At 54.5% G+C, this 108,142-nt stretch overlaps 4 protein-coding genes, 2 long non-coding RNA genes and 1 pseudogene across 7 annotated transcripts; 4 read left to right on the top strand and 3 right to left on the bottom strand.

The window, feature by feature from the left end:
* Window positions 1-19,252: 19,252 nt before the first annotated feature.
* On the bottom strand, window positions 19,253-37,251 carry LOC137456644 (zinc finger protein 135-like). The gene is made up of 2 exons (XM_068168210.1): window positions 37,212-37,251; window positions 19,253-21,092 (listed from the first exon to the last, which is right to left on the bottom strand). Exon 2 carries the CDS (start codon window positions 21,061-21,063, stop codon window positions 19,630-19,632), a length of 1,434 nt encoding a protein of 477 aa, XP_068024311.1. The 5' UTR covers window positions 21,064-21,092; window positions 37,212-37,251; the 3' UTR covers window positions 19,253-19,629.
* A 12,107-nt stretch (window positions 37,252-49,358) lies between these two features.
* LOC137456675 (C-type lectin domain family 2 member E-like) lies at window positions 49,359-53,356 on the bottom strand. The gene is made up of 5 exons (XM_068168235.1): window positions 53,332-53,356; window positions 52,311-52,403; window positions 51,854-52,047; window positions 51,008-51,111; window positions 49,359-50,349 (listed from the first exon to the last, which is right to left on the bottom strand). The coding sequence occupies exons 1-5, from the start codon at window positions 53,354-53,356 to the stop codon at window positions 50,097-50,099; spliced, it is 669 nt and encodes a 222-aa protein (XP_068024336.1). The 3' UTR covers window positions 49,359-50,096.
* A 2,104-nt stretch (window positions 53,357-55,460) lies between these two features.
* On the bottom strand, window positions 55,461-58,405 carry LOC137456628 (class II histocompatibility antigen, B-L beta chain-like). 2 transcript variants are annotated; one of them, XM_068168159.1, is made up of 5 exons: window positions 58,162-58,405; window positions 57,591-57,860; window positions 56,869-57,145; window positions 55,910-56,016; window positions 55,461-55,701 (listed from the first exon to the last, which is right to left on the bottom strand). In XM_068168159.1, the coding sequence occupies exons 1-5, from the start codon at window positions 58,250-58,252 to the stop codon at window positions 55,490-55,492; spliced, it is 957 nt and encodes a 318-aa protein (XP_068024260.1). In that variant the 5' UTR covers window positions 58,253-58,405; the 3' UTR covers window positions 55,461-55,489. The 2 variants fall into 2 exon arrangements, with proteins under 2 accessions (XP_068024260.1, XP_068024261.1); XM_068168160.1 differs by having other exon boundaries at window positions 55,614-55,701; window positions 56,869-57,150; window positions 58,162-58,366.
* A 359-nt stretch (window positions 58,406-58,764) lies between these two features.
* Window positions 58,765-89,497, top strand: LOC137456629 (uncharacterized). The gene is made up of 3 exons (XR_010991060.1): window positions 58,765-58,910; window positions 89,307-89,397; window positions 89,482-89,497. It is a non-coding gene; the product is annotated as an uncharacterized lncRNA (long non-coding RNA).
* Window positions 71,030-72,147, top strand: LOC137456645 (olfactory receptor 14A16-like; annotated as a pseudogene).
* A 31-nt stretch (window positions 89,498-89,528) lies between the features above and the next one.
* LOC137456668 (uncharacterized) lies at window positions 89,529-91,916 on the top strand. The gene is made up of 5 exons (XR_010991079.1): window positions 89,529-89,636; window positions 90,625-90,663; window positions 90,789-90,827; window positions 91,223-91,297; window positions 91,775-91,916. It is a non-coding gene; the product is annotated as an uncharacterized lncRNA (long non-coding RNA).
* A 4,883-nt stretch (window positions 91,917-96,799) lies between these two features.
* On the top strand, window positions 96,800-97,732 carry LOC137456674 (olfactory receptor 14A16-like). Its single transcript, XM_068168234.1, has one exon. The coding sequence runs from the start codon at window positions 96,800-96,802 to the stop codon at window positions 97,730-97,732; it is 933 nt and encodes a 310-aa protein (XP_068024335.1).
* Window positions 97,733-108,142: the final 10,410 nt, after the last annotated feature.

Below are 108,142 nucleotides of genomic sequence, written 5' to 3'. Positions count from 1 at the left end.
CTGTCCAGCTTCTCCTCCACCAGCACCCCCAAGTCCATCTCTGCAGGACTGCTCTGGATCTCATCAGCCCCCAGTCTGAACTGATACCCAGGGCTGCCCTGACCTAGGTGGAGGACCTTGGCCTTACCAAACATCATAAGGCTCTCCTCAGCCACCTCTGCAGCCTGCCCAGGGCCCTCTGGTTGGTTTCCATCCTATCCTTCAGCCTTACCTACCTCACCATTCAGCTTGGTGCCACCTGCAGACCTGCTGAGGGGGTCTCAACCTCTGTGTTGCTGATGAACAGCACTGGTACCAGTGCAGACCCCTGAGAGACACCAACTTGTCTCCTGTCTGCACCTGGGCATGGAGCTGTTGACCACCACCCTTTGAGTGCCACCCTCCAGCCAGTACCTTCTCCACTGCCCTGCACACCCAGCACATCCTCAGCTCTGCTGAGAGTGAGGATTGTCCCCACCCAGCTGCACTTGGTCTTGTTGAACCTCCTGAGGTTCACCTGGTTAGGGTTGGTGTTAAGCTAGGCTTAGGGTGTTAGGTTTAGGTGTTGGGGTTGAGAGAAGAGCTCAATTTAGTGTTAGGTTTTGGGGTTAGATCTTAGGGTTTGGGGTTAAGGCTAGGGCTAGGGGTTAGGGTTGAGGTCAGAGCTCATTTTAGTGTTAGCAGTTAAGGCTTGGCTTTAGTTTAGGTGTCAGGGTTAGACTGAGAGTTGAAGTTAGGCTTAGGGGTTAGGGTTAGGAAGTTAAAGTTCCTGTCAGGGGTTAGGGTTAGGATTCTGAGCTAGGTTTAGGGATTAGGTTGATCAGCAGTTGGGTTAGGGATTAGGGTTAGGAGGTTAGGGTGATATTAAGGTCTGGGCTTTAAGTTAGGGTTAAGGGTTAGGATTAGGGTTAAGTTTAGGGTTGGTGGTTTGGGGTTGAGGTCAGGGTTAGGGCTTCAGTGTTAGGGTTAAGATTAATGTTTAGGGTTTGCATTAGGGGCTGGGTAAGGGTCAGTTGTTAGTGTGAAGGTTAGAGGTCAGGGTTAGTGTCAGGGTTAAGTTTAGGGTTAGTGTGAGGGTCATTAGGGTTAAGGTTAGGGTTCAGTTTAAGTTAGGCTTAGGGCTGTCCTAGTTTAGAGCAGCCCAGATTGCTCTGTTGCTCCCAAATGGGCAGAAGGATCAGGCTCACACAGGCTCACACTGGGAAGCGAAGGGAAGTTGAAATGGAAAAGCAGTTCCCAGGCTACAGAATTGCAAAGGGCGGAGCAGAGCACAGCAGAGGAAGCTCAAGGAAATCCCCAACCTAACCTTGGCACCACCCAGCACTGCCCTGCTCTCCTCCTGGCCTTCACCCAACCCCCCAGGGCTCTTTCGTCCCCCCACCATTGCTGGGCTGGTTTCAGGCTGGCTCACGAGAGGAGGCACAAAAGGCTTTTCTTAAAGTCCCGGACTCTCAAATGTGGCAATGCCAGCGACAAGCAGTGTGAGCAAGCTGGCAGTGCAGGCCTAGAGCCTGACATGATGGTAGGCCATGCTCAGCATAAATGCAGAGCCAGCTAGCAGTGGAGCAAAACAGTGCTGTGCCTGCAGCATGGAACTAAAACAAGACACTGGTAGCTATAAACATGGACAGTTATCTTGGGACAACAGGATATGCACCTGCATCAACAACCTCGTTGTGTCATTAGTAGTTGGATCAATAATCTGTAACAGTGCAATGTGTGGTCACTCATAGGGAACCAATGGAGCTGTGCCAACAGGGCACTCTGAGTTTATGTAAGTTGTAGCAGCTGCCTTGCTACACACTTCTGCCTTTCCTGTCTGCTGTTTCTTCTTCACTTTACAGTGCTATACTTGCACTACAGGCCTGCACCATCAGCCTGCAACACTGGAACAATAAAGGAACAATACTCGATCGCATTGGTCAGTCATATTGATTCCTATCTCCGTCGTCTACACTCAAAAGCCACAAAAAGTTCTCACGAATATCGTTCAGGAACCGTGGGAACCTTGTATGCAATTCATAGACAGGCTGAAACTGGCCTTAGAACGCCAAATCGATAATGGGGAGGCAAGGGAAATATTGCTGCTGAAATTAGCTGTGGAAAATGCAAATGCAGATGGTAAGAAGCTGTTAAAATCTTTGCCTAATCAAAACCCCTGTTACAGTTTGAGCTGGGTGCCCCCCTGCAATGTTTACTTCCTGTATCCAGAAGGCCAGCCCAGAGGGGTGGACACAGGAAATTAAGTAGTATTTCCTACCACAATCCTTTGCACCACTATAAGATCCAGTGTGGAGTCTAGCACGCTCTTTTTTCTTCCTCCTCCGTCAGCTGGTAACTGGGGGAGATGTCTCCTGGCTTTGGGCCTGGCTAGGCCCAAGGCCATGAGGGGATGGGCAGTCTCAGATCTGGCCAGCTGAGACTAGCCTAGCAGTGGGAGGGGGAAGAAGGAGCCCTGGGGGTCTTGGGTGTACCCTCAGGTGGGGATTGGATCTCTCTGGGTCTGCTTTGGGATCTTTCTTTGTCACTGCGCTTTTGGCTTTCTGTAAAAGTTTACTGCTTTCTGTTTAAACTTTCCATCACTTTTGCAATCCGTTTGTCTGAGTGTTTATTGTTGCCAGGGGTGGGGAAGGGGGCTGCCTCAACCCAGCACAACCCCACCTTGCTAGCAATGATTGAGGCATGTAATAAGATAGGTACGATGGAACATGAGTATGAAGCTATGGCTGCAGCTTTTGCAGCTGTGAATGCTCCAATGAATACAGGAGTTTGTTATGGCTGTGGGAAACTGGGTCGTCTCAGAAAGAATTGTTTGGTAGCTAATACTGGAGCCAAACCTAAGGCACCTGGGATTTGCCCTAAGTGCCAGAAGGGGAGGCACTGTGCTAACCAATGTCGATCTAAGTATAATTCTCAAGGGCGGCCTGTGCAGGGAAACTGGATGCGGAGCACGGGACGGCGCCAGGCGCTGACACAAATCATCCAGCTGTCACCATCCAGCCAGATGCCGGCAGCACATGCGTCTCTGACCTCCACCCAGCAACAGCAGCCAGCGCAGGACTGGACCTGGCAACCTTTGACACAGTAACTTTACTTGATACCACGGTACATTTATTGCCAACAGGTGTGTCAGGTCCTCTTCCAGTAAAAACTCAGGCATTAATATTAGGTAGATCATCAACAACGCTATCAGGACTATTTGTGCTTCCTGGGGTTGTTGATTCTGACAGCACAGATAAAATTCACATCATGGCATGGACTCCGTTTCCTCCCTGCACGGTACCGGAGGGAAGTCGTATTGCACAGCTGTCATTGCTTCCCTTGGGATCAGAACGTCCCCTTGCAAGGGGACCTTTAAGAAATGAAGGAGGATTTGGGTCTGCTGGGGATCCACAGATTCTGTGGGTACAGACTAAACATCCTATCTGTCGATGTGTCCTGATGTATGGTCAGCAGAAAATAGTGCTTAGTGGTATTATTGATACTGGAGCAGACGTCACAGTGATTTCTAAAGCTAAATGGCCCCCCCAGCTGGCCTGTAGCTAGTGCATCTCAGGCGCTGGCAGGCATAGGGGGAGCTGGAGAAAGTCATCAGAGCCTGAATTTCATTCAGAGTCAGGGACCAGAGGGACATATAGCTTTTGTGGGACCTTTTGTTTTACCTGTGCCCATGGTGCTATGGGGTCGTGATGTGCTTTCACAATGGGGGGTGACCATGAACACCCGTTTTTGGAGGGGGCCATTGTGGTGTGCAACACCCTCCAGTTAACATGGAGGAGTGTGGCTAGCAGGTCGAGGGAGGTGATCCTCCCCCTCTACTCAGCCCTGGTGAGACCCCACCTGGAGTACTGTGTCCAGTTCTGGAGCCCCTATTACAAGAGGGATGTGGAGGTGCTGGAACATGTCCAGAGAAGGGCCAGGAGGATGAGCAGAGGGCTGGAGCACCTCTCCTATGAGGGCAGACTGAAGGAGTTGGGGCTGTTCAGTCTGCAGAAGAGAAGGCTCCCAGGTGACCTCATTGTGGCCTTCCAGTATCTGAAGGGGGCCTACAGGAAGGCTGGGGAAGGACTTCTCAGGATCTGAGGTAGTGATAGGACTAGGGGGAATGGAATGAAGGTGGAGGTGGGGAGATTCAGGCTAGATGTGAGGAAGAGGTTCTTCAACATGAGAGTGGTGAGACCCTGGAATAGGTTGTCCAGGGAGGTGGTCGAGGCCCCGTCCCTGGGGGTGTTTAAGAGCAGGCTGGATGAGGCTCTGGCCAGGCTGATCTAGTGTGGGGTGTCCCTGCCCATGGCAGGGGGGTTGGAACTAGATGATCCTTGTGGTCCCTTCCAACCCTGAATGAAACTATGAAACTATGAAAACAAATCCCCCTGTCTGGGTGGATCAATGGCCCCTACCATTGGAAAAGCTTCGTGCACTCCAAGAACTAGTCACAGAGCAACTGGGGAAAGGGCATATTGTACCCTCCAGGAGTCCATGGTACTCTCCTATTTTTGTCATCAAAACCCAAACAGGCAAGTGGGGCTTGCTCCATGATCTCAGAAAGATTAATGACATTATGGAATATATGGGGAGCCTCCAACCAGGGCTACCCTCACCCACAATGATACCACGATACAGACATTTAACTGTTATTGACCTGAAAGATTGCTTCTTTAGCATTCCTTTACATCCAAATGATGATCCTAAATCTGCTTTTTCAGTTCCAGACATCAATATGCAACAACCTTTGCAGAGATATCATTGGGTTGTGCTTCCACAAGGAATGAAAAATGGTCCTACAATCTGTCAGTGGTATGTAGCAAAAATTCTCAGCCCCGTTTGAGAGGCATTTCCTGATGCTCTGATATATCCTTACATGGATGACATCCTAGTGGCAGCACAAAGCCCCGAGCTCACGGAGAGAAAGCCCTTACTGTATCCACTGTGACTCAAGTGGAGTTTTGTGTAGTGTGGTGGTTTAGGATGGATGCTGGCCCGGATGCCACTGCACAGAACACACCTGGAAGGTCCCAAGGGGTGGGCCCAGCCCAGGGAGTGGTCACAGGAAACCAGGTATTCCATTCCCATAATGCCCTGCTCCCCTATAAAATGTCCATGTGGGGTCTTCACTTCCTCTTTTGTCCCCAGCTGCTGCTTAGGTAAAATGGCGTGAGCCGCCTCCCTTGGGCCTGCCCAGGCCCAAGGCTGGGTTGGGGGTGGGGGGGAAAGAGCCCTGGGGGTTTGGGTGTACCCCCAGGTGGGGATGGGATGTTCTTGGGCATGTTCTGGGATTTCTCTCTTTGTCATGGTGCTTGTGGTTCTCTGTAAAACTTTCATTGGTGTTTTTTATTGTTTTTTTTCTATTTAAACTTTCCATCACTTTTGCAATCCCTTTGTCTGAGTTGTTATTTCTGCCTGTGGTGGGGAGGGGGTTTGCCCCAACCCATTACAGTGTAGCATCTGAGAAAATTCAGAATGTAACACCTTGGAAATATTTAGGGTGGAGAATTCAGACCCAAACAATTGTTCCACAGCCTTCACAGCTCAATGTACACGTGAAAACACTTCATGACGTTCAGAATTTGCTGGGAACCATAAATTGGGTTCGTCCTCTTTTGGGAATTTCCAATGCAGATTTAAGTCCTTTGTTTGAACTTCTAAAGGGTGACACTAATCTGTGTTCTCCTCGAGTTTTGAATTCTGCAGCACTTCAGTCTTTGCAGAGTGTGACTATTGCTTTGAGGCAGGCTCATTGATGTGCACCTGAACTACCTTTTTTCTTCATGCTGTTGAATCATGATCGACAGCCACATGCCTTGATTTTTTTCATAGTTTCATAGTTTCATAGTTTCATTCAGGGTTGGAAGGGACCACAAGGATCATCTAGTTCCAACCCCCCTGCCACGGGCAGGGACACCCCACGCTAGATCAGGCTGGACAGAGCCTCATCCAGCCTGCCCTTAAACACCCCCAGGGACGGGGCCTCGACCACCTCCCTGGACAATCCATTCCAGGGTTTCACCACTCTCATGGTGAAGAACCTCCTCCTCACATCCAGCCTGAATCTCCCCACCTCCAGCTTCATTCCATTCCCCCTAGTCCTATCACTACCTGATATCCTGAGAAGTCCTTCCCCAGCCTTCCTGTAGGCCCCCTTCAGATACTGGAAGGCGACAATTAGGTCACCTCGGAGCCTTCTCTTCTGCAGACTGTACAGCCCCAACTCCTTCAGTCTGTCCTCATAGGAGAGGTGCTCCAGCCCTCTGATCATCCTCGTGGCCCTTCTCTGGACACGTTCCAGCACCTCCACATCCCTCTTGTAATAGGGGCTCCAGAACTGGACACAGTACTCCAGGTGGGGTCTCACCAGGGCTGAGTAGAGGGGGAGGATCACCTCCCTCGACCTGCTAGCCACACTTCTCCTGATGCAGCCCAGGATCTGATTGGCTTTGCGGGCTGCAATCAGTGGGATCAGTGGGTATCAGTGGGATACAGGTAAAACAGAACCATTGCTTTTAACTGAGTGGGTTTTTCTTTCTAACCAGCCTGTTAAGACAATTTCTGTACAGCATGAAATGTTTGCCTTTTTAATTATTAAGGCTAGACAGAGACTATTAACTTTAGCAGGGAGAGATTTTGATTGTATCTATGTTCCTGTTAAAGAGATTTACTTGCAGTGGCTTTTTCAGCAATCAGATGTTTTTGTTATGTCTTTAACAGCCTATGCAGATGTCTCGGTCCAGAGAGGGAAAGAGACTCAGTTCTTTTTGAATACTCCCGTGATGTGAAATTAGAGGCACAAATGAGGCCAAAATATCAACAGGAAGACTATTGATTACATAGATAAAGTGGAAATAAGAAGGGGAGAGGGAGAAAATGGAGAGAGAGAAGAGAGAGAGAAGAGCTACAGGCTGGGGTCAGAGTGGCTGGAGAGCAGCCAGGCAGAGAGGGACCTGGGGGTGCTGGTTGATGGTAGGATGAACATAAGCCTGCAGTGTGCCCAGGTGGCCAGGAGGGCCAATGGCATCCTGGCCTGCATTAAGAACAGTGTGGCCAGCAGGAGCAGGGAGGTTATTCTGCCCCTGTACTCTGCAGTGGTTAGGCCACACCTCGAGTACTGTGTCCAGTTCTGGGCCCCTCAGTTTAGGAAGGAGGTTGACTTGCTGGAACGAGTCCAGAGAAGGACAATGAAGTTGGTGAGGGGCTTGGAACACAAGCCCTATGAGGAGAGACTGAGGGAGCTGGGGCTGCTTAGCCTGGAGAGGAGGAGACTCAGGGGTGACCTTATTGCTGTCTACAACTACCTGAAGGGGGGTTGTAAACAGGCAGAGATTGGTCTCTTCTCCCAGGCAACCAGCACCAGAACAAGAGGACACAGTCTCAGGCTGCGCCAGGGGAGGTTCAGGCTGGAGGTCAGGAGGAAGTTTTACACAGAGAGAGTGATTGCCCTTTGGAATGGACTGCCCGGGGAGGTGGTGGAGTCGCTGTCACTGGAGGTGTTCAGGAGGAGACTTGACAGGGTGCTTGGTTACATGGGTTAGTTGATTAGGTGGTGTTGGATGATAGGCTGGACATGATGATCTTGAAGGTCTCTTCCAACCTGGTCTATTCTATTCTATTCTATTCTATTCTAAGAGGAAAGGAATTATATCACCACACCCCTCACCCCCAAGACAGTTTGAGTCTGTGGAGGAAAGGTGCTGAAGGAGATGTTGGGTCTGTAGAGATGAGTCTGAAGCTTTGGCTGGAGAAGAGCTGTGGTCCTCTGGGCAGCCTGGGTCTATAGAGAAAGGGTGCTGAGGCTTTGGCTAGAGAAGAGATGTGGTCCTCTGGGCAGCCTCTTCAGCTCCATGAGTTGCAGCAGGCGGAACTTAGGACACGGAGATAGGGTTCAGTCTGCTTCTTCCAGGCTCCATGGGCTCTTTTCTCTGGAGCAGCATTGTCCCGGCCTTTCCCATCTCTTGAGCTTTCTTTCTCAGCAGCATTGTCCTGTGTTTTCCTTCTGCATTTTTCTTCCACAAGCCAGTAGCGGCTCAAGTCTTTTATACAGTTTTTAGTCCTTAGCTATGTGTCCAAGTATTGTCCCTCTGGAATTCAGGGGCCAGGAAATCATCCTTAGGTCTTGTCCTGAAGGCTTGATTGCTGGGTCCTTGGTCCATTGTTGTAGGCCAGCTGCAGTCCGGTGTTATCATGATGCAATCGCAAGGTGATTTGCATCCAGGATTGGTAGACAGGATTCCTACATGATCTTTGCACCTTCCTTCCAGTGGCTCTGCCCAACACGTATCAGCTATTGTCTGGGCAAGCAGCAAGTGATTTTATCTTTGTTGAGTCACACCAGGAGAGCCAACTTTTAGTCTCTCACAGCAGGTTGACTCTCTATGCACCTGGCTTCACATCAATTGTTTCATCTTGACTCCTCTTTATCTCCTTTGCCTCGTAGGGGTGAACAACCACTGTCTGCCCCTACTGTTTTCACAGATGGATCAGGGAAGACTCCCAAGTCTGTCATTGTTTGGTGGAATGATCAGTCCTTAACATGGGAGTCAGATATTGCTCTAGTTCCTGGTTCGTCTCAGATAGTAGAATTAGCTGCAGCAGTACGAGCTTTTCAGAAATGGTCAGAGCCTTTTAATCTGAGTCGAGGCAATCCCAGGCACAAATCCAGGCTGGGCAGGGACTGGCTGGAAAGCAGCCCTGAGGAGAGAGACTTGGGGGTGCTGGGGGAGGAGAAGCTCAACAGGAGCTCTCAGTGTGCACTTGCAGCCCGCAAAGCCAATCAGATCCTGGGCTGTATCAGGAGAAGTGTGGCCAGCAGGGCAAGGGAGGTGATTCTCCCCCTCTACTCAGCTCTGGTGAGACCCCACCTGGAGTACTGCCTCCAGTTCTGGAGCCCCTATTACAAGAGGGATATGGACATGCTGGAATGTGTCCTGAGAAGGGTCACAAGGATGAGCAGAGGGCTGGAGCACCTCTCCTATGAGGACAGACTGAAGCAGTTGGGGCTGTTCAGTCTGGAGAAGAGAAGGCTCCCAGGTGACCTCATCGTGGCCTTCCAGTATCTGAAGTGGGCTACAAGAAGGCTGGGGAGGGACTTTTCAGGATCTCAGGGAGTGATAGGACTGGGGGGGGGGGGGGTGTGGAATGAAGCTGGAGGTGGGGAGATTCAGGCTGGATGTGAGGAGGAAGTTCTTCCCCATGAGAGTGGTGAAGCCCTGGAACGGGTTGTCCGGGGAGGTGGTTGAGGCCCCGTCCCTGGAGGTGTTTAAGCCCAGGCTGGATGAGGCTCTGGCCAGGCTGATCTAGTGTGGGGTGTCCCTGCCCATGGCAGAGGGTTGGAACTAGCTGATCCTTGTGGTCCCTTCCAACCCTGACTGATACTATGAGACTATGATCTAGTTACAGGCTCTGCTTATGTAGCAGGTATTGTTCAGTGAGCTGAGGCTGCAGTATTGAAGGAGGTGAATAATCCTCAATTGTTTGACCTGTTACAGAAGCTGGTCTTTTTTCTAGATTCAAGGAAACATCCTGATTTTGTCATGCATGTTAGATCTCATACTACTTTACCAGGATTTATTGCAGGAGGAAATCATCAAGCAGATTTTATGACATTAGCAGTGCAGGTATTGCCAGATTGCATTGCACAAGCTAGGCTTAGTCATTCCTTTTTCCATCAGAACGCAGGAGGACTGAAACGGCAGTTTGGTTTGTCCTCACAGCAAGCTGCTAACATCATAGCTGTATGTCCTGACTGCCAGAAACATTCTTCTCCTTCTGTTGCCAGTGGAGTTAACCCAAGAGGATTGCAGAGTTTACAATTGTGGCAAACAGATGTTACTCACTTGTCTGAATTTGGTAATCTTAAATATATTCACTCTTCTAGGTTGGACTCGATGATCCTCGAGGTCTCTTCCAACCTTAGTGATAATGTGATTCTATTGACACCTTTGCTGGAGCCTTGTATGCTTCTTGTCATTGTGGTGGGTTAACGCCTCTTTCTGAAAACAAAAGAAGAAAGCAGGGGGCAGGGCTTGCGGGTGCTTTACACTCCCTGAAGGACGTTTCCCCCCTGGGAAAGCTGAGTCTGTTCCACTCCCCCCTCCCTGCCCAGCTAGGATATAAAAAGCAGGACATCATAGCTGTTGGATCTCCTTTTTGGCTCCTGCCTCTGCTGGACGAGAGCTACTGCAGCTGCCCTCCTGCTCCTCAGCCACGTGGCTGGACCTGATCCTTTTCCCTGCTGCCTCTGCACCTCCTCAGAGAAAGACTGGTTTTGTATTATTCCTTTCTGTCCCCCTCCCATCCATTCTTGTACCTTGCCCTTGTGAACCTTTTTTTTTTTCCTGTTATTGTTATATATATATAATTTGAAGACAAAAAATTATTTGCCTCTCTACTTCCAAGCTGGCTCCAGATTGTTGCTTAATGGATTTGCTCCTTACCCTTTTTTTTTGTCCTCCTCTCCCTGTTTGGAGGGAGGAGGGGGGGGGGGGAGTGGGGAAGAGATTCTCAGCCTTTTCCCCATTTGAGCTTTTAACTCTCAGTTAAGGCTCAAACCACTACAATCATACAGGGGAAAAGTCCCAAGATGCTTGCAGACATTTTGTGCGAGCCTTTGCCACGTTAGGTATTCCTGTTCAGATAAAAACAGATAATGGCCCAGCATATCACAGTATCACAGTATCACTTAGGTTGGAAAGGACCTCGAGGATCATCGAGTCCAACCTATCAACACATACCCCATGAGTAGACCATGGCACCAAGTGCCACTACCAATCTCCTCCTGAACGCCTCCAGGGTCGATGACTCAACCACCTCCCTGGGCAGCATATTCCAATGACGAACGACTCGCTCAGTGAAGAACTTCCTCCTCACCTCGAGTCTAAACCTCCCCTGGCGCAGCTTGAGACTGTGTCCCCTTGTTCTGGTGCTGGTTGCCTGGGAGAAGAGGCCAACCCCTTCCTGGCTACAACCACCCCTCAGGTAGTTGTAGAGGGCAATGAGGTCGCCCCTGAGCCTCCTCTTCTCCAGGCTAAACAATCCCAGCTCCCTCAGCCTCTCCTCATATGTCTCTGCAATGCTTAAATCTCCTTTTGACTCTTGGGGAATTGTTCCTATCACAGGCATTCCTCATTCTCCCACTGGACAGTCACTTACTGAACGTTCTCACCAAACATTGAAGCGCCTTTTATTACAACAGAAAGGGGGACTGGGAAATACAACACCAATGGAAAGATTGCAGAAAGCTCTGTATGTATTTAATTTTTTCAATTGCTCCTTAGTAGATAGCAATCCTCCTATTGTTTGACATTTTAGCAGTAATGCTGCTTTGGAAACACAAGAAAAAGCACCAGTGCTGATTCAAGACCCTGAAACAGGAAAGATTTTAGGGCCATAACCTTTGGTAACATGGGGTAGAGGGTATGCTTGTGTTTCCACTAAAGAGGCCCTCGGTGGGTTCCAGCTAAGAACATTCGACCTTTTCAAGAGCCTTTATCATCTCCAAAGGAGGGAGTTGAAGAGGAGTAATTGATACTGAGAGACAGCGAGCTGCAGATTTCTGATCAATCTTCCAAGAACCCTTTTTCTACTTGGTTAGTAGGACTGCCTTTGGATGAGTGGCCAGTTTCTTCATCTTTTAAATTGCTGGGTAATTGGGGACTTTCTCTCTGGCTTTATAGTTTTCTTAGAACAATTATGTATGCTCTTACTGCTTTATTCTTTTTGCTACCTTTTTTACCTTGTTCATTGTAATGCTTATAGAGTTTGATTAATTGCCTTGTTAAGGGGATTCTTGTTCTATAACAGAAGGGGGAAACAAAGGGATTTGTGATTCTTTCACAGCTGTGGATACAGGAATGAAGGGTTAAATCTTGGAGAGCCGAGCTCCAAGAGCTGCTGGACTGATAAGAGGAGACAGTGTTGGCCTTGATGGCTTGTGAACTATGGGAACACGGTGCAGCAGCGTAGTTGGAAGAGGTCAGATACCTGATTACAAATGGTTATTATGACCTGAGAGTGTGAGACTTCATATATATATATAGCAGATTGATATAACAGAGTCCCTGGTTCCAGATGTAAACTGCTTCTGTGTTGTATTAGCTTTTATAAAGAAGGATTTTGCATAGTCAAGTGGACACCTGGCCTGCATCAGGCTGAGTCCCATCTCGTTAGTTCAGTTGGTGTTTCAGTCAGTTCTGTCTGTTTCAGACTGTCTGATCAGCTGCTGTTTCTCTCTCTGAGCTTGGCTGCTGCTTCTCTCTCTGAGCTTGGCTGCTGCTGACCTTCAACTAACGAGATAAGAAACTAATCTTTTTTCTTTCCTTAGCACACACTTTGAGCTGACAGAATTTCCTCCTTAATAATTACCTCTCTCTAACCCTCTTTGGAAAAAAAAGGGAGGAAGGGGGAGAAGGGGTTTTGGGGGGACCCTCCTCGCTGGAGGAGGGCAGGTTTTCTGTTCTTTGCTGTATATATTGTACACACTGCATGTTGTGTCTATATCCACTGCGCGTCGTCCTGCTTGTAAAACAGAGCTCTTCCATTTTTGCTTCTCCAACTGAGTTAGCTGTGGTTTCTGTGTGTGTGTGTGGGAACTAAACTTCTCTCAGCCACCACACTTGGACATGCCCCATTCTGGAGGTTCAGCCTTCGGGTGTCTCTGTCACCAATGGACATTCTTTGGACAGTGTTTAAACCAGCCAAGAAGGTGGCAAGTGGCCTTGTTCTCACCCAGACAGCAACAAGAGCCAAATGCTGCTGGAGTTGCAGCTGAAGAGCCTCTCCTAGCAGGCAAAGCACACCTGGGCCTTGTGCCTGAACCAAAGCAACTAATGCTGCAAGAGTCTTGTGCCAGAAGCAGAAAGGGACAAGTCCTGAGAGAACCAAATCCCAGGAGAACTGCACTGCTGCAGCCTGAAGCAATCAATTCTCTGAGAGCCCTGTGCCAGAGCATCTGAGAGGAGAGACACGATCTGCCACAGACTGTGAGGTGATTGAAGCTCTGAGAGCCCTGTGCCGGAGCACACAAGAGGAGGGAGGCCTCTTAGCCCTCTCTGAGCCAAGAAAGAGCTACAGCCTGTGAACTGGGCATGGGAGGAGAGAGGACTTCTGGGAGCCAAGAACTGTTTGAATTATAGTTAGAGTATCTGGGGAGATACCAAACAAGGGAGCAAGCTGTGAGTCCCTGGCTAAGCTGCTACAGAATCCCTCTTGTGGGATACCACAGATTTTGGCACCTCCATTTCCCCTTGGAATCACTGCAGTGGAAATTCTCTAATCTGTGCTTAAATCATTTAATTGTCTTCAGATTCCTTGGAGGTATCAGAGTATCACAGTATCACTAAGGTTGGAAGAGACCTCAAAGATCATCGAGTCCAACCTGTCACCACAGACCTCATGACTAGACCATGGCACCAAGTGCCATGTCCAATCCCCTCTTGAACACCTCCAGGGATGGGGACTCCACCACCTCCCTGGGCAGCACATTCCAATGGCCAACAACTCTCTCTGTGAAGAACTTTCTCCTCACCTCCAGCCTAAACTTCCCCTGGCGCAGCTTGAGACTGTGTCCCCTTGTTTTGGTGCTGGTTGCCTGGGAGAAGAGACCAACCCCCACCTGGCTACAACCACCTTTCAGGTAGTTGTAGAAATTAATGAGGTCTCCCCTGAACCTCCTTTTCTCCAGGCTAAACAATCCCAGCTCCCTCAGCCTCTCCTCACAGGGCTGTGCTCAAGGCCTCTCCCCAGCCTTGTTGCCCCTCTCTGGACACCTTCAAGTGTTTTGATGTCCTTCCTAAACTGAGGGGCTCAGAACTGGACACAGGACTCAAGGTGTGGCCTAAGCAGTGCAGAGTACAGGGGCACAATGACTTCCCTGCTCCTGCTGGCCACACTATTCCTAATGCAGGCCAGGATGCCATTGGCCTTCTTGGCCACCTGGGCACACTGCTAGCTCATGTAGAATCTGTTACCCACAACTGAATAACAGAACCTGTAAATATGAATAGAATAGAATAGAATAGAATAGAATAGAATAGAATAGAATAGAATAGAATAGAATAGAATAAACCAGGTTGGAAGAGACCTTCAAGATCATCGCATCCAACCTATCATCCAACACCACCTAGTCAACTAACCCATGTAACCAAGCACCCTGTCAAGTCTCCTCCTGAACACCTCCAGTGACGGCGACTCCACCACCTCCCCGGGCAGCCCATTCCAGTGAGCAATCACTCTCTCTGTGTAAAACTTCCTCCTGACCTCCAGCCTGAACCTCCCCTGGCACAGCCTGAGACTGTGTCCTCTTGTTCTGGTGCTGGCTGCCTGGGAGAAGAGAGCAACCTCTGCCTGTCTACAACCCCCTTTCAGGTAGTTGTAGACAGCAATAAGGTCACCCCTGAGTCTCCTCCAGGCTAAGCAACCCCAGCTCCCTCAGCCTCTCCTCATAGGGCTGTGTTCCAAACCCCTCACCAACTTTGTTGCCCTTCTCTGGACACCTTGCAGCAAGTCAGCCTCCTTCCTAAACTGAGGGGCCCAGAACTGGACACAGTACTTGAGGTGTGGCCTAACCAGTGCAGTGTACAGGGGCAGAATGACCTCCCTGCTCCTGCTGGCCACACTGTTCCTGATGCAGGCCAGGATGCCATTAGCCCTCCTGACCGCCTGGGCACACTGCAGGCTCATGTTCAGCCTACCATCAACCAGCACCCCCAGGTCCCTCTCTACCTGGCTGCTCTCTAGCCACTCTGACCCCAGCCTGTAGCACTGCATGGGGTTGGTGTGGCCGATGTGCAGAACCCGGCACTTGGATGTGTTCAATCTCATGCTGTTGGACTCTGCCCATCTGTCCAGCCTGTCGAGGTCTCTCTGCAGAGCCTCTCTGCCCTCCAGCAGATCAACTCCTGCCCCCAGCTTGGTGTCATCTGCAAATTTACTGATGATGGACTCAATGCCCTCATCCAGATGATCAATAAAGATGTTAAAGAGCACAGGGCCCAGCACTGATCCTTGGGGCACACCACTGGTGCCTGGCTGCCAGCTGGCTGTGGCACCATTCACCACCACTCTCTGGGCTCAGCCATCCAGCCAGTTCCTAACCTAGTGCAGTGTGCTCCTATCCAAGCCATGGTCTGACAGCTTGGCCAGGAGTTTGCTATGGGGGACGGTGTCAAAGGCCTTGCTGCAGTCCAGGTAGACTACATCCACAGGCCTCCCCACATCCACCAGGCGGGTCACCTGCTCATAGAAGGAGATCAGGTTGGTCAGGCAAGACCTGCCCTTCCTAAATCCATGCTGGCTAGGCCTGATCCCTTGGCCATCCTGTTAGTGCTGTGTGATTGCACTCAGGATGACCTGTTCCATGATCTTGCCTGGCACTGAGGTCAGGATGACAGGCCTATTATTCCCTGGCTCATCCAACCAGCCCTTCTTGTGGATGGGCACCATGCTGGCCAGCTTCCAGTCCTCTGGGACCTCTCCAGTGAGCCAGGACTGATGAAAAATGATGGAGAGCAGCTTGGCTTCTTAAATAAATTCTGGTGGTGTTTGAAGATATCACTGCCCCAAACATGGAATACATTTGTATTCTCTTACAGCACCTTGTGGTGGAGGCAGCTCTAAGCCCCTGCCTGGGGAATGTACTTGGCTCTGATGTGCTGGCTGGCAACAGATGGCATCTTCCCAATGGATCATTGTTGTGGTTTAAGCTTTCCTGGAGTCCAAAAGCCCACATGAAGATCAGGTGGCTCAGTTGGTAGCGCATTGGACCCTTAATGAAAAGGTTGTGAGTTCAAGCCTACAGTGGGCAGTAGTGTCCTCCCTACTCTAGTCATGAGGTCTGTGGTGTCAGGTTGGACTTGATGATCTTTGAGGTCTCTTCCAACCTTAGGAATACTGAATACTGAAATGGAAAAGATTTAGATTGCCTTCCCTCTCCCTTTTTTTCCCAGCAAGGGAAAGCAAATTAGTCAGAAGAAAGAGAGGTAAAACTGTGAAAGAAACAATCTTGAAGCAATTTGGAAGTAAAAAAGTAACTTTAACAACAGATATATATACAGCACTTGAGTAGGAGGAAGGTTACAAAGGTGTAAGGAAAAAGGGTGAATAAAGAATCTATACAGACCCAGGCACAAGCTGGCAAAGGGTTTTCTGGATACAATGTGGGCTCTCTTTAGATGCAGTCCCTAGGAGTCTGGAGCAACATGGAACAGGCCCCACCACATGGTTACAGCAGCAGCAGCATCTCAGGCAGGTGAGGGCAGGAGCAAGAAAGAGAGAGGCAGGAAATGTCTCCCCTTCAAAAGGCTGTGGACAGGGAGTGGAACAGATTTTGACCCAGGGACCTCTCCCCCTGGGAGAGGGGACCAAGTCTCTCTGCCCACCTGGGTCAGGTTTCTTTGTCCACCTGGGGGTTAGGTTCTTTTTCAGCCCACCCTCTCCTGGGCTGGGTGTAACCTGGCACAGTCTTGACAGAGCTTTGGTAGCTAAAGAACCACAAGCAATTCTCCCTGCTCAGGGCACCTCTCTCGTGAGGGAATTTGGCTCTTTTGGGTTTATTTCCTGGATTTTCTGGGATTCTGCCTCCTGCTCTCTGGGGGGGGGGAAAGCTTCCTGAGGCTTCTCCTTTCCCAGCTTCCTGAGCTTCCTGTAAATGATCTTCTACATCTGTGTACAGACCAAGGAGGGATTTCCCTAAGCAAGAAACAATTGCAGTTTTATAATTCCTGTTTCAGACATCATTATTAAGAACATCCCTGGCAGTGTCCAGCAGAGCCAGGGAGGTTCTCCTCCCCCTCTACTCTGCCCTAGTGAGGCCTCACCTAGAGCATTGCTCCCAGTTCTGGGCTTCCCAGTTCAAGAGGGACAGGGACCTGCTGGAGAGAACCCAACAGAGGGCTCCAAGGATGCTGAAGGGACTGAGCACTGCCTGGTGAAGAGAGGCTGAGAGCCCTGGGGCTGTTTAGTCTGCAGAGGAGAAGACTGAGAGGAGATCTGATCAATGTCTATCAATATCTGAGGGCTGGGGGTATGGAAGGAAGGTACAGGGTCAGGCTCTGCTCACTTGTGCCCTAGGGTAGGTGTGATGAAGAGGTTATGAAATATGAATTATGAAAATATTATTTTATTAATTGCAAAGAATATTAATAACCAAAGAATCACTAATTTATATACATGTTCTAGTGCACGTTCATGAAACACATTCCATAAGTGGCTTAGTCTTGTAATCAGAACTCAGTTGAACCATTCACAGAAGTATTGCTATATTTATGTAACAAAGGTGCAGTTCTGCTGCTTGGCCACGAGATGGCGACTCGACAGAACGCGAGCGGCTTCTGGCTATACAGCAATGTTTCTAGGCATCAGAGACGCCGAGGCTTTGAGCTGAACGCTGACCAGTGGAGAGCAGGTGGGAGATACTTTGTAGTTGTTGTTTGTAGCCAGGTTGGATTCCGGCAGACTACTGTCATGGATCAGTTCCTAGGCAGGTCTGGACAGTGGCGCTGGGTAGCTGTCTCCTCTCTCCGGCAGTGGAGAGGGAATGGAACCTGGGCTTAGCTAGCAAGCAGGTTCCCTTCACAGGACTTGGCAGATTCCCTCCAGACAATAGGGAACGGTCCTGCAGGGATTGGCCCAGTGGGGCTGGTAGGGCTGGTCCCTGGAACGGGGTCGGCCCTCAGAGTTGGCTCACACGGCAGGGCAGGGCGATGGTTGCCGATAGGTGGGCTTGGAGGCTTCCAATCTGGCACAGCAGCAGGGGGGGCAGACCCGGCGGGGGTTGGCCTGGCTACGATGGGTCTCGGGGCTGATGTAAACAGCCTTGGGGAAGAAATGCAGCTGTGTGAAGCAGCAGCTTCCCATTAACTTAAAGGAGCAGCAGGACTCTCAGAGCGGTATGGTGCATGGACAGTGCTCTAGGTCTTCCCTGAGGATTACAGGGCTCCTCTCTCACAATAGCGGGGTTGTGCAGATGTGTGCACTACCAGACTCGGTCAAGTCCCTTCTCCCCAGCAGCTGAGCAGATCTTACCTTCAGGGGTCCAGTCCTCAGGTGGCACGGTGGGCTCTCCCGGTCAGTGTGACTGGCTGTGGCGATGCTGGGCTTCTCAGGCTCAGCGAAGGTCCTCCCTCTGGAGATTATTTGATTCAGGCTTCTTCTCATTGTGCAAAGGCTTTCAGTATGCGTGCAGGTATGAGAGAGAAAAACTAACAGCACTGAGCTCAATGGCAGAGGCTATGGCTCAAACATTGTCCTCTAGAGCAAGGAGAGAGACAAAGTGAAATAGTGGGCAACTTGTTTACCAACTGGGGTGATACTTCTAGGTTCCTCGAGGCTGGGTTTGACCAATGGGCACTCTTGTAGACAACTGGCTTCAGCCTATAGATAGCATGAAGCTAGAATTATGCCATAATTGGTATTTGCAGGAGCACTGCATGTGATGGGAGCGTGCAAGGGGCAGTGATGGCCTGGCTTTTGTCTCCCTCCTGAAGGAGGGGAACTTGTCCACATGCTGGGACAAGATATATATTTGGGCATAATGTGCCTTCACCACAGCAGGACAAGGGGCAGTGAATGGAAACTCCAGCACAGGAGGTTCCACCTCACCATGAGGAAGAACTTCTTTAGTGTAAGGGTCACAGAGCACTTGGAGCAGGCTGCCCAGAGAGGTTGTGGAGTCTCCTTCTCTGGAGACTTTCCAGCCCCATCTGGATGTGTTCCTGTGCTGGATTCTATGGTCCTGCTCTGGCAGGAAGTTGGACTCCAAGGTCTCCAGAGGTCCCTTCCAACCCCTAATGTGATCTGTAATCCTGTATGTCTGGTACAGCAGCACTCAGTGGGCACTGTGGTGAGGCACAGCATTGCTTCTCAGAATGATTCAACTCTTCACACTCATGAAGCTCCTAAAAGCTCTTAAACTCTTCTGATTTTTGGGTAGGTGGAAAGTCTGAGGGAAACCTCAGGTCAGCAGGAATCCGTCAGGAACACTGCTGAGCTAGGGGGAAGCCTTTTGGAAGGCCTGGTCCTGCTTGAAAGCAGCAGAACCCCTTAGTGGAAATCTGACAGAAGCTTTCTGAGTGCTTTCAAAGACCTCCCTGAGATTCCCCCTACACCCTCCAATGAGCCCAAAAGTCAATCCTAGAACCCTCCAGGCCCTCAAACATCTTAGATATCTTCAGACCCCTCAAAAAAAACCCCTCTGAGATGCCCCTGAGACTGCCCTCTGCAAGACACTCTCAGGACTCTTCTGAGCACCTCACTTTGACCTCCCAGAACTAGGCACATGGCTCCAGCCCCATTCCTAGGGAACAAATGCCCTCAACATTCGAGCATGGTGGGGAAATAAAAGCAAAAAAGACAGGATGTGGTAACTTTGGGGTTTTATTGACACAACTGGGCAACCTGAGTGAGATCCAAAGCATTGGGGAAGAACCAGACACACCCTGGCAAAGCTCAAGCCAGCTCCAATGGCAGCTCCAGCTGTGCCAACTCATCACCCTAATTATTCTCATCACCACTAATTGCTGTTCAGAAGGGCAGGAGGACTTTGTTCCTGCTGGAGCCCCCAGCCGCTGAGAAATGCAAGTGGAAAGGAGGTGATCCCGGTTCCATCTCCTGGAAAGGCCATTTCGAGGGGCTCACAATTATCCCAACAGACCCAGGGTGAGTCTATTTGTGCCTGCTGCCCAGTGTGGGCTGGTCACAGGCATGGGTACGGCGATGCTGGGTGAGATTAGAGCGCTGGCTGAAGCTCTTGCCACAGACACTGCAGCTGAAGGGCTTCTCACCAGTGTGGGTGCGGCGGTGCTGGGCCAGGGTTGATCTGCTGTTGAAGCTCTTGCCACAGGAGGAGCAGCTGTAGGGTTTTTCACCGCTGTGGATGAGGCGGTGCTGGAGGAGAGTGGAGCTCAGGGTGAAGCTCTTGCCGCAGTCAGCACAGGGGAACAGATGCTCTCCAGTGTGGATCCGGCGGTGGATGGTGAGGCTGGAGCTGCGGCTGAAGCTCTTGCCGCAGTCACCACAAATGAAAGCCTCTTCCCTGGTGTGGACACGGCGATGGTTTGTGAGAGAAGGCTTGTAGGTGAATCTCTTATCACAGTCCTGACACGCATAGGGCTTCTCGCCAGTGTGGATGCGGCGGTGCTGGGCGAGGTTGGAGCACTGGCTGAAGCTCTGTCCACAGTCGGAGCAGGTGAAGGGTTTCTCACCGGAGTGCATGCGGCGGTGGATGGTGAGACTTGAAGAGCTGTTGAAGGTCTTGCCGCAGGCGGCGCAACTGTAGGGCTGCTCGTTGGTGTGGATGCGGCGATGCTGGGTGAGGTTGGAGCGCTGGCTGAAGCTCTGGCCGCAGTCAGAGCAGGTGAAGGGCTTCTCACCAGAGTGCATGCGGCCGTGCTTGGTGAGGCTTGAACTGCTGTTGAAACTCTTGCCGCAGGTAGTGCAGCTGTAGGGCCTCTCGTTGGTGTGGATGCGGCGGTGCTGGGCGAGGTTGGAGCTCTGGCTGAAGCGCTTGCCGCAGGCGTCACAAGTAAACGGTTTCTCACCAGTGTGGACACGGCAATGCTTCATGAGGGAGGACTTGTCAGTGAATCTCTTACCGCAGTCCCCACACACGTAGGGCTTCTCTCCAGTGTGGGTGAGGTGGGAGCTGCAGCCGAAGCTCTGGCTGCAGGCAGCGCAAGTGAAAGATTTTTCACTGGTGTGGGTGCGACAGTACTGTGTTGGGGTGGAACTCTGAGTGGACCTCTTGCCACAGTCACCACAGACACAGGGCCTGGTGCCAGGCTCGGGGCAGTGGTGCTCCACCGGCTCTGTGCCAGGGGAAAAGCTCTGCCCACACTCAGGGCTCTGATTCAGTTGCTTGGGGGGCACAGAGAGGGCTGCCATGGCTTCATCCTCTTGCTCACACTCCTTCTCTTCTTCCTTATCCTGGTCATCTTCATCCTCATTGTTCTTCTCCTCCTCACACTCAACATTGTCATACTCTATCTTGTCATCTTCATTCTCCTCTTCCTTGGGGCTGCATATCAGTTGCTCCAAATTGTTCCCTGGATGCTTCTTTTCCTCCCACCTCTTGTCCAGGTCCTCCTTCTGTGAGGCCATGCTGGTGGGGCAAGGGCTCACCTCTGTGCCTTAGGGAAGATGGAAGCACCTGACCCCAGGAGCTCAAGCCCTGAGATCCTGCCTGGGCCATGACAGTCCCTGACACCCAACACCTCCCAACATTCAGCTGGGGAAGCTGTGCTCTAGGTGATAGAACACCTATACAACACCACCAGCCCAACCATGTCCCTGGTGGCTTTGCTGTCCCATGGCCCTGTGTCCCCCACCCCCAGTGCCACTGTTGTTGGAAGAGTGCAGTGGAAAATGTGGCTGAGGAAGCATCTAAGGAACTGGGCTGGAAGCAGGAGCACAAGAATGGAAGACGCCTGAGACTAATGGCTGGGATCAGCTGGAGGGCTGAAAGAACAGCCCTGGAAGCTGTGCTCAGGGTGCATCCACCTGCTATATGACAACAAATGATGACTCCCCAATGTGCACCTTGAGCAACTATTCCTTATGACTCCCACTTGCACTACCAAGAAATTTCACTTTCACAGGGTTGCAGAGATGCTCCTGCTTGTCAGCCTCACAAATGACAGCCTTCGGGTTAGTCTCTGTGAGATTAATCAATTGACTTTTACCCTGGTGGCATTCCTGGAGGAGGAGGAGGAGGAAAGGAGGAGGAGGAGGAGGAGGAAAGGAGGAGGAGGAAAGGAGGAGGAGGAAAGGAGGAGGGGAGGAGGAGGAGGAGAGGAGGAGGAGGGGAGGAGGAGGAGGGGAGGAGGAGGAGGGGAGGAGGAGGAGGGGAGGAGGAGGAGGAGGAGGGGAGGAGGAGGAGGAGGGGAGGAGGAGGAGGGGAGGAGGAGGAGGGGAGGAGGAGGAGGGGGGGGAGGAGGAGGGGGGGAGGAGGAGGGGGAGAGGAGGAGGGGGGGGAGGAGGAGGAGGAAGCATTAGGACATATTCCTGATTTGAGGAAGCCTACTTTAAAATTCACATCTATTAAACAAGGTCCATGAGAAACTTCTCTCCATTTCAGAGAAAGATTAAAGGATGCCATAGACAAACAAGTCAACCATGAGGAGGCAAAGGAAACTTTTCTCAAGGCACTTGCCGTGGAGAATGCAAATGCAGAGTGTAAGAAAATGATTCTGCCCTTAAAGGAGCCTACGATGGTAGAGGTGATCAAGGCGTGCCAGAAACTAAACACTACAGCATCAGCCATAGAGGCCATGGCTGCTAACACAGCTCCCACAGTGGCTCTGAGCCACAGCTCTTAAAAGTTCTCCAAGATGTTTTAACTGTGGACAGAAGGATGTGATGGTTTAACCCACCCACAGCAAACGAAAGCTCGGCTGCAGTCAGTCGGAGAAGCAAATGAAGGTGCTGTATTTTACAAGGAAGAAGGGAATGCAATGAATAGACACAAAATACACAGTAGGGACAAGAGCATGCAGGGGCTTTTATCAAAAAAAGAGGCAAACAGCACACAAATCCTCCTTGGGCAGGAGGATACTGCCCTGCTCCCCCTCAACCTCTCCCTCCTTTTCCCCTCTGGTTAATTAGAAGAAAGGAGAAAAGGGGAACTGTTAGAGGGATTTTGTTTTAGTTGTCTCAGGTGTTGTTAGAAAGCTGGCAATGCTTATCCCAAGGTCGTTAGATGATAAGCAGTCTCTGTCCCAGAGCAGCATCCATGCCAGCACAGAGAGACAGAGTGAGAGTGAGAGAAAAATGTATGTGGCAGTTTGGGCTGGGTGCCCCCCTGCTGCGGCCACATAAGACACACCCCTGGGGTCCCGAGGGTCCAGCCCAGAGGGTGGACACAGGAAGCTGTGTATTTCATCCCATAATGTCCTGCTCCCTATAAAACCACCAGCAAGGTCTTACACTTTCTCTTTCTTCCCTCACTACTCCTGTGGAGATGCTCCCTATCTGGTAATGGAGGGGGGAGTCATCTTGCAGCCTCTTGGGCCTGGCCAGGCCTAATGCCAGGAGGAGAAGGGGGAAGGGCAATCTCAGACCTGGCCAGCTGAGATTAGCCTAACAGTGGAGGTGGGGGAAAGAGCGAGCCCTGGGGGTTTTGGGTATATTCTCAGGTGGGGAGAGGAGAGTGTTGGGATGCTTCTGGGTATGCTTTGGGATCTCCTTTTGTCACTGTGGTTGTGGTTCTCTGTAAAACATTCTCTGCTTTTCCATTTCAACTTTCCACCACTTCTGCCATCTCTTTGTTCCAGTCTTGTTTCTTCTGCCCCGGTGGGAGGCAAGAGAGGCTCTGCCTCAACCTGGAACAATGTAAGCTTGTACAACCACATCCCACTCATCTACCAACAACATTCCTATCGCTATTCTTTTCTGTTTTACACCCAACTATTCAGCTGGGGAATTTGCAGCTATCTTTCTTAAAGGCACAGCCTGAAACTGTCACAAAGGGACATCAGAGCCGGAAGTGTAATACAACACAACGGCCTGCTGACTTTCAGCAAAGTGCCTTTTGCTTTACATGCCGGAGGCAGGATCAGCTCTCTGATCAGTGTTGGTCTAAATTCAGTATCTATGGATGTGATGGGTTACACCCATCCTGAAAACAGGGTGGAGGGCTTGCGAGTCCTTTGCCCTCCCTGCAGGGTGTTTTTCCCCCTGGGAAACTCAGTCTATTCCATTCCCCCTCCCTGCCCAGCTAGTGTATAAAAGGAAGGACACTGCAGCCATTAGCTCTTCTTGGCTTCTGCCTTTCCTGGACAAGAGCTACTGCAGCTGCCTTCCTGCTCCTCTGCCACATGGTCGGGCCTGATCCTTCTCCCTGCTGCCTCCACACCTCTCCAGAGAGACTGGGTTTGTATTCTTATTTATATTCCCCTCCCCTCCATCCTTGTTCCTTGGCCCTTGTGAACCTTACCTGCTATTGGTTTTTATATATATATTTTAAAGAGAACTCTTTACCTCTCTACTTCCAAGCCAACTCCAGATTATTTCTTGGTAGATTTGCTCCTTCCCTTTCTTTTTTTTCCCCCTCTCTGTTGGGAGGGAGGAGGGGGGAGCAGGGGAGGGATTCTCAGCCTTGCCACCATCTGAGCTCTTAAGTCCCAGTTAAGGCTCAAACCACCACAATAGAAATTCCTTACCAGTGATGACAGGAAACAGGCAACAGAGCGCAGGGAGGGGGCACGCCAGAATACAAAATCCTGGCCTCAGACAATCATTAACTCTTCCCTCCCAGCCACAGAGAGGAGTGCTGGACTGGATCTTGCCACAGTGCAATCAGTTACAGTAAGAGACTACAGTGTGTGTAAGATGCCACTAAACACATATGGTCCAATTGGTAGAGGACTGAGTGCCTTGCTGATAGGGCATTCAAGTGCTACTTTAGAAGGACTATTGGTACTGCCTGGTGTTATTGATTCTGATTTTGCAGGTCAAATACAAGCCTTAGTGTGGACTCCATCCCCTCCTGTCTTTCTTCCATCAGGAAGCCTTATCACACAGCTTGTGCCTTTCACAAATCAAGTTAGCAATGTAGGAGGAAAAAAGAGGAACACCTGACTTTGGGGCCACAGGAAAACATCAAATATACTGGACTCAAACTTCAACTACTAAAAGGCCAACTTCTGCCAACTTCTACTTAAAAATGCAAAACCTTCCAAGATTCCAATTTGTGGTATGATTGACACAGGAGCTGATGTGATCATTATTTCAGCACAGGACTGGCCAAGTTCCTGGCCTTTGATGAAAACTTCAGATGCACTCTCTGGCACCGGAAGAGCAGCAGTGGCACAGCAAAGTGCCTTGTATGTCCAAATTGTGACTCCAGAAGGGCAGATTGCCACCATTCACCCGTGTGTCTCCACAGCACTCATGAATCTCTGGGGACGAGATGCTCTGTCACACTGGAATGTTACTATTATAGTTTCATAGTTTCATTCAGGGTTGGAAGGGACCACAAGGATCATCTAGTTCCAACCCCCCTGCCATGGGCAGGGACACCCCACACTAGATCAGGCTGGACAGAGCCTCATCCAGCCTGGGCTTAAATACCCCCAGGGACGGGGCCTCGACCACCTCCCTGCACAACCCATTCCAGGGTTTCACCACTCTCATGGTGAAGAACCTCCTCCTCACATCCAGCCTGAATCTCCCCACCTCCAGCTTCATTCCATTCCCCCTAGTCCTATCACTCCCTGAGATCCTGAGAAGTCCTTCCCCAGCCTTCCTGTAGGCCCCTTTCAGATACTGGAAGGCCACAATTAGGTCACCTTGGAGCCTTCTCTTCTGCAGACTGAACAGCCCCAACTCCTTCAGTCTGTCCTCATAGGAGAGGTGCTCCAGCCCTCTGATCATCCTTGTGGCCCTTCTCTGGACACGTTCCAGCACCTCCACATCCCTCTTGTAATAGGGGCTCCAGAACTGGACACAGTACTCTAGGTGGGGTCTCACCAGGGCTGAGTAGAGGGGGAGGATCACCTCCCTCGACCTGCTAGCCACACTTCTCCTGATGCAGCCCAGGATCTGATTGGCTTTGCGGGCTGCAAGTGCACACTGAGAGCTCATGTTGAGCTTTTTGTCCACCAGCACCCCCAAGGCTCTCTCTTCAGGGCTACTTTCCAGCCAGTCACTGCCCAGCCTGTATTTGTGCCTGGGATTGCCTCGGCCCAGCTGCAGGACCCTGCACTTGCTCTTATTGAACTTCATGAGGATGGCTTGTGCCCACCTCTCCAGCCTGTCAAGGTCCCTCTGGATGGCCTCCCTTCCCTCCAGCGTGTCTGCTGCACCACACAGCTTGGTGTCATCAGCAAACTTGCTGAGGGTGCACTCAATGCCACTGTCCATGTCCCCCACAAAGATGTTGAATAAGACAGGTCCCAGGACTGATCCCTGAGGGACTCCGCTTGTCCCTGGCCTCCACTGGGACATGGAGCCATTGACAGCCACTCTTTGGGTGCGGCCATCAAGCCAGTTCCTTATCCATCTAGTGGTCCACCCATCAAATCCATGTGTCACCAGTTTGGAGACCAGGATGTGGTGTGGGACAGTGTCGAATATTAGCACCACTTCACATTTTTTGTAGGGGTCATTGATTCAACAATCTCCTTTCCTACAGCACCAAAGCTCACTTGGCTTACTGAAACACCACTGTGGGTGCGTCAGTGGCCTCTTAGTGAGGAAAAACTCACACTTTAAAAGCCTAGCACAGGAACAACTACAAGAGGGACACATTGTACCCTCAACCAGTCCTTGGAACAGCCCAGTTTTTGCAATAAAAAAGAAGAATGGAACCTGGAGAATGATACAAGAAAAATAAATGAAGTCATAGAAGATACAGCTGGGAATGCCTTCACCCACCATGACACCTAAGGGCTGGGACATTATAGTCATAGATCTAAAGGATTGTTTTTTCACTATTTTTCTTGACCCACAGGACAGACACAAATTTGTTTTTTCTATTCCTTCCATTGATAACTTAGAACCTTTACAGAGATCCCAATGGAAAGTTCTACCCCAAGGAATGAAAAACAGTCCAAGTATTTGTCAGAAACTTGCAGCTGAAGCTCTCTATGAAATAAGAAGACTGTTTCCAGATCGTTTCTGTTTGCATTACCTGGATGATAAACTTTATTAGAATAATAAAACCTTTATTAGAATAAACCAAACCAGGTTGGAAGAGACCTTCAAGATCATCGTGTCCAACCCATCAACCAATCCAACCCACCCAAACAGCTAACCCATGGCACCAAGCACCCCATCAAGTCTCCTTCTGAACACCTCCAATGATGGCAACTCCACCACCTCCTTGAGCAGACCATTCCAATGGGCAATCACTCTCTCTATATAGAACTTCTTCCTAACATCCAACCTGAACCTCCCCTGGTGCAGCCTGAGACTGTGTCCTCTTGTTCTGGTACTGGCTGCCTGGGAGAAGAGACCATCATCAGCCTGTCTACAACCTCCCTTCAGGTAGTTGTAGAGAGTGATAAGGTCACCCCTGAGTCTCCTCTTCTCCAGGCTAAGCAACCCTAGCTCCCTCAGCCTCTCCTCACAGGGCTTGTGTTTCAAACCCCTCACCAACTTTGTTGCTCTTCTCCGGACTCGTTCCAGCAAGTCAACCTCCTTCCTAAACTGAGGGGCCCAGAACTGGACACAGGACTCGAGGTGTGGCCTAACCAGTGCAGTGTACAGGGGCAGAATGACCTCCCTGCTCCTGCTGGCCACACTCTTCCTGATGCAGGCCAGGATGCCATTGGCCCTCTTGGCTGCCTGGGCACACTGCAGGCTCATGTTCAGCCTACCATCGACCAGCTTCAGACAAAACTCCGTTACAACAAATAGCTCTGCAAACACAAGCAGCTTTACAAAGAAGAGGACTTAAAACTGCCTCAGCCAAAACTCAAACAATTCCTCCCTGGAAGTATCTAGGTTGGAAAATTTTATATCAAACCATTGAACCACAAAATATTACACTGGATATTACTGCAAGCCATGTGACTGATTCACAGAAATTGCTAGGAACACCACACTGGATATGTCCATCTTTAGGGATTACTAATACTGAACTCACTCCACTTTTGGATTTGTTGAAGGGTGACAATGCTTTGTTATCACCCTGGCAGTTAACTGCTGAAGCTGAGCAGGCTGTTTCCCAAACTGAAAGAGCTTTGAGACAAAGGAAAGCTCACAGGCGACACACCGATCATCCTGTTCTGTTATTTCTCCTATTCTGTTATTTCTCAGGCTGTGTCAGGGGAGGTTCAGGCAGGATGTTAGGAAGAAGTTCTTCATAGAAAGAGAGATTGGTCATTGGAATGTGCTGCCCAGGGAGGTGGTGAAGTCACCATCCCTGGAGGTGTTTAGGAAGAGCCTGGATGAGGCACCTGGTGCCATGGTTTAGTTGATTAGATGGTGTTGGGCGATAGGTTGGACTCGGTGATCTCAAAGGTCTTTTCCAATCTGGTCACTTCTATTCTATTCGGTTTTGTGACTCTTTGCCAAGCTTATGGACTTGCAGGCCAGTGGATATCATCCCTGACCGATCCTTTCATTATCCTAGAATGGATCTTTCTGCCAAATCAACCCCAAAAGACCACTGATGCTCAAACTGAAGTGATGCCAGATGATAGCATAAAAAGCCGTAAAAGAGTTTTACAGCTCTCCGGACAAGAACCATCCACAGTTTGTGTTCCCATAACTGCAGATTATTTAGATTGGTGTCAAGCAAATAGTTTGTCTTTACAGGTAGCCTTGGAAGGCTATCCAGGAAAAATTGAGATACATTTTCCATCACAAATTGCTGAATTTTTGCAAGGACATTGTGTTAGTGTCCAAGCCATTGTGCCACTCAACACCTGTGGAAGGCCCAACAGCGCTTACTGATGGCTCGGGAAAGTCAGGCAAGGCTGCCATACTCTGCCAGGAACACAAAGAATGGAAACAAGAAATCTTTTCAGTCCAAGGCTCACCACAAATTGTGGAGCTATGTGCTGTGACTCAGGCTTTTTTAAAATGGGAAAAATCTCCTTTAAATGTAGTTACTAACTCACAATAGATATGGATAAGGAAGTGGCTTGATGGCCGCACCCAAAGAGTGGCTGTCAATGGCTCCATGTCCCAGTGGAGGCCAGGGACAAGCGGAGTCCCTCAGGGATCAGTCCTGGGACCTGTCTTATTCAACATCTTTGTGGGGGACATGGACAGTGGCATTGAGTGCACCCTCAGCAAGTTTGCTGATGACACCAAGCTGTGTGGTGCAGCAGACACGCTGGAGGGAAGGGAGGCCATCCAGAGGGACCTTGACAGGCTGGAGAGGTGGGCACAAGCCAACCTCATGAAGTTCAATAAGAGCAAGTGCAGGGTCCTGCAGCTGGGTCGAGGCAATCCCAGGCACAAATACAGGCTGGGCAGTGACTGGCTGGAAAGTAGCCCTGAGGAGAGAGACTTGGGGGTGCTGGTGGACAAAAAGCTCAACAGGAGCTCTCAGTGTGCACTTGCAGCCCGCAAAGCCAATCAGATCCTGGGCTGCAGCAGGAGAAGTGTGGCTAGCAGGTCGAGGGAGGTGATCCTCCCCCTCTACTCAGCTCTGGTGAGACCCCACCTGGAGTACTGTGTCCAGTTCTGGAGCCCCTATTACAAGAGGGATGTGGAGGTGCTGGAAGGTGTCCAGAGAAGGGCCACAAGGATGATCAGAGGGCTGGAGCACCTCTCCTATGAGGACAGACTGAAGGAGTTGGGGCTGTTCAGTCTGCAGAAGAGAAGGCTCCCAGGTGACCTAATTGTGGCCTTCCAGTATCTGAAAGGGGCCTACAGGAAGGCTGGGGAAGGACTTCTCAGGATATCAGGTAGTGATAGGACTAGGGGGAATGGAATGAAGCTGGAGGTGGGGAGATTCAGGCTAGATGTGAGGAGGAGGTTCTTCACCATGAGAGTGGTGAAACCCTGGAATGGGTTGTCCAGGGAGGTGGTCGAGGCCCCGTCCCTGGGGGTGTTTAAGAGCAGGCTGGATGAGGCTCTGTCCAGCCTGATCTAGTGTGGGGTGTCCCTGCCCATGGCAGGGGGGTTGGAACTAGATGATCCTTGTGGTCCCTTCCAACCCTGAATGAAACTATGAAACAGGTTGCTAATGTGATTCCTAGTCTAGAGAAATCCTGGCTTAAGCACATTGCAAATGAACAATTATTTTTCTTGTTTAAAAATGTGTGGAATTTATTAACATATCAAGAACATTCTTTTTATGTCATGCATGTCAGAAGTCATACAAACCTTCCAGGATTTACTACAGAAGGAACAGAATAGAGCAGAACAGAACTAATCAGGTTGGAAAAGACCTTTGAGATCATCGAGTCCAACCTATCACCCAACACTTACATTTCCTCTGCATCTCTCTCCAACACCTCAGATTTTATTACAAGCTAGGTTGTCTCATGACTTCTTTCATCAGGGTGCTAAAGCTCTGAGAACACAATTTGCCCTCTCATGGACACAGGCAAAACAAATTGTTCCTGCCTGCCCAGACTGCCAAGCCTTCGCCCCTTCAACTCGAACAAAGACCAGCCCACCTGGGCTACAAGCTCTACAGCTATGGCAAACAGATGAACTCACATTCAGGAATTTGGTCAACTGAGTTGCACTCATGCTCCTGTTGATACTTTTTCAGGAGCACTCTGGGCCACAGTGCATACAGGGGGAAAAGCAGGGATGTTATTAGACATTGGCTTTCTGCATTTGCAGTACTGGGAACTCCTCACACCATCAAATCTGATAATGCTCCTGGATATATCCCTCAGAGAACTGAAGAGTTACTAAAGCAATGGGGCATAACACATCTGACTGGCATCCCACACCCCCTACAGCTCCAGCAGTTGTGGGATGCACTCACTGAACATGGAAAGAAGGGTTAGAAAAACACAAAGGGGAATGGTTGGGGAATGTCCTCAGAACAGACTCAGTAAAGCATTTTATGTACTGGATTTTCTTTCTCTTACAGCAGCAGACACACCAATAATTCATTCTCATTTTGCTTCACTGCAGTCCAAAGATCTTACAGGGAGTCCCCAGAAAGCCAAGGTCTACATAAAGTCTCTGCATGATGGTAAATGGGAAGGCCCTTGTGGTTTATTAGCCTGGGGAAAGGGATATGCTTGTGCTTGAACAGACTCAGGTGGATCCCAGCACAAAGTGACCAGCCCTTACCAGACCTTCTGAGGAAGTGACACAAGATTCCTGAGACCAGAGAATGATGAAGCCTCTGATACCCTCTGTGACAATCACCCTAACACTGAGTTACCCATTAACTGAGTACCACCCTTCCTAACTAATTCCATGGAACAGTAACAATATATGGGTAACCTTAGTTAAGGCCTTGTGAGAGACTAAAAGTTGGCTCTCCTGGTGTGACTCAACAAAGATAAAATCACTTGCTGCTTGCCCAGATAATATATGTTGGGCAGAGCCACTGGAAGGAAGGTGCAAAGACCATGTAGGAATCCTGTCTACCAATCCTGGATGCAAATCACCTTGTGATTGCATCATGATAACACTGGACTGCAGCTGGCCTACAACAGTGGCCCAGGGACCCAGCCACCACGCCTTCAGGACAAGATAATCTCCACCCATCAAGTACCCTGAAAAGGGTGAGACAATGGATTCACCACCTGTTTCCTGATGTGTAATGAGCGTGGGGGCACGTAGGTGGGGAAGGAGGAGGATGAGGCCTCCCCCCTCCATCCAGACCCCTGCCCAAACACACAGGAATGCACAGAAAGATTTCCTGGGGAACGATACCTGGACATTTACCTAAGGAGGATTTCCTGGACCATGAATTTCTGAGGGACAATACTTGGACACATAGCTAAGGACTAAAAACTTTATATAAGACTTGAGCAACTACTGGCTTGACAGAATAAAAATGGAGATGAAGGAAAACAGGAGAAGGACCATGCCACTGAGAAGGAAAAGCCCAGGACAATGCTGCTCCAGAGAAAAGAGCCTGTGGAGCCTGGAAGAAATGGACTGAACCTCTCTCTGTGCCCTAAGCTCTGCCTGCTGCAACTCATGGAGCTGAAGAGGCTGCCCAGAGGACCACAGCTCTTCTCCAGCCAAAGCCTCAGCACCCTTTCTCTACAGCCCCAACATCTCCTGCAACACCTTTCCTCTACAGAATTGTCTCTACAGACCCAACATCTCCTGCAGCACCTTTCCTCCACAGACTCAAACTGTCTTGGGGGGGGTGAGGGGTGTGGGAATATAATTCCTTTCCTCTTCTCTCTCTCTCTTCTATTTTCTCTCTCTCCCCTTCTGATCCATCCACTTTATTAATGTAATCAATAGTCTAGCTGTTGATATTTTGGCCTCATTTGTGCCTCTCATTTCACAACACGGGAATAGTCAAAAGAACTGAGTCTCCTTCCCTCTCTGGACCAAGACAGGCCTTGAGTTTTTGTGCCTCCATGGCACAGCCAGAACAACCACTTCATATATGTCTGGTAGCAATCCCATTAGCAGATCCCTCAGAGATAGTAAAGGAATTAAGTTCACAGTTGCCCAGAATAAAGTGTAAAACCAGCATGCCAATGTGCATTGAGGAAATGAGTACTGGGATAATTACCTGGACAAGATCAATGTAGAACCACAAGAAAGAGAAACCTTAGGCAGTGTAAAAATGCCAGCATGCACCTACTGCAGTTACACAGGATCCAAGGAATCCTAGGAAAAACACCTGGACACAAGAGGTCACTCCAGCAAATCCTAGGTTTAGAAACGATCCCATGTGGTGTAAGGTTACTCATGGGAAAGAAAAAGGTGAAGGACTGTCAAGTACTGATTGGCCTAGAAAATTACCCCCAGGAATTGTTCTTATCTGTGGGCATCAAGCCTGGCCTGGCTTGCCCTCTAGGATGATAGGAGGGACCTTGCTCTGTGGGATGCCTTACTCTGTTAACACCTAATGTTAGTATGATATTAAACCACACCCAGCTGGCCTCTCACAGACACAGGAGAAGCCTCAGTGGGAGCAGCAATTGTAGGGATGACACAGATTTGTGACATAAAGGAGAAATAATAGCAGCTAAGCATCCTTACTCCCAGAGCAGCTGCTGCAAAAGCTCTCATGCAGTTGGGGTCGGAGTGGCTGGAGAGCTCCCAAACAGAGAGGGAGCTGGGGGTGCTGATCGACAGCCACCTGAATATGAGCCAGCAGTGTGCCCAGGTGGCCAGGAGGGCCAACAGCATCCTGGCCTGCATTAGGAATAGTGTGGCCAGCAGGAGCAGGGAGGTCATTGTGCCCCTGTACTCTGCTCTGGTTAGGCTGCACCTTGAGTCCTGTGTCCAGTTCTGGGCCCCTCAGTTTAAGAAGGACATCGAAACACTTGAGCGTGTCCAGAGAAGGGCAACAAGGCTGGGGAGAGGCCTTGAGCACAGCCCTGTGAGGAGAGGCTGAGGGAGCTGGGATTGTTTAGCCTGGAGAAGAGGAAGTTCAGGGGTGACCTCATTGCCCTCTACAACTACCTGAAGGGTGGTTGTAGCCAGGAAGGGGTTGGCCTCTTCTCCCAGGCAACCAGCACCAGAACAAGGGGACACAGTCTCAAGCTGCGCCAGGGGAGGTTTAGACTCGAGGTGAGGAGGAGGTTCTTCACCAAGTGAGTCATTCGTCATTGGAATATGCTGCCCAGGGAGGTGATGGAGTCACCGTCCCTGGAGGCGTTCAAGGGGAGATTGGACGTGGCCCTTGGTGCCATGGTCTAGTCATGGGGTCTGTGTTGATAGGTTGGACTCGATGATCCTCGAGGTCCTTTCCAACCTAAGTGATACTGTGATGCTGTGAAACAGAAGGAGCTGTTGGTTAGCAAAACAAAACCTCACATCAGAGCTAGGGAGTGATTTGGCTACCGAGCATCAGTCTATCAGACATGCTACTTCACAGAACAGGGCTGCCACAGATTTCTTGTTACCCATGGTCATGGGTGTGAAGATTTTGATGGGATGTGTTGTGTGACAAATCCAGTTCCCCCCCACCAGCAAATAAAACCCTGATGGATTGAACAGCAAAGACTCACCAGGACCAGACCTTTCTTGGACTGGAGAGAAGATCTTCCATGGATGGAGCTTACCTGGATGGATAAAATCTCTCCTCAAAACTGGATTGCTGATTTCATTAATTGCTTTTGTTGTATTGCTAATTTTACCCTGCTTGCTTTTATGCACGTGGGAAGTGTGAGAAGGTGGAGGGACAGTGTGCTCCTGTGAGAAACACAGCAAGGGGGAATGCAGAGGGGGGTTTGCCTTTGCTCCCGTTAGAGAAGGCTGTGTGTGGTCTGTGACTCACAGAGGAATGTGAACATCTTGTAGCTGAAGGAGAGAAATGAGGCAGAATTTGGTTGGATGTGTTAAAATGATGTTTTGTTACTTTGACCTATTGTGTGCCTTAATCACACACATGCCAGTGGAAAACAGCCAATGAAGATGTGGCACCTGTGCCTCCTGACAGACTAGAGAACCTTGCTGTGGAAGGTAACAAACATCTTTGCCTGCTTACATCTTGTCCTGGGAGCTGTGCTCAGGGTGACAGAACACCTATACAACACCACCAGCCCATCCATGTCCCTGGTGGCTTTGCTGTCCCATGGCCCTGTGTCCCCCACCCCCATTGCCACTGCGGTTGGAAGAGTGCAGTGGAAAATGTTGTGGCTGAGGAAGCACCTAAGGAACTGGGCTGGAAGCAGGAGCACAAGAATGGAAGGGGCCTGAGACTAATGGCTGGGATCAGCTGGAGGGCTGAAAGAACAGCACCAAGCCAAGGGGGGGTTACAGATGAGGGGTGGGGAGGGACCCTGCAGCCACCTCATGCAGGAACCTCATGTAGGGGGACAGAGAGGGAGTGAGACCTCAGGTGACTCCTGCCCCACAGTGGGGTGTAGGGGTAGGACCCCCAGGTGCCTGCTTGGGTTGGGTGTCAGCCTGGAGATGTTGGATGCTGGAGGCTGTCCTGAGCCAGGCAGGATTTGGGTGTTTGAGCTTCTGGGGTCAGCTGCTGCCAGCACCCTTGTAGGGAGGAGCCAGGCAGAGCCACACAGCTGCTGCAATAACCCCTGCTGCCCCCTGCTGCCCTGACCCTCCATCCACCTGTCCTTAGGCACATCTGCACCCACTCTGTGTCCTCTGAGAGTCTCCACAGAGTCACCAAGGGCCTCAGAGCTGATCTAGAGCCCCAGCATGGCCCAACAGTAGCCCCTGCATGACAGCCTGGAGGAGAACACCCTGGAGAAGAAGTTGGGGGAGCTGAAGTGCAGCCTCAAAAGGAAGAGGAAGAGAAGGAGGCTGAGATCAAGAATGAGGAGGATGACAAGGAGGAGTACAAGAACAAGGAGGATGAAGACAAGATGGAGGAGAATGAACCTGCAGTGCCCCCTCTGTGCCACCTGAGCAGCTGAACCAGGGCCTGAGTGCAGGCAGAGCTTCCCACCCAGCTCAAGGTCGATGCAGCACCAGGGGTCCCACCGTGGCACCTGACCTTTCCTGTTCAAAACCCTTCCAAAAGGCCTCCAAAGATCATCAAAATCCTTCCAAGACTTGGCAAAAACCTTTAGAATTCTTTAAAATCTCTTTGAATCTCTCCTAAAAACTACTTCTGAAGATACTTTGGTGACTCTTGAGGCTTATTTAGTTTCATAGTTTCATAGTTTCATTCAGGGTTGGAAGGGACCACAAGGATCATCTAGTTCCAACCCCCCTGCCATGGGCAGGGACACCCCACACTAGATCAGGCTGGACAGAGCCTCATCCAGCCTGGGCTTAAACACCCCCAGGGACGGGGCCTCGACCACCTCCCTGGACAACACATTCCAGGGTTTCACCACTCTCATGGGGAAGAACCTCCTCCTCACATCCAGCCTGAATCTCCCCACCTCCAGCTTCATTCCATTCCCCCTAGTCCTATCACTACCTGAGATCCTGAGCAGTCCCTCCCCAGCCTTCCTGTAGGCCCCCTTCAGATACTGGAAGGCCACAATGAGGTCACCTCGGAGCCTTCTCTTCTGCAGACTGAACAGCCCCAACTCCTTCAGTCTGTCCTCACAGGAGAGGTGCTCCAGCCCTCTGATCATCCTTGTGGCCCTTCTCTGGACACCTTCCAGCACCTCCACATCCCTCTTGTCATAGGGGCTCCAGAACTGGAGGCAGTACTCCAGGTGGGGTCTCACCAGGGCTGAGCAGAGGGGGAGGATCACCTCTCTCGACATGCTGGCCACACTTCTCCTGCTGCAGCCCAGGATCTGATTGGCTTTGCGGGCTGCAAGTGCACACTGAGAGCTCATGTTGAGCTTTTTGTCCACCAGCACCCCCAAGTCTCTCTCCTCAGGGCTGCTTTCCAGCCAGTCACTGCCCAGCCTGTATTTGTGCCTGGGGTTGCCTTGACCCAGCTGCCGGACCCTGCACTTGCTCTTATTGAACTTCATGAGGTTGGCTTGTGCCCAGCTCTCCAGCCTGTCAAGGTCCCTCTGGATGGATCCCTTCCCTCCAGCCTGTCTGCTGCACCACACAGCTTGGTGTCATCAGCAAACTTGCTGAGGGTGCACTCAATGCCACTGTCCATGTCCCCCACAAAGATGTTGAACAAGACAGGTCCCAGGACTGATCCCTGAGGGACTCCACTTGTCACTGGCCTCCACTGGGACATGGAGCCATTGACAGCCACTCTTTGGGTGCGGCCATCAAGCCAGTTCCTTATCCATCTAGTGGTCACCCATCAAACCCATGTGTCACCAGTTTGGAGACCAGGATGTGGTGTGGGACAGTGTCAAAGGCTTTGCTCAGCCCCAGGTAAACGACATCAGTTGCTCTCCCCTCAGCTATTAATTTTGTCACCTGCTCATAGAAGGCCACCAGGTTGGTCAGGCAGGATTTGCCCTTGGCAAAGCCATGCTGACTGTTCCCAATCACCTCTTCACTATTCTTTTGAGCGAGTAGTGACTCCAGGAGGATCTGCTCCATGATCTTTCCAGGCACAGAGGTGAGACTGACTGGCCTGGAGTTCCCTGGTTCCTCCTTCTTGCCCTTTTTGAAGATGGGGGCAATGTTTCCCCTTTTCCAGTCTGTGGGGACTTCACCAGAATGCCAGGACTTAGGTCATCTGCCAGGATTTAGGTCTTCAAGATGCTTCCAAAAAGGCTTAAAAACCTTCCAAGGGGCTCTAAAAATCCTCAGCAGCTCTTCCAAACACCTAAAGGCCCAGACAAAATCCTCACTAAATCCTTTCCAAACCCCTAAGAGTTCCTAAAGCTATCTCAGGATGCATTAAAACCTCTCTTTGTTCTTCCCCCCAGCACGCTGGAGAGGTGTTAGTGAGATTCTGCCTTCCCCAAACTCTTCAAAGATGCCTGAAACCCCCTCAAGACCTCTTTAAAAAGCCAAAAACTCTTCCACAGGGATTCACAGAGAAGCCTGCAGCCCCTGCCCGGAGGAAAGGGCCCAGAGAGGGAGCCAGACCTCAGGTGCCCCCTGCCCTGGGGTATGGGGTGGGATGTGCAGGTAGGAGCCTGAGTGCCTGCTCAGGTGGTGTTGGCTGTCAGAAGGTGTCAGGGGACTGCCCTGAGCCAGGCAGCATTTGGGTGTTTGGGCTTCTGGGGTCAGGTGCTGCCAGCACCACTGCTGAACTAACCCCTCCCACCTCCTTGACCCTCCCTCTCTCCAGCCCTCAGTCCATCTGCACTCCCTCTGTGCCTCAGGGCACTCACCGAGGCCCCAGGGCTGATCCAGAGCCCCAGCATGGCCCCACAGAAGCCCCTGGAGGAGAATACCCAGGAGAAGAAGTTGGAGGAGCTCAAGTGCAGCCTTGAGGGAGAGGAAAAGGAGGAGAAAGATCATTGGATGCCAGGGGTTGGAAGGGACCCAAAGAGATCTTGGAGTCCAACCCCTGCCAGAGCAGGGCCATAGAATCCAGCACAGGAACACAGCCAGGCAGGGCTGGAAAGCCTCCAGAGGAGACTCCACAACCCCTCTGGGCAGCCTGCTCCAGGGCTCTGTGACCCTCACAGGGAAGAAGTTCCTCCTGGGGTTGAGGTGGAACCTCCTGTGCTGCAGCTTCCATCCATTGCCCCTTCTCCTACCCCAGGGTGCAGCTGAGCAGAGGGAGGAGAAGGCTGCAGGGAGACCTCAGAGCAGCTCCCAGCCCCTGCAGGGGCTCCAAGAGGGCTGCAGAGGGACTGCTGCCAAGGGGCTGCAGGGCCAGGAGCAGGGGCAATGGTTTGGGCTGAGAGCAGAGCAGGTTGAGCTTGGATGTGAGGAACAAGTTCTGCAGCAGGAGGCTGCTGGAGCACTGCCACAGGTGGCCCAGGGAGGGGCTTGGGGCCATGCCTGGAGATCTCCAAGGGGAGGCTGCACAGGGCCCTGGGCAGCCTGCTGCAGCTGAGGATGTCCCTGCTGGCTGCAGGGCTTGGACTGGGTGACCTCTGCAGCTCCCTTCCAGCCCAGGTGATTCCATGGCTCTGGGTTGCCACTGCCTTGAAACTCAAAGTCAGACTGAGCTGCCCTGGGGCTGTGCTCCTGTGCCAGGGGCTCAGCTCCCCCTGGGGCTGCCCTGGGGCTGTGCTCCTGTGCCAGGGGCTCAGCTCCCCCTGGGGCTGCCCTCCTGTGCCAGGGGCTCAGCTCCCCCTGGGGCTGCCCTCCTGTGCCAGGGGCTCAGCTCCCCCTGGGGCTGCCCTGGGGCTGTGCTCCTGTGCCAGGGGCTCAGCTGCCCCTGGGGCTGCCCTGGGGCTGTGCTCCTGTGCCAGGGGCTCAGCTCCCCCTGGGGCTCTGCTCCTGTGCCAGGGGCTCAGCTCCCCCTGGGGCTGCCCTGGGGCTGTGCTCCTGTGCCAGGGGCTCAGCTCCCCCTGGGGCTGTGCTCCTGTGCCAGGGGCTCAGCTCCCCCTGGGGCTGCCCTGGGGCTGTGCTCCTGTGCCAGGGGCTCAGCTCCCCCTGGGGCTGCCCTGGGGCTGTGCTCCTGTGCCAGGGGCTCAGCTCCCCCTGGGGCTCTGCTCCTGTGCCAGGGGCTCAGCTCCCCCTGGGGCTGCCCTGGGGCTGTGCTCCTGTGCCAGGGGCTCAGCTCCCCCTGGGGCTGCCCTCCTGTGCCAGGGGCTCAGCTCCCCCTGGGGCTGCCCTGGGGCTCTGCTCCTGTGCCAGGGGCTCAGCTCCCCCTGGGGCTGTGCTTCTGTGCCAGGGGCTCAGCTCCCCCTGGGGCTGCCCTCCTGTGCCAGGGGCTCAGCTCCCCCTGGGGCTCTGCTCCTGTGCCAGGGGCTCAGCTCCCCCTGGGGCTGCCCTGGGGCTGTGCTCCTGTGCCAGGGGCTCAGCTCCCCCTGGGGCTGCCCTGGGGCTGTGCTCCTGTGCCAGGGGCTCAGCTCCCCCTGGGGCTGCCCTGGGGCTGTGCTCCTGTGCCAGGGGCTCAGCTCCCCCTGGGGCTCTGCTCCTGTGCCAGGGGCTCAGCTCCCCCTGGGGCTGCCCTGGGGCTGTGCTCCTGTGCCAGGGGCTCAGCTCCCCCTGGGGCTGCCCTGGGGCTGCGCTCCTGTGCCAGGGGCTCAGCTCCCCCTGGGGCTGCCCTGGGGCTGTGCTCCTGTGCCAGAGGCTCAGCTCCCCCTGGGGCTGTGCTCCTGTGCCAGGGGCTCAGCTCCCCCTGGGGCTGTGCTCCTGTGCCAGGGGCTCAGCTCCCCCTGGGGCTCTGCTCCTGTGCCAGGGGCTCAGCTCCCCCTGGGGCTCTGCTCCTGTGCCAGGGGCTCAGCTCCCCCTGGGGCTCTGCTCCTGTGCCAGGGGCTCAGCTCCCCCTGGGGCTGTGCTCCTGTGCCAGGGGCTCAGCTCCCCCTGGGGCTGCCCTGGGGCTGTGCTCCTGTGCCAGAGGCTCAGCTCCCCCTGGGGCTGTGCTCCTGTGCCAGGGGCTCAGCTCCCCCTGGGGCTGTGCTCCTGTGCCAGGGGCTCAGCTCCCCCTGGGGCTCTGCTCCTGTGCCAGGGGCTCAGCTCCCCCTGGGGCTCTGCTCCTGTGCCAGGGGCTCAGCTCCCCCTGGGGCTCTGCTCCTGTGCCAGGGGCTCAGCTCCCCCTGGGGCTGTGCTCCTGTGCCAGGGGCTCAGCTCCCCCTGGGGCTGCCCTGGGGCTGTGCTCCTGTGCCAGAGGCTCAGCTCCCCCTGGGGCTGTGCTCCTGTGCCAGGGGCTCAGCTCCCCCTGGGGCTGTGCTCCTGTGCCAGGGGCTCAGCTCCCCCTGGGGCTCTGCTCCTGTGCCAGGGGCTCAGCTCCCCCTGGGGCTGTGCTCCTGTGCCAGGGGCTCAGCTCCCCCTGGGGCTCTGCTCCTGTGCCAGGGGCTCAGCTCCCCCTGGGGCTGTGCTCCTGTGCCAGGGGCTCTGTGGTCCCAGGCTGCTGTTTAAGGTTCCTTGGGGTCCATTTTAGGGTCCTGGGCTCCACTGGGGCATCCTGCTGCAACACTTTTGAGTTCCAGGACTCATTCTGGGGTCCCCCAGGGCCAGTTTGGAGTCCAGTGGAACATTTTATGGCTCCAGAGGAGCATTTCTGGGGCCATTTCCAGCTTCCATTGCTAAAGTGTCCTGGAGCTCAATGGCCCCCAAGTGGTGGGCTGTCCCCCAAAACCGGGGGTGTCCTTCCCAGGAGCCAGGGGACCCCAAAACAAAACACCCTGAGGGAGAATCTGGAACCCCCTGCAGAGCAGCACACAGGGGCAGGGGGGGTTTGGGGGCATCCTGCAGTTAAGAGGCTCCCCAAAACCCTGCAGTGGGGCTGGGGGCACTTGAGGTAGCAGCACAGGGCTGGGCACAGCAGAGCCCCACAGGAAGGGGCTGGGGGGGCACAGAGGGCTCGGATGCCACCACCCCCAGCACAGCCAAACCTCCCCAGGGCTGGCAGCAGCACCAGGAGCTGCTAAGCTCAGGCTCAGCACAGCACCCACGGCTGGCACCCCCCCCAGCACCCAGAGCACAGCCTGGGCTCCCCCCCCCCGGCACCCTGGGCACAGCCTGGGCTCCCCCCCCCAGCACCCAGGGCACAGCCTGGGCTCCCCCCCCGGCACCCAGGGCACAGCCTGGGCTCCCCCCCCCGGCACCCAGGGCACAGCCTGGGCTCCCCCCTGGCACCCAGGGCACAGCCTGGGCTCCCCCCTGGCACCCAGGGCACAGCCTGGGCTCCCCCCCCCCGGCACCCAGAGCACAGCCTGGGCTCCCCCCCCGGCACCCAGGGCACAGCCTGGGCTCCCCCCCCGGCACCCTGCCGGGCACCGGTGGCTGCGGCTGGAGCGCAGCAGCAGCCAGAGGCAGCCTGCAGCTGCCCCTAGCAGGGGGCTCCAGCAGCACAGGGAACCCCCAAACACACCGACCCCTGCCCACCCCCCCCCGGACCCACACCCGCACCCCACCCCCCAACAGCACAGACGACACCCAGGGACCCTGCACACCTCTGCCCTGCCCCACAGACCCCCCCCCCAGACACAGACCCCCCCCAGACACAGACCCCCCCTAGACACAGACCCCCCCCAGAGCACAGACCCCCCCCCCCCAGGCACAGACCCCCCTCGCAGCCCCACACATTCCTCACCCCGCCTGCAGCCGGCGCGGAGGCGACGCAGAGCAGGAGGCCGAGGAAGGGCTCAGCGCGCAGGCGGCCGCCGGCCCCCGGGGGCAGGCTCCCGGCGAGCACAGAGCGCTGCGAGGGAGGCGGTGGCCGCGGCCCCGCCGAGCGGAAGCAGCTGTGGGGCCGGAGAGGAAGTCCCGCCCACAACTGGGCGTCAACAGCCAATGAGAGGCGCCGGGAGCGAGGCAGCTCCTCCCCCTCCCCGCCCCCGAGGCACAGCGAGATGCTGCCGCTGCCGGCCGCGGTGCCGGGGGGGGGCAGCCGCGGTGCCGGGATGGGGCGGCCGCGGTGCCGGGGGGGGGGGCGACCGGCAGCTGCCGGATCGTGAGCTGCGGCGGGGCCGGAGGGGCTGAGGGGCTGGGGAGCGCCGAGGGCGGAGGGAGCGGAGCGGGGCATCAACTGCCAATGAGAGGCGCCGGGAGCGAGGCAGCTCCTCCCCCTCCCCGCCCCCGAGGCACAGCGAGATGCTGCCGCTGCCGGCAGCGGTGCCGGGGGGGGGGGCGGCAGCGGTGCCGGGGGGGGGCGAGCGGCAGCTGCCGGACCGTGAGCTGCGGCGGCGCCGGAGGGGCTGAGGGGCTGGGGAGCGCCGAGGGCGGAGGGAGCGGAGCGGGGCATCAACTGCCAATGAGAGGCGCCGGGAGCGAGGCAGCTCCTCCCCCTCCCCGCCCCCGAGGCACAGCGAGATGCTGCCGCTGCCGGCAGCGGTGCCGGGGGGGGGGGCGGCAGCGGTGCCGGGGGGGGCGAGCGGCAGCTGCCGGACCGTGAGCTGCGGCGGCGCCGGAGGGGCTGAGGGGCTGGGGAGCGCCGAGGGCGGAGGGAGCGGAGCGGGGCATCAACTGCCAATGAGAGGCGCCGGGAGCGAGGCAGCTCCTCCCCCTCCCCGTCCCCGAGGCACAGCGAGATGCTGCCGCTGCCGGCAGCGGTGCCGGGGGGGGCGGCCGCGGTGCCGGGGCGGGGGGGGGGCGGGCGAGCGGCAGCTGCCGGACCGTGAGCTGCGGCGGGGCCGGAGGGGCTGAGGGGCTGGGGAGCGCCGAGGGCGGAGGGAGCGGAGCGGGGCATCAACAGCCAATGAGAGGCGCCGGGAGCGAGGCAGCTCCTCCCCCTCCCCGCCCCCGAGGCACAGCGAGATTCCATGAAAATCTCTGAGCACCTCACAACAACTGATTCTGAAGAGGGTTTAGGGACTTTCTAGGCTTGTTGGTCAGTTTTGACACACTCCAAGCACACTTACAAATGGTTACAAACTGCCCTAAAAATCATCAACAACTCTTTAGAACTCTAAAACCCCATTAAAAACTGACTGAAATCTTTCAAAAGCTTTAGAACTTCCTAAAACCACCTAAAGCTGCACTCAAACAGCTTCCTTGAAGACTTGGGAAAGTTTATTAAGAATAAACCTTTATTAGAATAAACCAAACCAGGTTGGAAGAGACCTTCAAGATCATCGTGTCCAACCCATCAACCAATCCAACCCACCCAAACAGCTAACCCATGGCACCAAGCACCCCAGCAAGTCTCCTTCTGAACACCTCCAATGACGGCGACTCCACCGCCTCCCCGGGCAGTCCATTCCAATGGGCAATCACTCTCTCTGTGTAAAACTTCCTCCTGACCTCCAGCCTGAACCTCCCCTGGCGCAGCCTGAGACTGTGTCCTCTTGTTCTGGTACTGGCTGCCTGGGAGAAGAGACCATCATCCTTCTGTCTACAACCTCCCTTCAGGTAGTTGTAGAGAGTGATAAGGTCACCCCTGAGTCTCCTCTTCTCCAGGCTAAGCAGCCCCAGCTCCCTCAGCCTCTCCTCATAGGGCTGTGTTCCAAACCCCTCACCAACTTTGTTGCTCTTCTCAGGACACCTTCCAGCAAGTCAACCTCCTTCCTAAACTGAGGGGCCCAGAACTGGACACAGTACTCGAGGTGTGGCCTAACCAGTGCAGTGTACAGGGGCAGAATGACCTCCCTGCTCCTGCTGGCCACACTGTTCTTAATGCAGGCAAGGATGCCATTGGCCCTCTTGGCTGCCTGGGCACACTGCAGGCTCATGTTAAGCCTACCATCAACCAGCACCCCCAGGTCCCTCTCTGCCTGGCTGCTCTCTAGCCACTCTGACCCCAGCCTGTAGCACTGCATGGGGTTGGTGTGGCCAATGTGCAGAACCCGGCATTTGGATGTGTTCAATCTCATGCCGTTGGATTCTGCCCATCTGTCCAGCCTGTCGAGGTCCCTCTGCAGAGCCTCTCTACCCTCCAGCAGATCAACTCTTGCCCCCAGCTTGGTGTCATCAGCAAATTTACTGATGATGGACTCTATGCCCTCATCCAGATCATCCATAAAGATGTTAAAGAGCACAGGGCCCAGCACTGATCCTTGGGGCACACCACTAGTGACTGGCTGCCAGCTGGATGTGGCACCATTCACCACCACTCTCTGGGCTCGGCCCTCCAGCCAGTTCCTAACCCAATGCAGTGTGCTCCTATCCAAGCCATGGTCTGACAGCTTGGCCAGGAGTTTGCTATTGAGAGGACGAAGCTCATGCCATAGCCTCTGCCATTGAGCTCAGTGCTATTAAGTCTTCTCTCATATACACAAGCAAACTCGTAGCCTCTGCACGATGAGGAGAAGCCAGCATCCAGGGAGGCCTGCTGAGCCTCAGCCCTGAGGGTATCTCCAGAGGAGGGACCTTCGCTGAGCCCGAGAAGCTCCAGGTCACATTGCCAGTGTCACCGAGTGGCAGAGCCCACCGTGCCTCCAGAGCACTGGACCCCTGAGGGTAAGATCTGCCCAGCTGTCAGGAAGGGACTTAGCCGAGTCCAGCAGTCCACACGTCTGCGTTAGCCCTAAGCAGCAGACCCACGGGCAGACACAACCTGTGTGTGTCAGATAGGAAAGCAGGATCGCATGCCTGTGTAACCCTGCCGTTGCGGGAGAGGAGTCACCGCTTCTGCCGCTCTGTGCCTCAGGGAAGCCCAGAGCACTGTCCGTGCCTGTGCTCCAAAGCCCAGACTGCTCTCGGAGAGTCCTGCTGCTCCTTCGAGCCAAGCGAAGGGGAAGCTGCCGCTCCACGCAGCCGTGCTTCTTCCCTGGGGCCGTCCACGCCAGCCCCGAAGCCATTGCCACAGGGCCGACCCTGCTGGGTCCAGCCCCGCCTGCTACTGTGCCAGCTCAGAAACCTCCATGCCCACCGGGAACCATTGCCCTGCCCTGCCATGCCGGCTGACTCTGTGAGGGCCAACCCCCTCCCAGGACCAGCCCTGCCAGGCCGACCTCACAGGACTGATCCCTGTGGTCTGGAGGGAACTGCCCGAGTCCTGCATAGGGAACCTGCCTACCAGCTAGCCTAGGTTCCACCTCCTCTCTTCCAGGAACAGCTGCAAAGGATTCTCTGGATGCAAGATGGATTCTCTTTAGATGCAGTTCCCTTATCAGTCTGGAACAGTGTGGAACAGGCCCCAGCCACGTGGTTAAACAACTAAGAGCAGCAGCTGCAGGAGGGTGTTGGCAAAATGAGGGCAGGAGGAGAGAGAGAGCAAAGAAATCACCACCCCCCACCCCTGAAATAGGGTTGTGGACAGGAAGTGGGAGTGGAACAGACTTTGAGCCGGGGACCCCTTCCCCTGGGAAGGTGCCAGGTCTCTGCCCACCTGGTGTCAGGTTTTCTTCTCAACCCACTCTGCCCAAGGCTGGGCTTAAACTGGCACACATGCTGCCAGCAGTCCACATCAGCACATACAATTTTCTGTGCATTCTCACCCAGAGTGAGATTGTTCTGTGGCACACAAGAAACTTTTCCATCTTCCTGCATTCCTCACCAGGTGCATCCTGGTCCTTGGGCAAAAGCAATCCCACAAATGGGTTTGCATTGACCTTGGGCAGGGCTAACCCAAACCTTCTTCCTTAGGATGTTCTTTATGTGTACCACAGGAACTTTATCAGCTTCTGCAGCACGCGGCAGCTTGGCCTGAATCATAGAATCATAGAATGTTAGGGGTTGGAAGGGACCTCCAGAGATCATCATGTGAGAAATTGTTTCTAATATTTGGCTTTCTCAAGGGGAATTCCTGGGCACCGTGGGGTTTGATCATTGGGCTGATTGGTTGGTTGTGGTCTGTATTGTGTGGGGTTCATTCTTGTGTGTTGGGAGGGAAAGGTGAGGTGCCAACATGTCTAAAGACTGGCCAGGTCAAAAGTGCAGGTTTTGTCTCAGTCCTATGGAGAGGGGTGGGAGCGTGCTGGGGAATATCACAGTCTCACAGTATCACTTAGGTTGGAAAGGACCTCAAGGATCATCGAGTCCAACCTATCAACACAGACCCCATGACTAGACCATGGCACCAAGTGCCACGTCCAATCTCCTCTTGAACGCCTCCAGGGTCGATGACTCAACCACCTCCCTGGGCAACTCGTTCTAATGACGAATGACTCGCTCGGTGAAGAACTTCCTCCTCACCTCAAGTCTAAACCTCCCCTGGCGCAGCTTGAGACTGTGTCCTCTTGTTCTGGTGCTGGTTGCCTGGGAGAAGAGGCCAACCCCTTCCTGGCTACAACCACCCTTCAGGTAGTTGTAGAGGGCAATGAGGTCACCCCTGAGCCTCCTCTTCTCCAGGCTAAATAATCCCAGCTCCCTCAGCCTCTCCTCCTAGGGCTTGTGTTCAAGGCCTCTCCCCAGCCTTGTTGCCCTTCTCTGGACATGCTCAAGTGTTTCGATGTCCTTCTTATGTATGTTTGAATATGAATATGTCTGTTTGCCGTCTCTGTAAGTTCAACTCGTGTTGTTAGGATGCGCCTCTAGCAAATTCGCTCTGAGCCCAGCGCTGTGTTGCCTTTGTTTTATAACAAACTGGTTACAAATTTCAGCAGTGAGCTCGTTTCTCACAATTGGAAGTAAAAACTTCGGTTGCTGTGGGGATAAAGTCATGATTCTGGGCCCAGGCTAATAGCCCTTTTGATATCCCAGAATCGTCAGTAATACCTCTCACGGAGAGGAGAGTTTGGAGGGCGTTTAGCACAGCCTCTTCTGTTTCGTGGGTGTCATAGTTTGGGCTGGGTGTCCTCTGCTACAGGGGTGTTTCCTGTGTCCAGAAGTCCAGCCCAGTGGGTGGACACAGGAAATCAGGTTATTTCCTACCATGATCCCTTGCACCACTATAAGTTTTACGGCAGGGTCTGGCACTTCCTCTTTCCTTCCTCCTCGCCACCTGCTAACTGGGGGAGAGATGAGATTTAACACATCCAAGTGCCGGGTTCTGCACATTGGCCACACCAACCCCATGCAGTGCTACAGGCTGGGGTCAGAGTGGCTGGAGAGCAGCCAGGCAGAGAGGGACCTGGGGGTGCTGGTTGATGGTAGGCTGAACATGAGCCTGCAGTGTGCCCAGGCAGCCAAGAGGGCCAATGGCATCCTGGGCTGCATCAGGAACAGTGTGGCCATCAGGAGCAGGGAGGTCATTCTGCCCCTGTACACTGCACTGGTTAGGCCACACCTCGAGTACTGTGTCCAGTTCTGGGCCCCTCAGTTTAGGAAGGATGTTGACTTGCTGGAAGGTGTCCAGAGAAGAGCAACAAAGTTGGTGAGGGGCTTGGAACACAAGCCCTATGAGGAGAGGCTGAGGGAGCTGGGGTTGCTCAGCCTGGAGAAGAGGAGACTCAGGGGTGACCTTATCACTCTCTACAACTACCTGAAGGGAGGTTGTAGACAGGCTGATGATGGTCTCTTCTTCCAGGCAGCCAGCACCAGAACAAGAGGACACAGTCTCAGGCTGCGCCAGGGGAGGTTCAGGTTGGATGTTAGGAAGAAGTTCTATACAGAAAGAGTGATTGCGCTATGGAATGGGCTGCCCGGGGAGGTGGTGGAGTCGCCGTCATTGAAGGTGTTCAGAAGGAGACTTGATGGGGTGCTTGGTGCCATGGGTTAGCTGTTTGGGTGGGTTGGATTGGTTGATGGGTTGGACACGATGATCTTGAAGGTCTCTTCCAACCTGGTTTGGTTTATTCTAATAAAGGTTCTAATATTCTATTCTAATATTATCTCCTGGCCATGGGCCTGGTTAGGCCCAAGGCCACAGTGGGATGGGCAGTCTCAGATCTGGCCAGCTGAGACTAGCCTAGCAGTGGGGGGGGGGGGGGGGGGGAAGGAGGAGCCCTGGGGGTTTGGGTGCACCCTCAGGTGGGGATGGGATCTCTCTGGGTCTGTTTTGGGGTTTCCTCTTGTCACTGTGTTTCTAGTTCTCTGCACGCACTCACCGTTCCATTTAAACTTTCCATCACTTTTGCAATCTGTTTGTCTGAGTCGTTATTTCTGCGCGTGGTGGGGAGGGGGCTTGCCCCAACCCATTCCAGTGGGGTGCTCCCCCGTGCCTCTCCCCGGATCCTGGTGAGATTCGCTTCCTTTTCTGAGCGCACGCTGCTTCTTTGGTCAGCACCGGGGCAGTGCTGGTTCGACCGGCTTTCCGTATCGCTCGGAACGTACCTCTTACGCTGAGTCGAGCAGCATCGCAGGCCGAGGAGCCCGTCAATGAGTTCGGCTGCCAGATGTCGGTGACGGAGACTGGAGTCAATACAGAGGACCAAGATGATCGAGTGTTGTTCCTTTATTGTTCCAGTATTGTAGGACCATAGTGCGAGCATAGCGAGTACAGCACAGCTCCAGTATCGCAGGCCTATGGTGCAGGCCTGTGGTGCGAGTATAGCACAGTAAAGTAAAGCAAAGAAGAAGGGAAAGGAAAGGCAGAAGTGTGTAGCAAGGGAACTTCTACAACTTATATAAACTCAGAGAGCCTCGTTGGCATGGCTTCATTGGTTCCCTATGAGTGACCACACATCACACTGTTATAGATTATTGGTCCAACTAGTAACGACACGTGAGGTTTGTTGATGCAGGTGTGTGTCCTGTTGTTCCAAGATAACTTTCTGTGTTTATAGCTACCAGTGTCTTGTTTTAGTTACATGCTGCAGGCACAGCACTGTTTTGCTCCACTGCTAGCTGGCTCTGCACTTAGGCTGAGCATGGCCTACCACCATGTCAGGCTCTAGGCCTGCACTGCCAGATTGCTCACACTGCTTGTTGCTGGCATTGCCACACCTGGGTGGCCACCCTGGACACAAAGGATCTGTTCTTTGTGATTCCTTGCTGGAGCAGGTGAAGCCTCGGGCTGCATTTACAAGGCAAGGTTCACAACACATTGAATCGTCTTCCACAGGGCCACAAGCAGGCAGCCACCACGGCACACAAGGCCCCAGCAGCATTGCTGGACACGGCCAGGGTGCCACAGACTGTCAGCATCTGTCCATACACAGATGACCTCATTGGAGGGGACAACAAAGACCAGGTGGGCTCAGGAGCTGGAGCTGTCTGGGTAGTGCTGACTGATAATAGGTTACAAGTTCCAGAGCCAAGTCCAGATTTCAGTCTGGAGTGAGTGCTACACACAGGCTGCTGGTGGCTCCCCTGCTCTGTGTTGAGCCATGGCAATGGCTGGGCTCAGCTTTGTGCCTCAGGATGCAGCCCATGGAGGCTGCACCCAGCACAGCCTCACTCAGAGCTGCAGCAATGGATGGGCTCAGCATGTGCCTCAGGATGCAGTCCATGGAGGCTGCACCCAGCACAGCCTCACTCAGAGACAGGCAGTGGCTGGGCTCAGCTTGTGCCTCAGGATGCAGCCTATGGAGGCTGCACCCAGCACAGCCTCACTCAGAGCCAGGCAGTGTCTGGGCTCAGCTTGTGCCTCAGGATGCAGTCCATGGAGGCTGCACCCAGCACAGCCTCACTCAGAGCCAGGCAGTGGCTGGGCTCAGCTTGAGCCTCAGGATGCAGCCCATGGAGGCTGCACCCAGCACAGCCTCACTCAGAGCCAGGCAGTGGCTGGGCTCAGCTTGTGCCTCAGGATGCAGCCCATGGAGGCTGCACCCAGCACAGCCTCACTCAGAGCTGCAGCAATGGCTGGGCTCAGCTTGTGCCTCAGGATGCAGTCCATGGAGGCTGCACCCAGCACAGCCTCACTCAGAGCCAGGCAGTGGCTGGTGGCAGCTGAGCTCACGGCTGCCAGCGGCAGGGCACTGCGCTGGGGCAGGCAGCTGCGTTGTGGTCCGCAGGGAAGCTCTCAGGGCCCTGGCTGGGATCTCAGGACGAGTGGTTGGCGGCTCCTGGCGACAGGCAGGAAGCCTGGCAGGAGCACAGCACTTGCTTACCAAAACACCCCCAGGGTAACGCTGCCAAAGTCAAGGCTTGACCAATAGCAGAGCTTGCAAGCAGAGTCATTAACCAATCAGGAGGCGTTTGGCCAACTCCAGTCTGTGCATGTGCAGGGCAGCAGCCAATGAGGAGGCAGCCATGGGGGCAGCGGTGGTCCCTGCTCGGCACAGCGGTGCCAAACCTGGGCAGGTTGTGTGCCCAGGCTCGCTCCTGCCTCCTTCCTTTGGCTATGTGGAGCCAAAATCCCCCAGGCCAGAAGGGAGAGGGAAAGGGCTTTGAGCACAGCGTGTAGAGAACTGCTGGAGAGAGTCCCATGGGGGCTTAAAGGGTGCTGAGGGACCTGGAACACCTGTGTGAGGAGGAAAGGCTGAGAGCCCTGGGGCTGTTTGGCCTGGAGAAGAGCAGCCTGAGAGGGCAGCTGATCAAAGCTGATCAATATCTGAGGGGTGGGGGGCAAGAGGAAGGGGTCAGGCTCTTGTCAGTGGAGCCCTGTGATAGGACAAGAGGCAAGGGACACAAACTGGAACCCAGGAGGTTCCACCTCACCAGGAGGAGAAACTTCCTTGGTGTGAGGCTGCTGGAACCCTGGAGCAGGCTGCCCAGAGAGGTTGTGGAGTCTCCTTCCCTGGAGAGATTCCATACCTGCCTGGATGTGTTCCTGTGTGAGCTGCCCTTGGTGACCCTGCTTTGGCAGAGAGAGTCCCTTCCAACCCCTACCATCCCGTGGTTCCCAAGCCTCCCTGTGACTGCAAAAGCTGAGCAGGGCTCAGAGCAAAGTGAGGCTCTGTTGGTCCCAGCTCTGTGACATCATCACAAGGACCTTCTGCTTCTGAAAGCTAAACTGGAGCTCCAAACCCACCCTTGGCACACTCCCTGCCATGGCCTGGAGGGTTAATGGCAGCCTCTGGTTGACCTCCTGTGCTGAGGGGGACATTCCAGGTGGAGTTCAGGATTTCTGAGCCTCTCTGAATCCTCCTGGGTGGCTTCTGGGGGTGGCTGCAGAGGGAAGGTTTCAGCTGGGAGCACCAATCGCTGCCGAGTCCTGCACTGTCCATGTAGGCACAGCGTCCCCTGCCCTGCACATCCAACCTGCAGCAGAGAGAAGGGAGACCCTGAGGAGGGGAGGCAGACACCTCCAAGGTGGGAGGGAAGCCTCCAAGCTTGAGAATTAGCCTCCAAGGTGGGCAAAGAAACCTCCAAGGAGGAGGAGAAAGCCTCCAAGGGGTGGAAAGAAGAATCTAGGGTTGGGATGAAGCCTCTAAGGGGAGGAGGAAGCCTCCAAGGGTGGGGAAGAAGCCTACAAGGTGCTGTGGAAGCCTCCAAGGGGGAGAGAGAAGCCTCCAATTGATGGAAAGAATCCACCAAGGTGGGGAGGGAAGCTTCCAAGGGAAGCCAACGAGTTGAAGGTTCCCAGTGCTGCAAGGAGCAGGGACCACCCTGCCCAGCTTCCCCCAGAGCAAAAGCTCCTCAAGGGAGGGAATATTTTCAGTGTCTTGGTCCCAGGAGATTCCCTCAAGCTCTACCAGGTCTCAGGAGTTTTCACCTAGGGATGTCCTCACTGCCCTGCCAGCATCTTCACCCCACAGGTCCACGGGCTGTGGGCCGAGCGCTGTAGCTCAGGCAAGGGAAATGGAGTTTGATTGCTCCCCCCTCTCCAAACTGCTCTACAGATGTCTTCTGCTCCCCAACTCCTGCCCCAGCTCAGCCCAGGGCATGGTTGTGTCCTCCAGAAGCACACAGGACGTACAGGTTGGTGAGGAGAGAGCCATTGAGCCACTGCCAAGGTCCAGAACCTTCCCTTCGGAGGCCGACCCAGTAGTGTGCGGAGCTGCCACAGCGCCGCAGGAGACGCTGGAGGGGGAAAGAGAACCAAGGGTGACCTTTAGCTCCATGCCATGGCCTCCATGGGAGCCCTGCATCTGCTGCCCAGTGAAGGGGAGGCTCCTTCCCCCCCTTCTTCCTCCCTCCCACTCTAGAGGCTTCTTTTTCCACTCTCCCATCTTGGAAGCTTCTTTCCCCACCCCCCTTGGAGGCTTCTTTCCCCACCCCCATTGGAGGCTTCTTTCCCCACCCCCTTGGAGGCTTCTTTCCCCACCCCCCTTGGAGGCTTCTTTCCCCACCCCCTTTGGAGGCTTCTTTCCCCACCCCCCTTGGAAGCTTCTTTCCCCACCCCCCTTGGAGGCTTCTTTCCCCACCCCCTTGGAGGCTTCTTTCCACACCCCCTTGGAGGCTTCTTTCCCCACCCCCCTTGGAGGCTTCTTTCCCCACCCCCTTTGGAGGCTTCTTTCCCCACCCCCTTTGGAGGCTTCTTTCCCCACTCCCCTTTGGAGGCTTCTTTCCCCACACCCCTTGGAAACTTCTTTCCCCACCCCCTTTGGAGGCTTCTTTCCCCACCCCCCTTGGAGGCTTCTTTCCCCACCCCCTTGGAGGCTTCTTTCCCCACCCCCTTTGGAGGCTTCTTTCCCCACCCCCCTTGGAGGCTTCTTTCCCCACCCCCTTGGAGGCTTCTTTCCCCACCCCCCTTGGAGGCTTCTTTTTCCACCCCCCCTTGGAGGCTTCCCACACAGAAGTCCCTCAGGGGTCTCTCATTTACCAGCTCCTCCCAGGTGTCGATGGTGGCCAGCTGGGCTCCAAGAGCAAGGCAGGAGATCTGACTCCTGTTCCAGTCAGCTTTGTCCTCCATGAAGTAAAAGCACTTCTGCCTGTACCCAATGCCGTTGCCCAGGCAGCTGGGAAGGGTGGGAGAGGGGCAGGAGGGGCAGGAGGGGCAGGATGGACACCTCTTGGCTGCAGAGAAGCAGAACAAGTCCTGCTGACTTCTGCTGTTAGCTTCTCTCCAGGGGAGAAGGCTTTGGTGGTAGAGCCACAGAATCAGGGAGGTTGGAGAAGAACCTCTAAGATCATCGAGTCCAAGCATCGACCCAGCACCTCCATGAGCACAATCATGGAGTCAGTAAGGGTGGAGAAGGCCTCTGAGTGGGGGTGGGCACCTCCCTCCTCTGGTGGGCACCTCCCTCCTCTGGTGGGCACCTCCACCCTCAGCCACTCACCTGCCAGTGCGATGATGGCGAGCAGCAAGGCGGCGATGACCACGGTGACCCCGATGGGGACCTTCTTGTCTTGGATGCACTTGAGGCTAAAGCCTGAGGACAGAGCACGTGGGAGGAGCTTGGCCAGCAAACCCAAGGGCACCCCAAGCTCCCTGCAGCTCTTGCAGGCCTCCATGGGTTCCATCAACACCCATGGGTGCCTTCGACACCTTCCCACATCCCCTTCCTCTGCCTTGCAGGCATGGCAGGAGGGGAAGCAGAATCCTGGAATGGGTTTGGTTGGAAGAGACCTTGGAGATGATGGAGTCCAAGCCTCCCCCCAGCACTGCCAGGTCACCACCAAACCATGGCCCTCAGCACCACATCTCCACTGCTTTGAAACCCCTCCACGGATGGGGACTCTACCACTGGCCTGGGCAGCCTGGGCCAGGCCTGGAGAAGCCTCAGGGGGCAGAAATTGTTCCTCATGTGCAACCTCAACCTCCCCTGGGGCAACTCGAGGCCATTTTGTCTTGGGAGAAGAGACCAACCCCCACCTGGCTCCAGCCTCCTGTCAGGGAGTTGTAGAGAGCCACAAGGTCTCTCCTCAGCCTCTTTCTCTCCAGGCTGAACAACCTCAGTTCCCTCAGCTGCTCCTCACAAGGTCTCCAGACCCTTCCTTGTGCTCCAGACCCTTCTCTAGACCTTTCTCCTTGTTCTCCAGGCTCTTCCCCAGCTTTGTTGCCCTTCTCTGCACCTGCTCCAGCCCCTCAAGGTCCTTCTTGGAGCCAGCACTCAAGGTGTGGCCTCACCAGTGCCCAGTCCATGGGGACAATCCTGCTCCTCCTTTCCCACTTCAGGGGGATTTCAGTTCCCATCCCCACTCCAGCACCCTCAGCTCACCCCCTGTGGTGCTGGATGTCCCTTCAGAGCCACCCAAGCTACATTCCTCAGCCCAAAGCATGGAAAGCAGCTCCTCCCTTCCCCCCCCAATGCAGGGCAGCTCTGAAAGCCTCTGGGAAAGGGGATGGTGCTCACCTACCTGTGTCACCCACAGCTTCTGCCATCCCTGCTGCTGCAGAGGGGACAGCAGCACCCTGCAGGACCAAGGACGTCCCTCAGCCCCAGCAGCAAGGAGCTGAGCAGGGTCTGGAACACCTCCAAACCACAGCCAGGCCCTTCTCTGCCACAGGGCTTTGCCAGGATGCTCCTGAGGTCACCAGAAGAGCCAAGAAGCTCAGGATCCTCCCCAAAACTCAGTGCTGCTCCTCACAGGACTTCTTCCCAAGCCTTCCTCGGAGCTCTTCTGGCCACGTCCCAGCCTCACTCAGTGCTTCTCCAAGCCTCCCACCCCTGCCTGCTCCCATTCTGTTGCTGAGGCTTTTTCTGCATTCTTGGAGTTTTTGCCCTTTTCCTGCTCTCAGCCTTTTCCCAGGGCTCCCAGCAAGGCCCTGGAGTCCTGCTGGACAAGAAGTCCTCTGTGACTCAGCAAGGTGGCCAAGAAGGTCAATGTTCTCCTGGGGTGCATGAGGAGTGTGGCCAGCAGGTCAAGGGAGGTTCTCCTGCCCCTCTGCTCTGCCCTGCTGAGGCCAGCTCTGGAGTCTGGCATCCAGCTCTGGGCTCCCCAGTTCAAGAGGGACAGGGAACTGCTGGAGGGAGTCCCATGGGGGCTATGAGGATGATGAAGGGCTTGGAACAGCTCTGTGAGGAGGGAAGGCTGAGGAGCCCTGGGGCTGTTTGGCCTGGAGAAGAGCAGCCTGGGAGGGGATCTGATCAAAGCTGATCAATATCTGAAGGGTGGGGGGCAAGAGGTTGGGGCCAGGCTCTTGTCAGTGGTGTCCTGTGACAGGACAAGGGGCAGTGGACACAGACTGGAACCCAGGAGGTTCCACCTCTGCCTGAGGAGAAACTTCTCTGGTGTGAGGGCTCAGAGCCCTGGAGCAGGCTGCCCAGAGAGGTTGTGGAGTCTCCTTCCCTGGAGGTTCCAAACCTGCCTGGATGTGCTCCTGTGTGACCTGCCCTGGCTGGCCCTGCTTTGGCAGGGGGCTTGGACTCAATGACCTCCAGAGGTCCCTTCCAAGCTCACCATGCTGTGATGATCTGAGCTTGTGTGGGGAGCAGAGAGCCTGAAGCAGAAGCTGAGGAGGGGGAAATGATTTTGCTGTAAGACTGGGAGAATTTGGGCAACAAGGAAGCCATCAGCAAAGGGAAGGGGGGGGATGGGGCAGGCCACAGGGGCTCTGCCTTCTCCTGTGGGACAGCAACCACCAAAGCCAAGCTGAGGAGGTCCAAGTGCCCGCGGGGGGGCGCTGTCAGCTGCCTGCCAGGGGGAATAGTTCACCCCAAAGCCACCACACTTGGGAGCCTCTTCTCTGCCTCAGCCCTGGGGCTGGGGGCCCAGGCCTCAGCCCTCCCTCCAAGGGCCACCTGGGTACTCCCTGGCTCATCTTCAGCTGCTGGCACCAACCCCCCCCAGGTCCTTTCCTGCTGGGCAGTTCTCAGCCACTCTGCCCCAGCCTGAAGGGTTCCTGGGGTTGGTGTGAGCCAAGTGCAGGACCCAGCACTTGGCCTTGGTGAACCTCATCCCATTGATCCATCCTGGCCAGCTCCCTGCAGAGCCTTCCTACCTTGGAGCAGATCAACAACCACCCAACGTGGAGGCACTGCAGGGGTGGTGGCTTTGGGCAACTGGAGCTGTTTAGTGTGGAGAAAAGCAGCCTGAGGGGAGACCTTCTGGCTCTCTACAACTCCCTGAGAGGAGGCTGGAGCCAGGGGAGAGTCATCCCCTCCTCCCAGGGAACAAGGTCTAGGACCAGAGGAAATGGCCTCAAGTGCCCCCAGGGAGGTTTAGGTTGGACCTCAGAAGAAACTTCTTCCCTGGAGGGCTCTCAAGCACTGGAACAGGCTCCCCAGGGAGGGGGCTGAGTCCCCATCCCTGGAGGGGTTTCAGAGCCACAGGGATGCGGTGCTGAGGGCCATGGGTTAGCAGCAGCCCTGGCAGAGGCAGATGATGGTTGAACTGGGTGAGCACTGGAGGTGTCCAAGCAAGGTGCAGACACGGTGCTGGGGCCGTGCTTGAGTGGCCATGGGTGGTGCTGGCTGGAGGCTTGGCCTGGATGATCCCAAAGGTGTTTGCCAAGGGAAGGATTCCATGGCTCCATGACTCCAAGGCAAGGCTAAAGAAGCCATCCTGGGACACTTTATTGGGCAGAGCTGCAGCAGTCCAGGGCCAGTGTGGAACGGCCCTGGAGAGCCCCCAGCTGCTGAGCAGCCACAGCCGAGCTGGGCTGGGCCACAGGGGCCGAGCCCGGGGGGCAGTGTGGGGCCGTGGGGCTGCAGCACAGGGTGGTGCCAGGCAGAGGGCAGCCAGTGGCCGAGCAGGGGGGCAGGGGCAGGAGCTGCTTCAGGAGCCCTAAGGGGAGAGAAGAATCCCAGAGGCACAGAGTGGTGGGGGGCAGGGGCACCTCTGGAGAGCATCGAGTCCAACCCCCACCCAGAGGCCATCACCCAGCAGCACAATGGCCGGGGGGGGGGGGTTGGAAAGCCTCCAGAGGTGCAGCCTCCAGCACCTCTCTGGGCAGAGAGAGGCCCCCAGCTGCTGTCCCCTCCCCCCAGCTCACCTTGCTGCGCAGGTGGAGGCAGAGCCCCAGGCCCAGGCAGAGGAGCCCCAGCACCAAGCCCCCCACCCCTGTCAGCATCTTGCTGCGGCCGGGCTCTGCCGGCAGCTCTGTGGGGAGGAGAGTGGGGAGGGGGCTGAGGGCTGAAGTCAAGGCAGAGCCCATCCACCACCCTCCCCCTCCAGCCCCACAGCTCCCATCCACCACCCTCCCTCTGCAGCCCCACAGCTCCCATCCACCACCCTCCCCCTCCAGCCCCACAGCTCCCATCCACCACCCTCCCCCTCCAGCCCCACAGCTCCCATCCACCACCCTCCCTCTGCAGCCCCACAGCTCCCATCCACCACCCTCCCCCTCCAGCCCCACAGCTCCCATCCACCACCCTCCCTCTGCAGCCCCACAGCTCCCATCCACCACCCTCCCTCTGCAGCCCCACGGCTCCCATCCACCACCCTCCCTTGGCACCCCTACAGCTCCCATCCACCACCCTCCCTCTGCAGCCCCACAGCTCCCATCCACCACCCTCCCTCTGCAGCCCCACAGCTCCCATCCACCACCCTCCCTCTGCAGCCCCACAGCTCCCATCCACCACCCTCCCTCGGCAGCCCCACAGCTCCCATCCACCACCCTCCCTCTGCAGCCCCACAGCTCCCATCCACCACCCTCCCTCTGCAGCCCCACAGCTCCCATCCACCACCCTCCCTCTGCAGCCCCACAGCTCCCATCCACCACCCTCCCTCTGCAGCCCCACAGCTCCCATCCACCACCCTCCCTCTGCAGCCCCACAGCTCCCATCCACCACCCTCCCCCTCCAGCCCCACAGCTCCCATCCACCACCCTCCCTCTGCAGCCCCACAGCTCCCAAGCTTCCCCAGCAGGGCTCCATGGGAGATGGGGACCCCACAAGCACCTTGTGCCCCCCAGCTGCCCCAGGCTGCCCCGGGGCCAGGGCAGGGCCTTACCCCAGCGCTGGCTGATGGGGTGCTGCAGGCTGCTGTGCTCCACCTGGCACAGGTAGGTGTCCCCAGGCTGCGGGCTGCTTTCCAGCAGCACCAGCACCTGGTAGGTCCAGTCCCCGTTGGGCAGCACCTCCGTGGACACCAGGCTCTCCGTCTCCTCCTGCCCGTTCCTGAACCACTTCACCTCCACCTCCGCGGGGTAGAAATCCATCACGGCACAAACCAGCCTGGGGCTCTGGGGCAGGGAGCTCGACTGCACAAGGTGGATCTGCACCCGGGGCTGCACTGGGGGAGAGCCAGAGCCGACAGGGAAGGGGCTGACAGAGACCAGGCAGGGGCCACCCTGCCCCCCAGCCCGGCCCGGGGCTGGCCCCGGTGTCGCCATGCAGGACGGGACATGCCCAGGGACTCGCTAAGTCCTGTGAGGCACAGCCGTGCTCTGCCCTCCTGCCAGCCCAGGGCATCTTCTCTGTGCCCAGCAAGAGCCACAGCCTGGGGGGCAAGAGGCTGGGGCCAGGCTCTTCTCTCTGCAGCCACACAAAGGACAAGGGGCCACAGGCACAAAGGGCCACCCGGCAGCTTCCATCACAAGAACCTTCTCGCCTTGGAGGCTTCTGAGCCCTGGAGCAGGCTGCCCACAGAGGCTGTGGAGTCTCCTTCTCTGGAGAGATTCCAGGGCTTGGCTTGTGCCCGGTGCCCCGGGAAAGGTCCTGCCACGCTCTCACCTCTCCTCTCCACGGCGAATGAGGTCACTGCCTTGTAGTTGCTCCGGCAGAAGGTGTCCACCTCAGCTCGTTTCTGCTCCAGGAACTCCGGCAGGCTGTTCAAGTGCTGCGCTTGGCGCTCGCCCAGGGGGGTGTCGGCCACGAAGATCCCCAGGTCGCTGTCGAAGCGCACATACTGCTCCCGGTTGTGGATGTAGCTGTCCACAAACCTGACCCGCTCGGAGCCGTTGAGGAACTGACACTCAGCCTTTTCCATCTCCAGGAAAACCCCTGCGTGGGTAGGGGCCAGGGCAGGGCAGGGCAGCGAGGCACCGTGGAGCCCCCTCCCCGTCTCCACTCTCGCCCCCTCCCCAGTGCCACGCAGCTGCCACAGGAGCGCTGCGGGGATCCTGACCCCGAGGGGACTCCGTCGCTCAGCCTGGGCACTGCGGAGAGCCAGGGAGGGGGCAGGGAGGAGGGACTGGCACCCAGGAGTGGGGGGCAGGACGGCACAGCAGAGCCCAGCGCCTCCCAGGGCACCTGTGGCACCCAAGCCCAGCAATCTCCTCCCCGTGCCCAACTCTGAGCCCACCTGAGAGCTTCTCAGCACCAGCCGGGTGGGCTCCCAGCACCACCGGTGCCACCAGCAGGGTCACAGCTCCCAGCACCGCAGCAGGCTCCATGGCTGAGGGAGCTGAGGCTGCACAGATGCTGGGACCGCTGAGTGCGTTGGACTCTGTCCCTGCAGGCTTTCGCTCCAGCCCTGCCCAGGGATGGCACTGGGAGCCCCAGCACGGCCAGTAAGGAGCGGGGCTGGGCAGCGCCAGCAGTCACCAGGCAGAGCCGAGCCCCGCAGGGCTCCCAGCGCCGCTTCTGCCCCGGCCGGAGCACTGTCCCCAGGGAGGGGGCTGCTGGCCCCAGCAGCTCTGGGGCTCCCCGGCCTGGGCAGCCCCCACTTGCCCCTTGCCCACAGCCCTCTGCAGCTCCGTGCGCGGCCCGAGGGCATCGCTGCCCCCTTGGCAGCCTGCTCCCCATTGGGGGGACCCCGGGAGGGGCAGAGCGCAGAGTGCCCGCCCAGCCCTGTGCAGATCAGCCAATCAGCGTGCAGAGTCTGGGGGTGGCGGGCGAGGCAGCCAATGGCGCAGAGGGGCGGTGCCGTCTCGCCAGGCCGTGCCTCCGCTCTGCGCCCCGAGGGCTGCCGAGGGGCAGCGGCCGGCAGGGCTGCGAGCCGCGGGGGAGCATCTGCGAGGGGCAGCAGGGAGGGAAAGGCTCTGGGGTGAGCGGAGCCCAGAGCGGCTGTGGGCTGCGCTCCTCTGCCTGCAGCCAGCCAGGGCCCCCTGGGTAAGGAGAAGGCCTTGGAACGAGGGAGCAGAGCTGGGCAGTGCCCGGCGGGGCCGAGCCGCTGCTGGGGGCAGGGCTGTGCTGTTGCCTGGGTTGGCTGCCGCCGGCTCTGCTCCTGCCTGTGGGAGGAGGAGGAGCAGGAGGAGAAGGAGGATGAGGAGGGGAGGGGAGGGGAGGTGTGAGCGGAGCTGCTGTCTCGGGGCGTCGCTGGCTGTGCCCAGCAGGGAGTGGAAATGGTGAGCGAGGGCTGCCGCGGCCGCGTGGGGCTGCCGGGTTCAGGTTGGTCCCGGGCGGTGTTCGTGGGTCGGGCAGAGCCCCGGACCCCTGGGGCCGTGCCGGAGCCTGGCGCGGGGCTGGCAGCAGGGCTGAGCCTTATTTGTAGAGCATGAACCCGCAGAAGAAGTCCAGGTTTGGAAAGCTGCCGAGGGAGGAGGTGGAGAGCAGCTGGAGAGCGATGCTGCATCTGGAGCAGCTGTGCTGCCGAGCTGCTGCTGGACACAAAGCAGCTCCTTTGCTGTTCTTGTTTGCCCTTTTCTTGGGCATTTAGAATAAAACCTTTATTTAGAATAAACCAAACCAGGTTGGAAGAGACCTCCAAGATCATCGTGTCCAACCCATCAACCAATCCAGCCCTCCCAATCAACTAACCCATGGCACCAAGCACCCCATCAAGTCTCCTCCTGAACACCTCCAATGATGGCGACTCCACCACCTCCTTGGGCAGCCCATTCCAATGGGCAATCACTCTCTCTGTATAGAACTTCTTCCTACCATCCAACCTGAACCTCCCCTGGTGCAGCCTGAGACTGTGTCCTCTTGTTCTGGTGCTGGCTGCCTGGGAGAAGAGACCATCATCCTTCTGTCTACAACCTCCCTTCAGGGAGTTGTAGAGAGTGATAAGGTCACCCCTGAGTCTCCTCTTCTCCAGGCTAAGCAACCCCAGCTCCCTCAGCCTCTCCTCACAGGGCTGTGTTCCAAACCCCTCACCAACTTTGTTGCTCTTCTCTGGACTCGTTCCAGCAAGTCAACCTCCTTCCTAAACTGAGGGGCCCAGAACTGGACACAGTACTCGAGGTGTGGCCTAACCAGTGCAGTGTACAGGGGCAGAATGACCTCCCTGCTCCTGCTGGCCACACTATTCCTGATGCAGGCCAGGATGCCATTGGCCCTCCTGGCTGCCTGGGCACACTGCAGGCTCATGTTCAGCCTACCATCGACCAGTACCCCCAGGTCCCTCTCTGCCTGGCTGCTCTCAGCCACTCTGACCCCAGCCTGTAGCTCTGCATGGGGTTGGTGTGGCCAGTGTGCAGAACCTGGCACTTGGATGTGTTCAATCTCATGCCCTTGGCCTCTGCCCATCTGTCCAGCCTGTCGAGGTCCCTCTGCAGAGCTTCTCTACCCTCCAGCAGATCAACTCCTGCCCCCAGCTTGGTGGTGTCAGCAAATTTACTGATGATGGACTCAATACCCTCATCCAGATCATCAATAAAGATGTTAAAGAGCACAGGGCTCAGCACTGATCCCTGGGGCACACCACTGGTGCCTGGCTGCCAGCTGACTGTGGCACCATTCACCACCACTCTCTGGGCTCAGCCCTCCAGCCAGTTCCTAACCCAATGCAGTGTGCTCCCATCCAAGCCATGGGCTGACAGCTTGGCCAGGAGTTTGCTATGGGGGACAGTGTCAAAGGCCTTGCTGAGGTCCAGGTAGACTACATCCACAGGCCTCCCCACATCCACCAGGCAGTCACTTGATCATAGAAGTAGATCAGGTTGGTCAGGCAGGACCTGCCCTTCCTAAATCCATCCTGGCTGGGCCTGATCCCTTGGCCATCCTGTAAGTGCTGTGTGATTGCACTCAGGATGACCTGTTCCATGATCTTGCCTGGCACTGAGGTCAGGCTGACAGGCCTATAATTCCCTGGCTCATCCAACCAGTCCTTCTTGTGGATGGGCACCACGTTGGCCAGCTTCCAGTCCTCTGGGACCTCTCCAGTGAGCCAGGACTGCTGCAAGATTATGGATAGTGGCTTGGCCAGTTCGTCTGCCAGCTCTCTCAGCAACCAACCCTTCAGCTGACAGCAGAGCAGAGGAGAAATGGGAAGGGAAAGAACTGCATCGACTGAGGTTCAGTGCTGGAGAGCAGAGGAAGGAAAGGTCTGGGTGTGAGGTGCTGGAGCCGAGGGGAGCCAGAGGGGCAGGAGGGAAGCTGTGAGCTGAGGGCAGTGCAGGAGCTGCAGACTCTACAAGGCCAGAGGAGGTTGCAGAGGGGAGACCCTCTCCTTGCCCCCTGTGTCTAGCAGGTCTGGAGAGGTTCTCCTGCCCCTCTGCTCTGCCCTGGTGACACCACAGCTGGAGTATTGTGTCCAGGTCTGCGCTCCCCAGCTCAAGAGGGACAGGAAACTACTGGAGAGAGTCCAGTGGGGGCTGTGAGGATGAAGAAGGACCTGGAATGTCTGTGTGAGGAGCAAAGGCTGAGGCCCTGGGGCTGTTTGGCCTGGAGAGGAGCAGCCTGAGAGGAGATCTGCTCAATGATGACAAATATCTGAGGATGGGGGAAGGGGGCAAGAGGAAGGGGCTGGGCTCAGTGCCCAGTGCTAGGACAAAGGGTGACAGACAGACTGGAACCCAGGAATTTCCTTCTCAACATGAGGAGAAACTCCTTTGGTGTGAGGGTTCAGAGCAGGCTGCAGGTTGTGGAGTCTCCTTCTCTGGGGGCTCTGGCCCTGACCACACCCAAATCATGCTGGGAAATGGAAAAATCCAACTTCTGGGGGGAAAAGTGAGAAAAAGGCAACTTTTGTCTGCAGGAAGAGGGGACACAGTGAGGAGTCACTGCCAGGGGCTGCTCTGGGCTCACCAGGACCCTTCCAAGTGAGACCCAGAGCCCAGGGTGCTGAGGGGGAAGGTGTTGGAGGGTGGAAAAGTCCTGCCCCCAGATGCAGTTTGGGGGTCTCCCACCCAGGGGGCTTTGTGAGGTGCCCCCAGTGTCCATCTCTACAGGTTCCCAACTCACCCTCCATGAGCTCCAAGGCAAAGAGGCTTTTCCACTCCAGCTTCCCAGCCCCAACTGGGAATGTGGCTGCATCCCAAACTCTGGCCAGGATCTGCTGGGATGTGGAGAATGGAGCAAAGCTACAACCCCCTGCTGCTCCAAGACACCCTGGACCTTGGCCAAGGATAGGAGAAAGGACAACTGCTACAAACTGGAGCCCAGGAGGTTTCACCTGAACTTCAGGAGAAACTTCTTCACTTGGAGGCTGCTGGAGCCCTGCAGCAGGCTGCCCGGAAGGTTGTGGAGTCTCCTTCTCTGGAGACTTCCAAACCCTACCTGGATAGCTTCCTGTGCAGCCTGATGTGGAACCTGCTTCAGCAGGGAGGTTGGACCAGATGATCTCCAGAGGTCCCTTCCAGCCCTCACCACTCTGTGATTCTTGGGTTGGGCATAACCACCTCTGCCAGTGGTTCCCACCGCACTGCAGCCCAATGCTCACCCTCCCCCCTCTCTTTCCTTGAGGTTTTCCCCCAGCTCCTGGCCTGTAACTCCTTGCTTGGTCCAGGGCAAGGTGGTGGATGTGAACATCTGGGATCCCACCAATTTCAGCTCTCCCAGCTCCATCCCCAACCAGCCCAAGGCTTTTCAGCCCACACCCAGGAGGCCTGGTGCTGGGTGGTGGCACATTGGCATCCTCAGCTTGTCCTGCCCAGGATGTTCTGAGCTCAGAGTCTCTTGGGAGCCTCCATCCTGCCTCAGCTCCTACAGAGGAGATGTCAACTTTCCCTATGTTCTCCAGCACCTCTAAGGGTTGGGGGATGTGGGAGCTGCTCCAGACTTGCATCTCCAAGTCCTCCAACCTCGGTGGCAAAAGGGGTTGGAGGAGAGGCATCTCCCCCAACCTGTCCTGCAGATTTCCCTTCTCCTTTCTCCTCCCTCAGCTTTTCTGCAGAATCCTTAAATGCCTCACAGAGTGGTCTGGCTTGAAGGCACCTTTCAAGGTCACTGCTCCATGTCTCCAGCTGGATCAGGTTGCTCAGATCTCAGTCCAACCTGACCTGGGATGCTTTCAGGGTCTCCCCTCTGCTCCTGCTCCTTTTTTGGACGAAGCAGCTGCTTGAGGGACTTCCACCAAGAGAAAGAAACCAGCCCAGAAGGTGGCAGCAGCTCAAAAACCTCCTCCCAAGGCATCAGTCAAGAGGTCACCATCTTAACCCAGCAGCCCCAGGGTGAGTTGGTGTGGTGAGTTGAAGAGGCTGATGCTCCCACCACGGGCAGAAAATAAGACTCAGACAAATGGATTGCACAAAGTGGTGGAAAGTTGCAATGGAAAAGCAGTGAAAGTTTTACAGAGAACCACGAGCACGGTGACAAAAGAGATCCCAAAGCATACCCAGAAGCATCCCATCCCCACCTGAGGGTACAACCAAACCCCCCAGGGCTCTTTCTTCCCCCTCCCCTCCACTGTTAGGCTAATCTCAGCTGACCAGATGTGAGATTGCCCTTCCCCCTGGCCTTGGCCCTAGCCAGGCCCAAAAGGCCCTGAGATAGCTCCCCCCATTACCAGATAGCAGTGAGGGCAGAAAGAGGAACTGCAGGACTTTGCAGGTCAGTTTATAGGGAGCAGGACATAATGGGATGAAATGCACAGCTTCCTGTGTCCACCCACTGGGCTGGACCCCTCTGGGACAGGGGAGGTGTTCCTCACGTGGGCACAGCAGGGGGCACCTGGCCCAAAGTGCTACACACAGTGTCACAGTACCAGGGTGTCACAGTGCCAAAGCGTCAGGGTGTGTGGCAGTGTGAAGGTTTAACCCTCCCACCACGTAAAGCACAGCTCACTCAGTGGGAGGAGCAAAGGAAATTGCTGCATTGGACAAGCAGAATGAAATGCAATGAAGATATCATAGTATCATTCAGGGTTGGAAGGGGCCACAAGGATCATCTAGTTCCAACCCCCCTGCCATGGGCAGGGACACCCCACACTAGATCAGCCTGGCCACAGCCTCATCCAGCCTGGCCTTAAACACCTCCAGGGACGGGGCCTCGACCACCTCCCTGCACAACCCATTCCAGGGCTTCAACACTCTCATGGTGAAGAACTTCCTCCTCACCTCCAGCCTGAATCTCCCCACCTCCAGCTTCATTCCATTCCCCCTAGTCCTATCACTCCCTGAGATCCTGAGCAGTCCCTCCCCAGCCGTCCTGTAGCCCACTTCAGATACTGGAAGGCCACAATTAGGTCACCTGGGAGCCTTCTCTTCTGCAGACTGAACAGCCCCAACTCCTTCAGTCTGTCCTCACAGGAGAGGTGCTCCAGCCCTCTGATCATCCTCCTGGCCCTGCTCTGGACACGTTCCAGCACCTCCAGATCCTTCTTGTCATAGGGGCTCCAGAACTGGAGGCAGTACTCCAGGTGGGGTCTCCCCAGAGCTGAGTAGAGGGGGAGGATCACCTCCCTCGACCTGCTGGCCACACTTCTCCTGATGCAGCCCAGGATCTGATTGGCTTTGCGGGCTGCAAGTGCACATTGAGAGCTCCTGGTGAGCTTCTCCTCCCCCAGCACCCCCAAGTCTCTCTCCTCAGTGCTGCTTTCCAGCCAGTCCCTGCCCAGCCTGGATTTGTGCCTGGGATTGCCTCGACCCAGATGCAGGACCTTGCACTTGCTCTTATTGAACCTCCAGAGGTTGGCTTGTGCCCACCTCTCCAGCCTGTCCAGGTCCCTCTGGATGGATCCCTTCCCTCCAGCTGTCTGCTGCACCACACAGCTTGGTGCCATCAGCAAACCTGCTGAGGGTGCACTCAATGCCACTGTCCATGTCACCCACAGAGATGTTGAACAAGACAGGTCCCAGGACTGATCCCTGAGGGACTGCGCTTGTCCCTGGCCTCCACTGGGACATGGACCCATGGACAGCCACTCTTTGGGTGCAGCCATCAAGCCAGTTCCTTATCCATCTAGTGGTCCATCCATCAAACCCATGTGTCACCAGTTTGGAGACCAGGATGTGGTGTGGGACAGAGTCGAAGGCTTTGCTCAGCCCCAGGTAAACGACATCAGTTGCTCTCCCCTCATCTATTAATTTTGTCACCTGCTCATAGAAGGTAACCAGGTTGGTCAGGCAGGATTTGCCCTTGGTGAAGCCATGCTGACTGTTCCCAATCACCTCTTCACTATTCTTCTGAGCCAGTAGTGCCTCCATATACAAAGCATGCAGCATTTACAGTATGCCCAAAAATACACAGGGAAGAATGTAACACAGAAACTCCCTCCCGAGGAGAATGCACTCCGGCCAGGAGCAGAAGAGAGGCAGAACTGGCTGAGAGGAAGGACTGTGAGGGATCTGTTGCTGTGGTAGTCTCACAGCTGACCAATGAAATTCATGTAGACATCTTCCTTTTGTTTTCCTTTTTACAGCAAAGCTTTCAGCTAGAGAACTCTGCAGCTATCTTTCTTGAAGGCACAGCCTGAAACTGTCACAGTTCCTAAGTGCTGCTCCCCAGGGGACTCTCAGGATTAGCTGCTTAAGTAAGCTGAAGTCTGCCCTCTGGAAGGCCAAGGTCAGGGTTTTGTTGTTGCTCCTCCTTATTTCCCTGCATAGTGAAAACTCCACTGTCTCATGGTCGCTGCACCTCCTACCATCACATCTCCCACCAGCAGGTCAAGCAGGGCCTGATCCCTGGTAAGCTCACTTAACAGCTGTGCCAAGAAGCTGTCCTCCATACACTCTAGGAACCTTCTGGGCTGCCTCCTCTCTGCTGTGCTAAGGCCCCAGCAGATATCTGGCAGGTTAAAGTCACCACAAGAGCAAGGGCTGGCGATCTTGAGACAGCCTCCAGCTGCTTGTAGAGCACTTCACCTACCTCTTCATCCTGGTTGGGTGGTCTTTAGCAGACTCCAACCAGGATGTCAGTTTTGTTAGCCCTCTCTCTGATTTTAACCCACAGGCACTCGATCCTTTCATCCTCTACCTCAAGTTCTGTGGCCTTGAGAGATTCCCTGACACCCAGAGCCACCCCTCCTCCTCTTCTGCCTCGCCTGTCTCTCCTAAAGAGATTGGAAGCATGCAGTGCAGTGCTCCAGCCCTGGGGATCACCACCCCACGCTTCTTTGATGGCAACTACACCATGAGATGCAGACTCTGCCACTCGGCACATTCCCTTGCAGGGTTCAGGTGGCTACCTCGGGGCAGTGTGCAGTGGCCATGGAGCTTCCCCTTGGCTCAGAGGAGCTGGCAGAACTTTCACAGCTAGTCCTGGCTTTGAGGTACCCTGGGGGTTACAGGGCTGCAGAGCAGGCACAGGTGGTGATTCCTCTTCCCCCATGACGGAGCAGGGTCGGGCAGGATGCGGCTGGGCACTGTTCCTGCTTTACAAGCTGGCACACAGGGTTGTGGCTCCGCTGCTTGGAGCTGTGGCAGATGTTTGGACTACCGAGATTCAGGCTAGTCCCTTCCCCCACCCCTGGGCACTCTCACCCTCAGGGCTGCAGTCCTCCTGGAGACACAGCAGCTGTCTCCCACTGGTGGGACTGGCAAATGCGACGCTGGCCGCCTGGAGCTGCAGCGAAGGCGTCTCCTTTGCAGGCTCTGGAGGGTGCTGGCTTCTCTCCAGACTGCAGAGGCTGCTAGTTTGCTTGTGTGTGGAATGAGAAGGCTTCCTAGCAAAGAGAGAGTGGCTTGTTTGCAGCTTGGGGCAATACTTGTAAGTTTCTGGAGGCAGAAGTTGGCCAGTGGGCAATCTTGTCAACAGAGAGCTTTAGCCTCCAGAAAGTCCCAGCCTGCAGTGTGCCCAGGCAGCCAGGAGGGCCAATGGCATCCTGGCCTGCATCAGGAAGAGTGTGGCCATCAGGAGCAGGGAGGTCATTCTGCCCCTGTATACTGCACTGGTTAGGCCACACCTCGAGTACTGTGTCCAGTTCTGGGCCCCTCAGTTTAGGAAGGAGGTTGACTTGCTGGAAGGTGTCCAGAGAAGGGCAACGAAGTTGGTGAGGGTCTTGGAACACAAGCCCTATGAGGAGAGGCTGAGGGAGCTGGGGTTGCTTAGCCTGGAGAAGAGGAGACTCAGGGGTGACCTTATTGCTGTCTACAACTACCTGAAGGGAGGTTGTAGACAGGTGGGGGTTGGTCTCTTCTCCCAGGCAGCCAGTACCAGAACAAGGGGACACAGTCTCAAGCTGCACCAGAGGAGGTGTAGGCTGGAGGTTAGCAAGAAATTCTTCACAGAGTGACTGCCCATTGGAATGGGCTGCCCTGGGAGGTGGTGGAGTCGCCATCGATGGAGGTGTTCAGGAGGTGACTTGACAGGGTGCTTGGTTGCATGGTTTAGTTGATTAGGTGGTGTTGGATGATAGGTTGGACTTGATCTTGAAGGTCTCTTCCAACCTGGTCTGGTCTATTCTATTCCATTCTATTCTATTTGTGAGGCTGGAATTCTGCCCTTACTAGTCAGTGCCACGAGCATCCCATGCAGGGGTGCATGTTGCTGTTTGCCCCTGGGAAGGCAGGCTGGGTTGTTTACTTGACTGGCTGGTACCCTGGTGTGCTGGGTTACACTCATCCTGGGGGGCAGAGGGGAGGCTGAAAGAGGCCAGCTCATCAGGAGGACACAAGAAACTTGACCCAGGTGGGTAGAGAAGGACTTGGTTTCCCCTTCCCAGGAGGAGGGATCCCCTGGGTCAAAGGTGCTCTATTCCACTCCCCCTGCCTGCCCAGCAAGCTTATAAAGAGAGGACATTTGCTGCTGCCCTCTGCTCCTGCCTTGCCTGCTCGAAAGAGCATTCAGCTGCTGCTGGTTTCCTGTGCTGGCCACGTGGTCAGGCCTGGTTCTCTCTCCAAGCTGCATCCAAGCTTTCTGAAGGACTGAATCCACTTCCATCCAGGGAAATCCAAGGCCATCCAGGCTTGGGTTTGTACATTTTCCTATCTATCCTTATCCCTTGTCCTTGTGAACCCTCCCTGCTATTGCTATATATATATTTTGTTAAAAAAGTTACTTCTCCTACTTCCAAACCAAGTCCAAACTACTCTTTTGTAGAGTCACCTCCTTCCCTTTTTTCCTATCCCCCCTGTGACCATTTGAGGCGGTGCCTTTAACAAAGGGACACCATGTGTCGAGGGTTGGAAGGGTAAGGCCAAAAAGCCTCCTCCCTCCTCCCTGTAAAGTAAAGGGAAAGAAAATTGAAGGGAAAGGGGAAAAAAAACCTCACAGCTGAATTAGCAAAGCAGTGGAGCTGTATATTTACAAAAGCAATACAGGATATGCAGGGGAATTTACAGAATTTACAATATTTGCAATATATACAAAAATATACAACAAAGCAGCACAGAAATGAGAGTTCCCCCCTCTGCTGAGGGGGGAATGACTCTCCCCCTTTCCCCAGAGCGGGTTAGAAAGAGAGAGAAAGAGAAAAAAGTTAGAGGCAGTTATGTGTTAATTGGAAAGCAGTTAATACAGGCCTTGCAGCTTATCAGTTTCAAGGTCAAGCCTTGGCGGAAAGCCCAGAACGCTGTGAGCTGCAAACCACCGAAGGAGCGGAAGAAAGACAGAACTGAACTGAACTGGAAAAGTGCAGGAAAGCCCAAGATACCCTGCTGCACTCCCAGTCCAGAAGGTGCTTCCTCCCAATCTACCAATGAAATTAGTTTAGATCCTTCTTTTCGTTTACCAACTTCCGTCCACCATATTCCCTTTCTTAAGGGGACAGCCTCAACCGGTCACACCATGGCAGAATGTTTTATAAGCAAGACAGGTCTAAACTAATTTCATTGGTGGAGAAGCAGAGGCACTGCCTTAGGTTTTGATTCCCAGTGGGACTTGTCTCAGTTCAGTCTTGCACTTTCTCCTTCCCACTGCTCACAGGTTCTGGGCTTTCAGCCAGACTGACCTTGGAAAAAGATAAGGCCTCTGCTAACACACTTGCTCTAACCATATAACTGCTTTTAATTAACAACTTCTCTTTTTCTCTCTTTCTAACCCTCTTCTGGGAAAAAAAGGGGAGAGAAGGGGGTACAGGGGGAAACCCTTCCTCCTGGCGGGGGAGGGGAATCTCATTTCTGTGTTACTTCGTTGTATATTTCTGTATATATTGTAAATACTGTAAATTCTGTATATTCCCCTGCATTTCCCAAACTGCTTTGTAAATATAGCACACAATCCTTTGCTAATCCAGCTGTAGTTTTTTTTCCTTTCAATTTTCTTCCCTTTACTTACGGGGGGGGGGGGGGGGAAGAAGGCTTGAGGCCTTCCCCCCAACCCTCGACACCCCCTTTTTTTTCCCTTTTCTCCTTTTCCTTTCCCCTTCCTTACTAGGGAAAGGGAGGGGGAGGGGGGAGGAATTCTCAGTCTGTTCTCATCTGAGCTGTTAAACTCCAGTTAAGGCTCAAACCAGCACACCTGGTCTTTGTTCCTCAGCTCTGGGCTGAGTACCCACTCTGGAAAGGAGGGTGGAAGGGGGAATGTGGCCAAACATGTTGGGGTAAGTTTGACAGTATTGGGGGCATAATTCTAGGCACCTGGTGCCTTCAGCACAGAACCTTGAGCAGAAGGGCCTGGGCACTGCGGGGGATGCAAGAGGAGCCAGCAGGGAATGCTCACCGTGAACAAGGCCATTGTGTACCCAGGTCTGTGTTAGGAGGAGCTGGGTCTTCTACACCAGGGCAGTTGTCATCCCCCTCCACTGAGCCCTAGTGTGGCCACGAGAGGACCAGTGAGTCCCTCTGGGGGGCTTCCTGTTGGAGAGAAGTGGGGAGGAGTGGAGAGAGTCCAGAGAAGCTCTGACAAGCTGATATTGGAAGCCTTGAGCACAAAGCCTGCCTGGGGAGGCTGAAGGACCTGGGCTTCTTGAGGCAGGTAAAGGAGAGGCTCAGAGCATCCCAGTCACAACCTGCAGGTGGCTGAAGTGTGGTTTCAGAGCTGGTGGAGTTGTTCTGAGTGGTGGGAAAAAAATCAGGAGATAGGAAGTGTGGCTTGGGAGGCTGAGAGCAGAAGTGAGGAGAAGGAAATGTCCCTGCAAGGGCAGTGCTGTGGGACCAGAGGGCACTCAGAGGGAGGCTGAGCCAGCCCTTGGCTTTCTCTTCCATGGAACCGGCAGGGAGGATGGAGAGATGTCAGTGAGGGGGAGGAGGGATTGAGGTGAACTTGGAGAGAGGACTGGGTGTCTTCAAAGGAAGAGGTGCAGCTATGGGACACCATAGGGCAGGCTGTGGTGGGGATTGGCAAGGCTGAAAGCCCTCATCAGAGATGACCTCTTCATCACCATGGCTGTGGCCATTGTCTCTGCAACCAGAAGGTAGCTGAACTTCATTCACAAAGACCTCATTGCCTCCTTGCCCCACCCAGCACTGTCACACCATAGACCTGCTCCAGCATCGTCACACCCCACTGCCCCAGGAAGAGCCCTGAGCCATGTCTGAGGGACAGGATCTCCCTTCCAAGGGGCTGGGGGCCAGGACTTGGCCCTTTGGCTTGATCAAGCCCATCCAGGTTTGCTCAGCATCAGAGCAACCTTGATATTGTCTTAGTCTTCCTAGTTCTTGCTTCTGCTTTTCTGCTCTAACAAGCCCCTGGGGAGGCTTTGTCAGTGATGGTCCTCAGTGGGACCCATTAGGGCTCCAGCAAAGTTGGCAGTTGGCATTTGGCTTCCTGAGAGGTTTCTTCAGCTTGCTCTCAGTCTCTGAGACTCATGGACTCGACACCAAGGCCACCAGAGGAGTCATTAAATGCCTGGGGCTGGTCCTCTGCTGCTGAGCTGAGCCAGGCTCCTGGGCTGGAGGGAGCTTCTGTCAAGCAGGCAGCACTGCGGAGAGACAGCTCTGCCCAGGAGCTGCTCCTCTGCACAGGGCAGCAGGACTGAGGGCACTGCCAGGACATCTCAAGGAGATGAGGAAGGCAGAGAGAGATGCAAGGTAGGCAGGACAGGTTGGGAGCTGAGAGCTCAAAGAGGAGAAAGCTTCCCAGCCCTGGACATGGTGAGTCTGTGGTGCAGGAGGATGGATTTGCAGTTTGTGGAGCTTGTAAAGCTGCCACATCCCACAGCCTCTGGCATCTCTCTCTTCTAGGGAGGGGCAGGAGATGCTCCAGAGCAGAGCTTCCCATCTGCACCATCAGAGACACAGGACAGGACAGCTGCCTCCTGCTGGGATGACTGCAAGGCTGTGAAGCTTGGAGTGCACAAACTTCCTGCACAGAAGGAGAAGTAAATGTGAGAGGATTGTCTGGGAAATAGCCAAGGAGTTGTCTGAAGGAATTCTCTCCTAACCTGTGTGATGTCTTCTCCTCTTTCAACAGTCCTCCATGCCCAGAGACAGACCATGTCCAACAGCAGCTCCACCACCCACTTCCTCCTGCTGGCATTCACAGGCACAAGGCAGCTGCAGCTCCTGCACTTCTGGCTCTTCCTGGCCACCTACCTGGCCGCCCTGCTGGGTAACAGTCTCATCATCACCACCATAGCCTGCGACCACCACCTCCACACCCCATGTACTTCTTTCTCCTCAACCTTGCCTTCCTAGATCTCGTTTCCATCACCACAATTCTTCCCAAATCCATGGCCAATTTCCTCTGGGACACCAGGGCCATCTCCTATGCAGGATGTGCTGCTCAACTCTTTTTCTTTTCCTTGTTCCTTTCAGCAGAGTATTTTCTCCTCACCGTCATGGCCTACGATCGCTACGCTGCCATCTGCAGACCCCTGCACTATGAGACCCTCCTGGGCAGCAGAGTTTGTGTCCTCCTGGCAGCAGCTGCCTGGGCCTGTGGCTTTCTCACTGCTCTGCTGCACACAGCCAATACCTTTTCCCTGCCCCTCTGCCAGGGCAACTCTGTGGAGCAGTTCTTCTGTGAAATTCCCCCAATCCTCAAGCTCTGCTGCTCCACCTCCTGCCTCAGGGAAGTTTGGCTTCTTGCTTTCAGTGCTTTTGCATTTGCAGGATGTTTTGTGTTCATTGTGGTGTCCTATGTGCAGATCTTCAGGGCAGTGCTGAGGATCCCTTCTCAGCAGGGACGCCACAAAGCCTTTGCCACCTGCCTGCCTCACCTGGCTGTGGTCTCTCTATTTATCACCATTGGCATCTTTGTCTACCTGAAGCCCCTTTCCATCTCCTCCCCATCCCTGGATCTGGTGATGGCAGTTCTGTACTCGGTGGTGCCTCCAGCAGTGAACCCTCTCATCTACAGCCTGAGGAACCAGGAGCTGAAGGATGCCCTCAGCAAACTGATCCCTGGGTGTTTTGAGAAGCAATAAACTCTTTGTCTTCTCCTGCAGAGCAGTTCTGATGCCTCTCAGAGCAGGCCCAGCCTGGCTCCTGTACTTTGGGGGGTTGGAGCAGGGGAGGGGGATTTTTGCTATTTATAATGTTGTCATCCCCTTTCTAATCCCCTCCCTGCTTTGCTTTTCTGACCCAGAGTTTGTGTAACAGGAGCTGTGCTCCTTCTTTGGTTAAACAACAGAAAGGCTTTTCTGTGAGCATTTGTCTTTTCCTGAGCTCCTTCCTCCAAGCCTTCTCTGCAGCTCCAGGGGCAGTTCATCTCTTCAGAGGTAGAGGTGAAGAGTCCCAGCACAACAGCTCTGCCACACAGCCCCAGCACTCGTTCTTCCAGGGCTGCTCTCTTTGCCCTGCCACACTCTCCTTCAGATCCCTTGTGTTGGTCTAAGGCCTGAGTGCTGTGGCACCTTGCTCATGGCTCTGCCGTGTGCAGCCCTGTGACCGCAGGCAGGGACAGGCCATGAGCACTTCTGTGACTGAGCTGGCCCCCAAGGGCAGTTCCATGAAGACAGGTGATCTGCTGAGGGCAGTGTCTGGAGGCTTAGGTCTTCATCTAAAGTTTCTTTCAAGAGCATGCCCAAGAAATTGCCCCCCAGAGACAAACACCAGGGAAGGGCTGAAGTGTGGAGTGTGCAGGGATGGGGCACACAGCAGTGTCCTCACACAGCCAGGCCTCCTGCAAGAGACCTGAAGAGCATCAGAGCAGGGTCTGACCTGTGCCTGTGCTCACTGCACACCCTGGGGAAGCTGTCCCAGGGCAGTCACCCTGGACTAGTCCCTCACAACCACCACTTCCAGCACTGGCCTCTCACCCCAGCTTGGATAGGTTCCTAGGTCCCTCCCTGGGAGGCCAGCAGTGCCTGCTTGCATTGTGCAGGTGAGAGGTCAGCAGGGGCACTGTGTGTGGGGTGAGGGGAACCTGAGTGAGCACAGACACCAGCAGCCAAGGCACTGGAGGTTGGAGGAGCCTCTCAGCCTCTGGCAGGGGCAGCAGGAGGCCAGGGAGACCCTGTGACTGCTGCAGTGCAGGGTCTGTGTGAGTGATGGGGAAAGATTCTGTCTCTAAACATCCCAAGGTGAGGAAGGAGTTCATGAGGCCAGCTCAGATGTGGACACCTGACAGAGCTCTGACCTTTCTGTGTGTGACTGCAGAACAAACTCTCTGCTCCAGGGAGATTCATCTCAGGTGCCTTGGACAGGTTCATTGCAACAGTTCCTGTCTGCTCACATCACCCTCCCTGGACTGTGCCCTGCACTGTGCACAGAACCAGCAGAGAGGTTTTGGGTGTTTGGAAAATGCATCTTCAAGGAGGCCAAGAAGGAGGATGGGACACATTCCAGGCTGGTCACCCTCAGCACAGTCCCTGGGAAGGTGATTGGCCAAACCCCCCCTGCAGCTATTTGCAGGCCAAGAGAGAGAGTAAGGAATATCTGTGAGTAGGGGAAAGAAGATGGTTTGTCCCTGGACCTTAGCCAGGGCTTTGCCATGGTCTCTCATAGTTTCTTTAGAGCCAGAATGGTGATAGCTGGAGAGAAGCAATGGATGAGGTGGTGGATGGGAAGCCAGCTGGTGGATCAAGCCCAAATGTCACCAGCTTGGAGTGCTCCTGGCAGATGCTTCCCAGTGACATCCCCCTCAGGGCAAGCCCTTGGGCCAGCACTGTGCAATGTCTTCATCAGCTCCCTGCACCATCTGACCCAGGGCCTGTGCAGCTCCTTTGGGGATGAGGCCAAGTTTTGCAGAGCCTCTGAGGGACTTCATCTGCTTCCCCCTGCCTTGAGTAGGGTCACTGGACAGGATGATGTGCAGGGACCCCTTCCATGAATCACCAGGACAGATCCAGCAGCTCCTCTGAGGAAGGTTTCTCCACTCAAACCCTTGGCAGGAAAGGTACCAGAGGGGTTTGATGAAACTTTGATCTGTTCAGGCTCTGGCCACAAGGAGGGGGGTGGTTGGGCGTGGGGTCATGTGGTCAGTTGTGTCTCAGGAGCTCACAATTCACTAGGGAGACTGTGAAGAGGCTGTGAGGTGACTTCTGCCTCAGGAGGGGATTGGCCAGCAGCAGGAGCATGGCTGGAAAGGGACTGTGAGGTCAGTTCTGTCTGCAGGAGCTGATAGGGCAGCCCTGGGCTCCTGGCTGGCAGATGAGCTTTTAAGTTGCCATCTGACAGCATCTCTGCCAGGCCAGCAGAAGGCAGCTGGCTGGCACAGGGACTGTCAGATGCCCTCTGCCAAAGGGACCTGGGCTCACTGCAGGAAGGGGCTCAGGTATTGGTTGCCAGGTCTCTGCTGCCTGAGTACCTGATGGGACAGCAGCAGGCACAGGGCTCGGTGGTGTCTGTCTGAGAAGCTGCAAGGCCAGCAGCCTTGGGAGCTCCTGGTGAGGCCACTTCTGCCTGCTCAGCTGAAAGGCCACAAGAAGGCTGATGGGATGGGTGCCTGCTTGAAGGGTGCTTCCCAGATGGAGCTTTCCTTGGAGATAGGAAGCAGCAGGAGAGAGGAACACTGCCACATGGTGCAGCTTGGCAGGTGGGGACTGGACATGAGGAGCAAGAAACCTCTCTCAAAGGGGAGTGCTGTGGTAGGAGAAGGTCTCCAGAAGGAGTCTGAGCTCAGCTCAGCAATTTGTGTTTCAAGGAGCAGAGTGTGAGTGTGGACAGACATCAGGGAAGGTCTGGAAATGCCAAGGTGGGGAAGTGAGATGAGGGTCTCCAGCCTGCAGGGAAGCAGAAGCAGCTGTGGGACAGTGCAGGGCAGTCTGTGGTGGAGATGGCAAAGGGCACAGACAATGCTGGGAGTGATCAAGAGAACCCAAGGCTGTGCCCCCTTGGCTATGACAACCATCTGCCACCAAGGCCTGTGAGGAGACATTGTCCTAAGGCACTGGCAGGGCCTCAGTGCCTCCTTGCACTTCCCCAGGAAGGCTGGGGGCTGTCATCTCCTTGTCCTTCACTCAGCATCACAACATCCACACCCCCCTGCACCACACATGAGGGACAGGATCTGCCTGCCCCAGGGGCTGTGGTCAGATCTTGACCTTTCTACTTCATCAACCAAACCCAGGTTTTGCTGCCCTGCACTTTGCCTTTGTCTCCCTGCAGTCATGGCCTCCAATGAGCTGCTCTAAGGAGTCCCTGGGGAGGCTTTGGCAGTAACAAGCCTCAGTGGGGCCCATTCCTACTTCAAGGAGCTTGTGTTTTGCTTCTGACTTCTTGAGCAGTCTCTTCAGTCTTCTCTCAGTGCCTGAGGTTCCTGTATTGAGCCCAAGTGCCCTAAGGAGCTATTTGTGTCTCTGTAATTTCCTTCAAGATTCCAAAGTGCACCTAATAAAGCTCATTTGGTGATCATTCATCAAGTGATATGAGCCAGGCTGTCTCACCAGCACAGCTGCACTTGCAGAACATCTGTTTCTTCAGCTCTGACACTGTATGGACAACTTTGCTCCTCACCTCCCCAGCCTCCCCATGATTGTCCCTGCCCACCTGGGGCTTACTTACTGCTCCTTGCATCAGACTTCTCCACTGCTCTCTGCAGCTGGAGCTCACAGCTCCATGGCACCAGCTCCCCCCTGCTCTCCTTATAGACGTGTCTGCACACAGCCACAGCAGAATTGTTGCTGTTTGGAAGCTAAGCAAAGTAAAGCCTGAGAAAGTCCCATCAGCAATGCAGCCCCCCTGGAGCCAGCTGCTCAGCACAAGCTGTCTCTCAGCAGGTGGCCTCTCTACAAGCCTGTGGCCACGCCAACAAGTTGAGGCATGGTTATGATTTATCAGCCAGGCAGCATTTCTGGGTAGTGAGAAGGAGGTTGGATCATAGCAGCCACTTTGCAATCCCCAAGGTGATTCAGCAGAATGTGTTATAGCCAAGCAGCCACTGAACAGCCTCCTCCTCCTCCAGAACAAGAGGACACCGTCTCAAGCTGCACCAGGGGAGGTTTAGGCTGGATGTTAGGAAGAAGTTCTTCATAGAAAGACTTGTTAGCCATTGCCATGTGCTGCCCAGGGAGGTGGTGGAGTCACCATCACTGGAGGTGTTTAGGAAGAGACTGGATGGGGTGCTTGGTGCCATGGTTCAGTTGATTAAATAGTGTTGGATGATAGGTTGGACTTGAGGAGTGCAAAGGTCTTTTCCAACCTGGTTAGTTCTATTCTATTCTATTCTATTCTATTCTATTCTATTCTATTCTATTCTATTCTATTCTATTCTATTCTATTCTATTCTATTCTATTCCATTCCATTCCATTCCATTCCATTCCATTCCATTCCATTCCATTTCACAACTCTGGAAGTGCCTCACACAGGAAATTCTCCTGAATAGGTTTTGGTTAATTCTTCCATAGGCTCTCACATTTGGCTTGATCTGTGTCCTTGACTCTATTACTGAATCGCAGGTTCCACCTTGTGACCAAAACCAGAACTGCAGCTCTTCTCTTTCCCAAACATTGCTTTCCCTAATTTTCCCAAGTTTCTGATTTTCCTACATGATTTCTACTGTTGTGTAGAAGCCTTTTGTGTAAATAACCAAACCACCACCGAATCTGCAAATGAGCTCTGGTGAGACTTTTGCATTAATAAATAATGTATGTATTTGTGTGAATATCTTTGCCTGATTATTGATAGATAAATGAATAATTCATATCCTCATGGTGCAGTGAGCAGGGTATTCCATCCTGGAGGCCTTGCCCACAAGGGGACATGGATTTACAAGCTCAGATTTGGAATGGGTGAAACAAAATTGTAAAATTCCAGATCCCACTGAGGAAGACTTAGCCAAGGCTGCTGCGAACCCACAGTGACCCTGCTGTGACCCTGCTGCAAACCCAGCAGCGACCCTACTGTGACCCCAGCAGTGACCCTGCTGTGACCCTGCTGTGACCCCATCAGTGATCCTGCTGTGACCCCTCTGCGACCCTGCTGTGACCCTGCTGTGACCCTGCTGTGACCCTGCTGTGAACCCAGCAGTGACCCTGCTGTGACCCTGCTGCAAACCCAGCAGCGACCCTACTGTGACCCCAGCAGTGACCCTGCTGTGACCCTACTGTGACCCCAGCAGCAACCCTGCTGTGCTCCAGCAGCGACCCCAGCAGTGACCCTGCTGTGACCCTGCTGTGACCCTGCTGCAACCCTGCTGCAAACCCAGCAGCAACCCTGCTGCAACCCCAGCAGTGACCCTGCTGTGACCCTACTGTGACCCCAGCAGCAACCCTGCTGTGACTCTGCTGTGAACCCAGCAGTGACCCTGCTGCAACCCTGCTGCAAACCCAGCAGCAACCCTGCTGTGCTCCAGCAGCGACCCCAGCAGTGACCCTGCTGTGACCCCACAGTGACCCTGCTGTGACCCCATCAGTGACCCTGCTGCGACCCTGCTGTGAATCCACAGTGACCCTGCTGTGACCCTGCTGTGACCCTGCTGCGAACCCACAGTGACCCTGCTGTGACCCCATCAGTGACCCTGCTGCGACCCTGCTGTGACCCCATCAGTGATCCTGCTGTGACCCCTCTGCGACCCTGCTGTGACCCTGCTGTGAATCCACAGTGACCCTGCTGTGACCCTGCTGCAACCCTGCTGTGACCCTGCTGCAACCCTGCTTTGACCCTGCTGTGACCCCATCAGTGACCCTGCTGTGACCCTGCTGTGACCCTGCTGCAAACCCAGCAGCGACCCTACTGTGACCCCAGCAGTGACCCTGCTGTGACCCCTCTGCGACCCTGCTGTGACCCTGCTGTGAACCCACAGTGACCCTGCTGTGACCCCATCAGTGACCCTGCTGCGACCCTGCTGTGACCCCATCAGTGATCCTGCTGTGACCCCTCTGCGACCCTGCTGTGTACCCACAGTGACCCTGCTGCGACCCTGCTGTGAACCCACAGTGACCCTGCTGTGACCCTGCTGTGACCCTGCTGCGACCCTGCTGTGACCCTGCTGCAACCCTGCTGTCACCCTGCTGTGAACCCAGCAGTGACCCTGCTGTGACCCTGCTGTGACCCTGCTGCAAACCCAGCAGCGACCCTACTGTGACCCCAGCAGTGACCCTGCTGTGACCCTACTGTGACCCCAGCAGCAACCCTGCTGTGCTCCAGCAGCGACCCCAGCAGTGACCCTGCTGTGACCCTGCTGTGACCCTGCTGTGACCCTGCTGCAACCCTGCTGCAACCCTGCTGCAAACCCAGCAGCAACCCTGCTGCGACCCCAGCAGTGACCCTGCTGTGACCCCTCTGCGACCCTGCTGTGACCCTGCTGTGACCCCATCAGTGATCCTGCTGTGACCCCTCTGCGACCCTGCTGTGACCCTGCTGTGAACCCACAGTGACCCTGCTGTGACCCTGCTGTGACCCTGCTGTGACCCTGCTGCAACCCTGCTGTGACCCTGCTGTGACCCCAGCAGTGACCCTGCTGTGACCCTACTGTGACCCCAGCAGCAACCCTGCTGTGCTCCAGCAGCGACCCCAGCAGTGACCCTGCTGTGACCCTGCTGTGACCTTGCTGCAACCCTGCTGCAAACCCAGCAGCAACCCTGCTGCGACCCCAGCAGTGACCCTGCTGTGACCCCAGCAGCAACCCTGCTGTGACTCTGCTGTGAACCCAGCAGTGACCCTGCTGCAACCCTGCTGCAAACCCAGCAGCAACCCTGCTGTGCTCCAGCAGCGACCCCAGCAGTGACCCTGCTGTGACCCTGCTGTGACCCTGCTGCAAACCCAGCAGCAACCCTGCTGCGACCCCAGCAGCAACCCTGCTGTGCTCCAGCAGCGACCCCAGCAGTGACCCTGCTGTGACCCTGCTGTGACCCTGCTGCAAACCCAGCAGCGACCCTACTGTGACCCCAGCAGTGACCCTGCTGTGACCCTACTGTGACCCCAGTAGCAACCCTCCTGTGCTCCAGCAGCGACCCCAGCAGTGACCCTGCTGTGACCCTGCTGCAACCCTGCTGCAAACCCAGCAGCAACCCTGCTGTGCTCCAGCAGCGACCCCAGCAGTGACCCTGCTGTGACCCCAGCAGCAACCCTGCTGTGACTCTGCTGTGAACCCAGCAGTGACCCTGCTGCGACCCTGCTGCAAACCCAGCAGCAACCCTGCTGTGCTCCAGCAGCGGCCCCAGCAGTGACCCTGCTGTGACCCCACAGTGACCCTGCTGTGACCCCATCAGTGACCCTGCTGCGACCCTGCTGTGACCCCATCAGTGATCCTGCTGTGACCCCTCTGCGACCCTGCTGTGACCCTGCTGTGAACCCACTGTGACCCTGCTGTGACCCTGCTGCAACCCTGCTGTGAACCCAGCAGTGACCCTGCTGCGACCCTGCTGCAAACCCAGCAGCAACCCTGCTGCGCTCCAGCAGCGGCCCCAGCAGTGACCCTGCTGTGACCCTGCTGCAACCCTGCTGCAAACCCAGCAGCGACCCTGCTGCGACCCCAGCAGTGACCCTGCTGTCACCCTGGGCTCCTGCGGCGAGCAGGTGCTGGACGAACTTGAAAATGATGAGGCAAAAAAATGGATATTTTCATAAGAGGATTTTTTATTTGGAGAAAGAGTTGAGAGGTTGGAGATAAAGAGCCAGAGGCTTCATGGTTAAGGAGTCTAATGCTGTCTTTAGATCACTTGTGGAGTCAGACACTGATTGTGTTTCCAGCTCCTCCCAGAGCCCAAACAGCTGCGCAATCCCAACATGGTTGGTGGAGACCACGCCTGGGTGTCCGGAACCAGACCCCCTTCACCTTCTTTATTTCAAACTGCCTGAACTGTGGTGCCACAAAAGGGATTTTAAGGAGATAGACTCTAAAGTGGTGTCTTTTACTGTGGCACAAGACTTTCAGCCGATAGCAGCCATGGATGTTCTGGTTGTGCCAGCTGCTCTGGGCACTGTGCCACTGAACCTTTCTGCGATGTGCATTTTGAAGGAGCTGCAGTGTGTTTCACCACCAGATGTCGATTCGGCCTTAGCCTTACCAAGGATCACCACTCCACCAGCTCTGTACCCAGCCTGTCACTTGCCAAGCCCCTACAGGACATGGACTGTAATGGTACTGTGACACTATTGCACTGTGACCACATAGTACTGTGATGTTCTGGCACTCTAACACTCTGTCACTCTGATCCTATGGGACTGTGATGCTCTGGTAGTGTGATGCTATGCACTGTTTTGATACGGCAGTGTGAATCTGGGGCACTGTGAGCTCTGGCTATGTGATGGTATGGCACCAGGATGCTCTGATCTTGTGGAGCTCTGGTATTGTGGTGCTCTTGTACTGTGATGCTCTAGCTCTGTGATACTCTGGCACTATGATGCTCTGAGGTTGTGAAGCTCTGGTACTGTGATGCTCTTTTACCGTGACTCTGTGGTACTGTGAAACTGGCACTGTGAAGCTCTGGCACTGTGACACTATGGCACTGTGAAGCTCTGTTGTTGTGGTGCTCTGCCACTGTGACACCATTGTATTTTGACCCTCTCTCATTGTGGCACTATTGCATTGCTACACTTTGGCAGTGTGACTCTGGCACTGGGACGTTATGGTACTGTGATGCTATGGCACTGTGTCGATATGGCACTGTGATGCTAGGGAACTGTGATACTGTGATATTGTGATGCTCTGGCTCTGTGATGCTGGGGCACTATGATGCTCTGAAGTTGTGACGCTCTGGCACTGTGACACTCTGGAATTGTAATGTTCTGGAACTGTGACACTCCAGCACTGTGATGCTATGCTATTGTGATGCTCTGGCATTGTGATGCTCTGGCACTATCTTGCTCTCTCTCTGTGATGCTATGGCACAGTGATGCTCTGGTACTGTGATGCTATGGTACTATGACACTCTGGCACTGTGATGCTCTGTCGTTGTGATGTTCTGGTGTTGTGATGCTCTGGTTCTGTGACGCTATGGCATTGTAATGTTCTGGCACTGTGACACTCTGGCACTGTGACACTTTTTTACTGTGACATTCTGGCACTGTGATGCTCTGGCATTGTGATGCTCTGGCTCTACCATGCTCTGTCACTGTGACGCTCTGTCACTGTGACACTATGTTACTGTGACACTATGGTACTGCGACGTTCTGGTACTGTGATGCTATGGCACTGTGATGCTGTGGAACAGTGATGCTATGGCAATTTGATGGTATGGTAGTGGGACACTATGATACTGTGATGCTTTGGCTCTCTGATGCTCTGGCATTGTTACAATCTGGCATGGTGATGCTCTGACTCTACCACACTCTGGCACCATGATGCCCTAGCACTGTGACAGTATGGCACAGTGACGCTCTGGCACTGTGATTCTCTGTCATTGTGGTGCTCTGATACTGTGACACTCTGGAATTGTTACTTTCTGGCACTGTAATCCTCTGGTATTGTGGCACTATGCTACTGTGATGCTCTGGCATTGTGATGCTCTGATACTCTGATGCTCTGGCATTGTTACTCTCTGGCACTGTGATCCTGTGGTGCTGTGATGCTCTGGCACTGTGATGCATGGACATTGTGACACCTGCACTGAGATGCTATGGTACTGTGATGCTACGGTGCTGTAATGCTCTGCTACTGTGATGCTCTGCTATTGTGATGCTATTGTACTGTGACACTCTGGCACTGTGACAGTTTGGCACTGTGACACACTGGCACTGTGACACTCTGGCACTGTGATACTCTGGAACTGTGATGGTCTGGCACTGTCACACTCTGGAAGTCTGGCACTTTGGCACTGTGACACTCCGGAACTGTAACACTCCAACACTGTGAAACTCTGGCAGTGTGACGTTCTGGCACTGTGAGGCTGTGGTACTGTGATGCTCTGGCACTGTGATAATTTGGCAGCGTGATACTTTGGCACCGTGTCTCTCTGGCATTGTGACACTCTGCCTCTATGACACTAGTAGTGGTTTGAGCTTTAACTGGGAGTTAAGAGCTCAGATGGGGGCAAGGCTGAGAATCTCTCCCCTGCTCCCCCCTCTTCCCTCCCAACAGAGGGGGGAAAAAGGAAAAATGGAAAGGGAAGGAGCAAATCCACCAAGCAATAATTTGGAGTCAGCCTGGAAGTAGAGAGGTAAAGAGTTTTCTTTAAACAATATATAACAATATATATAACAATATATAATAAGAGCAGGTAAGGTTCACAAGGGCAATAAAAACCTTTATTAGAATAAACCAAACCAGGTTGGAAGAGACCTTCAAGATCATCGTGTCCAACCCATCAACCAATCCAACCCTCCCAAACTGCTAACCCATGGCACCAAGCACCCCATCAAGTCTCCTCCTGAACACCTCCAATGACGGCAACTCCACCACCTCCCCAGGCAGCCCATTCCATAGCGCAATCACTCTTTCTGTATAGAACTTCTTCCTAACATCCAACCTGAACCTCCCCTGGCACAGCCTGAGACTGTGTCCTCTTGTTCTGGTACTGGCTGCCTGGGAGAAGAGACCATCATCCGCCTGTCTACAACCTCCCTTCAGGGAGTTGTAGAGAGTGATAAGGTCACCCCTGAGTCTCCTCTTCTCCAGGCTGAGCAACCCCAGCTCACTCAGTCTTTCCTCATAGGGCTTGTGTTCCAAACCCCTCACCAACTTTGTTGCTCTTCTCTGGACTCGTTCCAGCAAGTCAACCTCCTTCCTAAACTGAGGGGCAAGGAACAAGGATGGATAGGAGGGGGGGAAAAAAACCAAGAATACAAAACTAGTCTCTCCCTCTGAAGAGGCATGGAGGCAGCAGGGAGAATTACATAGAATAGAATTACATAGGATAAACCAGGTTGGAAGAGACCTTCAGGATCATCGCATCCAACCCATCAACCAATCCAACCCACCTAAACAACTAACCCATGCCACCAAGCACCCCATCAAGTCTCCTCCTGAAAACCTCCAATGACGGTGACTCCACAACCTTCCCAGGCATCCCATTCCAATGGGCAATCACTCTCTCTGTATAGAACTTCTTCCCGACCACATGGCAGAGGATCAGGAGGGCAGCCGCAGTAGCTCTCATCCAGGAGAGGCAGGAGCCAAAAGGAGAGAGCCTAATGACTGCAATGTCCTGCTTTTTATACCCTAGCTGGGCAGGGAGGGGGGAGTGGAACAGACTCAGTTTCCCAGGGGGAAAATGCCCTGCAGGGAGGGCAAAGCACCTGCAAGCCCTCCACCCTGCTCTGTGTTATTTTCAGAATGGGTGTTAACCCACCACAGTCCACCCCTCTGTTCCACTTCCACTCTTCTGTCACAGCCCCTTCATCCAATCTTGACATGTGGTATTGGAATCCTTGGTGCAAGTCCCTTGTTATCCCGGCTCGCTCTCTCTCAGGGCAGTCTCTCTCTCTCTGGTGCTGGTCAATGTAGGTGGTGCTTGAACTGGGCAGGGATGTGGAGAAGAATCAGGAATCAGTCTGTTTTTGAAAGGGAAAGGAAAAAATCAGGAACAGTCCATTGCTGTAGGGAAGCAGGTGAGATGACCCAGGAGTTCTCTGGGTTGGTGTGTGGTGTGTATGTTGAGTCCTGGATGCTAGGCTGATATTAAGCTAGGAGGGAGAAACTTTGAACAACTTATAACTATTCACGCAGTGACTATAATACATTGATCCGCGCTGCCCCCTCTCAGTTCATCCCCTCTCAGCCAGAGTCACATTCTGCTGTGGGATACACTGAATGTCCCCAGTTTCTAACATGACTCAGTAGGTGTCACCAGGCCCCTCAGCCAAGACCACCCCTCGGGTTAGTCTGCACCCACCAGCAGCAGGGAAAACCCACACTGGCTTCCCCAGCAGGTTCTTCTCAGCAGTCACAGGAACTCCATCTCCATCCACTGTTTGCAGCAGGTGGGACTGGGCAGGACAAGCTCATTTCACAGATCCTCTGCTGGTCACTAACCAAGTGGCTTGAGCTAGGTGTCTCTCCCAGTTCCTAAAGGTTCCACTCCCCATGGCTTTTAGGGCGGTTTTTAGCAAGCCAGTGTAGCGCTCAACCTTCCCCACAGCTGGTGCAAGGTATGGGATGTGGTAAATCCACTCAATGCCATGTTCCTTTGCCCAGTCCCTTAGGAGATGGTTCCTGAAGTGGGTTCCATTGTCTGATTCAATCCTCCCGGGGGTGCTGTGTCTCCACAGGACATGTCTCTCTAGGTACAGGATGGAGTTGCGAGCAGTGGCATGAGGTACTGGGTAGGTTTCCACCCACCCTGTACTTGCCTCCACCATGGTCAGTAGGTACTGCTTGCTACTGTGAGACCGAGGAAGGGTGATGTGGTCGATCTGCCAGGCCTCTTCATACTTATATTTCGACCATCTCTCTCCATACCACAGAAGCTTTGTGCACTTGGCCTGCTCGATGGCAGCACAGATGTCACACTCATGGATTGACGAGAATGGAGACAGGGACGGCAGCACTCAATATGAGTAATAGAAATCATCCAACTTTATTGTTCCATGCTTTATTATTTATAGTCTTATCTTATGCATAGTTAATTCTATTCTAATTTAACACATACTATTGGTTTACCTCTAAAAGATTACATCATTATTTCACTACTCTGTGGTTTTTTCTACTCAGTCTAATTGCTCTTTTTCCCAGATCTTGCCTCCTCCTTATCTTGTCTCTTCTCAGGGGCAGCTTGACCTTAGCATACCAGGCGCTTTTCCACAACTCCTACTCCATTGCTATATTTTCAACAGAAAGTCCTTCAAGACCTGAATTGCACAGATGTTCCTGGGACCATTGTCCCTTCTCCCTAAGCCAATCCCCAACAATTCCCCCATTTTTCTTTTGTGCAAGTAAGGCCTTGGAGGTTATCCTTTGAACACTTTGCATGATACAATTATAGACAAGTTTAACAAGAATCAGAATTAGTACAATAATACTTAAAAACCTTAAAGCTTCTTTTATCAATTGTATAACCCACTGTGACACATTCCCAAATATTGATCTTAACCAATCATCCAAGGGACTTTTTACAATTGCAACAGCACGCGTGTGATTCCTTAGCCACTTAATCTCAGCATGCATTGACACTCCATGATCTGACAGGTTCAAACAACACATTCCATCAAAGTCTTCACACCCATACCCTTGAGCCATTGTTCCAGTATTGTAGGACTATAGAGCAAGCATAGTGAGTATAGCACAGTAAAGAAGGTAAAATAAAGCAAAGAAGAAGAAGTGCATATCAAGGGAACTTCTACAACTTACATAATCTCGGAGAGCCTCATTGGCATAGCTTCATTGGTTCCCTATGAGTGACCACACATCACACTGTTATGGATTATTGGTCCAACTACTAATGACATGTGAGGTTGTTGATGCAGGTGTGTGTCCTGTTATTCCCACATAACTTTCTGTGTTTATAGCTACCAGTGTCCTGCTTTAGTTACATGCTGCAGGCACAGCACTGTTTTGCTACACTGCTAGCCACTTCTGCACTTATGCTGAGCATGGCCTACCACCATGTCAGGCTCTAGGCCTACACTGCCAGATCGCTCACACTGTTCGTCACTGGCATTTGGTCATAGGAGTTGTTCTCATCCTATACAAGATACTACTTGCATACAGAGAAGCTAGCAAATTAAACCTAAGCTATATAGCAAAAGCAGGAGTTCTGTAGCGCAGCATGTCTAACAGACTGATGTAACCCATACAAGGCACAAAGCTTAAGTTGAACTAGTTACAATGTTCTAACAGAGCTGGCATAATACATGGTCAAAGATAACAGACATTGTAAAGAAGAACTTCGATCTTCATAGTTCTGATCTTTACATTTCACTCCTGACAGAGAAGACTTGATCATGCCTGAACACATTGCACACAGACATTAAGACACAAATCCTGTCTCACACTTCCCATCTGAGGGACGCTGGGAGCAATGAATGGAGGAGAAGCTATCTTGATCCTGCTGTTATTTCTGAGCTATCAAGTAATGGCCACCTGCTAGTGCTTGCCTCAGACAATCCCTTTTGGATGCAGCCAGCTCTTTACAGGGTGCACAGTGGTCTAACATCATCCTCCATGTGCCAGAGCCCAGCAGAGGGGAAAAAGTCAAATTTGTGTGCTGAAATAAAGACAGTTTAATAGGACAGAAAGTGAAAGGGAGATGTAATAATGATGATGATGATGATGATGATGATGATGATGCAAATCTAATTAGAATGTTGTCTTAGTTTAAAGAGTGGACAGAGATCATTTTACTCCCAATGGAAGTAAACCAAAGACACTCTTGTGGAATTGGAGATAAGTACAGAAATTGTATTCAGAAATAGACAGGAAAAGTACAGAATGCATGAAAATGCACAAACCCCATCCCCCAAGCAGACTGAACCACAAACCCCAGCTGCTCCTTTTCTCTCCCACTCATTGTCTCCCTGGCCTAAGCAGGCCATAATTGCACAGGAGAAAATTAGTCAGGCCTCTGCAGGTCTGTCCTTCATGTTAGCAGGAGATAAGGACTCCCCCCAAAAGAGCTGGGTTGGTCTCTTCTCCCAAGCAACCAGCACCAGAACAAGAGGACACAGTCTCAAGCTGCGCCAGGGGAAGTTTAGGCTCAAGGTGAGGAGAGAGTCATTCGTCATTGGAATGTGCTGCCCAGGGAGGTGGTGGAGTCACCGTCCCTGGAGGTGTTCAAGAGGGGACTGCACATGGCACTTGGTGCCATGGTCTAGTCATGAGTTCTGTGGTGACAGGCTGGACTCGTTGATCTTTGAGGTCTCTTCCAACCTTGGTGATACTGTGATACTGAACTGGCAGGAGGCAGAACAAGAGTGAGTTGGCCTTGCTGCCAGCTGTAAAGAGAGAGCAGAATCCTGCCATTGAATAACAAAGGCACAATTTTCCACTCCATCCAAGAGGACTCACCTCTGTGCTTTTTTAAAGAGGCACCACCTCAACCCATGACAAATCTGCACAAGACACATTTGATAATAAGAGAAAACATCCCTGTCTCACTTTTTAGTTCCATATTCTTATTTAGCCCAGCTGGAGACAGGACTCTCTACTTCTGGTCAGCACAGGCAGGGTTTGGGTTTTGTAACTGCAGAGCAGAATTCCCTTCCTCCAGGTGGAAAGTAGGAGCAGCCCTTCTGCTCCACCCAACAGACCCTTCAGCAGCACTTTTCCTGGGTCCATGGCCTTTGGCTGTTGGTTGTTCTTGCACTTCCTATCCCCAAGGTTCCAGTCCCCAGGTAGGTTCACCATGCCATCTCCTCATGTCCTCCCTGGTCACACAGGGTGGCATGTGGTGTGTGCCAGCAGTGCCCTTTCCCTTGAGCAGAAAAAGCCTGAGCCTTAACTGCAGAGACACAGCTCAGTGTGAGAGAGGAAGGCATCCTCTTGGAAATGCTGGGACAAGGACTGGGACACAGGCTTGTGGGGAGGAGGTGAGATTCTCTTGCAGTCCTGGAGGGAACTCCAGAACACCTATCAGCTCACAGCACAGTGTTGATAGGCTCAAGAATTCATCCCTGAGCCACTCAGCTCTGACAAAGAGCTCCCAGAGCAGGAGCTGTCACAGTGACCATCTGCCAGGTGACTGCCTGCTCTTGGGCAGCTTCCAAAGCAAACTCTCAAGTCTGTTGCCTTAGGCCTTTGCACAACTGCCCCACAGCAGAGCTCTTGTTTAGAGTTAGTGTCCTGTAAAGAGAGACCAATGGCCCTTCAAAATGCCCCAGGAGGTCAGTGCTGAAGGGGCTCTTTGTGCCACAGGCCCTGGGCACTCACAGCTGATCAGAGGTGCTGCAGGAACAAACATCCTTCCTCTTGCCAGGGCAGCTCTGGCCCCACCATTAGCTCCAAGTGGCTGCCTGGGCACAAGAGCCCTCTTCATTGTGACCCTGTGGATGGCCACACCCTGCTCAGGGACAGTGCTGGCCTGGGCCAAGGATAAGGGCATTGAAAGGACACTCAAGGGCCTTGGGTGAGCTGTGGCCAAGTTCCAGCCAGGGACAGGGCTGGAGCCAGAGTCTTGTTGGGGCCAGGGTCACTGGGACCTACCATCCAGGGGCAGCTCTGCAGAGTGGGACCCAGGTTGTCTGGGAGGGCTCAGTGGCCCCAGGCATTGTCAGGGTGAGGGCCAGGGCAGAGGATATTCCCCTCTGGTCTCTGCTCTGGGGAAGCTGTGGCTGCAGACATGACCAGTTTTGGTCCTGGAGTGCAAGGGCAATGGGGTGGGCTGGAGCTGAGCACTGCAACCACCCCAGCACTTCCCCCAAATGAGCTCTCATCTCCCAGTGGTCAGCACCCCCCAGTGCTCCCCAGCAGTGCTTCCAGTCACTGAAGATCTCAGTGTTGTGGCTTTAAGGCACTGGGGTGTCTTAAACCATACCTTACAGGCCTCCTAGATAGGTCCCAGAGGGGGACCAAAAAGTGTAATCTCCTGTTGTTCCATGCCCATAAGCCCTGCATTTCTATAAACACTGCCATTTCTCTTTGTTCTTCCATTTTTTGTACCTCTCTGCTCCCAGGAGGACAGGTGGAGCTTTATCTTGGGTTTGTGCAGGGGACTCAGGCTTGTTCAGCCTTGGCCAGGCTGCCACTTGGGGCCTGGAGTGGCCTGGCTTGGCCTGGAGCTGGCAAGCAGAATTTCTCTTGGGGGTGGGGAGGAGGGTGCATGTGAGGCCTGGGTGTTTGGCCTGGTTTGGAGGAAGGTGGTGTGAAGCTTTGGCTTAAGGAGCTTCTTGGAGAGCCATGGCTGAAGTGCATGATGGACTTTGTGCTGCTGTATGCAGCTGGGATTGATACTTCCACTGCCACTTCTTTCTTTCATAGCCAGCAGGGAGCATTGTCCTTTCCTCCCCTGGGAAGGGCTGAAGAGCAGCTGTCTCGCTCCTCAAACCAAGACACTCAGCCACTCTGCTGTCCCTACTGCCCAGGCCACCAATTGTCCTCCCATCTCCCAGTGTTCCCAAGAAGAGGAGTCAGTCTCAGCCCCAAATTTCCCCAGGGGGCTGGAGAGGTGTCAGGGATGGCTCTTAGTGACCCTAGGTTTGAGTTTGGTGTCACCTCTGGAGCATTACTGGGGTGAAAGACTGGGCTGGGAGGTGAGGGAGACTGGAAGGTGGCAGTGCTGGGAAAGGAGAGGCACTGGGAGATAGGGAGGGTCTGGCTTTTGGAGTCTTCATGTTGAAGCAGTGAGTGGTCACTGCTGTCAGCAGTACTCTATCCACCCCACCCCCCAGTGCCCCTGGAGGCCTGGGCTGTTTGATTTGCAGCTGCCCCATGCAGGAAGCTGGAGAGATGCCAAGGAAGGTGGATGGATCCGTGCCAGAGGTGAGGGTGACTCCGTGCCAGGGCTGGACCTGTTCCCAGGGCTGGTGCCACTGCCAAGCCTGCCTTTGCCCTGGGGGCTCTTAGGAGGAAGAAGGAGGAGTCCTGGGAGGGATAAATCTGGCCCTCACCTTCCCCAGCTTCACCCAGGACTTACCACACCACAGAGGAAAATGAAGGTGGCAGTGGTCGGCGTGGCTCTGCTCTTCACCATCCTGCTGTGCACCCCAGCAGATGCCAAGGTAGGACTCCAGTGCCACAGGGAGGGGCTCATGGGGATGGGTCATGGCTACACGACATGTGGAATGAATTTGGAGTGGTGAGGATGAAACCCCTTGATTTGGCCTCTCCCTTGCCCAAGCAAGAGGCTCCTCCAGGCTCCCCTGCCTCTCCTGGCAATGCAGCTCTCTCCCTCCCACAGCTCCATCTCTTCCCTCCACTTCCCCCACTAAGCAGCTTCTTGTGCCCAAGGCCTGAGTTCCTCAGTGAATGCCTGGAGCTGTCCCCTCCCTGGGAAGGTCCAACACCAAAGCTGGGAAGGCTCCCACCAGTTTCTTCTCTTGGTGACCCCACACCCCTCCCTTCTGCAACTCCCCAGCCCATACTTTTGCTCCCCTCAAACATCTTCTTCCTGGGATCTCCTCCATGTCCTATCTAATGTCCCCAGATGCCCTCCCTTTGATCTCTCCCAATGCCTTTCTTTCCATCTTGTCCCTCAGCCCTTTGCCTTTCATCCTCTCCATTGCAGTGGTCACCCCAAATCCTCTTCCTGCCATAGCCATTCCCAAACACTCTCCCAGTCCCCTTGGTTTTGGCCTCTTTCTTCTGCCCCCACCAACCAGCTCTCTTGATGTCCCCATGCCCCCTCATCTTGAATTCTTTACCTATCAATTGCACCCCACACTGTCCTGCCCCTTCAACACTCCAGCCCAGTCCATTGGGGTCCATTAATTCACCCCAGTGCTCTGTTGTTGGAAGCCTTTTCCTTAACCTCATCCTCTTTGGAGACCTGAATTCCCTACACTCTTCTTGTCTCCATCCCCAGCCCTGGATCCTGCATGGAGAGGCATCCCAGGGGAACTTGGAGGAATCAGGCTGAGGGGAGCAGAAGGCATTTTCCCCTTCAGACCAGAGGGAAGCCTTTGGCCTGCTGGGACTGAGGACAGTTGTGCCCCACTCAGGGCCCCACTGAGGTTCCTTCCAGGTCACCTCTTTGCTCTTCCTCCCTAGGCACTGCTGGAAAGCATTGAGGAAAATTCTCAACTGGATGTAAGTAGTGAGGTGGACTTGGAGGGCATCCAGTCTGGGGAACGGGAGGGCATTTTGGCCCTCCCATCTCTTGCTGGGACTGGAGGTATCCCAGTGACCAGTGAGGTCTCCTGGTCTCTCTGCAGGTGAATGTAGCCAAACCTGAGCCATTGGAGAGTGTCGAGGTGGGTACCAAGAGTTCTGCTGGCCCCACCCCCTCCCTTCCCATGGCCACAACACTGCAGAGCATCCCAGGGTGCTCCAGCACACCCCAGTGCATCCCACTGCAACTCCAGAGAATACCCCAGCACCCCAGTGCTTTCCAAGGGAGGACCTCTCCCCCAGAGCCCCCTTTGCATCCCCATCCATCCCAGTACAACCCAGTACACCCCTGGATGCCCCAGTACACAACCACACAGCCAGGTGGGCCCCTCCCCAGGACCCTCACTGCCTTCTGGGCACCACCATCCAAGCTCATCTGCTCCAGAAGCAACTTCCCCAAGGACTCCATTGCTTCCCCCCATCCTCCCAGCACACCCCAGTGCACCCAGACTTGTCCCTAACCTCCCTTTCTCCCCAGCTGCCTGCGGCTGATGTCCTGCTGGAGCGGGTGCGCCAGAAGCGCCTGGCTGTAGCTGCTGAAGCTGCTGTCTAGGTGAGCAGCACCAGGGCATTCCTAACCCCACAAAGAATCCTGGGCCCTGGGGCATCCCTGAGCCCTCTGGGGTGGGCAGACCTTAGGTGTGAGAAAAGGAAACAGAGGTCACTGTTGCTGATCCGTGCCCCAGGGTACACAGCACAGAGCTGGCTCTGTGCCTTTGCTTCAACTCACTAGGGCTCTACAGACCCAGAGGGTCGCTGTGCAGGCCAGGCAGAGGCTTTGGTGCCACACAGACCCCCACAGGCACAGTAAGAGCTGGGCAGGGCTCTGGGAGATTTAGGGACATCCCAGGGTAACGACACACTGGGCAAGGGACTCTGGTGGCATCTGGATCTTAGGAGAGCCAAATCCTGTCCAGGGTATATTGAGAGCTCCAATTCCCTTCTTTTTCCCCAGGTCTCTGCAAAGAGACATAGTGGGGACAAGGTTCCTCTTATGTCCTAGCTGACCCTGGGAGTCTCTCTCTTTCAGGACTGGAACTGCTGCTGACACCTCTGTCCTGTCCCCCATCAGAGGAAAGAGGAGATGATCATCCCTGAATGTCCCTACCTGATCCCCTGGGAGCCCTGGGCCATTTCCTTCTCATGATCAATAAACCCCCTCAGCAAAGCTACACTCTGTGTGTCCAGGTCCATGTTGCCCCTCCTCTGCCATTACCCCAATACCTGCATCCTCTGGCAGCACCATGGTGAGGAGCAGACTGGCAGAGGGCAGGTTCTGGCAGCATGGATGCCTGGGGGCCTCTGTCCAGAGAAGGTTCCCCTGGAGCACCCTGCCATGAGGCTGGGAGATGCAGGCAGTCACAATGCCAGGCCTTGGGCAGGTGGTGTTTGGGAGGGGTGAAACGCTCTGGTGTTTTGGGGTGAGGGCAGGTGAGGAGCATGGAGAGGCAGCTGGGACCCCTGGTTCCTCTGCCCCACTCTGGCAGGGGTGGTGGTTCCCTGTCCCATGGGCTCAGCACCCCTGGGCTCACAGGAGATTTCAGAGCCCCATGCAGAGCCCAGGGACCTTCCTGGCCCTCAGCCCACACTCTTCTCTGGGGTACCCCAATGCAGACCAGGAGGGCAGGCCATGGGCACAAGACACTGGTTGGATGCTCCTCTGTCCCCTGCCCTGTGTGGCCCAGCCTTGGGGACTTTGTGTCCATTCTCTGGGCTGTGCTTTGGTCTCTCCAGGCATGCACTGAGTCACCAGCGACTGTCACAGCGGCAATGTTTCCCTCACCCCATGGCATGTGGTGATCTCAAGGGTCTTTTCCAGCCTCAGTGGTTCCATGATTGCATCATTTCCTCTCTTCAGTGGGGGTGACTTCAGGGGAATATTTCCCTGGATGCAGAGGGAGACCTTAGCATCCCCAGGGCAGCCAAATACAAGAGGAATGGTGGGCAGCAGCTTCCTGTGGCTTATCCCTGGGCTGTGGGCAGGGACTGGAGCTGTCATCTGGGGAACCAACAGGAAAAGGGGAAACCACAACTGGGGCCTACACAGTACTTACAGGGCTGATCAGAAAGCTGTGGAGGGATTCTGAGCAGGGCCTGGTGTGACAAGTCAGGGGCTGATGGTTTGAACTGAGGGAGATTCAGACTGGAGAGAAGGAAGAAATGTTTGACACTGAGGGAGGTGAGAGCCTGGCCCAGGTTGCCCAGGGAGGTGGGAGATGCCCAATCCTGGAACCATTCCAGAGGAGATTGGAGGGGGGCTTTGAGCAGCCTGCTCTAGTTGCAGATGTTCCTGATCATTGCAAGCAGGTTGGTCTCTGTGATCTTTAAAGGTCTCTTCCAACCCAAAGCATTGTATGATTCTGGGATTCTTTGGGATTCTTGAGGACAAAACATGGAGAGGTGTCCTGGCTTGAGCTGGAATAGAGCCAACTCTGTTCAGGGATCTGACTGCTCAGCTCAGTCTCTGCTCAGTGCCAGCACTTTCTGATGTTCAGAGCAGGTTTGCACGGTGGCTGCCTCTGGCAGTGAGAATGCTGATGTTCAGAGTGCCTGCCAAGGATTGGTGTGCAGGCCAAGGTCACTGCTCAATCTTGTGTTCCACCTTGGGGATGCAGAGTAAAAGGCTGCACTTGCAGGGAGGAATGGACAGGAGAGGTGACCCTGAACTGATCCACAAGGGATTCCACTCCATCTACATCACACTCAGTGTAAAGCTGAGGCATCAGCAGCATGACGCCTCTTCCTCAGTGGCCAACACCCGAGGGGGACTCTGTTCTGCCTTCTGTCACAATCCATGAGTTCCTATTACAGTCTGAAGGGGGAACTTCAGCCTAGTCCCTGACTGCAAGGAGTGAAAGTAAAACAACTTTTTAGTACCCACTGGACACAAAAGCAAAATAATGCTAAGGTCTACAGAAGTCATTCCTGTGACCCTGTGATCCTGGGATAGAGAGCAGTGTCACAGCAGATTGGTCACAGACTCCAATATGATAATTGGAGAGGTTCATGAGAGCATCTGAGGGCCCTTGTTCATGCCCCAAATAGCTGCTGTAACCCAGCAAAAAACCAGAGCTGGGTCAATGAGCTCATTCTGACACAACTGACACAATAGGTCCCAGAGGACTGGAAGCTGGCCAACGTGGGGCCCATCCACAAGCAGGGCCTGTTGGATGAGCCAGGCCTGTCAGCCTGACCTCAGTGCCAGGCAAGATCATGGAACAGGTCATCCTGAGTGCAATCACACAGCACTTACAGGATGGCCAAGGGATCAGGCCCAGCCAGCATGGATTTAGGAAGGGCAGGTCCTGCCTGACCAACCTGATCTCCTTCTATGATCAGGTGACCCACCTGGTGGATGTGGGGAGGCCTGTGGATGTAGTCTACCTGGACCTCAGCAAGGCCTTTGACACTGTCTCCCATAGCAAACTCCTGGCCAAGCTGTCAGACCATGGCTTGGATAGGAGCACACAGCATTGGGTTAGGAACTGGCTGGAGGGCCGAGCCCAGAGAGTGGTGGTGAATGGTGCCACATCCAGCTGGCAGCCAGGCACCAGTGGTGTGCCCGAAGGACCAGTGCTGGGCCCTCTGCTCTTTAACATCTTTACTGATGAGCTGGATGAGGGCATTGAGTCCATCATCAGTAAATTTGCAGATGACACCAAGCTGGGGGCAGGAGTTGATCTGCTGGAGGGTAGAGAGGCTCTGCAGAGAGACCTCGACAGGCTGGACAGATGGGCAGAGTCCAAGGGCATGAGATTGAGCACATCCAAGTGCCAGGTTCTGCACATTGGCCACACCAACCCCATGCAGTGCTATAGGCTGGGGTCAGAGTGGCTGGAGAGCAGCCAGGTAGAGAGGGACCTGGGGATGCTGGTCGATGGTAGGCTGAACATGAGCCTGCAGTGTGCCCAGGCAGCCAAGAGGGACAATGGCATCCTGGCCTGCATCAGGAAGAGTGTGGCCAGCAGGAGCAGGGAGGTCATTCTGCCCCTGTACACTGCACTGGTTAGGCCACACCTTGAGTACTGTGTCCAGTTCTGGGCCCCTCAGTTTAGGAAGGAGGTTGACTTGCTGGAAGGTGTCCAGAGAAGGGCAACAAAGTTGGTGAGGGGTTTGGAACACAGCCCTGTGAGGAGAGGCTGAGGGAGCTGGGGTTCCTTAGCCTGGAGAAGAGGAGACTCAGGGGTGACCTTATTGCTCTCTCCAACTACCTGAAGGGAGGTTGTAGACAGGCAGAGGTTGGTCTCTTCTCCCAGGCAGCCAGTACCAGAACAAGGGGACACAGTCTCAGGCTGCACCAGGGGAGGTTTAGGTTGGATGTTAGGAAGAAGTTCCATATAGAGAGAGTGATTGCCCATTGGAATGGGCTGCCTGGGGAGGTGGTGGAGTCGCTGTCATTGGAGGTGTTCAGGCGGAGACTTGATGGGGTGCTTGGTGCCATGGGTTAGCTGTTTGGGTGGTGTTGGATTGGTTGAAGGGGGACACGATGATCTTGGAGGTCTCTTCCAACCTGGTTTATTCTATATTCTATATTCTATATTCTATATTCTATATTCTATATTCTATATTCTATATTCTCTATTCTCTATTCTATACTCTACTTCCTCCTGATTACCCTGAGGATATTAAATTCACTGCTTCATGGTCACTGCAGCCAAGGATGTCTCTGAGCCTCACATTGGTTACCAGCCCTTCCCTGTTGGTGAGAACAAGGTCCAGCATAAATTGATAACCTCTGGGACAAGAGGGCACTCAGAGGGAGGCTGAGCCAGCCCTTGGCCCTTGGCTTTCTCTTCCATGGAACAGGCAGGGAGGATGGAGAGATGTCAGTGAGGGAGATGAGAGATTGAGGTGAACATGGAGAGAGGACTGGGTGTCTTCAAAGGCAGAGGTGCAGCTATGGGACACCATAGGGCAGGCTGTTGTGGGGACCACTGAGGGCATTGGCAAGGCTGAAAGCCCTCATCAGAGATGACCTCTTCATCACCATGGCTGTGGCCATTGTCTCTGCAACCAGAAGGTAGCTGAACTTCATTCACAAAGACCTCATTGCCTCCCTGCCCCACCCAGCAGTGTCACACCATAGACCTGCTCCAGCCATTGCACATCCTCACATCCCACTGCCCCAGGAAGAGCCCTGAGCCATGTCTGAGGGACAGGATCTCCCTTCCAAGGGGCAGGGGGCCAGGACTTGGACCTTTGGCTTGATCAAGCCCATCCAGGTTTGCTCAGCATCAGAGCAACCCTGGCACCGTCTTGAGCTCCAGGTTGTTGCTCTTGCTTCTGCTTTTCTGCTCTAACAAGCCCCTGGGGAGGCTTTGTCAGTGATGGTCCTCAGTGGGACCCATTAGGGCTCCAGCAAAGTTGGCAGTTGGCATTTGGCTTCCTGAGAGGTTTCTTCAGCGTGCTCTCAGTCTCTGAGACTCATGGACTCGACACCAAGGCCACCAGAGGAGTCATTAAATGCCTGGGGCTGGTCCTCTGCTGCTGAGCTGAGCCACGCTCCTGGGCTGGAGGGAGCTGCTGTTCAAGCAGGCAACACTGCAGAGAGACAGCTCTGCCCAGGAGCTGCTCCTCTGCACAGGGCAGCAGGACTGAGGGCACTGCCAGGACATCTCAAGGAGATGAGGAAGGCAGAGAGAGCTTCAAGGTAGGCAGGACAGGTTGGGAGCTGAGAGCTCAAAGAGGAGAAAGCTTCCCAGCCCTGGGTGTGGTGAGTCTGTGGTGCAGGAGGATGGATTTGCAGTTTGTGGAGCTTGTAAAGCTGCCACATCCCACAGCCTCTGGGATCTCTCTCTTCTAGGGAGGGGCAGGAGATGCTCCAGAGCAGAGCTTCCCATCTGCACCATCAGAGACACAGGACAGGACAGCTGCCTCCTGCTGGGGTGACTGCAAGGCTGTGAAGCTTGGAGTGCACAAAGCTCCTGCACAGAAGGAGAAGTAAATGTGAGAGGATTGTCTGGGAAATAGCCAAGGAGTTGTCTGAAGGAATTATCTCCTAATCTGTATGATGTCTTCTCCTCTTCCAACAGTCCTCCATGCCCAGAGACAGACCATGTCCAACAGCAGCTCCACCACCCACTTCCTCCTGCTGGCATTCACAGGCACAAGGCAGCTGCAGCTCCTGCACTTCTGGCTCTTCCTGGCCACCTACCTGGCTGCCCTGCTGGGTAACAGTCTCATCATCACCACCATAGCCTGGGACCACCACCTCCACACCCCCATGTACTTCTTTCTCCTCAACCTTGCCTTCCTAGATCTCGTTTCCATCACCACAATTCTTCCCAAATCCATGGCCAATTTCCTCTGGGACACCAGGGCCATCTCCTATGCAGGATGTGCTGCTCAACTCTTTTTCTTTTCCTTGTTCCTTTCAGCAGAGTATTTTCTCCTCACCGTCATGGCCTACGATCGCTACGCTGCCATCTGCAGACCCCTGCACTATGAGACCCTCCTGGGCAGCAGAGTTTGTGTCCTCCTGGCAGCAGCTGCCTGGGCCTGTGGCTTTCTCACTGCTCTGCTGCACACAACCAATACCTTTTCCCTGCCCCTCTGCCAGGGCAACTCTGTGGAGCAGTTCTTCTGTGAAATTCCCCCAATCCTCAAGCTCTGCTGCTCCACCTCCTGCCTCAGGGAAGTTTGGCTTCTTGCTTTCAGTGCTTTTCCATTTGTGGGATGTTTTGTGTTCATTGTGGTGTCCTATGTGCAGATCTTCAGGGCAGTGCTGAGGATCCCCTCTCAGCAGGGACGCCACAAAGCCTTTGCCACCTGCCTGCCTCACCTGGCTGTGGTCTCTCTATTTATCACCATTGGCATCTTTGTCTACCTGAAGCCCCCCTCCATCTCCTCCCCATCCCTGGATCTGGTGATGGCAGTTCTGTACTCGGTGGTGCCTCCAGCAGTGAACCCTCTCATCTACAGCCTGAGGAACCAGGAGCTGAAGGATGCCCTCAGCAAACTGATGCCTGGGTGTTTTGAGAAGCAATAAACTCTTTGTGTTCTCCTGCAGAGCAGTTCTGATGCCTCTCAGAGCAGGCCCAGCCTGGCTCCTGTACTTGGGGGGGGTGGAGCTGGGGAGGGGGATTTTTGCTCTTTATAATGTTGTCATCCCCTTTCTAATCCCCTCCCTGCTTTGCTTTTCTGACCCAGAGTTTGTGTAACAGGAGCTGTGCTCCTTCTTTGGTTAAACAACAGAAAGGCTTTTCTGTGAGCATTTGTCTTTTCCTGAGCTCCTTCCTCCAAGCCTTCTCTGCAGCTCCAGGGGCAGTTCATCTCTTCAGAGGTAGAGGTGAAGAGTCCCAGCACAATAGCTCTGCCACACAGCCCCAGCACTCGTTCTTCCAGGGCTGCTCTCTTTCCCCTGCCACACTCTCCTTCAGATCCCTTGTGTTGGTCTAAGGCCTGAGTGCTGTGGCACCTTGCTCATGGCTCTGCCGTGTGCAGCCCTGTGACCGCAGGCAGGGACAGGCCATGAGCACTTCTGTGACTGAGCTGGCCCCCAAGGGCAGTTCCATGAAGACAGGTGAACTGCTGAGGGCAGTGTCTGGAGGCTTAGGTCTTCATCTAAAGTTTCTTTCAAGAGCATGCCCAAGAAATTGTCCCCCAGAGACAAACACCAGGGAAGGGTTGAAGTGTGGAGTGTGCAGGGATGGGGCACACAGCGGTGTCCTCACACAGCCAGGCCTCCTGCAGGAGTCCTGAAGAGCATCAGAGCAGGGTCTGACCTGTGCCTGTGCTCACTGCACACCCTGGGGAAGCTGTCCCAGGGCAGTCACCCTGGACTAGTCCCTCACAACCACCACTTCCAGCACTGGCCTCTCACCCCAGCTTGGATAGGTTCCTAGGTCCCTCCCTGGGAGGCCAGCAGTGCCTGCTTGCATTGTGCAGGTGAGAGGTCAGCAGGGGCATTGTGTGTGGGGTGAGGGGAACCTGAGTGAGCACAAACACCAACAGCCAAGGCACTGGAGGTTGGAGGAGCCTCTCAGCCTCTGGCAGGGGCAGCAGGAGGCCAGGGAGACCCTGTGACTGCTGCAGTGCAGGGTCTGTGTGAGTGATGGGGAAAGATTCTGTCTCTAAACATCCCAAGGTGAGGAAGGAGTTCATGAGGCCAGCTCAGATGTGGACACCTGACAGAGCTCTGACCTTTCTGTGTGTGACTGCAGAACAAACTCTCTGCTCCAGGGAGATTCATCTCAGGTGCCTTGGACAGGTTCATTGCAACAGTTCCTGTCTGCTCACATCACCCTACCTGGACTGTGCCCTGCACTGTGCACAGAACCAGCAGAGAGGTTTTGGGTCTTTGGAAAATGCATCTTCAAGGAGGCCAAGAAGGAGGATGGGACACATTCCAGACTGGTCACCCTCAGCACAGTCCCTGGGAAGGTGATTGGCCAAACCCCCCTGCAGCTATTTGCAGGCCAAGAGAGAGAGTAAGGAATATCTGTGAGTAGGGGAAAGAAGATGGTTTGTCCCTGGACCTTAGCCAGGGCTTTGCCATGGTCTCTCATAGTTTCTTTAGAGCCAGAATGGTGATAGCTGGAGAGAAGCAATGGATGAGGTGGTGGATGGGAAGCCAGCTGGTGGATCAAGCCCAAATGTCACCAGCTTGGAGTGCTCCTGGCAGATGCTTTCCAGTGACATCCCCCTCAGGGCAAGCCCTTGGGCCAGCACTGTGCAATGTCTTCATCAGCTCCCTGCACCATCTGACCCAGGGCCTGTGCAGCTCCTTTGGGGATGAGGCCAAACTGGACAGAGCCTTTGAGGGACCTCATCTGCCTCACCCTGCCTTGAGTAGGGTCATTGGACAGGATGATGTGCAGGGACCCCTTCCATGAATCACCAGGACAGATCCAGCAGCTCCTCTGAGGAAGGTTTCTCCACTCAAACCCTTGGCAGGAAAGGTACCAGATGGGTTTGATGAAACTGTGATCTGCTCAGGCTCTGGCCACAAGGAGAGGGGTGGTTGGGTGTGGGGTCATGTGGTCAGTTGTGTCTCAGGAGCTCACAATTCACTAGGGAGACTGTGAGGTGACTTCTGCCTCAGGAGGGGATTGGCCAGCAGCAGGAGCATGGCTGGAAAGGGACTGTGAGGTCAGTTCTGTCTACAGGAGCTGATAGGGCAGCCCTGGGCTCCTGGCTGGCAGATGAGCTTTTAAGTTGCCATCTGACAGCATCTCTGCCAGGCCAGCAGAAGGCAGCTGGCTGGCACAGGGACTGTCAGATGCCCTCTGCCAAGGGACCTGGGCTCACTGCAGGAAGGGTCTCAGGTATTGGTTGCCAGGTCTCTGCTGCCTGAGTACCTGATGGGACAGCAGCAGGCACAGGGCTCGGTGGTGTCTGTCTGAGAAGCTGCAAGGCCAGCAGCCTTGGGAGCTCCTGGTGAGGCCACTTCTGCCTGCTCAGCTGAAAGGCCACAAGAAGGCTGATGGGATGGGTGCCTGCTTGAAGGGTGCTTCCCAGATGGAGCTTTCCTTGGAGATAGGAAGCAGCAGGAGAGAGAAACACTGCCACATGGTGCAGCTTGGCAGGTGGGGACTGGACATGAGGAGCAAGAAACCTCTCTCAAAGGGGAGTGCTGTGGTAGGAGAAGGTCTCCAGAAGGAGTCTGAGCTCAGCTCAGCAATTTGTGTTCCAAGGAGCAGAGTGTGAGTGTGGACAGACATCAGGGAAGGTCTGGAAATGCCAAGGTGGGGAAGTGAGATGAGGGTCTCCAGCCTGCAGGGAAGCAGAAGCAGCTGTGGGACAGTGCAGGGCAGTCTGTGGTGGAGATGGCAAAGGGCACAGACAATGCTGGGAGTGATCAAGAGAACCCAAGGCTGTGCCCCCTTGGCTATGACAACCATCTGCCACCAAGGCCTATGAGGAGACATTGTCCTAAGGCACTGGCAGGGCCTCAGTGCCTCCTTGCACTTCCCCAGGAAGGCTGGGGGCTGTCATCCCCTTGTCCTTCACTCAGCATCACAACATCCACACCCCCCTGCACCACACATGAGGGACAGGATCTGCCTGCCCCAGGGGCTGTGGTCAGACCTTGGCCTTTCTGCTCCATAAACCAAACCCAGGTTTTGTTGCCCTGCACTTTGCCTTTGTCTCCCTGCAGTCATGGCCTCCAATGAGCTGCTCTAAGGAGTCCCTGGGGAGGCTTTGGCAGTAACAAGCCTCAGTGGGGCCCATTCCTACTTCAAGGAACTTGTGTTTTGCTTCTGACTTCTTGAGCAGTCTCTTCAGTCTTCTCTCAGTGCCTGAGGTTCCTGTATTGAGCCCAAGTGCCCTAAGGAGCTATTTGTGTCTCTGTAATTTCCTTCAAGATTCCAAAGTGCACCTAATAAAGCTCATTTGGTGATCATTCATCAAGTGATATGAGCCAGGCTGTCTCACCAGCACAGCTGCACTTGCAGAACATCTGTTTCTTCAGCTCTGACACTGTATGGACAACTTTGCTCCTCACCTCCCCAGCCTCCCCATGATTGTCCCTGCCCACCTGGGGCTTACTTACTGCTCCTTGCATCAGACTTCTCCACTGCTCTCTGCAGCTGGAGCTCACAGCTCCATGGCACCAGCTCCCCCCCTGCTCTCCTTAGAGAAGTGTCTGCACACAGCCACAGCAGAATTGTTGCTATTTGGAAGCTAAGCAAAGTAAAGCCTGAGAAAGTCCCATCAGCAATGCAGCCCCCCTGGAGCCAGCTGCTCAGCACAAGCTGTCTCTCAGCAGGTGGCCTCTCTACAAGCATGTGGCCACACCAACAAGTTGAGGCATGGTTATGATTTATCAGCCAGGCAGAATTTCTGGGTAGTGAGAAGGAGGTTGGGTCATAGCAGCCACTTTGCAATCCCCAAGGTGATTCAGCAGAATGTGTTATAGCCAAACAGCCACTGAACAGCCTCCTCCTCCTCCAGAACAAGAGGACACCGTCTCAAGCTGCACCAGGGGAGGTTTAGGCTGGATGTTAGGAAGAAGTTCTTCATAGAAAGACTTGTTAGCCATTGCCATGTGCTGCCCACGGAGGTGGTGGAGTCACCATCACTGGAGGTGTTTAGGAAGAGACTGGATGGGGTGCTTGGTGCCATGGTTCAGTTGATTAAATAGTGTTGGATGATAGGTTGGACTTGAGGAGTGCAAAGGTCTTTTCCAACCTGGTTAGTTCTGTTCTATTCTATTCTATTCTATTCTATTCTATTCTATTCTATTCTATTCTATTCTATTCTATTCTATTCCATTCCATTCCATTCCATTCCATTCCATTCCATTCCATTCCATTCCATTCCATTCCATATCACAACTCTGGAAGTGCCTCACACAGGAAATTCTCCTGAATAGGTTTTGGTTAATTCTTCCATAAGCTCTCACATTTGGCTTGATCTGTGTCCTTGACTCTATTGCTGAATCGCAGGTTCCACCTTGTGACCAAAACCAGGACTGCAGCTCTTCTCTTTCCCAAACATTGCTTTCCCTAATTTTCCCAAGTTTCTGATTTTCCTGAATGATTTCTACTGTTGTGTAGAAGCCTTTTGTGTAAATAACCAAACCACCACCGAATCTGCAAATGAGCTCTGGTGAGACTTTTGCATTAATAAATAATGTATGTATTTGTGTGAATATCTTTGCCTGATTATTGATAGATAAATGAATAATTCATATCCTCATGGTGCAGTGAGCAGGGTATTCCATCCTAGAGGCCTTGCCCACGAGGGGACATGGATTTACAAGCTCAGATTTGGAATGGGTGAAACAAAATTGTAAAATTCCAGATCCCACTGAGGAAGACTTAGCCAAGGCTGCTGCGAACCCACTGTGACCCTGATGTGACCCTGCTGTGACCCCAGCAGTGACCCTGCTGTGACCCTGCTGCAAACCCAGCAGCGACCCTACTGTGACCCCAGCAGTGACCCTGCTGTGACCCTGCTGTGACCCCATCAGTGATCCTGCTGTGGCCCCTCTGCGACCCTGCTGTGACCCTGCTGTGACCCTGCTGCAACCCTGCTGTGAACCCAGCAGTGACCCTGCTGTGACCCTGCTGCAAACCCAGCAGCGACCCTACTGTGACCCCAGCAGTGACCCTGCTGTGACCCTACTGTGACCCCAGCAGCAACCCTGCTGTGCTCCAGCAGCGACCCCAGCAGTGACCCTGCTGTGACCCTGCTGTGACCCTGCTGCAACCCTGCTGCAAACCCAGCAGCAACCCTGCTGCAACCCCAGCAGTGACCCTGCTGTGACCCTACTGTGACCCCAGCAGCAACCCTGCTGTGACTCTGCTGTGAACCCAGCAGTGACCCTGCTGCAACCCTGCTGCAAACCCAGCAGCAACCCTGCTGTGCTCCAGCAGCGACCCCAGCAGTGACCCTGCTGTGACCCCACAGTGACCCTGCTGTGACCCCATCAGTGACCCTGCTGCGACCCTGCTGTGACCCCATCAGTGATCCTGCTGTGACCCCTCTGCGACCCTGCTGTGACCCTGCTGTGAATCCACAGTGACCCTGCTGTGACCCTGCTGCGACCCTGCTGTGAACCCACAGTGACCCTGCTGTGACCCTGCTGTGACCCTGCTGCGACCCTGCTGTGACCCTGCTGCAACCCTGCTGTGACCCTGCTGTGAACCCACAGTGACCCTGCTGTGACCCTGCTGTGACCCTGCTGTGAACCCACAGTGACCCTGCTGTGACCCTGCTGTGACCCTGCTGCAAACCCAGCAGCGACCCTACTGTGACCCCAGCAGTGACCCTGCTGTGACCCTACTGTGACCCCAGCAGCAACCCTGCTGTGCTCCAGCAGCAACCCCAGCAGTGACCCTGCTGTGACCCTGCTGTGACCCTGCTGCAACCCTGCTGCAACCCTGCTGCAAACCCAGCAGCAACCCTGCTGTGCTCCAGCAGCAACCCCAGCAGTGACCCTGCTGTGACCCTACTGTGACCCTAGCAACAACCCTGCAGTGACTCTGCTGTGAACCAAGCAGTGACCCTGCTGCGAACCCAGCAGTGACCCTGCTGGAACCCTGCTGCAAACCCAGCAGCAACCCTGCTCCAACCCCAGCAGTGACCCTGCTGTGACCCTACTGTGACCCTGCTGCAAACCCAGCAGCAACCCTGCTGTGCTCCAGCAGCGACCCCAGCAGTGACCCTGCTGTGACCCTGCTGCGACCCTGCTGTGACCCTGCTGCAACCCTGCTGCAAACCCAGCAGCAACCCTGCTGCGACCCCAGCAGTGACCCTGCTGTGACCCTACTGCAACCCTGCTGCAAACCCAGCAGCAACCCTGCTGCGACCCCAGCAGTGACCCTGCTGTGACCCTACTGTGACCCCAGCAGCAACCCTGCTGTGACTCTGCTGTGAACCCAGCAGTGACCCTGCTGCGACCCTGCTGCAAACCCAGCAGCAACCCTGCTGTGCTCCAGCAGCGACCCCAGCAGTGACCCTGCTGTGACCCTGCTGCGAACCCACAGTGACCCTGCTGTGACCCCATCAGTGACCCTGCTGCGACCCTGCTGTGACCCCATCAGTGATCCTGCTGTGACCCCTCTGCGACCCTGCTGTGACCCTGCTGTGAACCCACAGTGACCCTGCTGTGACCCTGCTGCGACCCTGCTGTGAACCCACAGTGACCCTGCTGTGACCCTGCTGTGACCCTGCTGCGACCCTGCTGTGACCCTGCTGCAACCCTGCTGTGACCCTGCTGTGAACCCACAGTGACCCTGCTGTGACCCTGCTGTGACCCTGCTGTGAACCCACAGTGACCCTGCTGTGACCCTGCTGTGACCCTGCTGCAAACCCAGCAGCGACCCTACTGTGACCCCAGCAGTGACCCTGCTGTGACCCTACTGTGACCCCAGCAGCAACCCTGCTGTGCTCCAGCAGCAACCCCAGCAGTGACCCTGCTGTGACCCTGCTGCAACCCTGCTGCAACCCTGCTGCAAACCCAGCAGCAACCCTGCTGCAACCCCAGCAGCGACCCTACTGTGACCCCAGCAGTGACCCTGCTGTGACCCTACTGTGACCCCAGCAGCAACCCTGCTGTGCTCCAGCAGCAACCCCAGCAGTGACCCTGCTGTGACCCTGCTGTGACCCTGCTGCAACCCTGCTGCAACCCTGCTGCAAACCCAGCAGTAACCCTGCTGTGCTCCAGCAGCAACCCCAGCAGTGACCCTGCTGTGACCCTACTGTGACCCTAGCAACAACCCTGCAGTGACTCTGCTGTGAACCAAGCAGTGACCCTGCTGCGAACCCAGCAGTGACCCTGCTGCAACCCTGCTGCAAACCCAGCAGCAACCCTGCTCCAACCCCAGCAGTGACCCTGCTGTGACCCTACTGTGACCCTGCTGCAAACCCAGCAGCAACCCTGCTGCGACCCCAGCAGCAACCCTGCTGTGCTCCAGCAGCGACCCCAGCAGTGACCCTCCTGTGACCCTGCTGCGACCCTGCTGTGACCCTGCTGCAACCCTGCTGCAAACCCAGCAGCAACCCTGCTGCGACCCCAGCAGTGACCCTGCTGTGACCCTACTGCAACCCTGCTGCAAACCCAGCAGCAACCCTGCTGCGACCCCAGCAGTGACCCTACTGTGACCCCAGCAGCAACCCTGCTGTGACTCTGCTGTGAACCCAGCAGTGACCCTGCTGCGACCCTGCTGCAAACCCAGCAGCAACCCTGCTGTGCTCCAGCAGCGACCCCAGCAGTGACCCTGCTGTGACCCTGCTGTGACCCTGCTGTGACCCTGCTGCAAACCCAGCAGCAACCCTGCTGTGCTCCAGCAGCGACCCCAGCAGTGACCCTGCTGTGACCTTACTGTGACCCTAGCAACAACCCTGCAGTGACTCTGCTGCAAACCCAGCAGTGACCCTGCTGCAAACCCAGCAGTGACCCTGCTGCGACTCTGCTGCAAACCCAGCAGCAACCCTGCTGCGCTCCAGCAGCAACCCCAGCAGTGACCCTGCTGTGACCCCAGCAGTGACCCTGCTGTGACCCTGGGCTCCTGCGGCGAGCAGGTGCTGGACGAACTTGAAAATTTTGAGGCAAAAAAGTGGATATTTTGATAAGAGGATTTTTTATTTGGAGAAAGAGTTGAGAGGTTGGAGATAAAGAGCCAGAGGCTTCATGGTTAAGGAGTCTAATGCTGTCTTTAGATCACTTGTGGAGTCAGACACTGATTGTATTTCCAGCTCCTCCCAGAGCCCAAACAGCTGCGCAATCCCAACATGGTTCGTGGAGACCATGCCTGGGCATCCGGAACCAGACCCTCTTCACCTTCTTTATTTCAAACTGCCTGAACTGTGGTGCCACAAAAGGGATTTTAAGGAGATAGACTCTAAAGTGGTGTCTTTTACTGTGGCACAAGACTTTAAGCCGATAGCAGCCATGGATGTTCTGGTTGTGCCAGCTGCTCTGGGCACTGTGCCACTGAACCTTTCTGCGATGTGCATTTTGAAGGAGCTGCAGCGTGTTTCACCACCAGATGTCGATTCGGCCTTAGCCTTACCAAGGATCACCACTCCACCAGCTCTGTACCCAGCCTGTCACTTGCCAAGCCTCTACAGGACATGGAATGTAATGGTACTGTGACACTATTGCACTGTGACCACATAGTACTGTGATGTTCTGGCACTCTAACACTCTGTCACTCTGATCCTATGGGACTGTGATGCTCTGGTAGTGTGATGCTATGCACTGTTTTGATATGGCAGTGTGAATCTGGGGCACTGTGAGCTCTGGCTATGTGATGGTATGGCACCAGGATGCTCTGATCTTGTGGAGCTCTGGTATTGTGGTGCTCTTGTACTGTGATGCTCTAGCTCTGTGATACTCTGGCACTATGATGCTCTGAGGTTGTGAAGCTCTGGTACTGTGATGCTCTTTTACCGTGAATCTGTGGTACTGTGAAACTGGCACTGTGAAGCTCTGGCACTGTGACACTATGGCACTGTGAAGCTCTGTTGTTGTGGTGCTCTGCCACTGTGACACCATTGTATTTTGACCCTCTCTCATTGTGGCACTATTGCATTGCTACACTTTGGCAGTGTGACTCTGGCACTGGGACGTTATGGTACTGTGATGCTATGGCACTGTGTCGATATGGCACTGTGATGCTAGGGAACTGTGATACTGTGATATTGTGATGCTCTGGTTCTGTGATGCTGGGGCACTATGATGCTCTGAAGTTGTGACGCTCTGGCACTGTGACACTCTGGAATTGTGATGTTCTGGAACTGTGACACTCCAGTACTGTGATGCTATGCTATTGTGATGCTCTGGCATTGTGATGCTCTGGCTCTTGATGCTCTGGCACTGTCTTGCTCTCTCACTGTGATGCTATGGCACAGTGATGCTATGGCACAGTGATGCTCTGGTACTGTGATGCTATGGTACTATGACACTCTGGCACTGTGATGCTCTGTCGTTGTGATGCTCTGGTGTTGTGATGCTCTGGTTCTGTGACTCTATGGCATTGTAATGTTCTGGCACTGTGACACTCTGGCACTGTGACACTTTTTTACTGTGACATTCTGGCACTGTGATGCTCTGTCACTGTGATGCTCTGGCTCTACCATGCTCTGTCACTGTGACGCTCTGTCACTGTGACGCTATGTTACTGTGACACTATGGTACTGTGATCTGCTACTGTGATGCTATGGCACTGTGATGCTGTGGAACAGTGATGCTATGGCAATTTGATGGTATGGTAGTGGGACACTATGATACTGTGATGCTATGGCTCTCTGATGCTCTGGCATTGTTACAATCTGGCATGGTGATGCTCTGGCTCTACCACACTCTGGCACCATGATGCCCTAGCACTGTGACAGTATGGCACAGTGACACTCTGGCACTGTGATTCTCTGTCATTGTGGTGCTCTGATACTGTGACACTCTGGAATTGTTACTTTCTGGCACTGTAATCCTCTGGTATTGTGGCACTATGCTACTGTGATGCTCTGGCATTGTGATGCTCTGATACACTGACACTCTGGTATTGTTACTCTCTGGCACTGTGATCCTGTGGTGCTGTGATGCTCCGGCACTGTGATGCATGGACATTGTGACACCTGCACTGAGATGCTATGGTACTGTGATGCTACGGTGTTGTAATGCTCTGCTACTGTGACACTCTGATACTGTGATGCTATTGTACTGTGACACACTGGCACTGTGACACTCTGGCACTGTGATACTCTGGAACTGTGGTGGTCTGGCACTGTCACACTCTGGAAGTCTGGCACTTTGGCACTGTGACACTCCGGAACTGTAACACTCCGGAACTGTAACACTCCAACACTGTGAAACTCTGGCAGTGTGACGTTCTGGCACTGTGAGGCTGTGGTACTGTGATGCTCTGGCACTGTGATAATTTGGCAGCGTGATACTTTGGCACCGTGTCTCTCTGGCACTGTGACACTCTGCCTCTATGACACTTGT

Source organism: Melanerpes formicivorus, unplaced genomic scaffold, assembly GCF_026170545.1.
Source record: "Melanerpes formicivorus ecotype bairdi unplaced genomic scaffold, bMelFor1.0.p_v2 SCAF_134, whole genome shotgun sequence".
In the NCBI taxonomy this organism is placed as follows: Eukaryota; Metazoa; Chordata; class Aves; order Piciformes; family Picidae; genus Melanerpes; species Melanerpes formicivorus.
This window is presented reverse-complemented; position numbering and strand designations above follow the sequence as displayed.

Bases quoted from the DNA above. Each gene is read 5' to 3' on its own strand.
- LOC137456644 (XM_068168210.1), bottom strand. From the start codon at position 21,063: ATGGCCTCACAGAAGGAGGACCTGGACAAGAGGTGGGAGGAAAAGAAG.
- LOC137456675 (XM_068168235.1), bottom strand. From the start codon at position 53,356: ATGGCAGAAGCTGTGGGTGACACAG. The intron at 52,404-53,331 runs GTAGGTGAGCAC...CTCTGTCCTCAG, and splicing joins AGAAGCTGTGGGTGACACAG to GCTTTAGCCTCAAGTGCATC. The intron at 50,350-51,007 runs GTACGTCCTGTG...TCTCTGCTGCAG, and splicing joins GGCTCTCTCCTCACCAACCT to GTTGGATGTGCAGGGCAGGG.
- LOC137456628 (XM_068168159.1), bottom strand. From the start codon at position 58,252: ATGGAGCCTGCTGCGGTGCTGGGAGCTGTGACCCTGCTGGTGGCACCG. The intron at 57,861-58,161 runs GTGGGCTCAGAG...CTACCCACGCAG, and splicing joins TGGTGCTGAGAAGCTCTCAG to GGGTTTTCCTGGAGATGGAA. The intron at 55,702-55,909 runs GTGAGCTGGGGG...CTCTCCCCTTAG, and splicing joins GCCTCCACCTGCGCAGCAAG to GGCTCCTGAAGCAGCTCCTG.
- LOC137456674 (XM_068168234.1), top strand. From the start codon at position 96,800: ATGTCCAACAGCAGCTCCACCACCCACTTCCTCCTGCTGGCATTCACA.